Below are 117,609 nucleotides of genomic sequence, written 5' to 3' on the forward strand. Positions count from 1 at the left end.
CGCCCCTCCCCGGCCCTGGAAAGCAGCCTCTGGAAAGAGGAAACCAGCTATCTCCCGTGTCGCCACAAGATGGCACCACAAGCTCGGGACTGGCTTTCTTTGCGTTCCCGTCAGAAAAAAACGAGAGCTCTGACCTAGGAGCCGAGGCTCCCGGGGAGACCTCTGGACGCCACTCCCCGGGCTGCTTCTCCTCCTCGGGGTGACTCGGGCCCTCTGGAGTGACCTGCATAGCTTTGTGGTTCGGGCTCCCATGGGGCCCAGAAGCCAGCATGGAGACTTAGGGCTTCTCTTGGGCCACTTTTCTCCTCATAACCAGCATGCAGACCAAGGTTGGGTATGAATTCTGAACGTGGGGCAGAGTCCCTGTCCCCAGAGCAACTCTGAGAGCACCTTGCCCTTCTTCCCACGGCACAGGCACCAGCCTTCCTCCCCAGCTCAGTCCCTGCTTCTTTCTAAGACAGGTTCTTGCTCTGTCGCCCAGGCTGGAGTGCAGTGGTGCAATTATGGCTCACTGCAGCCTCGACCTCCTCCTGGTGAGAGGTGACAGCGCGCCTGCAGCCCTCGCTCTCGGCGCCTCCTCGGCCTTGGTGCCCACTCTGGCCGCGCTTGAGGAGCCCTTCAGCCCACCGCTGCACTGTGGGAGCCCCTTTCTGGGCTGGCCAAGGCCGGAGCCGGCTCCCTTAGCTTGCGGGGAGGTGTGGAGGGAGAGCCGCGGGCGGGAACCGGGGCTGCGCGCAGCACTTGCTGGTCAGCGCGAGTTCCGGGTGGGCGTGGGCTCCGCGGGCCCCGCACTCGGTGCGGCCGGCCGGCCGGCCCGCAAACCCCAGGCAGTGAGGGACTTAGCACCTGGGCCAGCAGCTGCTGTGCTCGATTTCTCGCCAGGCCTTAGCTGCCTTCCCGCGGGGCAGGGCTCAGGACCTGCAGCCCGCCATGCCTGAGCCTCCCCCCAGCTCCGTGGGCTCCTGTGCGGCCCAAGCCTCCGCGATGAGCGCCGCCCCCTGCTCCATGGAGCCCAATCCCATCGACCACCCAAGGACTGAGGAGTGCAGGCACACGGCGCGGGACTGGCAGGCAGTTCCACCTACAGCCCCCGTGTGGGATCCACTGGGTGAAGCCAACTGGGCTCCTGAGTCTGTTGGGGACTTGGAGAACCTTTATGTCTAGCTAAGGGATTGTAAATACACCAATCGGCACTCTGTATCTAGCTCAAGGTTTGTAAACACACCAATCAGCACCCTGTGTCTAGCTCAGGGTTTGTGAATGCACCAATTGACACTCTGTATCTACCTACTCTGCTGGGGACTTGGAGAACTTTTGTGTCTACACTCTGTATCTAACTAATCTAGTGGGGACATGGAGAACTTTCGTGCCTAGCTCAGGGACTGTAAACGCACCAATCAGCACCCTGTCAAAACGGACCAATCAGCTCTCTGTAAAATGGACCAATCAGCAGGATGTGGGTGGGGCCAGATAAGAGAATAAAAGCAGGCTTGCCCAAGCGGGCAGTGACAACCTGCTGAGGCTCAGTTGCACGTTGGGGGGAAGTTTTGTTCTTTCACTCTCCGATAAATCTTGTTGTTGCTCACCGTTTGGGTCCACGCTGCCTTTATGAGCTGTAACACTCAACCGCGAAAGTCTGTAGCTTCACTCCTGAAGCTAGCGAGACCACGAACCCACCGGGAAGAAGAAAAAACTCCAGACGCGCCGCCTTAAGAGCTGTAACACTCACTGGGAAGGTTTGTGGCTTCGGTACTGAGCCCGCGAGACCACAAACCGACCAGTGGGAAGAAACTCCGCACACATCTGAACATAAAAAGGAACAGACTCTGGACAGGCCGCGCTTAAAAACTATAACACTTACCACGAGCGTCCGCGGCTTCATTCTTGAAGTTAGTGAGACCAAGAACCCATCAATTCCCGAAACACACTGGGTGCAAATCTTCCCTTCTCAGCCTTCCAAGTAGCTGGGACTACAGCCGCCAACCACCACGCCTGGCTAATTTTTTTTGTATTTTTAGTAGAGATGGGGTTTCACTGTGTTAACCAAGATGGTCTCAATCTGACCTCGTGATCCACCTGCCTCGGATTCCCAAAGTGCTGGGCTTACAGGTGTGAGCCCGCACACCTGGCCACCAGTTATTTTTCAATTGTTCTGTTTCTCTGTTCTTGCCTTACTAAGGAAGTAATTTTGAAATGACCGATCCATTCTTTGTTTTTTGTTTCTGGTTTCTTCAGCTTATTCTGTCTGTAAAACCTGCGTCCTCTGCTCAGCCCCATGAAGACGCTCATTCTGTTTTATAGAAGTTAGTGTGATATATCTATTTGTTTTTTGTCTATAGTTCCTGGCTGACAGCCCATATAACCATTGTAATTTCCTAGGAGACTAGAGTGTGATAAGAGTATCTTTCCTTAAAATATTTGGCCTTTCATCGTTTGTTCTTGAAACAGCTCTGGAGCAGCTCCAGAGTAAGCATAAAGGTGAAAGATGGGCCGGGCGGAGTGGCTCACGTTTGTAATCCCGGCACTTTGGGAGGCCAAGGTGGCAGATCACGAGGTCAGGAGTTCGAGACCAGCCTGACCAACATGGTGAAACCCTGTCTCTACTAAAAATACAAAAATTAGGTGGGCGAGGTGGTGCATACCTGTAATCCCAGCTGCTCAGGAGGCTGAGGAGGAGAATTGCATGAACTCGGGAGGCAGAGGTTGCAGTGAGCTGAGATCGCCACTGCACTCCAGCCTGGGCAACAGAGCGAAACTCCATCTCAAAAAAAAAAAAAGTGAAAGAAGGGCTTGTTGCTTGGAGCCACAACTGAGCTTAACGTTTATAACCACAGGATGGATGGCTGCTTGCCAGGGGAACCAACCATCTGCTCAGAGCCCCACCCTCCACCTTCGGGGAGGAGAGAGGAACTGAAGGTTGATCACCAATGGCCAATGATGTAATTGATCATGCCTACATAATGAAATCGCCATAAAAACCCGTAACGACTGAGTTCAGGGGTTTCCCAGGAAGGTGGTCTTGTATGGAAGATTTTGTATTCGGGGATGGAAGCTTTTGTATTTGAGGCCCTTCCAGAGTGTGCCCCATTTATCTCTTCATCTGGCTTTTCATTTGTATCCTTTAAAATATGCTTTATGATAAACTGCTAAACGTAAGCAAATGCTTCCCTGCATTCTGTGAGGTGCTCTAGCAAATTAAACCCAAGAAGAGGGTCATGAGAATCCTGATTTATAGCCAGTTGGCCGGAAGTACAGGTAATACAACCTGGGGCTTGTAATTGGCACTGGAAGTGGGGGACGGTCTTGTGGGACTGGGATCTGACGCTATCTCCAGGTAGATAGTGTTGGAATTGAATTAAGAACACCCAGCTGGTGGCCACTGCAGAACTGGCTCCTTGCTTGATATGGGTGGGTGGGGGAACCCCACACATGTGGTATCAGAAGTGTGTTTCTGGAGTATAGTAGGAGAAATTGAGTTTGTTTTCTGCTCATACACAGAGAAACAAAATCACTAAAGAGCAACAAATTGTATTCTGTTCAGATAATATAGTGGAAGAAATATTCCATTTATAGTAGTACCAAAAAGGATAAAGTACCTAAGAATAAATGTTCAGACGATATAAAGGACATTTCAAAACTTCTAAAGGACACAAAAGACATCAAAACACACCATGTTCAAGGATAGGAAGACTCAATATCATAAAGATTGTCATTTTCTTTTTTTTTTTTTTTTTCTTGAGATGGAGTCTCGCTCTGTTGCTGGGCTGGGTGGAGTGCAGTGACTCAATCTCGGCTCACTGCAACCTCCAACTCCCGGATGCAAGCGATTCTCCTGCCTCAGCCTCTCAAGTAGCTGGGACTACAGGTGCATGCCACCACGCCCAGCTAATTTTCGTATTTTTAGTAAAGACGGAGTTTTACCCATGTTGGCCAGAATGGTCTCAATCTCTTAACCTCGTGATCCACCTGCCTCAGCCTCCCAAAGTGCTGGGATTACAGGCCTGGGCCACCATGCTTGGCCAAAGATTACAATTTTCTATGAGTTACTTGACACATTTAATATAATCCCAATAAAGATACTGACAATATCCTTTTTAAAAAACTACACCAGGTCATTCTAAAGTTCATTGAAAAAACAAACACTAGTCAGATAAAGACACTGACAATATTCTTTTTAAAAAACTACACCAGGTAATTCTAAAGTTCATTGAAAAAACAAACACTAGTCAGCCATGGTAAGTGGCTTGCATCTGTAGTCCCAGCTACTTGGGAGGCCAAGGTAGGAGGATCACTTGAACCCAGGAATTTGAGGCTGCAGTAAGCTATGATCACACCTGTGAATAGCCACTACACTCCAGCCTGGGCAACATAGCAAGACTCTGTCTCTTAAAACAAAAAAAGGCAGAAGGTCTTTCTTAAGAAGCATTGAAAAGAATTACTCCTATAGATATTTAACATTTTATGGCACCCCAATAATTAAAGTGGTCCTAGAGAATGGATAAACATTAGCCCAATGGAACAGAGCAGAAAGCCCCACTATAGACCTCAACACAAAAAATTCATGGTGTTGAAAAAAGGGGGATCAATATTTTATACTTTATACTTATTTAAATTCCAAATGAGTTTACAATTTTACAAGTAAAAAATAAAAGAGATTACATTAAATTCTGTTATGATCTCAGAATGGAGGTTTTTTTTACTTATGACTCAAAATCCAGAAGTCATAAAATATTTATCAATTCAAATACATTTTTAAAATTTCATGAGAAAACATTATAAGCAAAGACAAAATGCAAACCAACAAATTGGGTGAAAAATTTACAGCTCATATCAAAAATGGCTAATCTTCCTAATATTTAAAGAGCTCCCAAATGTCAAAAACAGAAATAGAAACAACCAGCACTAGAAAAATGAACAAAGTAGATAAAATAACAGTTTGTAGAAAAGGAGACACATGGCTCTTAAACATATTAGAAGATGCTCAACCTCACTCAAAATAACACAAAAGCAAATGAAAAGGTTTCTAGGTAATTCAATGGGGAAAAGATACCTTTAAACAAAAAGTGCTGGAACGATTGGATATCACCATGAAAAAAAAGAACGTCAACTTTTACTTCACACCATATACAAAAATTAATTCGAAAATGGATCACAGGTCAGGCAAGGTGTCTCATGCCTATAATTCCAGCACTTTGAGAGGCCAAGGCAGGTATATAACTTGAGCTCAGGTGTTTGAGACCAGCCTGGGCAATGTGGCAAAACCTTGTTTCTACAAAAAATATAAAAATTAGCCAGGTTTGGTAATGTATACCTATAATGCCAACTACTTGGGAGGCTGAGTGGGGAGGATTGCTTGAGCCCAGGAGGTTGAGGCTGCAGTGAGCCAGGATTGTGCCTCTGCACTCAGCCTAGGCAACATATCGAGAGTCTCTCTCTCTCTTTTTTCTTTCTTTCTTCTTCTTTTAAGAGATCAGGTCTTGCTGTGTTGTCCAGGCTGGCCTCGAACTTCTGGGCTCAACTGATCCTCCCTTAGCCTCCCAAGTACCTGGGAATACAGGCATGTGTCACTGCATCCAGCTATACTAAGAACTTTTAAAGCTGAACAATATTAATAGCCCATTTCTTAAATAAGCAAAATATTGAACAGATAGTTCACAAAAGAAGACACGTGCCCAATAAGCAAATTAAAAGTGGCTCAACATTGTCAGTCACACCTGTTAGAGTGGCTAAAGTTTAAAAGACTGACTATACCGCATGTTGACAGGACCACGTTGGAAATGTTTGACAGTTTTTCAATCCAGCAATTCTAGGTATTTACCCAGATGAAAATATATGTCCAAACAAAGACTTGTACACAGATGTCTGGAGGAGCTTTATTTAATAACCAAACCTGAAAACTACTCAAATGTTCATCAATGGATGAATGAATACATTGTGCCTCTATCTAGACAATGGAATGTGTTGGCAATACAACAAACTACAGATACACAGAATAACATGTATTACTCTCAAAACCATTACAGTGAGGGGGAAAAAGCTAGACAGAAGAGTACTGTGCACTCATTTCATTCATATGAAATGCTAGAAAAGTGAAATGTGATCAGCGGTTATGGAAAGGTCAGTGGCTGCTCAAAGCTGGAGGTGGCAAGCACTGACGGGAAGTGACGTGGAGAACTTTGTGAGTGGATGGGAATGTTTTGTATTTGATTGTAGGGGGTGGTGGTTACTCAGGTGTTCACATTTGTCAAAGCACCTCAGATGACACATTTTATTTTTATTTTATCTTTATTTTTTTAATTTTGAGATGGAGTCTCACTCTGTTGCCCAGGCTAAAGTGCAGTGGCATGATCTCAACTCACTGCAACTTCCACCTCCTGGGTTCAAGCAATTCTCCTGTCTCAGCCTCCCGAGTAGCTGGGACTACAGCTGTGTACCACCATGCCTGGCTAAATTTTGTATTTTTAGTAGAGATGGGGTTTCACCATATCGGTCAGGCTGGTCTCAAACTCCTGACCTCAGGTGATCCACCTGCCTCGGCCTCCCAAAGTGCTGGGATTAGAGGCGCAAGCCAGCCAAATAATACATTTTAAAAGGGTGTTTGTTGTATGTAAATTACACCTTTAAAAAATATGTAAATGCTAGGGGAAGAGAAACCAAACCAAACCAAACCCTGTTCTTTGCTGGAGCTAGAAATCCAAGACTTACAAAGCAATAAACAATTGGACAATAAACAGGCTGGGCTAGATGGCTCATGCCTGTAATCCTAGCAGTTAGCGGGCCGGGGCCAGGTGGGAGGATCACTTGAGGCCAGGAGTTAGAGACCAGCTTGAGAAGGTCCTGTCTCTACAAAAAAAAAAAAAAAAAAAAAAAAAGCCAGGCATGGTGATCCTTTAAGCCTGGGAGGTTGAGGCTGCAGTGAGCCACAATCACTGCACTGCACTCCAGCCTGGGAGACAGAGTGAGACCCTGTCTCAAAACAAACAAACAAAAAACAAAAAAATAACTTGAACAATAAACAAAAAAATTACACTGAGATACAAATTTTCACTTTCCAGAATGTCAAAAGACCCAAAAGTTTAATAACACAGTGTATTGACATGACTATGAGAAAAAAACACCACTGACAATGGGAGTGTAAATTGGTATAATCCCCAGAGAAGGTATTCTGGCAATATTTACTAAATTATAAATGCTTTGATTTAGCAATTCCACTTCTAGGATTTTATCTTATAGATAAACTCTACCACAAATAGCACATGTTAAAGGTTATTCATTGCAAAAGTATTTAAAATAGCAAAACACAAGAAATAATCAAAATGTCTATCGGTCCACAACAGGTTGAATAATTTATGATACATCCGTACTGTGGAATCCTATGTAAGTACAAGAAAGCACAGGGAAAGGCTGTCTGTGGTAACATGGAAAGATCCTCAGTGGGTAATGTTAAGTGAAAAAGGCAACATTGTGTTTCTATGTTGCCATTTGTATAAAAACAGGAACAACAAAAACCCAGAAGATACATATTTGGATTTTCTTGCATATATATTTTTTAAAAAAACAAAACCTTCAGGAAGAATTACCAAGAAACTAATCGCAGGGGATGGGAGAAGGCATGGGAAATATGTGTGGAGGGAGAATTTTCATAATATGCTTTCCTATCTTTTTAAATGTTTAGCCAACCAAAATTTAAATATTGGCTGGGTACAGTGGCTCACACCTGTAATCCCAGCACTTTGGGAGGCTGTGGTGGGAGGATCCTGCGAGCCCAGGAGTTCAAGACCAGCCTGAGCAACATGGGGAGACATCCTTATCTCTACAAAAGAGATTTTAAAAATTAGCGGGTTGTGGTGGCACAACCTGTGGTCCCAGCTACTCAGGAAGCTGAGGCAAGAGGATCGCTTGAGCCCCAGAGTTCAAGGCTACAGTGAGCTATGATCATGCCACTGCACTCCAGCCTGGGTGATAGAGCAAGACGGTCTAAAAAAATTTTTTTTTTAATGCTTAAAAATAAGGCCAGGTGCGGTGGCTCACACCTATAATCCCAGCACTTTGGGAGGCCTAGGCAGGCAGATCACTTGAGGTCAGGAGTTCGAGACCAGCCTGGTCAACATGGTGAAATCCCATCTCTACTAAAAATACAAAAATTAACCAGGTGTGGTGGTATGCGCCTATAATCCTGGCTACTCAGGTGTCTGAGGCAGGAGAATCACTTGAATCCGGGAGGTAGAGGTTGCAGTGAGCTGAGATTGTACTGTACTCTAACATGGGCGACAGAGTAAGACTCTTGTTTCAAAAAAAAATAAAATACTTTTCAATAACATCAAAATAACACATTATATATTAATATATTAACTAGGATACTTAAACTATTATCATTATTCACCAGGTTATCTTGAAGAAAAATATAATAAGAAGTGTCTAGTCCGGTATAAGGACATATTTGGCACACAGTAATGGTTACTATTTCTATACCCTGCCCCTCAAATGCCCGCACACAACCTGTCTGGTACTTCAGGTTCTAGTTCCCCGAAGCCCAGTTGCCTGACTGCCTCTTCCAGCTGTGCCCTTGCAGGGACTTCTCCTCTGCTGAATGATTTTCCCCATCTCTTCTTATTGTCCACCTACTTGGTAGCTGGGATGTGGAGGACATCACCTCCTCAGGAAAGCCTTCTCTGATTGACACACACCCTCCTCCTCCCTCTTCACACCAACCCTTTAGGTGGCCCTTGTCCTTCCTCCCCTGTGGACTGCAGGGTCTGCTCAGTCCTCTGTAGTCCTGGAGTGCTGGCCGAGGATCGAGCTCCCCTCCACAGGGTGGGGATTCATGGCAGGGGCAGGCCTTACTCTCCACCCACACAGACATCCAGAAAAGTTTTGGTTTCCCCTAAACGTTATGTTGATCTTCCCATGCTCACAAAGAAGAGTTTGAGTTTCCCCTAAGTTGTGATCTCATTTTTCCTGTCTTCCCTACCCTCCAGCCCTACCCCAGCCAAGGGGCCGTGCCAGCTTTCATGGTGAAGATGCCTGGGGTTTCCTGGGCAGCCCTTCATATACTGTGTAATAGCAATGGAAGGAATCCACAGGTGAATGATGATGCGGGAAGCTCCCAGTCCAGCAGGGAGGGCAGCCATATATGCAAGGAGCAGAAACACACAATGTGGAATGGGTGCAGAGAGCCAGGCAAGGGCACAGAGGACAAGTCTCACTGGGCCTCAAAGGGTGGCCACAGTGTGGCTGCGGGGATTGGAGGGCAGGCTTTGGAACAGACAGCCTCAGCTAGAAAGCCCTGGGAGGGCCCATGAGAGGCCTCCAAGTAGGCAAAGGGGCAACAGCAGGTGCAGCAGCCTGGGACTCTAGGAAGGGGCCCTGGAAACCTGAACCTCAATGGCCATGGCAGTGACAGAGGGGTCTGTGCTGGGCTTTAGGGAGGTGCCTCAGGCAATGTGGAGGACCTCCAGGAGGCGGGACAAGGCAGTGTCTGGCAAAGGCAGGGACAGACAGCAAACAAGACAGAGCCAGGCACCCAGGAAGGGCAGAGACCCCTGGGGGGAGAGGGAAGTTGCGGTGCCACAGGACAGGCTGGGGGCTGTTCTTAAGGGGAGGCTTTGATTTTTGTGGTTTTGTTTTTCCCAGAAGTCTCTCCAAGGAGTAAGATTCCTTTCTTAGGACACAAGAAGTCACAGGCCCCCTTCTCTGGGGCCCCTGGGGTTTGGGCGAGAGTACTGGAGCAGAAAGCAGGGCTGGGCTGGGCCTGGGGCCAGACCTCGATGACTGTTTCCTTCCCGTCAGCCAGCGGAGAAGCAGTGACAGAGTGTACCAGGAGGGGAAGCTGACGGTGGCCCCAACTCCTTTCTTGAATGGGATATGACCACCCCACCTGCCCCTCAGTGTTTGCAGGACACTCTGGCACACTCATGCCTTCCTTTCCTGGTGAACCTGTATCCCACTACAAAGAGGAACAGAACTCCCCACCCAGCCCCACCCCTGCTTCCAGGGGCTTTGAGACACTCAGGAGAAGGAGCTTCAAATATTGTGAGGGTCTGTCTGTGTCAGCCACCAGGATGTCAATCCCTGCCTGGGCTGGCAGCAGGGACCTTGTGGACCCTCCTAGCCCACCCCATGCCCCCAGGAGCCCCGCTTGGCTTCTTCTCTTTTATACATTGTAAACACCACATTTATTTGTCTGAGGCTTGCAAACCTCTGGTAAGAAGCACAGAACGCAGGGCTCTCCTTCATGCTGCCCTGGGCCCCAGCTCGCCAGGCATGCAGGACGGAGCTGGCAGATGAGTCAGAAATCTTTGGGAGCAGCGCCAGGGAAGCAGCAGGCCCTGCTCCTTCCCATGCCCAATCCCGCCAGCACGGGCCTGGACTGCAGCCAGGAAGGTGGGCCAGCCAGGATCCCCAGGTAACTTCGCCACAGGGACCTCTTCTTGGAGCTGCCTTCCCTTCCCTCCCCATCCCTCTCCAATCCCCGCAGAGCTTAGAGCCTGGGCCACATGCTTGGTCCCTCACACAAGGACCAAACCAGCTGCTGTCAGGCTGTTTCTGTGGGTCCTGTCTCTCCAGTCAGGAAGCCAGCAGGGCAGGGCAGGGCAGGCCTGGCTCTCCTCCTGGAATCACACCGTGCACCCAGCTCAGCGCTGGGCACTCCGCTGGGGACCGGGATGGACAAAGCCTTGTCCAGAGAACCACTGTAGGGGAGATGTGCATGGCAGCCGGACTCAGCCTCCTGCAGCCTCCATTCATGGGCTCTTGGCTGGGCCTGAAATTTGTTAGGGCCTCAACTCTCTGTGGTGCAGATGAACACCTCCTCCTCCAAGAGGCCCCTCGGGCTTGGTGCCAGGCTTGGGACTGGGCTCTGGAAAGTCAGCCAAGGCTGCTACTTCAAGGCCCTGAGGACAGCCTCCAACTTCATGGCCACAGCCAGGTCGCCCTTCACCTTCAGCCGTCCGCTCATGTAGGCCCCCAGGGGCCGCAGCTCTCTGCATAGCAGGGCCCGCAGGTCTGCCTCGGCCATCTCCACCACCACATCAGGGATGCCATCAGGCACCCCGTGTCCCACTCTTCCTCGTCCTGTGGGGCAAAAGAAAACCGAGTGTCAGTAGGGGAATGGAGGAACGTGAAGGAGAGCTATGGGGGTGGGAGGGGCTGGCATTTCCCATTGGGAGGAGAGTACTGGTTAAGAGTTTGGGTTCTAATACCCTGGGTTTGAGTCTTATTGGCTGTGTGAACTCTTGGATCCTCAGTTTCCAAATCTGTGATGATAATTCCTTTAGAGATGACAATTCCTAAAGCATAGGCTCATGGTGAGAAGTGGGTGAGATAATGTACAAAAAGTACTTGGCACAGAGCCTGACAGGCAGCAGGCCTGTAACACGGGCAGGCCTCTTGGTATTGGAAGCCTGGCTGCATTGTCCTGCGGATGGCGGGGAGACCAGGGCATAGTTAATGCCTGGAAATGGTGTCTGAGCCCCTGCCTGCCATGGGTTCACCCCAAATTATTGGCAGAAGCAGGGGGCAGTCTACGAGAGCACCACTGGGGTAGGTAACAAGAAACCTAGCAAGCTGGATGGGAAGGAGAGGCAAGGAGGGCAGCGGCACCTGTAGTGAGGTCCAGGAAGTAGGCGCTTTGGGTGCCGCTGGGCAGGACCACATTGAACTGGTAGCAGGCCCCGACTTGGCTGACCAGGGCCTCAGACAGGAAGGGCTGTAGAGCAGTCAGTAGCCCCTCCGCCAGAGGCTGCTTCGGACTGGACCTGGCACCAACTTGAGGGGCAGGTGGCTCAACTTCACTCACCATCTCCACGGTGTCTGCTGGGGGTGGCCAACAGGGTTGGGGAAGGAGGCAGAGAGGAGGTCATCGTGTTGCCAAGGTCAGGACCACTCACTGTGGCCTCTGCACCTTTTGTGGCAGTTTCCTCTTAGATCCCCTTCAGGCCTCTGTTCAACTTCCTCCTCTACCAGAAAGGTGCCCCTGAGTTTTCAGCCTAAACCGCAAACTCAGTTTCTAAACTACTCCAGCCTCAGATATAAAATTCTTTCCAGCTGCCCTTCTGGTGATGTCGCCTCCTCCCATGGAGGCTGCCAATGGCCTCTACACACTCAGACACCTGGCCTCCTCTCACTGCCTTGGCTGTGGTCAGTGTGGGCTGAACATCTGTGCAGGGTGTGTACTGCACAGAGCTGCTGGGATAGTGAGCAAAGTCTGTGCTGGCCCCAAGCTGGTAAACACCCCCGCTCTCCTCCCCAGGGCTCCTCACCTGGCCCTGGGGACGGGGCACCTCCTGCCATTGAGTTCATGCTTCCTCCCAGGAAGTGCAGGGCCAGCTGCTGGAGGGTGCTGTCCAGGTTGGGCCCAGCTGGGCTGTCCTGGGGCGGCTGGAGCACGGCCTCCACCGCCAGCTCCACGCGGTCTACCTCCAGCCCCCAGGCCCTGGTCACATCGTTGATCTCCAGCTGGAGGACAGTGTGGGGAGAAATGTAATTAAGTCAACAAACCTTTCCTGAGCACCTTCTTTGGGCAGACTGTGTGGCCGTGCATGGACATGGAGGCACCACACCGCCCTTGAGATGCTCCTAGCCTGGGAACACAGGCAGAGGGCAATGACCGTTCAGCTGTGGTAAGTGCCAAGACAGAAGCAAGGCCTGTGGTGAGCCCCCAGCAGAGGAGGGTGGTGCCAGCAGGAGGGAGTCCTCAGGTGGAGGAGGACCCTTCCAGGCAACAGGAACAGCATGTGCAAAACCCCAGACAAGAAAACCTGGCATGTTCGTGGAGCTGCGAGGAACCAGAGTTCCATTTAGCTGGACCCTCACATGTCGGCTGAGGACTGGAGACAGCTGAGGGGTCAGAGGTGGGGTGTTTCTGCTTACTTTGATTTATTCTGAGGCAACAAAGAGCCCCAGGGAGGAGTTTGAGCAGGGAGGTGACACAGCAGACTTGCTTTAAGGCAAGATCCTCCTGGCTGCTGTGGATGCTGGATTATAGGGGGCTGAGGGGAGGGATGGAGACCAAGGAAGACATTGTTTCAAAATACAGCCAAGGAATGATGCAGCTCTGGCGAGGGTGGAGGGGAGCTGTGAAGCCAAGATCCACTGAGGGAGGCATGCCTCTATCAACTGTACTGAGCCACAACAGGGCACTAGAGAAGTGCAAGCACCAGGCTCGGGGCTGCCTCGATGTGTGCAATGATATGAGAGGGGGCGGGAGTGGGGAGGAGTCAGGCTCCTGAATGGATGAGTGTGGCATTCACTAGAGAGGACACACGGGGGTGGGAAGGGAGGGATGGCAACTTTTTTTTTTTTTTTTTTACTACTGTAAGCTTGAGGTGTCTGTGGGGCAGTCAACTGTCCAGTAGGCAGCTGGAGAAATGGCCCAGGGTACAGAAGCATCAGGGCTAGGGCAGGACATTGTGAATAATCAGCATCCACAGGCAGCAGACAGCCCAGATGGATGAGCTCTCCCAGGGAGGTCACAGATGAGAAGAGGCCAGTGATGAAACCCTGGAAACTCAAGGGCAGGAGAATAAGTGGCAGTAACCAGGGATGACAGGGAAGGAGGAAGTGCAGGGGGTTCTGGGGGCTGGGGGCTGGGTCGACCATGTCAAATGCTGCCACCAGGTGATGTAAGGGAAGGGCTGAGAGGTGCCCACTGGGCTGGCATGTGGGAGGTCACTGTGATGTTGGCCAGCGCTGTCTTGGGAGCCCAAGGAGGCCAGGATGAAGGATGTAGGGGCAGGGGCTGGGAGCATGGATGAAAGTCTTGCAGAAGAAAAGGGGAGAAAGGGAGTGGGAGCTAGAGGGCACTGTGGCAAAGGGAGGGCACATTTCTACACAGAAAGGAGAGGTGACAGAGAGAGAGTGCATGGAGTGGAGGGAAGGCATCCTGGGATAGCAGGGGGCCCACAGCACTGCGCAGTACAGGGATGAGCCTCAGAGAGGGGAGGCAGAAAGGCAAGGAGGCAGGAAAGCAGCACAGAGGCAGGTGGGTTTGAAGGGGTGAAACTGGAGGAAGCAGAGTGCTCATCCTAGAGTTTTTCTCCTGAGTGTTAGGAGGCAAGGCCTGCTGCAGAGAGCAATGAGCAGTGGTGGGGCTGGAGGAGGGCAGTGAAGGGCTGAGGCAGCTGGCCTGGAGCACTGGCAGGTAAGGAGTGGTAACTGGCTAAGGAAGGTCCAGCAGGTGAGAGGTGGGGACTCTGATTTCTCTAGAAGAAAATCAGGCAAAAAGGGGCATGTGAATAAGTGTACGCCTGAACCAGGGCCTGAGGGCGGTGTGCTGGACCTCCTGAGGTTCTGTCTCAACCACAGGCACAGCTCTCACTCTACCAGGTGCTCACTCAGTCTGGGAAATGGGACTTAAAGGACTCTCACATCCTGGTGTGGGACTGACCTCCCCAAACTGCCTGTCTCACATCAAAACAATGTGCAACAAGACTGAGATCAGTTTTCTCTTCCTAAAGGTGAATTAACACGGGACATGGTTTTATGAATAAAAGTTGTTATCCACTTGCTATCTGAGTTGTGTTAGATCAAGCACTGGATTGAGGGGGGATGGTGGGATGGAGGCAGGTGGTCTAGCTATGGCTCAGCTCTGCCCTTGACCATAGCTCTCAGAGGCAAGTCAAATTATTTCTTAGCCTTGGCTTCCTCCCTCCAAAATAAAACAGTAGTACCGACTTGCAGCAAAAAATGTGAAGCTCAGAAATGCTGGGCCAGACAAAAGGACTTTGTAAACCATAAACTGCTAAGCACGTAAGAGCTACTGTTAGGATCTCAAATAGTATTTCCTCAGGAATTTCCCCTCGCTGCTTCCAGTGGGACCTCCAGGACTGGCATTTATCCCATTCCCCCGCCTGTCCTCTAACCTTGATTCCCCAGGGCAAAGCAGAGCCAAGAGGAATGGGGAGAAATGTCACCTACATTCCCCTGTCAGGACACAAGAGGAAGCACAAGTTGAGTGTGGCTGCAGGGGACACAACTCTGCATGTGTATTTATTTCTACCCCATCTTGTAGCAGAAGAGATTTAGGGCAAACTCCAATATACACATGGAGAAGAGGCAGGAAAAAGATCCAAATGTCCTCATGTGCCTTTGTTCTGTTCCAAACAAGGAAACAAAAATCACAAGCATGCACACGCTGCATGGTGAGCCTGGAATTCCCCAGCAGGTGACTGGGCTGGGAGGGTCCCTGCTCCGTCACCCACCTGCCTGCCCCATGAGTCAGGCCCGGAATGAGAGCTGTAGAAGCCAGTGTCATCACGGCAGAGCAGTGAGGGGTAAAAACTAAGGGGCAGACCCCAAGAATGTCTGCCGGGGCCACTTCCTCTTCTCAGGGACAAGTTTGCCCAAGATCATTATGGTCTACGCCCACCTGCCATTCCTCAACTCATGGCCCCACCCAGGCACTGGCTCTTCAAAGGTGGTTACACTATTGGGACATATGATAAACTGAGGCCCAGAGTGGTCTGACTCTTTGCTCAAAGTGACCTGGCAGGTGGAGCCAGGCCGGTGCCACCCCTCAAGCTCCGTCTTGTGAGGGGCTTCCTACCAGAAGCTGGTCGCTGATCTTGAGCTTCTCCATCTGGATCTCCCGCAGCGGCCTCTTGAGCAGGGCCTTGGTCATGGCGTTCTGGGCTGTCATGCGTGTGGCTGTGTTCAGGTCTTTCACAGTCATCACCGACAGCACCGGGTCCCAGATGCGAAACTGGACATCGGCTCCCACGGACAGCACAGCCCCGTCCTTAGAGGCCAGCTGTTGGGGGAGGCCATGAGAGAGAGACACTCAAGGGGCTGGGGGTGCAGGGAGGTCAGGCCCACTGGGGCCACCCAGCTTGAACCACCTGCTTGGCAGCTAGCTCCTCAAGGGCAAATGGTGTCACCAAGTATGTAGGGTTAGGTGTATGAAGCAAGGATGTCCTCCTAGCTTCCATCAATTTTCTGGTCTCTTCTTCCCCCTTCCCCCCTCAGATGGTGACTCACAGGCTGAGGTCCTGGCACCACAGTACATTCTGGACAGGCCCCCAATTCCTCTGTCAAGGCAGCTGAGAAGCCCCTCACCTTGCAGGGAGGGACGTTGAAGGCTCGTGTCCTCAGATCCACCCTCTGAAAGGAGTCAATGAAGGGCAAGAGCAGAACCATGCCAGGTCCCTGGGGGGTGCGGATCCGGCCCAGGCGGAACACAATCATCCGCTCGTAGGTGGGCACAATCTGTCCACAATGGCAAGGGAAAGAGTTGAAAGTGGTCAGCCTAGGCTGGCCAATGCTGTCTGCCTAGGTCCCTTCCTCACTTCTCTCCTCCTCACCTGGGTCACAGTTAGGTATCCCTAGCACTGTTTCCAGATGAGAAAACCAAGGCTCAGGGAAGCTAAGTGACTTGCTCAAAAATTGCACAGCCCTAAGTGAAATAGTGAAGATTTGAATGCAGTTCTGAATAACTCCAAAGGCCATGTGTCTTAACCACTGCACTGTATTGACTTGATCCTTAGAGAAACTTTTCATCTCTGTGGTCTGAAGTTAGACATGACTCATACCAGGAAACTGTCTGTCCTTGGATTAGTTAGGAGAAAAGGCTGGGCTGCCCTAACAGCACCCCCGGGGAAAGGGCTTTGTCAACTTTAGGTCCCTGGACCTCCTAGAGAAGTAGTAATGTCCAAATTGAGAAATGAAGGCCCAGAGAGGCAAAGAAACCTGTTCAAGGTCACATGGCATTTGTTTCTGTGGCAGTTTTAGAACTAGGATATAAGGCCATTTAAGGACCCCCTTGCAGACCACACCAAACCCAGAGGTTTTCTAGAGAGGGACTGTTGCCTAGGGCTACACAAAGGGCAAGGCCTCCTTGGGCTTCCACCTTCCCCCAGCTTTCACATGCGATGCTGAACTATAGCTCCATGGTTCATCCTTTTCCCACTGTACCATCCCTTATGGAAAATGAGGCCTGAATTCCTATTATGCATTACCAGCTGGGCTAAGTTGGGTGTTTTCATTTCTAATTTATTCTAACCCAAAGAGAAGATAATTTGGCAAAGACATCTGCGTGCACCTTAAAGCCAGTGTCCAGATCCCAGGACTTAGGAGTTTGGGACTTGCTTCTACCCCCTACTGGCTCCCAGTATGACTTTAGACAAGCCCAAGCCTTAGTTTCTTCCCCTGACCAATGTGAATGAATGGTTCTTGCCTAGCCCATTACACAAAGGGGTAATATTTAGGGCAAGGGGACAGAGGATAGGCAAATTTATTCATCAATGCCAAAGCTCTCAGTGTGGCCCAACCACCCTGGGGGCTGACCCAGCCAGCCTTACCTTCAGGGCAAACCAGCCGGAAATGGGGAAGGTGACCAACAGCAGCAAGAACCCCAGGAAACTGATGAGGCCATGACAGAGGCAGGAGGGCCAGCTCTGGGGTGCATCTGCAGGTGAGAGCAGAGGTGGTCAACTGGACCTGCCATGACAGCTGCCAAGCGGAGTGAACTTGGGCAAGTGTACCTTACGCCCACCTTCCCCTCGAGAGGCTCCTTCCTTCTCAGGGCTCTCAATCTGGCTCCTTGCCTAATATTCCCGTATCTTTGGGCAGCTGCAAGTTAGGGTCTGTTCCCTCCTCCCATACATCAACACTCATTTGTCCCAAGTCCAACAACCCTCACAAGGCCTTATTCTCTGCTAGGCAACAGCCATTCAATCTCAGAATCCAGTCCGCGTGATGATGCTCTCCTCACTGGACTGAGTAGGGGTCAATCCTCTCGTTTAATTTACATTGCCTACCCATACCTGGCATGGAGCCAGGAGCACCTGGGCATCTGTAAACATGCACTGAATACTGCTGGCAAAACACATTCCTCCTATACTATCAGCCCCAGAAGTGTGCTTTCCAGGAGTCCTTATGAAGATGATGCCTTAGCCTACAGGGATAAAGCATAAATAGCTTATCAACGGGAGCCATAGATGAGGAATTAGATTATTATTTTCTATTCTGCACCCAACTTTAATGCCTTAATGACCATTAAAAAATGCCTATTTCACGAGATGGCGCCACTGCACTCCAGCCTGGGGGACAGAGCGAGACTCCATCTCAAAAAAACAACAAACAACAAAAAACAAAAACAAAAAAAAACCCTGCCTATTTCAATTCAAGAAAATTGTTAGGGGTCGGGGTCAGGGGCAGGGCTAGAAAGATGAGGCTTATCCAAGCCAAATGTCCTGGCCCCTGGAGAATCAGGAGCCCAAGTTGGGAGCAAAGCCGAGACAGCTCCAGAATCTGGGATGAGGTTATTTGCCGCTTTCCTCCCAACCCTGGACAGGAAGCAGTCGGGAGCCCTGCTCCATTCTTCCAGGAAGCCCTGCCCTCTGGGCTAAGCCCCAGAGCACTGAAGCTCCACTTTGTGCCTGGCTCTGATCCACCAGGCCTCTCAAGAGACTTCTGGAATAGGGAGAGCTTTCAGGACAGGAAGGCCAGGGAGGGATCAAATCCAAGGTTAGGCGGTTAGGCTGAACAGCGTGGGATCTGGCCTGTAGGCCAAAGGAGCCACAGAAGATTTTGAGGGCAAGACAGAAGCAGGGCAGATCCAACAGGCAGCTGAGGACCTGTCATTTTGGCCTGCACATCCAGGAGATGCCTAGTTCCCGGGCTTCTAGAGGTGCCCCCTAGGGCGAAAATTCTTCCATTTCCCTGCAGCAGGTGCCTTTAGGGTGCTGGTGGCCTCCTCTGCCTAGACCTCGGTTTCTTCTATGCGAAATAGAAACCTGAAACGTCTTCCCAGGCCTAAAGGGTGATAACAGCCGAGGACAAATGTGGTGAGGTGAGGTTTTGGAAGATAGGAGCAACGCTGGCTGGCTCTGGGGCCAAAGCCCCATGACCCTAGGGAGGGCGGATCGGCGCTAGCACCAGGCGCCGGGTCCAGCCCCCTCTCCACATCGTATCCCTTTCTCAGTCCCCCCTCGTAGGGTGCGACGGCACCGGGCCGGCCGACTCCTCGGAGGCAGAGATTCGGGCCTGGGGGTTGCCGGCCGGTCCCCCCCGGGTCCGCCGTGCCAGGCGGCCACTCACCGGCCCCTGTCCCCACGCCGCCCCGCTCCGGGGACAAGCAGCCCTTCTGCGAGCCCAGAAAGCCGAAGCTCGACTGCTGGAAGCGGTCAAAATCCCCCAGGGGCAGCGCCCGGTACCCAGACCTGCCGAGCATGGCTTTTGACAGGAGACACGCCCCGCGCCTCCGCGCGGCGCCCTCCCTGGCCAGTGGGCCCTACGCGGCCCCGCCCTCCTGGCTGCTGCTTCCGGCTTCACCCGCGCGGCCACCCGCGGCGGCGCGGGCGCAGGAAGAGGAGGCCGGCCGGGGCCCGCTTCCGCCGTCGCATGGCTCCCCCTGCGCTGGGAGGACCGAACTGCAGCCGAGGGCTAGTGGGTGTGATCGGCGTTCCTGGGAGCCCGCTGGGGTCATCGCCTCCTCCCCTCTTCTCCTACTCAGCCCTAGAAAAGCTGGAGGGGAAGCTGGGCACGGTGGCTCACGCCTATAATCCATCAATTTGGGAGACTCAGGCAGGAGGATCGCTTGAGGCCAGGAATTCAGGACCAGCCTGAGCAACATAGTGAGAGCCCATCTCTACAAAACATTTTTAAAAATTAGCCTGGCGTGGGATGCCTGCCTGTGGTCCCAGCCACTTGGGAGGCTGAGGCGGGAGGATCTCTTGAGTCCAGGAGTTTGAGGCTGCAGTGAGCTATGATCGTGCCACTGCACTGCAGTCGGAGCGAGAGAGCAAGATCTCATCAGGGTTTACAGGAAGCGAATCTTCTGCAGGATCAAGGACATGCTATATCAGCCTTCTCAGCACTCCTTCTCTCACACTGGAGGCAGGACATGCCATATCTGGACTTTGGGTTTCTCTGGGACATAGTCTGCAAATTATTCCTCTTTGTGAACCCACAGCCCAGCAAGCAGGGACTGGCATAGGGCAGGTCTCAATACTTATTTGTTAAGTAATGGCCTAGCCAGGTCACCGTGATCAAGGTGGAGTAGGAAGGCCTGAACTTTGGCACAAAAAGAAAGAAGTTTCACATGCAGACTTCGGGGAGCATGGGAGTGTAAGGAAGAAGGGGATAGCACAGAGCTACATGAGGGCAGGGGCCCCAGAGCACCACAGAGGTGAGGCCCTCAGTCCTGCAGGTCCAGAAAGAGCATGCCCCTTGATCCAGGTACCTGGAATTAACTTGCCTCTCCAGGGCTTGAGAAAACCTGAATGCAACTCGTGAATTTCCTTTGAGAAGTGTTAACTTCCAACAGGACTTTGGGGTAGTCTGGGAGCAGGCTATCTTCCAAAGCAAGCAAAGAAATGAATAAAGCTTCCCCAGCTCTGCCTCATCAGCCAATCACCTCTGGCCTCCGAAGCCCCATCCTGCCATAGCCCACTTCCAGGTCCCTTGTGCAGATGGCTGCCCACCATATTTGGCTTTCATGGACTGATTCTCTAAAGGCCTGGGAGTACTGACCAGGCTGGAGGGAAGGGCAGGCTCCTGAGGCCTTACAGTCCCTAGGAAGTTGCGTATCTGCCCAACCCCTGCTCTCCACCCTGCAGACTGTAAGGTTTACAAGAGCCAGGCCCTATCATCATCCTTTCTAGTCTGTTTCTAAGTTGGAACCGAGTACGGAATGGGTACACAGGAGCCAGCACAGTGGTTGCGATGGTTTAAGTTTGAAGCCGGGGCGCTGACCCAGTGAGGTCACCTGGAGCTGTGCCCCTTTCCCCTTACCAGCTGGGAGTCTGACATGCTTTTCCATTGGCGAAGACCTAGCTGGCTCTCCCCTCACCCTCTTCATACCCGCTCTCCAGCTCTCCCCCTCCCTCCTGCCCCCACCACCTCAGATCCACCAGCCTTTCCAGCTGTCACTCAAGGCATCATCCTGCTCCCTCACCTCCAGTCACCGGCTTCCCAGGATCTCTGAATCAAGTCCCTCCTCTGCATCCCACAGCCACTGTCCTAGACCAGGGCACCTGCTCCTAGGTTGTCAGAGTGACTGTCCCATCATGCACAGCTGATCGTGTTGTTCCCTGGTTCCAAATCCTTCACCAACTTCCCATCACTCACAGAACTGGTTCAATCTCCTTAGCTAGGATCTTGTCCTAGCACACTCCTTGGGTATCATTTCTCATGAATTCCCTCTTAAATCTGAAAATGGCCAAAATTAGTTCCCAAACAGGCTTTTGCAAGAGCTATCTTTTCTGTTTCAAGTGTCCCCTGTACCCCACCACCTACAACCCTAAATCCCTGGTGAATTTCCACTGCTTTTTCAGGTCCCAGCTGTGGGCTCTCCTTTCCAGAATGTCTCCGTTTGCAGGCTTGCTCTTCCATTACATCTACGGCTCTTAGAAAGCAGGGGCTGCGTGTGGCTCATCTTTGTACGCCCAGCTCCCGGCAGGAGGTGGCACGAAGCAGTGCCAGTGTGAACGGATGAATGGATCAAAGCCGGGAGCAGGGTTGCCCCCCTGCAGCTCTGCCCTACCTCTCCCGCTTTACCGTAAGTCAGCGGTAGGTCTGCAGCTCCCTGCCTCTACCTCCTCCCCGCTCTGGGCGTGTCTTTAAAACCCACAGTCGGCCTCTCTGCCCCCTAGAACCGCCCCCAGCTTCTGTCTCACTTCCTCTCCAGAGGCGGGCCCTGAGCCGGCACCTCCCCTTTCGGACAGCTCAAGGGGCTCAGCCAACTGGCTCACGCCTCCCCTTCAGCTTCTCTTCACGCACTCCAAGATCTAAACCGAGAATCGAAACTAAGCTGGGGTCCATGGAGCCTGCACCCGCCCGATCTCCGAGGCCCCAGCAGGACCCCGCCCGGCCCCAGGAGCCCACCATGCCTCCCCCCGAGACCCCCTCTGAAGGCCGCCAGCCCAGCCCCAGCCCCAGCCCTACAGAGGTACTATTGGGTTAGGGGATGATGGGGTTAAGCCTTGTTGGTTTGCTGTGGTGGGGAGAGGGGGGAAGAGAGGGTCTAACGGAGGATTTGGTCAAGTACCCTAGAGAGTGACACAAAGCGGGAAGACCAGACACCAGGGTCCTGACCGTCTCGGCTGGGGCAGGGAAGGGAGGGTAGGATAGAGTAGAAAAGAGGACACGGAGGAGTTGGGGCGGCCTCGCTGGGCTGCGGTTTCTCCACTGAGCAGTTGGGCAAGGTGAGAAGGGTCAGTGGCCTCCGGGCCTGGGCCCTTCCGCCCCCCCTCGAGCCCTGCCTCAACTTTGCCTCAGATGCAGGACTTCAGATTAGGGAGGATGGAGGTAGTACCCCTGTTGCGCTGGCCTGGAGCCAGGGGCATGTCCCAGGCACAGCAAAACTAAAACCAACTTCCCAGATCCGAGGTGAGAAACTGGCTCAGACTGAAGAGGTATCTTTGCCAAGGCCTCCCAGCTCATGTGGTTTCTGCTTAAGGAAGCCTCCCCAACGAACCCTTCTCTTGCCACACCTTTCCTGCCCACCTCCCACCTCCCCCGACAAAGGAACTACTTGGGTTTCTTGCTCTGCTGCCTTTCAGGCCCTTTTACTCCCCTTCATGAAAGTACAGAGGACACCGTATTACAGTAACTTTTATAAACATTATTACAACTAAGAATAACATTACTTAACAATACTAGGTAACATTTATGAGCACTTCAAATGTGCCAGGTACTGTATTAAGCACTTTGTTTTTTTGTTGTTGTTGTTTGTTTGTTTTGCTTTGTTTTTTGTTTGTTTATCTGTTTGTTTTTGAGACGGAGTCTCACACTGTCGCCCAGGCTGGAGTGCAATGGTGCGATCTCGGCTCACTGCAACCTCCTCCTTCCGGGTTCACGCCATTCTCCCGCCTCAGCCTCCCGAGTAGCTGGGATTACAGGCCACGCCACCATACCTGGCTATTTTTTATATTTTTAGTAGAGATGGGGTTTCACTATGTTGGCCAGATTGGTCTCTAACTCCTGACCTCGTGATCCACCCACCTCGGCCTCCCAAAGTGCTGGGATTACAGGCATGAGCCACCATGCCCGGCCTGTTTTTGTATTTTACAAAATGTGGTAAAATATACCTAATGGATAAGTTCCTATGTTAACCATTTATAAGTGTACCATTCAGTGGCATTAAGTAGATTCACAATATTGTGTAACCATCACCACCATCTATTTCCAGAACTTTTTCATTACTCCAGAAACTCTGTACTCTTTAAACCATAGGGGAGGGAAAGATGGCTTCCCTCCACCCTTCTAGTTTCCTTGGCTGGGCTATGAATTAAATAGCCTATGAATTAAATAGTCATAAAATAGATTACCAGAGGAAAACCCATATTTAATTACATATGTATACTCAGGAGTCCCACAATATATGAGACTCAAAGAAAGGTCAGATGATTGAAGCCTGTATAACATCCTGAGCTACGGAAAAGAGCTTGGAGCTTCTGGGTGATGGTGATAACACAAGTTATGGGAGGGTGAGGAGAGGAGCTATTTGGTGAATAGAGATTGTCTTGCTATGTAGATAAAAAGTTCTTAGATAATAAAAGTTGTCTGGAGCAGCCCTCTTTTAATATAGATCATTTTACTAATGTAGATTTTCTTTTAAGATATAAATGCCTTTCTTTTTTACAAAAGGAGAGCTTTTCAGAGCTATTCCGGTATCAGCAGTTTCTCAGAATAACCAGCTTAAAATATGCCAAAGAAGTATATTTCAAGAGCCTCCTGCAGTCATACTTTGAAGTGGTGTGTCCTGAGCCCCAGTAATGCAATAGCTCCTCATTTTCTCCTTCCCCTAGCCCTTGGTAACTTCTAATCTACCTTCTGTCCCTATGAACTTACTTATTCTAGATATTTCATGTAAGTGGAATTGTTACCAGTAGAGGATCTTGACTGCAAATTGTTCAGGTTCTTGGCATTTTGAACAAAGAATTGGACAAAATGTACAGCAAAGCAAGGAAAGAGTGAAGCAATGAAAGCAGAGATTTATTGAAAATGAAAGTACACCCCACAGGGTGGGAGCGGCTAGAGCAGGGCTCAAGGACCCCAGTTACAGAATCTTCTGGGTTCCAAATACCCCCTAGAGGTTTCCCATTGGCCACTTGGTGTTCACCCCATTGGTTGCAGAAAGCAACCAACCAGACGTACTTTCAATTTTCCATCTGCCCTGCAGGAAATGGGGTGGTTTGCAAAGAGAGTAGCCTCTCTTCCTTTTGTTACTGAGGCATGGAGAGTTGCGGTTTTCCTTTCGATTTAGTTCTAGGAAGTCAGAGGGAATCAGCCTTAGGTTCCCTGCCTCCAGACCCTATTCTCCTGCCTCAGAATCATACAGTATTTGACCTTTTGTGACTGGCTTATTTCACTTAGCATAATGTCATTGAGGTCTATCTATGTTGTAGCATGTATCAGAATTTCATTGCTTTCTAACGCTGAGTAATATTCCATTATATGTGTAGACCACATTTTGTTTATCTATTCATCTGTTGATGGATACTTGGATTGTTTCTACATTTTGTCTATTGTGAATAGTGTTGCTGTGGACATTGTTGTACAAGTATCTGTTTGGGCCTTGTTTTTACATCTTTTGGTTATATATCTAAGAGTGGAATTGCTGGGTCATATTGTTGTTCCATGCTTACCTCTTTAATGAACCCCCAAACTGTGCATTAAGCACTTTATATGAGGTTGGTACTTAGTGTATCTACCTTCCAAACTGAGTTCCTTGAAGGCAGAATGTATCCTACACCTCTTATATCTCAGAGCCTATTACTGTGGGTGATGAGAAGTAGATGCTCAATAAATGGTGCAGTGAGAGCTGGAGGGCCTGAATAAATGGGAGTATTGGGGTGCTGATAAGCCAGGGTTTTGCATCATCCAATGACTGGCTGGAATGGAATATGAGGTCCTACTCCAGGGTCCAGCTGTAAGGGTGGTTGGCCGGTAGGTGGGGGCTTTTGGGACTTCTCCAGGCCTCACCTGCCTCTCTGGTCCCCCAGCGAGCCCCCGCTTCGGAGGAGGAGTTCCAGTTTCTGCGCTGCCAGCAATGCCAGGCGGAAGCCAAGTGCCCGAAGCTGCTGCCTTGTCTGCACACGCTGTGCTCAGGATGCCTGGAGGCGTCGGGCATGCAGTGCCCCATCTGCCAGGCGCCCTGGCCCCTAGGTGCAGACACACCCGCCCTGGATAACGTCTTTTTTGAGAGTCTGCAGCGGCGCCTGTCGGTGTACCGGCAGATTGTGGACGCGCAGGCTGTGTGCACCCGCTGCAAAGAGTCGGCCGACTTCTGGTGCTTTGAGTGCGAGCAGCTCCTCTGCGCCAAGTGCTTCGAGGCACACCAGTGGTTCCTCAAGCACGAGGCCCGGCCCCTAGCAGAGCTGCGCAACCAGTCGGTGCGTGAGTTCCTGGACGGCACCCGCAAGACCAACAACATCTTCTGCTCCAACCCCAACCACCGCACCCCTACGCTGACCAGGTGAGTAGGCCGGCACAGGGTGGGGTGGTGCATCCAAGTACCCGGTAGAGGGCGAGAGGAGCAAAGATCCAAAGAGTCACACAGCTGAGGACAAGGAGCTTCTGGGGCCTTGCAACTCTAAATGTGGTCTGCAGATATGCAGCGTCCGTGTTGATGACCACAATTTATGCTGCCAGTCCCCACGCAGGTGGATAGTAAGTTTCCAATTTCCCCCTGTAATAAATAATGCTGCAGAATCATCTTTGCATCTTTATCCAGTAACTTCTTTAGGATAAATTTTTAGAAGTGCCACTGCTGGGTGTAGGGGGACGGGAATTCTACATTTGATACATGTTACCAAACTGCCCTTTAGAATTTAGTGGAATTTTCCGAGAGCACTGACACGGAATCTCAGTAAGGCTGGATTCTAGGATCAGAGACAGGTAGTTAGTTTCTGTCTGAAAAGTTGAAACCATTAACACCAGGCAGCGCTATCTGAGAATGTCTGTATGGGGAAAAAAAATCACATCCAGTTGTAATTATTTTTATTAAACAGATTTTAACTCAGTTTTTTAATAGGTAATACATTCGTACAGTTCACGAACAAAATTTCTAAAGAGGAGAGAGAGAGTGCAATCTTCTGTCCATGCCCAACTGCCTAATTCCCACCACTTCTCCCTCTTCCCATCCACAGGTAGCCATTGTTACTAGTTTTGAATGTTTCTTCTGAGAGTTTCTTTATGAATATATATGCAGGTAGGAGCAGTCTTATCAGGTCCTATTTTCCCTCTTTTAGCCAAAAAGGTAGCATAACTATGTGAACTTTTCACCATTAGCAATAGATTGTTCATGGAAGGCGCTTCTTGGTTCTTAGAGATCCACTTGCAAAATGAAAGCATTTTTCGCTGGTTTTTGACAACTCAGAACTATATATGGCTAAACCACATATTTGCTAAACTACATATCTGCTAAACTGACTGTGATTTGTTTCCTGCTTTAGGATAAACTTCCCACACTATCAGAATAAGCTTTCCCCTCCGACTCCTCAACAGCTGGTATCACCACGTTTCTTAGCTTATTGTAAAGGTTGAGTGGCTTTCCACTTGTTTATTGGCCATTGTGTTTCTGCATTTGCGAATGGCCTGTTTAGGTCCTTTGCCTGTTGTTGTTTCCTTTGAGGAATTAAGGGACTAATTAAAGAATTCAGGAACAAATTCCTCGAAAGAAAAAAATTTATGCATTTCTTTTGCTCTTATAATTTATGCAGTTTTAAAACTTACATATTTATTGGATTTTGATTGAAATTGCAATAAATTAGGAGAAATTGGCTTTATCTCTGGTTATATCTTTTGGATTTAAAAAATTTTTTTTAATTTTTTTTTTTTTTTTTTTTTGAGATGGAGTCTCGCTGTGTCACCCAGGCTGGAGTGCAGTGGCGCGATCTCGGCTCACTGCAACCTCCACCTCCCGGGTTCACGCCATTTTCCTGCCTCAGCCTCCCAAGTAGCTGCGATTACAGGTGCACATCATCATGCCTGGCTAATTTTTTGGCATTTTTAGTAGAGACAGGGTTTCACTATAATGGTCAGGCTGGTCTCCTGACCTCAGGTGATCCACCTGCCTCGGCCTCCCAAAGTTCTGGGATTACAGGCATGAGCCACCATGCCCAGCCTTATACTAATTTCTTAATGAATTTGTAAGCTTTCATGTTTTGAACATGATAATGCAGCCATCCCACGGGATCCATGGGAGTCTGTTTCAAATTCATAGATGCTCAAGTCTCTGATATAAAATGGCATAGTATTTGTATATAACCTCTACACATCCTCCTGTATACTTTATTTTTTATTTTATTTTTATTCTTTGAGACGGGGTCTTGCTCTGTCACCCAGGCTGGAGTGCAGTGCTGCACTCGTGGCTCACTGCAGCCTCAATCTCTTGGGTTCAAACAATCCTCCCACCTCAGCCACCAGATTATACAGGACTGCAGGTGTGCACCACCACGCTCAGCTAATTTTTAAATTTTTTGTAGAGACAGGGTTTCATGACATTGCCCAGACTGGTCTTGAGAACTCTTGGGCTCAGGCAGCAACCCTCCCTAGGCCTCTCAAAGTGCTGGGATTACAGGTGTGAGCCACTATACCCATCCCCTCCTGTATACTTTAAATCATCTCTAGATTACTTATAATGCCTAATACAATGTAAATGCTATGTAAAGAGTTGTTTTACTATATTTTTGAATTTGTATATTTTTTTATTGTATACTTTTTTAATTGATTTTTTTTCGCCTGAATATTTTTGATCCAAGATTTGTTGAATCCACGGGTGCGTAACCTGCAGATACTGAGGGCCAACTGTACATATAAATTGTTTAGCGTAGTGCCTGGCACATATTAAATACTCAGTGAATGTTAAAATTCTATTATAATTTCTCTGCTCTAGAACAGTTTGAAGAATATAAGAAATTTAGGCTTATAAAAGTTTTTTGAAAAACCATCTTGGAACTGGTGCCTTTTTTATAGTAGATTTTTGGGAACTTTTCCCATTTTTGCCATGGCATTAATCTGTTTTGGCTCTTGTGTCAGATTTTTGGAAGATTTTCCAGTTCATCCTGAGTTATCTTTCATTATTTAAAAATCTCCTATATGCCTGTAACTATACCCCCTTTTTTTATTTCTGATGTTGTATATTTGTGGTTTAGCAGTCTTTTCAAAGTGCTGTACTTTTAGTCTTTCCTTAGATTGCTTACTGATTTTAATGTTTTCCTTCTTTCTGTTTGATCTTTTATTTTTGTCATTTTCTTCCTTCTAACTTTTGTCATTATTCATTTTCTAGCTTCTTGAGCTTATAATTCATTTATTTGCCATCTTTATTGTTTAATAATAATAACTTTTTTTTTTTTGAGAATCTCCCTCTGTCACCCAGGCTGGAGTGCAGTGGTAGATCTTGGCTCACTGCAACCTGTGCCTCCTGGGTTCAAGTGATTCTCCTGCCTCAGCCTCCCCAGTAGCTGAGACTACAGGTGCCCACCACCACTCCTGGCTAATTTTTTTTATTTTTAGTAGAGACGGGGTTTCCCCATGTTGACCAGGCTGGTCTCGAACTCCTGGCCTCAAGTGATCCACCCGCCTCAGTCTCCCAAAGTTCTGGGATTACAGGCGTGAGCTACAATGCCCTGCCTAATAATAACTCTTTTAAGGCATAAGTTCTCTGTATATGGTTTTGGCTGTATGCCATAACTTTGATAACTTCATTAGTGTTCTCATAGTCAATCATTTCTCAAATTTCATTTCAGTCTTTTCTTAAAAAGGTTCTCTTGCTTAAGGTCAAGAGTTCGAGATCAGCCTGGGCAACATAGCAAGACCTCATCTTTACAAAAAATAAAAAAAATTAGCCAGGCATGGTCGGTGGTACATGCTTGTAGTCCCAGTTATTTGGGAGGTTGAGGCAGGAGGGTTGCTTGAACCTAAGAATTTGAGCCTGCAGTGAGCTGTGATGGTGCCACTTCACTCCAACCGGAGCATCAGAACCGGACCCTGACTCGAAAAAAAAAAAAAAGAAATTTTTTTCTCTTGAAAAGTTTTAGAGAATAGTGTTTTCTAAAATTTTCAAGTGGTCTTGATGTTTGGTTTCTTGTTCTGTCACCCAGGCTGGAATGTGATGGTGCGATTTCATACTTGTTAATTTCTGCACTATGGCCAGTTTATACAGTTTGTATGAGTTCTACATCTAAGACTATATTGAGATTTTCTTAGTGGCCTAGGATATTCCTTGGACTCACATATTCCTAGCAATAATCCTTAGAGTTAAAAAGTTGTATTTGTTGTACACACATATATATACATACACAAATATATGTATACAATATATATGTATATATAATGTATATATGCATATATCTATATGTATATATCCATATATATGTAAGTTCTAGTGCTTGTGTTGTGTGTGTGTATCTCCACGCTATTGAAACTTTCTACCTTTCTTTCTTTTCTTTTTTTTTCTTTTTTTTTTTTTTGATGGAGTCTTGCTCTGTCATCCAGGTTGGAGTGCAGTGGCATGATCTCGGCTCACTGCAACCTCCTCCTCCCGGGTTCAAGTGATTCTCCTGCCTCAGCCTCCTGAGTAGCTGGGATTACAGGCGTGTGTCACCATGCCCGGCTAAGTTTTTTTTTTTTTTTTTTTTGTATTTTTAGTAGAGACGGGGTTTCATTATGTTGGCCAGGATGGTCTTGATCTCCTGACCTTGTGATCCACCCGCCTCAGCCTCCCAAAGTGCTGGGATTACAGGCGTGAGCCAACACGTCTGGCCGAAACTTTCTACCTTTCCTTCCATTCTGTTTCACCAGTTCTCTAAATGATAATTACAGAGTGGTAACTTCCCCATCAAAACATATATATAGGCCAGATGTGGTGGCTTCCACCTGTAATCCCAACACTGTGGGAGGCCAAGGCCGGTGGATCTTTTGAGCCCAGGAGTTTGAGGCCAGCCTGGGCAATATGGTGAAACCCCGTCTCTACAAAAAAATACAAAATTAGCTGGACATGGTGGCACATGCCTCTCGTCCCAGCTATTCAGGAGGTGGAGGTATTCCTCAGAGAGGATCACCTGAGCCTGGCAGTTCAAGGATGCAGTGAGCCATGATCACGCCACTGCACTCCAGCCTGGGTGACACAATGAGACTCTGTCTTAAAAAAAGAAAAAAAGTGGGCCAGGCGCAGTGGCTCACGCTTGTAATCCCAGCACTTTGGGAGGCTGAGGCGGGCGGATCATGAGGTCAGGAGTTCAATACCAGCCTCACCAACATGGTGAAACCTCGTCTCTATTAAAAATACAAAAATTAGCCAGGCGTGGTGGCGGGCGCCTGTAATCCCAGCTACTTGGGAGGCTGAGGTAGGAGGATTGCTTGAAACTGGAAGGCGGAGGTTGCAGTGAGCTGAGATTGTGCCACTGCACTCCAGCCTGGGCAACAAGAGTGAAACTCCATCTCAGAAAAAAAAGTGTATACACACACCAACACCCACACACATGCACACTCTAGAACCTATCTCATCTATCACCACAAAGAGTAGGATATAACTATTCTTCCAGAGAAAATAAAACATTTAGCACACTTTTATAGTTTTTCTTCTTCCCTCTTCCTTCTCACTTTCAGATTTAGTTGAAATAATGTGAACTTTTAGTTCCAGATTACTACCAAATTGTTAATTTTTTTTTCTATCGTAAACATCCTTTCTGAACAGGTATTAAGCTTCATGGTCATATTACAACGCACTTGTTAGCCATACCTTATACTTTAATTGGTTTCATTGCTCATGATAATTTTTCCTATAGCTTTTCTTCTCCTTTCTTGAATTATTTAAGGTGATTAATTTTCCATTTGGCAGGAATACTGCATCAAGTAATTAAAAAAATTATTCCAGAGTTTACTTTCTGAGACCTTAAGTGTCTTTACTTGTATGTCCTTCTTTTGCTGTCACATGTGAGGGAAAGTTTAGCTAGGTGTAAAATTCTGAGGTCATAATCACAGTGCTTTCACCTCAGAATATATAAACCTTGCTTCATAAATTTCTAGTCTCTGGTGTTGTAGATGAGAAGTCCACTAATGGTCTATTTTTTCTCTGTGAGTAATCTGTTTTTGTTTGTTAAGGATCTTTATTTATTTTTATTTATTTTACTTTTTAGAGATGGGGTCTCACTCTGTCACCCAGGATGGAATGCAGTGGTGCAATCAGAGTTCACTGCAGCCTCAAACTCCTGGGCTCAAGCAATCCTCCCACCTTGACCTCCCAAGGAGCCAGGACTACAGGCACCTGCCACCGCGCCTGGCTAATAAATATAGTTGGATGGTTTTCATTTGTTTATTTGTTTGTTTAGAGATAAGGTCTTGCTCTGTTGCCCAGGCTGGTGTGCAGTGGTGTGATCATAGCTCACTGTAACCTCGAACTCCTAGACTCAAGAGGTCTGCTAGCCTTAGTCTCTGAGTAGCTAGGACTATAGGTGCCTGCCACCATGCCTGGCTAATTTTTAAAATTTTATGTAGAGATAGGGTCTCACTATATTGCCCAGGCTGGTCTAAACTCCTGGCTTCAAGTGATCCTCCTGCCTTAGCCGCCCAAAGCACTGGGATTACAGGCTTGAGCCCATGCCCAGCCTGCTAAAGATCTTTATATAATTTTTTCTTTTTTCAGTAATCTTCTATCGCCATTGTTGATCTGAAAAACTCAAGTCTTTCTTCAGCTTTTCATCTCAGGGAAATTGTATTCTGCTTTTTAATTTTTTTTTTTTTTTTGAGATAGAGTATTGCTCTTGGAATATAGTGGCATGATCTTGGCTCATTGCAACCTTTGCCTCCCAGGCTCAAGCAGTTCTCATGCCTCAGCCTCCCAAGTAGCTGGAACTACAGGAATGCGCCACTACACCTGGCTAATTTTTGCATTTTCTTTTTAGTAGACACAAGGTTTTGCCATATTGGCCAGGCTGGTCTTGAATTCCTGGCCTCAAGTGATCTGCCAGCCTTGGCCTCCCAAAGTGCTGGGATTATAGGCATGAGCCACTGTGCCTGGCCATACTTTTTAATGTACTGATAGCCCTTCATTTGTTTATTTTATTTTATTTTATTTTATTTTTTGAGACAGGGTCTCACTCTCACCCAGGCTGGAGTGCAATGGCACGATCTCGGCTCACTGCAACCTCCACCTCCTGGGTTCAAGTGATTCTCCTGCCTCAGCCTCCCGAGTAGCTGGGACTACAGGTGCGCACCACCATGCCCAGCTAATTTTTGTATTATTAGTAGAGACGGCATTTCACCATATTGGCCAGGCTGGTCTCGAACTCCTGACCTCGTGATCCACCCGCCTCAGCCTCCCAAAGTGCTGGGATTACAGGTGTGAGCCACTGCACCCGGCCCATTTGTTTATTTTTAAAATTTTTACTACTGTTGTTATATGGATATTGGAACTCCAAGAACATATTTTACATCTTTTAAATTTTTTCCCCATTAATTCTGTTGCTTTGCTTTTTTCCCCGAGATTCTCAGAGAGCTCCTCGAATTGTTTTTCTAACTCGCCAGCTCATCTTTTTGCCGCTGACTCCATTCTTCTATCTGCTACCCCTGTAGAGTTGTTGTGGGTTTTTTTCCCCCCAGCAATCTTTTTTTTTTTAATTGCCAAAAGAGCTTAATGCTCTCAGGATGCTTTTTCTTGGCAGCCTGCTCTTGTTTTCTCATTGTAGTGTGTTCTTAAGTCTCCCTGAAAAACACAGTTGGCATTTACAGAGGTGTATGTTTCCTACATGATCCCCTTTTCAATGGGTACTTGCTCAGTTTGGCTGCTGATTCTCTTCATAGGTCCTGCGGTCTGTGCTATCTGCTCCCATGTAAAGGAGACATCTAGATTGTTGAGTGTTTGTAGCTAGCGTGGGCTGGCAGCAATTGTGTAAAGCACAATTTATACCCCACATTCAATCCCTGCAGTGGAACAGGGCCGCTCCCCACGAGCCCCAGATGGTGTCAGCTTGTAAGTAGTCCCACCTCTGCTGTGGGGGTCAGAGGTGGATTTCTCTCCATTAGGGATAGAAAAAAACCTTTTGTCTGTACCCATTTTAGATGTCCAGCTAGGTCCCTGTAAATTAGACTAACAAGATATAGATTAACACGAGAAAAGCAGGCTGGGTGCTGCGGCTCACACCTGTAGTCCCAGCGCTTTGGGAGGCTGAGGTGGGTGGATCACCTGAGGTCAGGAGTTCGAGACCAGCCTGGCCAACATGGTGAAACCCCATCTCTACCAAAAATATAAAAATCCGCCAGGCATGGTGTCACACACCTGTAATCCCAGCTACTCAGGAGGCTGAGGCAGGAGAATTGCATGAACCCTGGAGGTGGAGGCTGCAGTGAGCTGAGATCACACCACTGCACTCCAGCCTGGGTGAAAGAGCGAGACTCTGTCTCAAAAAAAAAAAAAAAAAAAGAGAAAAACAGGAGCTTTTTAGCATGTGCATCTAGCATGGGTATCACATCTAGCATGGGAATTGTGCATATACCTGGGAGTATCCAGAGATGAGTAACTCAAAGCGTTGGTTAGAACTTCAGCTTACATAGCATCTTAATGAAAGAGAAAGAAATGTTTAGAGAAGTGGCAGGGTAAAAGAAAGGGGTTTTAGGCTTGCAAAGGTGGCAAACTGTTGGAAGTTGTGTTTCTGTTTTGCATTGCTAGAAGGAATACCTGAGGCTGGGTAATTTGTAAAGAAAAGAGGTTTATTTGGCTCATGTTCTGCATGCTGTACAATCATGGCACCAGAAACCTGCTTGGCCTCAGGTGAGGCTGCAGGTAGGTTTTACTCATGGCGGAAGGTGAAGGGGGAATAGGCGTGTCGCATGGCAAGAGAGGGAGCAAGAGAGAGAGAAGGAGGAAGCAAGAGAAGGAGATGCCAGGCGCCTTTAAATAACCAGCTCTCCCTTGAACTACCAAAGAGAGGATTTACTCTTTACCACGGGATGGCCCCAAGCCATTCATAAGGCATCCACCCTCATGACCCAAACACCTCCCACTAGACCCCACCTTCAACATTGGAGGTCACACTTCAACATGAGATTTGGTAAACATATGGGAACTCTAATGGAGTAAGGTTTGTTTGTGCGGGCCTACTTGGTGCCAGCTTTCCATCTTCGTGGCTGTAAAACTTCCCTGAGAGAGGAGATTTATGGTAGTTCTTGTTTCTCAGAAGTTTCTGTTTTTAGTCATAAGAGCAAAGAGCGTAAGAGTCAAAAGAGTTTCTGTTTTTAGTCATGAGAGAAGCTCTTAGAAGGCTCCTTTCTGCGTCTGTTGGTTTTCATTTGCCTGGAGCTCAAAACAATCATATGCCAAAGTGGCATATTTTGGAGTGGCACATTTTTATCCCTTATGTCAGGTACAATGGGCAGGGAAGGTTCAGCCAGCAAGAGGGCAGGATTCCTGTTCCTTGAGCACGGTGCATGGCCTTAACAAACCTGAAAAATCATGTGCTCCCACTCCCATTTCACATTGTTTCACAATTTACCAGTGGTTACTGGACAAACTCAACTTATTTTTTCTGCACAAAACTTCAATGCCATAAATAAGAGCTCACAACTTTCCTCTGGTCACAAGTCAGTTAGCAGCCACCTCGCTCTTTGACACTGGGCTGATTTAGAGCTCACACTGGGGAGCAGCCCCAGAGGTGGCTTTAAACCTGGGACTCGGGGTGTCTGCCCTGGGGTGGCTGCCCTGGGGCCATTGGTATTTGCTCCACATGCCTGTGGAGTCCATTTTTTCATGTTCATGTCACACCTACTGTGTTGCATGTTCTTTACTAGCGGGTGGGGTAGAAATATGAATGGACATAGCCCCTCCTTGAGATCACAGCCTGGTAAACAGATCAGCCATTAACAATTGAGGCGGCAGGGTTCCGTGCAGAAGGCTGCATGACTTTGCTGTCTATTGTGACTGCGTTTTGATAGTTACCTTTGTCACACTGTCTTCTGTATTATGTTTGCCCTCAGCAACATGTCGTATCTGGCACAGGGCTGACATCCTGTTTGTGCTCAGTCATTTGTGGAAGGAAGAAGTCAGGCAGGCACAAAGGTGGCTGAGCTCAGAAAAGGCCACTTACCCTGCTGGGATCAGCTGGGGAAGGTGGCTTCCAAGAGGCCATCACACTTAGTGTGATGTATAAGGAAACAGAAAGGCCACAGACAGGAGGGACTGCACGTGCAAGGAAGGGGCACTAGTGAGTTTGCAGCATCTCAGGAACTGCAATAGAAGGTTGATGTGAGGGCAGGCACTAGAAGGGTGAGTTGGGGTCAGATGTGGCAGGCTTGGAAGGAGTCAGGACTCTATGCTACAATTTCCAGAACACTCAGTGTTCTCAGCTTTCTCCTTTGTCATGCCTTCATACCACCTAATCTTCTCACCAGTGACTATCCTCTGGAAGACAATGGGAATGGGACCCTGTGGAGGGCTCTGTTGAAAACCCATTGATGGGGCCGGGCGTGGTGGCTCATGCCTGTAATCCCAGCACTTTGGGAGGCTGAGGTGGGCGGATCACGAGGTCAGGAGATCGAGACCATCCTGGCTAACATGGTGAAACCCCGTCTCTACTAAAAATACAAAAAAATTAGCCGGGCGTGGTGGCGGGTGCCTGTAGTCCCAGCTACTTAGGAGGCTGAGGCGGGAGAATGGCGTGAACCCAGGAGGCGGAGCTTGCAGTGAGCCAAGATTGCGCCGATGCACTCCAGCCTGGGTGACAGAGCGAGACTGTGTCTCAAAAAAAAAAAAAAAAAAAAAAGGAAAACCCATTGATGGGCATTGAGGAGTGGTGGGATGATCAGAGCCTCTCTCTGCACTCTGGTACTTTGACAAGAGTGGGCAAGTTTGGGAACAGGGAGATCAGTATTTCTTTGGCTGCATACTTATTTATATTTCACCCCATTCCACGGAGAATTTGAGGGGATTTATCACCAGATGTGGGATACTTATCCAATAGAAACTGAAGCAAAGAATCTGAACAAGGGAAAGGGAGCCTCATGAGTACACTAGGTCTTAGGTCCAGGTGGGGGTGAGGCCTGCAAGAATGCAGAGATGGAGGGGTGTGGAAACGGCTGTGGTCCCACACTGCCAGCACTTGCCTGACCAGACATTCTCAGGAGTGCTTCCACCCAAGCATGGTGTGGGTCTAGGGCTGCAGGTGGAGCTAAGTCCTGTCTGCGTCTGGGTGTCAGATCCTAAAATTTGCTGGATGGAGTGGGGGAATTAATCCAGCTGAAAGAGCTTGAATTATCATTGAATGGAGGAAACAAAAGGCCTATTAATCAAGTTTAAGAGGTGTGATTGAAGGATTGGCACCTATCCCTGCTTGGTGCTCTCTTGGTGCCCTCTGTGAAGTTAGCGGTAAATTGCATTTTATTGGGGATTGATATTATTGGGATTGCTTCCTGGCCTGCAAGGAGCATTACATGGGCAGAAGAAAGGCTGCTGCCAGGGGTTGGGCAACATGATGAAAGATGTGGACAATAAATGACCCATTTCCTAGTTTTTCTATGAACTTATCTTGAAGGTAGATTTATAGAATAATATGTGGATAAAAGGGGTTTTCCTCCTGGTCTCCTTTGATGTTTTGGAGAAAGAAGCAAGGACTTTATTTATTTATTTGTTTATTTTTGAGACAGTGTCTTGATCTGACACCCAGGCTGGAGTGCAGTGGCACAGTCATGGCTTGCGGCAGCCTCAACCTCCCAGGTTCAAGTGATCCTCCTACCTTAGCCTTCCTAGTTTGTAGAGACGAGTTTTCACCATGTTGCCCAGGTTGGTCTCGAACTCCTGGGCTCCACCCACCTCGGCTTCTCAAAGTGCTGCGATTACAGGCTTGAGCCACCACGCCCAGCCAGAAGCAGGGAATTTAAAGCAGCGCAAGCCAAGATCAGGATTAGGGCTGGTGCTCCGGTCTCACTTCTCCTGAAGGCCAATCTCCTCTACTTTCTGCAGCTATGGGAGTGGGCTTTGCTATTCAGGGATGGAGGCCTGGGACATTTTAGAACAATTTGGGTTTTTTAGTTTTGTTTTTTTGAGACAGGGACTTGCTCTGTCACCCAGGCTAGAGTGCAGTGTGCGATTATAGCTTACTGAAGCCTTGACCTCCCAGGCCCAAGTTATCCTCCCACCTCAGACCCCCAAGTATAATAGCTGGGACTACAGACATGCACCACCATGCCCAGCTAATTTTTTTTTTTTTTTTTTTTTTTTTTTTTTTGTAGAGATGGGCTTTCATTATGTTCCCTAGGCTGGTCTCAAACTACTGAGCTCAGGCAATCCACCTGCCTGGGCCTCCCAAAGTGCTGGGATTACAGGCGTGAACCACTGTGCCCAGGCTTTAGAACAATTTTTAACAAGGCTTGAAATTAATAAGCTTTTGGCATAGTGGTGCACGCCTGTAGTCCCAGCTACTAGGGAGACTGAGGTGGGAGGATCACTTGAGCCTCAGAGGTTGAGGCTGCAGTAAGCCATAATCATGCCACTGCACTCCAGCCTGGGCAACAGAGCGAGGCCTTGTCTCTAAAAAAAAAAAAAGAAAGAAATTAACAAGCTTTTCTCATTGATTGCTAACTGATAAAATTAAAAACTGTTAATAGAACCACCGCCAGCCAGCCAGACAGCCATTGAGCAATCACTTATTGAGCATTTATTTCATGACTGGTGTTATGATAGCTATTGCCAGATGAAAAAGAATGCCTGCCTTCGAAGCTTGAATTTGTGGAGAGTTTCAGCCTATGGATAAGTTGCATGTGTGTGCAGACTTGTACTCTATGGCAAGAACCCAGAGGTCCCAGAAGACACGTTCAGATCAAGTGCTGTGGCAGTTTTAAGAAGGGAAAACTTGTATTTATGTGGGAGGGTCAGGGAAACCCTGATATTTTAGCATTTGGGCTACACCTTGAAGGGTTTATTTGTCTCTATAAGTTGCATCTAAAACAAACTGTATAAATTAGTGACTTTTTTTAGTTAGTAGCTTAAGCAAAAGCTGGATTGATGGCTGATGTAAGTGAATAGGGGTCAAGCTGGCCTCTGACCTGACCAATTAGATATTCAGATTGTGTCACCAGGAGGTACTTTCTCTGTATTTCTTGTGACCTGGCTTTCTTCCAAGACTGGTCCATTCATAGAAGGGTTTACTCCTCATGGGTGCCAGATGATTGCAACAGCTCCAGAGGTTACACCCTCAGCCCCAAATTCAAGGGGAAAAGAGTGTGAATCTCTCCCAGCATTCCAAGCTAAATCTCAGTGTGTCTTTGATTGGGTCAGGTTCCTCTCCCTGCAAGGGTGGCTCAGGCTAGGGGGGTTCTCAGATTAGCGTAAGCCTGAGTCATATGCTCCCCCAAAGCTCATGGACTGAGAACAGGAATGTGTGGCTACCTAAAGGCAAAGTCCAGTTTCATATTGGTACAAGAAGAAAGAAGAATGTGCCTTTAATACATCTTAGAAAAAATGTCCAATAGCCACCGTAAATGAAAGCAAAGAAGAAAAAAACACTCCAGGTATATGGAAGGCAGTGGAACAGAAACTGAAACGCAGGGGACAGGTTTGAAGCCAGCCTCAAGTGAAACACCCTGACCCCTTGGTGCCTGGGTAAACTCTTTTCAATAGAAAGCCATCCTTTTCCAACCAGGTTAGGGAATGGGCTGTTCAGGCTGCATGTAACCTTTCCTGTTGACGAAGTAGAGAACTATCCTGCCATTTGAGATGTTTTTCCTGTGCTATTCTCCTAATTCCCACACCCTCCTGTAAGATTATCAGGAAGAGAGAACTGTTCCCTTTGTACAAACAAGGCGAGAGGCCAGAGAGTTAACAGGAGCTTCCCAAAAGGGAGAGCTTGCCAGAGCCGGGGCCAGAACAGGATGCAGGGTTTCCTGATTGCAGAATGGGTGCCCCTTTCCTACTCCTGCTGGACTCTACATTCAGGCAGCCCACAGCTAATGACTGCACTGAGTTGCAAAAAGAATTCTAAACGTTATTTCTTAAGAATTTAGAGTGTATCTTAAGTAAGCATGCAATTTAAGCAATGTTGAACTTAATTTTCCCTTTTACAGAAGGTAAAGAAACTAAAGTGAAATTAGACTTGCTGAACTTCAAAGAAATAATTCTTCATCTTAAAATATTTTCCTAAAAGGTCCCTCTAAGATTAAGAAAAAAAACCCCAAGACATTAAGAGGTTGGAGCCATTTTGTTTTTTGAAACAGAGTCTCGCTCTGTTGCCCAGGCTGGAGTGCAATGGCGCAATCTTGGCTCACTGCAACCTCCGCCTCCCGGGTTCAAGCAATTCTCCTGCCTCAGCATCCCGAGTAGCTGGGATTACAAGCACCTGCCACCACTCCTGGCTAATTTTTGTGTTTTTAGTAGAGACAGGGTTTCACCACCTTGGCCAGGCTGGTCTTGAACTCCTGACCTCATGATCCACCCACCTTGGCCTCCCAAAGTGCTGGGATTACAGGCGTGAGCCACCGTGCCTGGCCATTTTTTTGTATTTTTAGTAGAGATGGGGTTTCGCCATGTTGGCCAGGCTGGTCTCGAACTCCTGATTTCAGGTAATCCACCCACCTGGGCCTCCCAAAGTGCTTGGATTACAGGCAGAAGCCACCATGCCCAGCCTCATATCGTTTGTTTTTAATGAAATGCTTCTATTTTACATGGTAGTAACTGAGTCTCTGCAATGAAAGATCAAGATGGTTGGCTTCCATCCTTCTAGTTTTGGTTCCATGTCAATAGGACTGTAAGGTTCACCACTGGTCTTTTTACTTTAACATCACTTTTCCCAAGTTTTGTATTTTGATTGAGCTCTTAATTGGATAGATATTATCAATAAGCAATTTTTTTTTTCCAAGAAGGACTTTTTTGTTCTGAATTCCTTGAGTCTCTTGGTGTTGAGAATGTCTTTGGGTTACTCTGATACTTGAATAATATCTCGGCTGGGTATAATATTCTTAGGTCACAATCACTTTCACAATTTTGTAGACACTGCTGCATTATCTTCCAGCATCAAATGTTCATTAGGACAGCTCTGGGGTCAAACTGACTTGCTTTTTCTGTCTTTATGCCTAAAGATATTTTTTATTCTTGAAACTTATTAATTTAACCAAGCTGTCTTGGTGTTTAACATTTTGTATCAAATTATTCTGGAACCTAGCATGCTCCTTCAATCTAAAAATTATCTTTATTTCAATTGCTTAAATTACTTCTCCTCCATCTTCCTTTTCTTCCTTCTCATTTTCTTCTTTTTCTTGCTCTTTTACCAATAGTATCGCAATTTGTAATTTATTAACTTTAGGTGTGTTCAGTTTAGTAATATAATAGTACTACTACCATTTAGGGTGGGGGAACTTATTTACTTAATGACTTAATGAATGAGTAACAAAGATTAGAACCACCATATACATTCACTTGATACATATTTTTATAAAAGTGCTTGAGAATATCAGAATTATTTATGTCACACAAGGAGTTACTGCCTGTTTTCTGTGTCACCAGATTCTATTAACATTTAATGATTACCTTTACTCTTTGAATTTTGAATTTTGTAACAAATTCCTGCTGTGGCTTATTTTGCAATTTGGTTATGTTCTGCCAAAGCTGTAACAGTAGGTGAGGTGTTTCAAATTTGGCATGACTGAATAGAAGAGCTGCCCGTTCTCACCATATGTTACTCAACTCATATATTGCTATGTTATTTTTACCTTACTCATCAAATTATCTTTTCTCTTATACATGGCTTTAATTAATTGATTATTTTAGGTATTTCCATCTCTGGACATTTCATGTACTGAAAATAGATCAGATTTAAATAAAATAGCTTTATAATCAGTATTTATGTGATAAACTCTGTATTATTTCTTGCAACATTTACCGGCATGTAAATCCAAATTGAATATTGGTTAATGTTCAGCAATATTCAATACTATATAATTGTAGTGTATTGTTATGAAAGTCAATGAATTTCCCCCCATGATGTACTTTGTTCCAAAATTTGAATCTCCTTTAATAACATATAACACATAAGATGCTTAAAAAATTTATCACTGCTGACACTATTTGGCTTGTACTTATGACAGGCATACTGACCATCACCTCAGCATATGAGGATAACCATATTTTAGAAATACCATGCTGGTGGCACTGGGGAGAGCTGATTGGAGCTGGAGAGACCAGAGGCAGGGAGGCCTCTTAGGACATCGTGCTCAAGGAGATAAGCAATAATTGAGGCAAGAACAGAGGCAGTAGCAATGGGAACTGCTGGGACAGGTTTAGGAGCCAGCATTCTGCCTTAATCATCTTTACACCCTTGCCGCATGCCTAGACCTAGTTGGTACTTAGTAATTTTGGGGGGGTTTTTTTGAGATAGAGTCTCGCTCTGCCTCCCAGGCGGGAGCGCAGTGGCGTGATCTCAGCTCACTGCAACCTCTGCCTCCTGGGTTCAAGTGATTCTCTTACCCTCAGCCTCCCGAGTAGCTGGGATTACAGGTGCCCGCCACCACACTCAGCTAATTTTTGTATTTTTATTAGAGATGGGAGGCCGAGGTGGGTGGATCACAAGGTCAGGAGTTCGAGACGAGCCTGACCAATATGGTGAAAACCCGTCTCTACTAAAAATACAAAAATTAGCTGGGCGTGGTGGCAGGTGCCTATAGTCCCAGCTACTCAGTAGGCTGAGGCAGGAGAATCGCTTGAACCTGGAAGGCAGAGGTTGCAGTGAGCCGAGATCATGCCACTGCACTCTAGCCTGGGTGGCAGAGCGAGACTCTTTCTCAAAAAAAAAAAAAAAAAAAAAAGAAATCGTTGAAGCCATAGAGGACAGGGAGGCATCCAGGAGTGGCCATTGAATGGTGGTGCCATTCCCCACCATAAAGATGGCAGGAGAAACAGGGAACCCACGTGGCAGTGTACCCGCCGCCTGTTGAATGAGTGACATGATCCAGGGGAACACTGCCCACTATGGATACACCAGCCATATGCCTTGGGAGCAGGTACCTGTGTAGAAAAGAGTGGAGAAGAAAAAGCACAAACTTTCTCCTCCCCATTCCTGGGTGTGGCACCAGCATCAGACAGGAGTTCAAACAGTGCTTCCTTTCACTGCTTTCCTTGCTGCTTTTCTATTCTGGTATCTTCTTCTCCAAGACCTCAGGCTTTCCCCTCTCCAACACTACCTTCTCAGCCAATAAATCACTGGAGGGGAGGTCCATAGGAATAATGCATTCACTCTCTTCAAATATCCCAGGCTCTAGAATTACCCATCTCCTCTCCTGGTTTCAGAAATCTTGTTTTTTCAATGGTGAGATAGCAGGAAACTGATCTGGTAAAATGCATTCATACTACTGTATAAATGATTGATGGATCCTTTTAACTGTAGTTACTTGAATTTCCAAAAGAGCTCTCTTTTACCACTCTACCAAAGTGAAAGTGCCAAGTTGCTGCATGGAAATGGGACAGGTAGAGGAGAGTTTTTGGTCACCATTCAGGCAAGCCAGGTGGTACCAGCTCTCCTTCACTGGTCCTATTTCATAACATTTTTGCTTCTTGCATTTTAGAGCTACCAGTTTCCTAGAACAGCAGAAGTAGCATGCTCCCCTGGCCCAACCAACAGGTGCGGCTATAGTGGCCTATCTGTACTGGGAAGGGGACACCCCAAATCTGACATTGACAGGTTCACCCAACAGCAGGGATGTCCTGTGCCATGTGTAATACCCCCTCTTCTTTCATAGCTCCAGAATGTCCAATGACTACATAGCACTGTGCTGAGTCCTTCACATACAGCAGCCTGTCTTTGTGCTTGTAACAGCCTATAAGGGAAGCATTATTACTCCCATTCTACAGGTGGGGAAATTAAGACTCAGAGAGAAAAGGTAATTTGCTCAAGGCCTTGTAGCTAGAAATTTGGAAGAGCTAACACATACCACTCTTGGCATGGCAGTTTAGACATGGACAGCTTTAGGATGGGGAGACTGAGAACCCAGGAAACACGTTGAGGCTTCTATTAAAATACACTACTCGGCCAGGCGAGGTGGCTCACGCCTGTAATCCCAGCAATTTGGGAGGCGGAGGTGGGCAGATCATGAGGTCAAGAGATTGAGACCATCCTGGCCAACATGGTGAAACCCTGTCTCTACTAAAAATACAAAAATTAGCTGAGTGTGGTGGTGCATGCCTATAGTCCCAGCTACTCGGGAGGCTGAGGCAGGAGAATCGCTTGAACCCAGGAGGCAGAGGTTGCAATGAGCCGAGATTGCCCCACTTTACTCCAGCCTGGCAACAGAGCGAGACTCCATCTCAAAATAAATAAATAAATAATAAAAATAAATAAATAAAATAAAATACACTACTCAGGAGGCTGAGGTGAGAAGATCACATGAGCCCAGGAATTCAAGTCCAGCCTGGGCAACATAGCAAGACCCTGTCTCTGAAAAAAAAATTAACAGTGTGGCAATTTCACTGAAGAATCATAAAGGGATAAATGAAACAATACATCCCAGAGACGAGAAAGAGCTTTGTTGTAATACCTAGATGGGATGTTCTTTGAGTGTTCCCCATTGCTTCCTATTTAAAGTCCAAACTCCTTTACTTAGAATTGATTATAGAAAGTTTAGGAAAATCTAAATAGGTGAAAAGGAGGGACGAGAGAAAGAGGAAATTACTATCACTCTAGACCTTTTCCTTTCCTTTTTGCTATCTCTGTGATCATCTAAAACAAAATGCACAACATTTAGTGTTGTATAACTTGCTTTTCTTATAAATAGTCATGAAGATCTTTCAAAAAATATATAGTTTTGAATTTTTTAGGCAGTGGCATCTTTTTTTTTTTTTTTTTTTTTTGAGATGGAGTCTCGCTCTGTCGCCCAGGCTGGAGTGCAGTGGTGCGATCTTGGCTCACTGCAAGCTCCGCCTCCCGGGTTCATACCATTCTCCTGCCTCAGCCTCCTGAGTGGCTGGGACTACAGGCACATGCCACCATGCCCGGCCAATTTTTTGTATTTTTTAGTAGAGATGGGGTTTCACCATGTTAGCCAGGATGGTCTCGATCTCCTGACCTCGTGATCCACCCGCCTCGGCCTCCCAAAGTGCTGGGATTACAGGCGTGAGCCGCCGCGCCCGGCCGGGCAGTGGCATCTATTGATTGTATGGTTTCTTTCATTTCTTCAGTAATTATAGTGTCTTTACTATGGTGAGAGTAAATAGTCCACTATGTTTTCTCCTTCGAGATGTAATTTTACACATTTAACTTTGTGATTCATTGGAAGCATATATGGGTATGAAACAAGAAGCAAGGCTCTAACTTCATTCCTGCCCCCTACCCTCCTCCCTAGCCAATTTCTCTGATTCCAATTGTTGAAAACCCCTTTAATGTCCATCAGTTTGGGATGCTGGCTGGGCGCAGTGGCTCACGCCTGTGATCCCAGCACTTTGGGAGGCAGGGGCTGGCGGATCACCTGAGGTCAGGAGATCGAGACCAGCCTGGCCGGCATGGTGAAACCCTGTCTCTACTGAAAATACAAAAGAATTAGCCAGGTGTGGTGGCGTACACCTGTAGTTCCGGCTGCTTGGGAGGCTGAGGCAGGAGAATCGCTTGAACCCAGGAGGTGGAAGTTGCAATGAGTTGAGATCACGCCACTGCACTCCAGCTTGGGTGACACAGTGAGACTCTCTCAAAAAGAAAAAAGAGAAAAAGATGGGTTGCTTTCTTTGTTATATAAAATATTACATTTCTATAGATGCCAGGGACTACATCAGGCCTATCTGGTCTGTTCTACTGATCCTTCTCTTGACTCTTGAACTAGTACCATATTCTCTTAATAATGGCATTTCTATAATGTGTTATCCCTTCCTTACACTGATTCCTCAAACATTTCTTAGCAGCTGGTCATAGTGGCTTAGGCCTGAAATCCCAGCACTTTTGGGGCCAAGGTGGAAGGATGACTTGAGCCCAGGAGTTTGAGACCAGCCTGGGCAAAATGTTGAGACTCTGTCTCTATAAAATTAAAAATTTTTTTCTTAGCTATTTTATCTGTTTGTTCCTTCATATGAAATTTAGAAACCTAGCCAGGCATGGTGGCTCACGCCTGTAATCCCAGCACTTCTGGGAGGCTGAGGCGGGTGGATCACCTGAGATCAGGAGTTCGAGACCAACCTGGCCAACATGGTGAAACCCCAGCTCTACTAAAAATACAAAAAAAATTAGCCAGGCATGGTGGCTCACACCTGTAGTCCCAGCTACTTGGGAGGCTGAGGCACAAGAATCACTTGAACCAGGGAGGCAGAGATTGCAGTGAGCCAAGATTGTGCCACTGCACTCCAGCCTGGGCAACAGAGTGAGACTCAGTCTCAAAAAAAAAAAAAAAAAAAAAGAAAAAGAAAGAAAAGAAATTTAGAATACTTTGGTTAAGTTTCAAAAATAATTTAAATTGCCTTAAACCTGTTTATTAACTCAAGGAGAATTAATAATCTTATAATATTTAGTCTTATCTCTTAGTAGGTTTTTGTCATTTTCTAGGTATTTTGTACCTTCTTTTTTTTAATTTAAAAAAAGTTTTTTAGAGATGGAGTTCTTGCTGAGTTGCCCAGGCTGGCCTGGAACTCCTGGGTGTAAGCAATCCTCTCACCACAGCCTCCCTAGTAGCTGGGACTATAGGCACACAATCATGGCTTTGTAGAATTTTTTAAATAGCTGCTGTGAATGGGAAGATGGATTTTTTCCCATATTTCTTCTCATTTGCTTTGCTAAGATAGAATTATGCTATTTTTCTTTCTTAATTATTATGTAATCTAGCCACTTTGGTGAGCAATTTCTTATTAAGTTAGTGGTGTTTTTGCTTATTGTTTTGAGTATTCCAGAAGCAAATAGATGTTATTTTGCCTTTCTGAAGATACAGTTAAGTCTGGGTTCTTGTCATGGAGCGCTTCTGGGCAGTTTCCCACTTCACCTCTGCCTCCTCCAAAGTGCCAAGCACGCAGCAGGTACTCAGTGAGTGTCCTCTGAATGAAGGTAAAGGAACCGCTTGGCTAAGAAGGTCATTCCTGGCCCTGGGTGGCAGCCCTTTGATTCAGGGTCTGCACCTCAGTCTTACCAGAGGGCTGGGGGCTTTTAGACCCAGGTGTCTGATTCAGGCTAGCCACCTCACAGACACTTGCCGCCCATTTCCATCTGGAGGGAAAGCAGGGGCCAGTCACCCTAGGGAGACCCCATTCAGGACAAAAGAAGCTTAGAAAAAGGACCCAGCGGAGGCTATGGCCATCCAGAACGTCTTGCTCTCTATCCAGCCAGGCTGCCTGAGGCGTGCCCTTCCAGGCTTGGAACCCTGTCTCCAAGGAAGGGGATCCAACATCAGACACAGCCCCTCTCCCCAAGTGTCCAAGATCCAAAGGGGGAAAATAACAACTGTTTCTTATTCTCTTCCCTTTATTCCTATACCCTATAGAATTGCCCACATTTATTAGTATTCTGTTTTTTAATTTCAAAAAAAGGAATACATTCATACATTCACAAGGCTCAAACATAATCTAAAAAGGTATGCAGTGAATGTCTTACTCTACCCTCATTCCACCCATCCCATAGCCACTTTTATTAATTTGCATGTCCTTTTAATATTTATTTATTCAAATACAATCAACTATGAAGATATTCTTATTTTTCCCCATTCTTACACAAAAGGTAGCATCTGATACACACATTTCTGCACCTTGATTTCTAACTTAAAATATATATCATAATAATACAAATAGTTAGCATTTATTGAACACTCATTGTATGCCAGTCATTTTTCAAACTTTTATCCATATATTAACTCATTTAATCCTTCCAGTACTCCTATTATTAACCTCATTTCTCCATGGAGAATTTTCCTTATCAGTATATAAAGAGCTTCCTCAATGGCTTACAGCTACATAGTATTCCGTTGTATGGGTGGATCATAATTTATGTAACTAATTGCCTTGTGAGGGACACGTGGGTGGCTTCTAATTCTTTGCTATTGTGGACTGTGCTGCAGTGAATATATTGTATGGATATCATCTTGTTATGTGTAGAGATAGAGCTGCAGAGCAGATCCAAAGAAAGAGGATTGCTGGGTTAAATGCATTTGTAATTCTGATGGGTATTGCCAAATTGCCTTCTGTAGAGTTATTAGTTCTTTTCATAATTGCTTAGTATTTCTAATTAAACATAGCATTGATGAGCACTATGTATCAGTCTGGCTGGCTAGTAGGCTCTCTGTTGGTGGCTCCAGAACAAGTTGATCTCAACGTAGTCCCAGATGAGACCCTTTCTTCTGGCCTCAGGTGGGCTGACTTATTCCTTTTTTTTTTTTTTTGAGATGGAGTCTTGCTCTGTTGGCCAGGCTGGAGTATAGTGGTGCAATTTTGGCTTACTGTAACCTCCACCTCCTGGGTTCAAGCAGTTCTCCCACCTCGGCCTCCCAAGTTGCTGGGATTACAGGCGCACACCACCAAGACTTATTCTTATCACTGCCGGTGAGAGTAAATTACAGCAATATTTCTGGGGAACTAACAGTATTTTCCCTGGTAATATTTGAAGAAGCAGCCTTGTAATGGTTAAGAACATGGACTCTAAGCTGGACTGCCTGGGTTTTTATATTTTCTTTTGTGGCTGTAACAAATTACCACAAATTTAGGGGCTTAAAACAATGTAAATGTATTCCCTTATGGTTCTGGAGGTAAGAAGTCTGAAACAGGTCTCACTGAGGTATATAAAGGTGTCAGCAGGCTTTGCTCCTTTGGGAGGCTCTCAGGGAGAATGTTTTCTTGCCTTTCCCAGCTTCTAGAGGCTGCCCACATTCCTTGGTGCATGGCCCCTTTCTGTCTTCAAAGCCGGCAACATCACATCTCCTCTCATTCTCCTGCCTCCCTGCCCTTTCCTTTGTAAGGATTCACGTGATTACGTTGAACCCACCCAGATAATCTAGAATAATCTCTTTATCTCAAGGTCCTTAATTGAATAACACCTGCAAAGACCCTTTTGCCATAGTAAGGTGACATATTCACAGGTCTCAGGAATTTGCACGTGGACATCTTTAGAGGCCACTATTCTGCTACTACAGTTTGCATCTAGACTCTACCACTTACTAATCGTGTGATCTTGAACAAATTATTTTGCCTCTTGCACCAGTTTTCTCATCCTTAAAATGGGGATAATAATGGTATCTATTCCACTGGATTGTCAGGAGGATTGAATGAGTAAATATTTGCCAATGCTTATAATAGTGTCTGAGACACAATAAATGCTATGGAAGTATCTGCTAGCTAAAATATATTAACCAGGCCAGGCACGGTGGCTCACACCTGTAATCCCAGCACTTTGGGAGGCCGAGGCGGGTGGATCACCTGAGGTCAGGAGTTCAAGACCAGCCTGACCAACATGGAGAAACCCCGTCTCTACTAAAAATACAAAATTAGCCGGGGTGGTGGCGCATGCTTGTAATCCCAGCTACTCGGGAGGCTGAGGCAGGAGAATTGCTTGAACCCAGGAGGCAGAGGTTGCGGTGAGCTGAGATGGTGCCATTGCACTCCAGCCTGGACAACAAGAGCGAAACTCCGTCTCAAAAAAAAAAAAATAACCAAATAAAAATATTAAAATACAAACACTTTGATCTAGCAAGCCTATATTTATAATCTATTTCATAGGAACAAAAGCTTCCATGATTAGGCTATATAACTTGGATATTACTAAAGTGTTGTCCATATTGGCACCAAAAGAAAAAAAAAGGAAAGGAAAATGAAAGAAAGAAAATGCACAAACAGGAAATTACCTGAATGCCAGCAAAACGACAGTGACTGAATCAACTGTGGCCCATCTGGGATATACCAGAGCTATTAAAGAGAATACATCTGATCTGTGCCTATGCACCTAGAGGAATGCTCTGAGTGAAAGTTCGTTGAGAGGAGGAAGTTCAAAGTAATTATATGACTTGATTTCTTTCTTTCTTTTTTTTTGAGACGGAGTTTTGCTCTTGTTGCCCAGGCTGGAGTGCAATGGCACCATCTGGGCTCACCGCAACCTCCGCCTCCCGGGTTCAAGCAATTCTCCTGCCTCAGCCTCCTGAGTAGCTGGGATTACAGGCATGCGGCACCACACCCGGCTAATTTTGTATTTTTAGTAGAGACGGGGTTTCTCCATGTTGGTCAGGCAGGTCTTGAACTCCCGACCTCAGGTGATCCACCCGCCCCGGCCTCCCAAAGTGCTGGAATTACAGGCGTGAGCCACCGCGCCCGGCCGATTTCTTTCTTTCTTTCTTTCTTTTTTTTTTTTTTGAACAAACATCAGCCCCCAAAATTGTTGTAGATATCTAGGTCAATCATTTAACATGTTCTGTTTCTTCCTCTGGGAAATATGTATAACGATAATTCTCACTCAAGGGGCTCTTGCAAAGGTTAAGTGGCATGGCTGACATGTGTCAAGTCTGTACCATCCTGCAAGCAGCAGCCCAGTCTGGCATTTGTGTAAGGCGGTTTCAGTGGAGAGATGTGTGGAAGGGTGCACCCCACGATGCTCACCTGGTGCTTCCTCGGTGGGGAAGGGAAATTCAGAAGTGGTGGAAAGAGATGATTGTCGTTTCGTATATCTTTGTATTGTTTCCCGGATGTTGAAATTGTTACTGTAGTAACTTTTTATACTCATGTGTTATTGGTAGTTTGGATACTATCACCATAACCACAAACACTGAATTAGGAAAAGCAGAAACCTAGAAACATGCCATGATTCAAAGTCTGGTATTTTTGGAAGAGGAATTTAATAACGAACGTTTTAAGAGGAAAAAGTCAGGAGAGTCCTAACCCAGGCCAACCTTGTGTGTCCACAGCATCTACTGCCGAGGATGTTCCAAGCCGCTGTGCTGCTCGTGCGCGCTCCTTGACAGCAGCCACAGTGAGCTCAAGTGTGACATCAGCGCAGAGATCCAGCAGCGACAGGAGGAGCTGGACGCCATGACGCAGGCGCTGCAGGAGCAGGATAGTGCCTTTGGCGCGGTTCACGCGCAGATGCACGCGGCCGTCGGCCAGCTGGGCCGCGCGCGTGCCGAGACCGAGGAGCTGATCCGCGAGCGCGTGCGCCAGGTGGTAGCTCACGTGCGGGCTCAGGAGCGCGAGCTGCTGGAGGCGGTGGACGCGCGGTACCAACGCGACTACGAGGAGATGGCCAGTCGGCTGGGCCGCCTGGATGCTGTGCTGCAGCGCATCCGCACGGGCAGCGCGCTGGTGCAGAGGATGAAGTGCTACGCCTCGGACCAGGAGGTGCTGGACATGCACGGTTTCCTGCGCCAGGCGCTCTGCCGCCTGCGCCAGGAGGAGCCCCAGAGCCTGCAAGCTGCCGTGCGCACCGACGGCTTCGGCTTCGACGAGTTCAAGGTGCGCCTGCAGGACCTCAGCTCTTGCATCACCCAGGGGAAAGGTAAGCACGCACGCCACCTTCCTGGGCGGCCTGTGCCTCTGCTGCACCCTAGGGAAGGCGAGTCAGAAGAGATCATCTCCATTTGACAGAAAAGAAAACTGGGTGTTTATTCAGTCTTTGGGGGTTGGTAAGGTCTTAGGTTCCAGGGCACAGGATAAGGGGGAGATGAGGCCCTGACAAAGGGCTGCAGCCACCCAGAGGGGACACGTTTTACTAATTTACAAGACTCTGTGGATTGACCTAGCGATGACTCATGGGGAACACGTGAAAGTTGAAAAACTGCAAAGCTGAGAATCAGACCCAGTATCATTTTGGCGCCAGAGGGACCAACCACTTCAGGAGGTTCTCTTAAGCCACCAGTGTCTCGGAACAGAGAAGTCAATTGGGACCTGGGGTTACAGTAGAAGGGGGCTAAGAAAACCTCCTGGGGATGGTTGGATGCTTACCCAAAACCATACAGTGGCTCGGTGGAGGAGATCCCTTGTCTGCAGGATGACCTGCTGTCTGCCAACCTTTGCGCGCCCTGCCTAGTGTTGGACGCTTGAGAGGTAAGGAGACACAGACTAGTTTCTGATCTCAAGGAGCCAGAGCCACTTCACATAGCTGGAGAATGAGACAGTGCTCAGCTCTGCAATCCAAATCCGGGAGATGTAGCAGCTGTGTATTAGCTGGAACAGGGGGGCTTTCAAAATAAGGGGTAGGGGGAGTGTGCCAGAGAGTCTCCAGGACTCTTTGACTAAATCTCCAAGCTGGAATGTGAGCTCTGAGCAGCTAGTATAGGATGCCCTTACTGGGAAAGGGGAGGGAGGCTACGGAATCTGAAGGCACCTGGGTAGGGTGCCAGTGACAAAGAGCTTATTTACTTCTCCTGGAGCTGGACATGGGTCATGAAGGATAATCTTAGAGGGCCTGGACCTGTGCCTTCTCCACCTAGGTAGTGAATGTCACCCATATTAAGGAAATGACCCCACAGAGTTTACACAGCTTGCCTTGGGTGTTATAACTGGGCAATAGCAGAGAGAAGGGTTATTTTATTCTGAAGCATAAGAGATTTAGATTTAATAAAAACCAGGCTGCAGATAAGGAAGATCATGGAGCTCTCACTATATGTAGAGAGTCAGTGAGCCGGTAGTGATGGCTTTATGATTGTGCACACTTAGCCTTGCTGTTGGCTCAGAGATGGAGAGAGGTGCACTTGGGGTTTGGAGCCAAAAGCAAGCACTCTAATGCCACCTCTCTTTCCCTTCTGGCTGGGTTCCTGCCCACTGCATTCGAGAGAGCTCTCCTTCCAGCTGCCCCTCCAGGGAGTTGTCCAGTGCTGTGGGATGCCCTGGAAAATAGGTATCCTGGAAAAGCAACAGGGACCTCCTCTCTATCACTGTCCCAGGTCAGGATGTCCCTTACCAGCATGTCCTTGACCTGCCTGTGACCTTCTTTGTGTTCTACAGATGCAGCTGTATCCAAGAAAGCCAGCCCAGAGGCTGCCAGCACTCCCAGGGACCCTATTGACGTTGACCTGGTGAGATGGGTTTGAGGTCTGAAGGGGTGGTGGTGGGGCCCAGCAGGTCAGGCAGGTTGTGAGTCCTGCTGTCCCTGTGTGTGCAGGGAGAGTGTCTGAGTGAGGGACAGCAAGTGGCTGGACTGGAAATTTCAGTGAGAGGAAGTAAAGGAAGACATTAAAGAAGGGTTGGCTGGCTAGCTGGCTCTGACTCTAGGCTCCTAAATGCCAAAGTTGCTCTTGATGGGCCATGAGCCAGGTTCAGTGGGGGTTAGATGTGGGGTAGACAGTCGGCCACAGATCAGGGCTGCTGCAGAGGGAATTCCAGCATTAGATGGCATATTAGTGCCTTCCAGCCATGAGAAACTATGGTTGTCAGATGTATGGTTAGATATAGGGTCAGCAGTCCTGAGGGATGTGCAGATGTCCTCTCCCCTTCTACACCCTACCCCCAATGTGTGAGCCTTCTCTTGGAGTCAGAATAGGTGGGCCTTCCCCTGCTCTTTCCCCACAGATGGTTCTTGGAAAGGAATGGGGAATGGTGCCAGGAGTCAGATTTCGATCCCAGTTGCCCGGGTTCTGCTGGTGTGATTCCAGGGCCACCATACATGTAACAAAGCAGAGTGTCTCAGGGTTGGAAGGTATCCATGTCCCATCTAATGCTGGCATTCCTTCTGCAGCACCCCTGACCTGTGGCTGTCCAGCTTTCATGTACACATCTCCAGGGACAGGAAGCTTGCTCATTCTAGAGGCAGCTGCTCCCAACTCTGGCCTGCTCTGACTTAGAAAGTGCTTTTCCAAGTGGAAATGCAGTGGTGTCCCTTTGACTTGCCCCCTTTGGCACTCACAAGTATGGCTCCTTTCCACCAGAATAAGCATCCTCGGTTTCTTCCTGGACTTGGCATCTGGTCTCTTCCCTAGCCTAGTCACTCAGGTTTGCATGCGCCTAGCCTATCAAGGATCTGGCCCAGGACTGGCCAGTCCTTCATGGACAGCAGGTCTTCTGGTGGTGGGTAGGGGCCTAGCTTTTGCCATGGCATGACCCATAGGAGAGAGAGAGTGCTGTAGGTTGAGGCAATCAGGAGAGGCTTCCTGGAAGAGACAGGACTTAAGAGTCTCAGAGTTTTAGAGCCAGGCAAGAGCATGGAGTCTAACCCCCTTTTTTTTACAGAGGACGAAGCTAAGACCCAGAAAGGATGTGACTTACCCAAGGCTACACACAGCAAATTAGGGGCAAGATTAAAAGCTGACTTGTTTTTTGTTTGTTTGTTTGTTTTTTAGACGAAGTCTCGCTCTGTTGTTCAGGCTGGAGTATAGTGGCATGATCTCGGCTCACTGCACCCTCTGCTTCCGGGGTTCAAGCCATTCTCCTGCCTCAGCCTCCCGAGTAGCTGGGACTACAGGCGCGCACCACTACGCCTGGCTAATTTTTGTATTTTTTAGTAGAGACGGGGTTTCATCATATTGGCCAGGCTGGTCTTGAACTCCTGACCTCATGATCTGCCCGCCTCGGCCTCCCAAAGTGCTGGGATTACAGGCGTGAGCCACTGTGCCCGGCCTAAAAGCTGACTCTTAACTGCCTTGGGTACTGCATTCCTGTATACACAACCTCAAGTAAAAAGAGGAATTTTTTAATATATGTGTGCATAATACAATCACATAGTCAGAAATAAAAACATAGAAAGTGATCAATAGTGTCTTACTCCCACTTTAGCCCCCAGTTCTTATGCCCATATAACTATCTTTTAAAAATTTCTTTTGAGACAGTCTTGCTCTGTCACCCAGGCTGGAGTGCAGTGACACAATCTCGGCTCACTGCAACTTCTGCCTCCTGGGTTCAAGCGATTCTCATGCCTCAGCCTCCTGAGTAGCTGGGATTATAGGCACGCACTACCACACCCAGCTAATTTTTTGCATTTTTAGGAGAGATGGGGTTTTGCTATGTTAGCCAGGATACTCTCAAACTCCTGGCCTCAAGTGATCCACCCACCTCAGCCTCCCAAAAGTGCTGGGATTACAGGCATAAGCCACCGTGCCCCACCTCTTTTTTAAATTCTTATATATCCTTCCAGAATGTATGTAATTACAAGCAAATATTATTATAGATATTTGCCTTTTGCATTCTGTGTTTCACAAAGGTAGGATAATACCAGATACACATGGTATCATACCAGAATTCTTATCCTATCAATAGGTAGAGAGCTTCCCGATACCTTTTTGCAGCTGCATAATGGACCATTAAATGGATATGGCAGGCTTTGTTTAGCCAGTTCCTTGTTGCTGCATATTTAGGTTGTTTTGCTATTACAAACAATGCTACAATGGATGATGTTTGCAAATAAATAATATAAAATAATAAGGCCAGGTGTGGTGGCTCACACCTGTAAACCCAGGACCTTGGGACACTGACGCGGGCAGATTGCTTGAGCCCAGGAATTTGAGACCAGCCTCGGCAACATAGTGAGACCCTGTTTCTACAAAAAGTGTAAAAATCAGCCAGGTGTGGTGGCACGTGCCTATAATCCCAGGTACTCAGCAGGCTAAGGTGGGAGGATCACCTAAGCCCAGGGAGTTTGAGGTTGCAGTGAGCTGTGATCACACCACTGCATTGTAGCCTGAGTGACAGAGTGAGACCCTGTCTCAAAAAGCAAACAAACAAATAAAATCAAAATAATAATAGGGAAATGCCCTTGGTCCACAGACTCAGCTGTCTTCCAGGTGCTAGTCATTGGTGAATGAACAACAAGAGAGCCTGCACTGTCTTGTGTGAAGGTCTAGGTATTTTGGGTCTTTGTCTTGATAAAATCAGAATAGACGTGGCCTCTCACTATCAGCTAGGAAGCAGTTTGAACGTGGAGTATCAGAGGGTTGCTCTTTTTGCCAAGCCTCTGGCTTCAGTCCTTGCCTGGGGATGGCAGTGCTGCTGAGGGAAGGAAGTGGGGAACACTGTGAGTGCAAGGACAGGTGAGGCAGGCACAGACGGCTGTCCCAAGGGAAAGTGCTCCATCAGCTGTGCCAGGGGAGAAGCAGCTCTTGGGTCCGTGTTTCTGCCTTAGAAGGCAGGAGTTGGGCATCTAGCTCCAGCGCTCATCCCTCTTGAAACTGCTGGTTTGTTTACTTTCATTGCAACTATATGCCTGGAAGAGATGAAGAGAAAGCTCAACAGGCTTCACTAGGATTGTTTGGGTGGGGTGGCAGCAGCTCAGATATTTTCCCTCCTCTGTTTCTCATAGGCTTTTTGTAATCGTGTTATAATACTTTAATGGAAAAAATAAATTTATTATTTTAAAGCTATAAAAATTATAAATCAGTCATTATGATGTGTTTTTCTCTACTGAGCCCTCTGGTGTGTTCCCTGTTTTATTAACATGGATGGAGGGTGTGTCAGGGAGGTTGGGACAGAGGCAGAGAAGAGGCCAGCCCGGCCTTCGGGGAGTTCGTGGCCTGTCTGGAAAGAGGGTCTTTTACATACCAGCAGTTTGCAGAGCCAGACACAGAACGATAGAGCAGGACCTTTTAAACTCCTTTTTCAAAAAAAAAAAAAAAGTTTAATTTTGGTAAAATACACATAATATAAAATACATCATCTTAACCATTTCAAAATGTTCAGTTCAGTGTACACTAAGTGTACAGTTCTTTAGCATTGAGTACATTCACACTGCTGTGCAGCCATTACCACCACCCGTTTCAGAAGGATTTTCATCTTCCCAAGCTGGAACTCTGTCCCTGTAAAACAGTCACTCCCCATGCTGCCTCCCTCAGCCCTGGTGACCCTTGTCTACTTTCTGTCTCTATGATTTTCAATACTCTAGGTACCTCCTATAAGTGGAATCACACAGTATTTGTCCTTTTATGACTGGCCAATTTCACTTAGTGCAGTGTTCTCAGGGTTCATCCATGTAGCATGTGTCAGAATTTCCTTTCTTTTTAAAGCTGAATAATAATATCCCATTATGTGTATATGCCACATTTTGTTGATCCATTCGTCTGTTGGACACTTGGCTTGTTTCCATTTTTTGGCTATTGTGAATCTGCTACTATGAATACGGGTGTACAGATATCTCCTTGAGACCTTGCTTTCAATTATTTTGCATGTTTACTCAGAAGTGGGATCGCTGGATCATATGGTAATTCTATTTTTAATTTTTTTTGAGGAATCACCATGCTGTTTTCCATTTTTTATTGCACCATTTGACATTTCCACCAGCACCGTGTAAAAGTTTCGACTTCTCTACAGCCTCACCAACATTTGTTATATTGTCTGTCTCTCTTTTTTTCTTAAATAATAGTCATTCTAATATGTGTGAGGTGGGTTAAACTCTTTTTTGACCACTATCCTCTATTGAAAAAATATATATATTATATCTTAACTTATAGTATATACATATGCACACACATACTGTAGCTAAAGGAGTTTTATAAAATAGGCTGGGTCCAGTGGCTCACGCCTGTAATCCTAGCACTTTGGGAGGTGGAGGCAAGTGGATCACCTGAGGTCAGGAGTTCAAGACCAGCCTGACCAACATGATGAAACCTCGTCTCTTCTAAAAATACAAACATTAGCCGGGCATGGTGGCAGGCACCTGTAATCCCAGCTACTCAGGAGGCTGAGGCAGGAGAATCACTTGAACCTGGGAGGCAGAGGTTGCAGTGAGCCAAGATTATGCCACTATACTCCAGCCGGAGCAACAAGAGCAAGACTCTGCCTCAAAAAAAAAAAAAAAAAGAAAGAAAGAAAGAAAAAAGTTTTACAGAATAAATTATGATTGTTACATGGGATGTACTCTGATAATTTCTATTCTATACTATTATTTTTGATATAAAAATGTTGGTCATGCCCCACTAAATTGCTTTCATGGTTGGATCCACTCATGGGTCACAAGCTGCAGTTTGAAAACCACTGGCCTTAAGAGTGACTAGACTTTCCTAGAGGCCTGGCAGAGACAGATCCTGGGAGATAATCTGTTCTCTCTCCTTCCCGAGACAGGCTCACACTCTCTAATCCAGAGAGGTCATCCTCCTTCTTTTTAAAGATTTGGAGAAAAAGAAAGGAAGGAAGGAAGGGAGGAGGGAAGGAGGTCAATCCATCATGGCCAATGGTGTGGAGCCCATGAGAACGACCCACCGTGGGGTTCTGGTACCTGGCACACCCAGGAGCCAGCACTGTGCTGGGGCCATCCCTGCCTTAACTCACATGCCCAGCAGCCTCTGTGGGGAGCCTCCTTGCCCAGCCCCAGCTTGCCTGGGTGGTTCTCAGAAGGCCCACACAGGAGGGACAGAGCTTGTCCCCGTGAGGAAGGTGTATCCCTGCCACTCACTCATTTTCAATAATCGGTCCAGTGGACGCTTAAAGTTCACAAAAGAGAGAAAGATGGTGGGGAGGGACATAAAAGACTCATCAAGTAAAGAAAATGAAGAGCACGCCGGGGCAGGAAGAGGCCTCCATTTCAAGACACTGGATTTGGCCAGGTGTGGTGGCTCATGCCTGTAATCCCAGCACTTTGGGAGGCCGAGGCGGGTGGATCACCTGAGGTCAGGAGTTTGAGACCAGCCTGGCCAACATGGTGAAACCCCATCTCTACTAAAAATACAAAAATTAGCTGGGCGTGGGGCTGTGTGCCTGTAATCCTAGCTACTTAGGAGGCTAAGGCAGGAGAATCGCTTGAACCCAGAAAGCCAAGGTTGCAGTGAGCCGAGATAGTGCCACTGCACTCCATCTCCTGGGCAACAGAGCAAGACTCTGTCTCAAAACAAACAAACAAACAAACGAACAAAAAACACTAGATTCAAGTCAGGCCAGGGGTCCCGAGGTATGTGACCTTGGGAAATCACTTCACCTCTCTCTGCCTCCGTTTCCTTCTCTGAAGATTGGCAATAATCATAGTACGGTACCTACTTTTTTTTTAACTATAATTTTTATGGCGATAAAATTCATATAAAATTCACCATTTTAACTCTTGAAGTGTGCAATTTAGTGGTATTTATTACATTCATAATATTTTTTAAATTTTTTAATTTTTTTTTCTTTGCAGCTCCAGCTCAAATGATTAAATTTTTTTCTTTTTAATTTTCAGAGATGAGGTCTCGCTGTGTTGCCTAGGTGGGAGGCTCAGGCGATTCTCCCACCTCAGCCTCCTGTACTTTCATAATCTTGCACAGCCATTGCCACCTATCTAGCCCCAGAATATTTTTATGCCCCCAAAAGGAAACCCCTTACCCATGAAGCAGTCAGTCCCATTTCCCCCTCCCCCATCTCCTGGCAACCACCAATCTGCTTTCTGTGTCTATGGATTTATCCATTCTGGGCATTGCATGTAAACAGGATCATACAATGTGTATTTTGTGTCTGGTTTCTTTTTTTAAAAAAATTAATTATTATTATTAGTGTTTGAGACAGAGTCTCACTCTGTGCCCCAGGCTGGAGTGCAGTGACACAATCTCAGCTCACTGCAATGTCTGCCTCGGGGCTCAAGCGATTCTCGTGCCTCAGCCTCCCAAGTAGCTGGGACTACAGGTGTGCACCACCACGTCTGGCTGGTGTCTTTCACTTAATGTAATACATTCAAGGCTCATCCATGTTGTACATCTCAGTCCTCATTGCTTTTTATGGCTGAATAATATTCCATCACGTGGCTATACCACATTTTGTTTATTCAGTCATCAGTTGATGCACATTTAGTTTGTTTTACCTTTTGGCTATTGTGAGTAGTGCTGCTCTGAACATTCACGTGCAAGCTTTTGTTTAACCGTCTGTTGTCCCTTCTTTTGGGTGCACACCTGGGGTAGAATTGCTAGGTCATATGGTAATTCTACATTTAATTTTTTAAGAAACTGCCTCTATTTCATTTTGAGATAGGTACATGAAGCACTTAGCACTGTGCCTGGCACAGAGTAGTAATAAGAACAATATTTATCATCATCAATGACATTTTCTAAGTGCCAGGTATTTTATATTTTACTTGTATTAACACATTTCATCCACATTACCATATGAGGTAGATGTTATTATTCCCACTTTATAGAGGGGGACTGAGGCCTGAGGAGTTTTAAGCAATTCATCCAACTTGTGTAGTAGCTGACCCAGGTAGAGTTAAGGCTGAGAGGGCAGAGGCAAGGTCCCAGGGAGGCCAGTTTCAGCTCAATGGGAGGATTTTCTCACTGTTAAAGGAGCCGCTTTTGCCAGTAGTGAGCACTTTGTCCCTGGAGGTGTGTGTATAAGTAGGGCTAATTACTGAGCATGTCCTGAGTTGGGCAGTGTGATTCCTGGGGTATCTTCCAGCCCTGTTAGGACACACAACAACCAAAGTGGTCCCTGGGCTCCAGTAACTCAGAGTCAGAAGGAGGTGATGCCAGGCGCGGTGGCTCATGCCTGTAATCCCAGCACTCTGGGAGACTGAAACAGGAGAATTGCTCAAGCCCAGGAGTTCAAGACCAGCGTGGGCAACATAGTGAGACCCTGTCTCTACAAAAAAATTTTTTTTAAAAAAGGAGGTGATGTGATGGAGAGTTTGGAGGACTTCTTGTCCCCAGTGAGCTCGGAGCTTTGAGTCAGGGAGCCTGGACCTGTGACTTGGTGAGGCCCCAGGGATTAGGCCTACCACAGGTCTGGGGTACCTGGCCCTGGGGCTGCTGCCTAGTCATTTCTGACTCAATTTTCCCAACTTTGCAGCCCGAGGAGGCAGAGAGAGTGAAGGCCCAGGTTCAGGCCCTGGGGCTGGCTGAAGCCCAGCCTATGGCTGTGGTACAGTCAGTGCCCGGGGCACACCCCGTGCCAGTGTACGCCTTCTCCATCAAAGGCCCTTCCTATGGAGAGGTAAGGTTCTCCCCAGCCCCAGCCTTCCCTCCTGAAGGCCTGAGTTCCACCAGGAAAGTGAGCTGGCACTGGGGTGGGAATCCAGGCCTTCATCAGATCAGCTCTTTGTGGGAAAGTGTTTGCTCGACGCCTTCTCTGTGCTCTCCCCTGTTCTTGGCTGCATGGTCAGGGAGCTTCCCATAAGCATGGCCCACTCCCAGCCCAGCAGGGGTGCTGAGACACCCAGGTTTGTCAGAGGCCAGCAGAGACTGGTGGACAGCAGATAGTACCAGCTTGGGAAGGCTTCCTGTCTGAAGAGAGACGTAATCTGCGTGGTTGAGAGCAGAGGAGAGGGGACAGCAGGAGCAAAAGGGTGGCCACAAGTCCCTGGCAGTCAGGGCAGGCTCTGCCCACTCACCCCTGGAGGCACCTGACCTGGCTCTGTGACTCCCTCTGTGCAGGATGTCTCCAATACAACCACAGCCCAGAAGAGGAAGTGCAGCCAGACCCAGTGCCCCAGGAAGGTCATCAAGATGGAGTCTGAGGAGGGGAAGGAGGCAAGGTTGGCTCGGAGCTCCCCGGAGCAGCCCAGGCCCAGCACCTCCAAGGCAGTCTCACCACCCCACCTGGATGGACCGCCTAGCCCCAGGAGCCCCGTCATAGGAAGTGAGGTCTTCCTGCCCAACAGCAACCACGTGGCCAGTGGCGCCGGGGAGGCAGGTAGGGAGGTGGGTAGGGCAGTGGCCTGGGTGCTGCCCGCCAGGGTCTGGGCGGTGCCCCTCTTCTGTATTTTGGCCCCATCCAGAAAGCCCAAAGCCAACAGGAGTCCCTTATTCCCACTGAATAAGATAGGGAAAGTTCACAGTGTGCGTGGGGGTGAGAGTGGACACAGTTTACCATGTGTTTTGCCATGATTGAGGTGTGGGGAGCCTGACAGGCTAAAATGCACAGTTCTATGAGTCCTTCCTCCCAAACACTACTGTGCCTTTGCACAGGGCAGGTCTTCACAAGAAGTTTGTTGGCTGATGCCTAGCATACTCCCAGAGAGGGCTTGGGCATACCATCACAGGAAACTGGACTCCCCATGACCTTAACTCTGCTCTCTCAGTCTACACCCATCATTTCCCCAAGTGTTTCTGCAAAGGCCACCTACCTAAGTATCTCATTTGTCAGAGTTATCTTCTATGAACACTGCCAGGCAGGTAGTCAGTTGGGCAGGAGTTGAGGTCAACCCAGAGGAATCTGGAACAAGAGAGTTCTAAGGATCTGCTTCACCCAGAGTACAGCTTTGTTCTTCATTCTGACTGAGCCCTAGCCTTGGTCACACACTGAGCACTGACTGATATTCCTTACCCACAAATGCTATTGGTAATCGATGGGTTTTGATTAACTAAATGAAGCATCTTTTAACTCTAGACATCCCAGCTCATGGAGCTGAGAATGGGGACAGTGTGCTTCTTTAGGATTGCAGAAGGTTCCAGACCAGGTAGCGGTTGTCAGGCCTCCTGTACAGGGGGCAAATTCTGAATTCTGGGCAGATAACTTAATTGAATATTCGTAGATAAGGCACAGCAAGAAATTATGGAAACCCATTTGTGAATTACTCAAATCCAAATGCAAAGCAGAGTCACATTGGCACACACAGTGGCTGTTCCCGTCCCCCTGCAGGGCATCCGTTGCCCCCAGCCGACTGGCCTGCAAGGATTCCCATAGGTGCACACCCACACCCCTCCCAGCATGCATCCTAGGCAGTTCATAATGCATCTCCCCTTCCCCGTTTCAGAGGAACGCGTTGTGGTGATCAGCAGCTCGGAAGACTCAGATGCCGAAAACTCGGTGAGTGGCCCAGAAGTTCAGCCCAGGACTCCTGCCTCCCCCCATTTCAGGTCCCAGGGGGCACAGCCACAGCAGGTGACTCTCAGACTTGCCTTGCGCCTGGGGAATTTTCCAGTGAGGCACTGAGTCCCAAGCTGTGCTGAGGACAGTCTCCAAATGCCAGCTGCATGCTTGGACCACCCCAGCCCTCCCACTACACCAGGGCCAGGAGCCTTCAGTAGCCATATGTACTCTTCTGAAATGCTGATAGCATGTGTCCAGAGCCCTGTCTCTTTTCTGGAATGTCCAAGGCCTTTGTCTGGAGCTTCCTTATGCATTTTCTGTCCTGTAAGTCCTCAGTGAGGAGGGCTGGACAAGAATCCATTCCTTGGTTTATTGCAGCCAGTGGGGGCCAGTGAAGGGGTGTCAGGCCACGGGGCAGCTATATAGGGGCCAAACAAGTGAGGTTTGACTCCATCCATGTAGAAAGATATATAAATCCATTCCACAGTGAAACAGGTGGCCTCGTGGGTAGTGACCCTTCTGTCCCTAGAGGTTTATTACTAGAGGCTGGACTATCACCTGTCCAGGGGAAAAGGGGATCTGAATAGAGTGAAAGGTTGGACTGGGTGGCCCCTGAGGTCTCTTCCAGCCCTCAGTCTGAGGTTCTGTATTGGAAAGTGCATGGAGCCCATGGAGACCGCCGAGCCACAGTCCTCGCCAGCCCACTCCTCGCCAGCCCACTCCTCGCCAGCCCACTCCTCGCCAGTCCAGTCTCTGCTGAGAGCACAAGGAGCCTCCAGCCTGCCCTGTGGCACATACCACCCCCCAGCTTGGCCTCCCCACCAGCCCGCTGAGCAGGCTGCCACCCCCGATGCTGAGCCTCACAGCCAGCCTCCTGATCACCAGGAGCGCCCTGCCGTCCACCGTGGGATCCGCTACCTGTTGTACAGAGCACAGAGAGCCATCCGCCTTCGCCATGCCCTCCGCTTGCACCCTCAATTGCATCGGGCCCCTATTCGGACTTGGTCTCCCCATGTGGTCCAAGCCAGCACTCCTGCCATCACAGGGCCCCTCAACCATCCTGCCAATGCCCAGGAACATCCTGCCCAGCTGCAAAGGGGCATCAGCCCACCCCACCGGATACGAGGGGCTGTGCGATCCCGCAGCCGCTCCCTCCGGGGCTCCTCCCATTTATCCCAGTGGCTCAACAACTTTTTTGCCCTCCCCTTCTCCTCCATGGCTTCCCAGCTTGACATGTCTTCCATGGTGGGGGCAGGGGAAGGCAGAGCCCAGACTCTTGGAGCAGGTGTTCCCCCTGGGGACTCTGTCAGAGGCTCCATGGAGGCCTCTCAAGTCCAAGTGCCTCTGGAAGCCTCTCCAATTACATTCCCACCACCCTGTGCCCCAGAAAGGCCCCCCATCAGCCCAGTCCCAGGCGCCCGTCAAGCAGGCCTCTGAGAGTGCTACCCTTCTCTTGTAACCTTGCAGCCAACACCCCTGCCCGGCCCCTGAGCTGCCTCCTCCAGCCCATGCTCTTACAGGCCCTGCACAGAGTAGCACTCATTAATTCTTGGTTAAGGAATGAATCAACGAATGAATGGCTATGCATGGACCTCTGGGCAGGGAGACCTGGGTCTTCTCTGGCTGAGAGGGGAAGGCTAAGGCATGGCTGAGATTCAAGCCACCATTCCAGGCCTCTTTGCCCAAGAAAGAAACTTCTGTCACCCTTGCACCCTCCTGTGTTCTGAGTCCCTGGCCAATAGCACAGCCTTCCATGCCCCGACCCCCACCCCAAGCCTCTCCACTAGGCCTCTGCCAGGATCTAAGCCCATGAGCACAGGGACTGGCTATCCCAAGACCTGGCAGATGTGGCTGCTCAATAAACACTTGTTGAACCATCACCCTTGCGAACCCTTATTCCACGACCATCGCGTTCTCCGATGGATCCAGCTCCTCCCTGCAGGCTGTTCTCTCTTCCCTATGCTGGAACTCAGTTCTCCTCTGGGGATACCATGTCCCCTCTTCCTCCCACACTCATGGGCATCAGAGGTGGGAGGTAGGGTCAAGGCCCCCTGCTTCCTGGACTGTTCCAGCCCCTTCCTGGCCGTCTGGTAAGATCCTCTGTCCCTCTCAGGGTGGGCCCCATGCTCCCCAGCTCATCTCAGACACCCACCTGCCCACCCTCACTGAGGGCAGACGTGAGCATTCACCTCCCAGATTTCTTCTCCCTGCTCAGGTCCTGCCTTCCTCCTGAGTGACTTCTACTTCCACCGACCTGCCCGCCACTCCTTAACCTCTCAGGGGTTGTCACCCCATTCCCCCAGACAGCTGCCTGCCCCGTGGCCGTGCCCTGCACCTCGCCATCACCGAGCACTGTCGGTCCCTCAGCCGGTCCTCTCAGACTCTGACCGCAGCCTCCTGTTCCTTGAGCTCTCAGTCCTACCTTCGCCTCCCTCCAGCCCCGCGCACTCCCCATTTCATCCCATCTTTCATCAGAATTGCAGCTCCCTGCCCAGCAGAAAATCCTGGAAGGACTCAGGAGCTTGTCGCCTCTGTGCTGCCACCTGGAGACTGAGATCTGCAGGAGAAAGGCCTGGGAAAACTATGAGTGGTTGCCTGTGACTGCTAAGGGCTCCTTGGTGCTCCGCCCAGCATGTCCTTTCGCTCTGCAGGGCAGCCCCCGCCTGCCTTTCTTCACTGGGCCCTTGTCCCAGCCTCACCCTCAGCTGATGGCGGCACCTTCTGCTCCAGGGAGAAGACAGGAGCTCTCCAATGGCATAGGGACAGTTGACATCTTGCTATTTACAGATCTCCATCGCACCCCTTCCCTGCCCTCGTTAGGGTGGAAGGGATGTCCACCTGCCTCCAGGACTCACCCTGTGTCCTGGCCCCAGCCCTTGACCCCCTGGGAGCCTCACTCCTCCTCCTCCTCATCTCTCTTGCATCTTCTAATGTATCCACTGCCTTCTGAACTAAACACCCTGAATGAGGTCTTTCTCATCTCAGAAAACTCCACCCACTTCTCTCTCCAGCTGTCGGCTCCCCTTCCTCTGCTCTCCTTGTTTACACTTCAGCCCCCTCCTTGCCCCTTCTTCACCCCACCTCCTGCGTTTCCCCGCCAGTACCAGGGTGGCCTCTGTGCCTCTAGGTGCAGTGTCGCGTTTAGTCGTTATTATTCTTGACCGGCGCCGGGCCCGGTCTTTCCTGGAAAGATCGCCTGCTCGGATGCAGCTCTGGGCACTCCTCCCTCTCCTCTGCAGGCTCTGTTTTTTCTTGGGTGTGGTGCTCCTGCAGGTTTGCTGCTGGGCCCTTTCCTCTTTTCAGTCTGTGTATTCTCCCAGGTGCTCTCAGCCACGCCCCTGACTTCAGTTACTGCCCAGGGGTAGCTGATACCCAACACTCGCACCTGCCTGCCAGACCAGCATGGCCAGTGACCTTCCAACAGCTCCGCATGGATGCCCATAGGTACCTCAAACTCAGCACCTTCTCCTCCCGTCTCACTGGCTCGCCCCACTCTCTGCCCGGTTGCACAAGCCAAGACCCCATAGCCACCCAGGGCACCCCCCTTTTGATTATTCCTCACATCCAACCAGTTATTGAGTCTTGTCTTTCTAGGGTGTAAATTCCTCTGAAATCTGGGCACTTCTTTCCATCCCATAATCTTGGTAAAATTAAAGCTACCACTGACCCTGGGTAGAGGCAGAAGCCTGGGAAGGAAAGGTGGAGAACAGGTTTGGAGTGCCAACAGTGTCCCCAGATGTCATGGAGAATCAAGTAGAGGGACCCCAGCAATATTGGGGGTGGGGCGGGGAGTATGTAATGCTCAGCTATCAGCAAGGAGTCATTAGGGGCTATACAGTGAATTAAGGGAGGGGGTAAAAGCACATTTCAGGTGATGATGAATTAAATACCTAGGAGCTCACATTAGAGAGCAGGCCTAGAGACATGGGGAGAGAGCCAGAGGACCGCTGCTTTTGTGTATGTAGCTTTAAGACACAGGTTTTAAAAATTGTTATAGGAGTCCCAAACTTTAGAAAATATATATTTTAAAACCCCAACAAATTAGGTCCCCCCTATGCATTTCTCACCCAACTTCTGGGCCCTTTCCAGACCCCTGGTGCCCCCAGAGTACACCGAGCACCACCACTGCAAATTCCTACTCCCCAGCTTGGAGGGGGTGGGGTGATATTCCCAAGGTGATCCTGGCTCCCACCTAACCCATCCTCCCCAGCTCTGCAGCTTGTATCCAGCCTTGCAGTGAGGAAAGTTGCAGAATACTGGTCTGCTACATTACTACTTTCCAAGTGTATCAGGGCATCATTTAGGAACCCCTCCCTTGAGCTTCACCTGTGTCCTAGGGATTCAGTGAGAGACTGTTTGTGCAAGAAGGAGTGAGAGGCAGCAGGGCATAGTCATGGGGTGGAGCAGTGAGTCCCCCAGGCCTGGTTGTGAAGTACCTGGGGTGAGGACTTTGCTTAAAAACTGCCAGAGTGGGTCAGCAGTGCGCCTGCCCTGGGGCCCCTGCTTTAGGATCCAAAGTGGAAAAGATAGGTGTTCTCACCCACTCTTGTGACAGATTACTGGCTCCGGTGCCTTGGTGGCAGCAGCAACAGGAGGGGGCCAAGGCGAGGGGGCAGCCTGTGGCAGAAGTGGCAGTGGTGACGGCGGAGGAAGGGAGGCCTGTCGGGAATGGCTGATCCAGGGGAGGGGCCGTGGCACTGGTGAGTGTGCATCTGAGAAAATGAAACGGAGGGGCTGGCCAAGAGGCTGGAGCTAGGCAGAAGGGCAGCAGAGGCCACAGGCTGGCCGAGTTTATGGTCCAGTTCACTCATAACATGTGCAGTATTCCTGGGGTCTTTGAGGCTTTGCAAGAGCTGGGGTTTTGTGTCTGCAGAAAGATAGCAATGCGTGTGTCTTGCCAAACTGATCCCAGCTGTAGCTGATGCTTAAGTGCTCAGAAAGTTCTTCAGGAGCTTGAGGGCTCTTGATAAGCATGAATGTCAGATGTTCTGTATCTTCCAGAGGCTGGATGCTGACTATCAGAGTTTGGCTTGTGTTTGGCTGATGAGCAAATCTGGAATGAATCAGTGATAAGGACAATTGTTCTCAAGCTGGCTGTACATTGGGGAGTTTTCCCAACTACAGATTCCTAGGTCCTACGCCCTGAGATTCTAATCGAATCAGTCTTGGGTGCAGCCTGGGCCTCAGTTTTTTCTTAAAGCTATGAATGCCTAACCAAAGTCAAGAACCACTGAATCGGGGGATTCATTGCATGTCTGTGGTAGAGGAATGCTGCTCATTTGTTTATAGATGTAGCAGTCTTGAATGCAGTTGACATTTTCATACCAGGGTGTAATACAGCAGAGGAGGGGAGAGGCTGGATCTTCCCTGATGTACCTCCTGGACTTTTGGAGTGTGATTACAATGCCAATCCAGCCACTTCCTCTGAGCATGCTTGGGACGACTGTTAGACCTGCTGTGTTGAGTTAGAATGCAGTTGACCTGCTCAGGCCGTGAGATCTATGAGGAAGGGGAGTGAGATGGATGTAGCTCATGAGCCAGATTGCAGGTGTATCCAAGTTGCATGTATATCCTGAAAAAATCCTGGCTCTCACGAGGCTCACCCTGAACACAGTTTTGCATTCAAAGAAACAATGTCCATTAACCAAGTATAATAAAGAAATAAATCCCAGTATTTACTTGCATCTTTTGAAAGAACATTAAAGGGAATCCAGCTCATAACCCCAGCAGCACTTCTTCAGTCCTTCTTCCCCTTTTCTTTGGCGCCTGGCATCTCTCACTGCATAGCAAAGCTTTCCCCCTTCATTCCCGGTCCTCACACGCAGGCTCAAGGCTCTGTTTCCCATCTTCTTTCTTCTGTCCCCCTTCCTTTTCTCTTCCAAGCAAATCTAAGTCTTTTCCAGTGACTGTCCCTCTCTGTGCTCCCCCGACACCCAGTTATCCTAATTTGCAGAATAAGGCCAAGGTGTGGGGCCTGGGGGCAGAATGGGAGAGTCTCCCCTAGTGAGCAGGGAGGGGAGTATGTTCTGCACCAGGCCACTATGTCTGATGGCCCTGCTGGCAAACCTGAGTCTTTCAGAAAGTCTTGTTTAAATGCGTCAGCACTCCCCAGCCGTGATGCTGGAGTTTAAGGCGGGGCAGGGGAGAATTCTGGGTTTACAGCTGGCTGGAGTTCCAGTGAGACCAGCTCCATGGGTGGCCATACTTTATGGAAGTCCCCAAGGGCAAGAGGAATTTTGGAGGAAGTGAGTCAGGGCTGAAAGATCCAGCCTCTCCTCCATTAACAAGCTTGGTGGAAAGGGGGTGTCCTTTTATTAAAGGAGACAGTAGAGGTTTCTTAGAGAAGGCAGCTCGAGTAAGTTTAGGACAAAGGACATTTCCCTGGCCCCGGGACAATGGAAGGCTCTAAAAACGAGGTTCTAGTGGCTGCCATAAATGACCCTGCTGTAACGATGGGAGGGGTGGCCTAAAGAGACAGCACTGTGGCTCTCCAGGGAGCTCTCCTCTTGGAAGAGCAGATCTGAAGGCGGGAAGACTGGTTCTAAGGCCGAGGACATTGCCCCGAGCTTTGTGGAGGCACTCAGGAACACAAAGGGGCATTTGCAGTTGGGTTTGGAGCAGGAAGAAGAACGAAAAAGAGAAAGTCCTGTGTGCCATGTCAGTGGGTGGCAGCATGGACTCAGCCTCAGCTATTGGCACCAAGGATCTGAACCAGGGAGGACCCAGAAGGGGAGCCCAGCCCCTCCGCCAGCTTGTGGGAGAGCGCTGCTGCCCGGTGAAGCCTGGAGAGAGGAAACAACTGGATTCTCCCAAAGCGGGAGAAGGTGGAGTCTCCAGCCACCCAGCTACAAGCTAGGAAGACGCCTTGTAGAAGGCTCCTTACAGGGAGGAAACCGAGTTGGAAAGGCGAGACAGCAGTGTGGGCTCACCCGGAGCAAGACGTGTGAAATCAGCTTTTGACAGCGTGGCTGAATGAGGATCTGGAGATGCGAGGCGCTGGGCAGACTCTCTGACTAGATCCCTGGATATGAAGAGGCAAAGCCAGCTCTAGATGGATTCATAGTGAGTGTCTGCTTCTGACAATAACTGGCAGAAAGCTGATGAGCCTGGAGCAGGTCTGTGAAATGCAAATCCAGTGAAATCCAGCCACTCCTACGAAAACCCACCACATCTTAGGTTACTTGTGGGCGGAAACGCTTTTTCTCTCAGTTGAAGCTTGGTTGGAAGCAGATGTTTCACTTGGGCATTGGAAGGGTCTGGGGAAATGTGCTGCATCCTAGGCCAGGGACATTAGCCAGAGGCCAGAATTAACTGAGGCTTTAGCACCAGGTGACACCAACTTCATTGAGAAGCCAGCGGCAGTCCATAAAGAGGAAAAACCCAAGGCCTGCCCTGGACTCTGTCCCAGCCATGCTCCCAACTGGCCCTGTGATCCTGGCCTTGTCTCTTCCTTGCTGGTCTCTGGCTAACGTCCACAGGTGGCATTCATGGGAGGTTCCAAGTTGGTCATCAAAGACTAAACATCTGGGCTTGGCAGCTGAGCAGATGATAAGCAATTAACTCTGTATTACCATCAGAGGCTCCACCTCCCTCTGTAGTCCCAGTCCCTTGGGAAAATCTCAGAGCTGGAGCCCTTCCCTCATCCTCTGGCTCCCCATCCCATGGCTTCTCGAACAGTGTTCCCACCAGGACCTTGGGACAGGAGAGAACGCCTCACCTGAAGGACTCCCAAAACTCAGGTTTCTCTAAGCTGCTGGGGCAGATGCCAAGAGCCTCCACTGCTCTCTCACTGCCAAGGACCTGGGTGTCCACCTAGATGTGGCCTTCAGGAGGCCAAGCAGTCCTTCCCCTCGCCTTTGTGTAGGACACTGGCACCTCGGCTGACTTCGGGGACAAGAAAAGGCAGGCTCCCGACCCCTTCCAAAGAATCATCTGGGGTTCAAGATGAGGCTTCTTTCTCCCGTCCCAAGTTTTGGTGTTTCTTCTGAGTCTGCTCAGAAAGATGAAATTAGGAGCAGACATCTCAGGTCCTGCCTGCCATAGCAGATGGCTCCTTCCCTGAGCCTCCATAAGCAGCACAGCACACTCATGCACACACCCACTGGTATTTTCTCTCACACTTTCATACACTTGTGTCAACGCAGGTTCACAGCTCACACTTAACTGTGCATGCACACACAGATTTAGCACTTGGATTCATTCCCACACATGCACGTTCACAACCTGTGTGTGTCACCCTTCCTCCCCTACTCATGAGGGTGTATGCCCTGGTTCACACATGTAACCCTCACATGTGACACACCCAGTTCATACCCATTCATGCACACATACCTTCTCTTGTGCACACGTCCCCTTTCCCAGTGGTACACCCTCCTTCATGTGCACGCAGATGCCCCCAGCTATACCAGCTTGCTAGTGTTCTGCACAGGTGCTTGCCTTGGCCCTCTGAATACCTGACACTTGGTTTTTCTGTGTTGCAGTCCTCCCGAGAGCTGGATGACAGCAGCAGTGAGTCCAGTGACCTCCAGCTGGAAGGCCCCAGCACCCTCAGGGTCCTGGACGAGAACCTTGCTGACCCCCAAGCAGAAGACAGACCTCTGGTTTTCTTTGACCTCAAGATTGACAATGAAAGTGGGTTCTCCTGGGGCTACCCCCACCCCTTTCTAATTTAGTCTCTGAGTCCCAAAAAGAAGTGCAGGCAGAGCCATCTGCCAGGCCCAGGAGAGCTCTGAGCTCTGGCCAACAACTGCAGCCAGGCTGGGCAGAGCACTCCGGCTCACCTGGGCTCCTGGCGTGTCATTTGCTGGCTTGAATAAAGATGTCCGCCTTATCCAGTGCCTGAGTGTGCGAGAGAGGCAGATGCCTCCACAAGTGCACCTCTGACCAGTTCTTCTCTTAGACAGAGAGCCTGGGGAACACACTCCTAGACAGAAACACAATGCGTGAGCTCATTGCCGTGAGCCGTGTCATCCAAGTAAGGCCTCTGGCTGTGCTACACGTTTCTGAGTAGAGGGCCAATCCCACAGGTGGCTGCACAGGGCTGCCCACAGATCCAAGGTCACAGAGGGATCAGACCCCTTATCCTGGAAGCCCCTCTACTTCCTCCAGTGCTTGCCCTGGCTCTGCAAATGCCCCTCCTTGAGCCAGAGCCCCAGGCCCTCCCCTGTGGCATGGACTCAACATTGGGGCTAGCCCAGCCAGACAGAAACAGCAAGTGTTTTCATGGTACAGAAAAGTCATTTGCAGACCTCAGTGGGAGGCTCTTGGCCTTGCTCTGAGTGGAGTGCTGTCTATGTCCCAGGGCTCTGACTGGGCTGGGGTCCTTGAGGGGATTGGAGGAAGGAGCATGAGATGGAGAGCTAAGTTCAAGCAGCCTGGGATCTCTAGTATAGGTGGCTGAGGCTGATAGAAGACAGGAGGGACCCGTATCCATGGGGTTTGGCCAACTCTGGGGCCGGTAGTGGAGGAGGGGAGAGCTGGATCCCCAGCTGGTGAACAAAGTGTTTGGAGGGCAGCCGAGCCTCCCCTTCTGACTGCTATCCCATCACAACCAGGGTCAGAGCTGCATTTGGGGGCTGATGTGTGGCTACTGCCAGCAGACCCCAAGGTGAGGTCTCTAGATGGTGAGTCAGCAGCCCTAGAGGACCCCCTGCTCCCACCCCAGAGCTCTCTGTGACCCTGGGTCCTCACCCTACCCTTCTCTCCTGCCCAGCCCAGAAGATTAGCCAGCTGGCTGCGGTGAACCGGGAAAGCAAGTTCCGCGTGGTCATCCAGCCTGAAGCCTTCTTCAGCATCTACTCCAAGGCCGTGTCCCTGGAGGTGGGGCTGCAGCACTTCCTCAGCTTTCTGAGCTCCATGCGCCGCCCTATCTTGGCCTGCTACAAGCTGTGGGGGCCTGGCCTCCCAAACTTCTTCCGGGCCCTGGAGGACATTAACAGGCTGTGGGAATTCCAGGAGGCCATCTCGGGCTTCCTGGCTGCCCTGCCTCTCATCCGGGAGCGTGTGCCCGGGGCCAGCAGCTTCAAACTCAAGAACCTGGCCCAGACCTACCTGGCGAGAAACATGAGCGAGCGCAGCGCCATGGCTGCCGTGCTGGCCATGCGTGACCTGTGCCGCCTCCTCGAGGTCTCCCCGGGCCCCCAGCTGGCCCAGCATGTCTACCCCTTCAGTAGCCTGCAGTGCTTTGCCTCCCTGCAGCCCCTGGTGCAGGCGGCTGTGCTGCCCCGGGCTGAGGCCCGCCTCCTGGCCCTACACAACGTGAGCTTCATGGAGCTGCTGAGTGCACACCGCCGTGACCGGCAGGGGGGCCTGAAGAAGTACAGCCGCTATCTAAGCCTGCAGACCACCACGTTGCCCCCTGCCCAGCCTGCTTTCAACCTGCAGGCTCTGGGCACCTACTTTGAAGGCCTGTTGGAGGGTCCGGCGCTGGCACGGGCAGAAGGAGTCTCCACCCCTCTTGCTGGCCATGGCTTGGCAGAGAGGGCCTCCCAGCAGAGCTGAGAGGAGGGGGTGACCAGCTTGGAGTCTCTGGTGGGCAGAGAGGGATGGGGTCCCTGAGCCAGGCCCCACCCATCACAGCATTCCCAGGTCCTGGTACCCAGCCCTCAGTTGTCATTTGGTTCAGAATCAGTTCCCTTTCTCTGGGACCAAATTTCCCTTCTCTAAACATCCTACAGAGAAGGTTCCAAAGCTGAGCACCCACCACCCTAGGTGTGCACCAGACTCCTATTAGCCCCTCCTTCCAGGAGCTAGAACCAGGGAGGTCCTGAGTGAGGAAGGCATGACCTCTGGGCTCTCTAGGTGGCCCTGGTCTTGCCCCATCCATCCCACCTGCCACTACCTTGGGTGTCCTTACAGCTCTGCCCTGACCCCAGCCCCTGCCCCTGGACACCTGCTGACAGCTCCCACACAGAACAGTCTGAGGTGATGCTGGCTACAGCCCTGGCAGCCCATGGCAACTCAAAGTGCCTTCCAAACCAAACTGCCCCTCATGAGGTTAGGGTCCCCCACCCTCCACCTGCCCAGAGGCCAACTCTGTTCCCTTCTCCTTTCATCCCAGAGGGGCCTCATCAGCAAAGACAGAAACTGATGTTCCATGCATGTCCCTGCTTCCAAAGCCTGACCTTCCAAAGCTTGCTTCCTTCCTCCTGGCTGCACAGACACCTCTGCTTGGCCACAGCTTTGCTCTTTGGTCCTCAGGCCACCAGACCCCTCACAGCATGGCCCTTGGCTCTTCCTGCACTGCCCTCACCCTCAGCCGTCCCAAGGAATGCCCAGCGCTACTCAGCATGTATTCCAGGACCTGCGGCATCAGCATCCCCTGGGAGCTTCTTAGAAATGCAGACCTGTGGGCTCTACCACAGGCCTCTGGAATCAGAATCTTCAGGGTGGGGCCCAGCAGTCTGTGTTTTAACAGGTTCTCCCGGTGATGCTGGTGCATGCTCAAGTTTGAGAACCGCTGCTCTCATAGACTGCTCCTCCAAGGGGAAGCAGTGTGGAACAGCAGAGAAAGTCCCGTCCCTATCTCTGACTGTGCAGTGAGTGTGGCCTAGGAACAGGTCCCTTCCTAAGCTCTAGTGTCCCCATCTGTAAAATCGGCTGATTGGCCTCCACGGTCAGAGCGGCCATCTGGCTGTGCCATCCTGCATTTTTAGGAATGGAAAGCAGGCCTCTGAGGCAGTGGACAGGAAGACTTCTCATCCTTGAATTCTAGCTCCCATTCCAAACTGTTAGTCCCCAGCCTTGTGGTCACATCAGAGGTCAACAGCAGAACAGAGGCAGGTCAGGGTTGTCCGCTCTGATTAGCAGAACGACGGCCCCTTCCTCCTCCTCCCTCCTTCCCATCCCTTCTCATTAGCTCCCTGCTCCTGGGATGCTTCCCAAGCAGCCCAGGCCTCTAGCCTCCATGGCTGATGACCTCAGCTTTCACACTGGTGAAATCTGTGTACCCATACTGCAGCCCCATCCCATGGGGCCCCTGAAGACCCACTGAGGAATTCCATAGGGTCTTGTTCCCACGACCGGAGTGCTGGCTCTCACAGTGAATTTTGATGCATTTAAAATAAGATTCTGATGCCAGACTGTTAAAACAGGCGCTGGTTCTGAAGCACCGATGGAAACAGATTGATGCAGATGGAAGGAGGAAGGGAGACTGGGCCCACTGATTTCCAGCCCCACCATGTGTGCTGTTTTCAGATGTGATTGAGGGGTGTTCTGCCCTGCCTCCACTGTCACAGCCTTTAATAAAGATGTGAATCTTGAAAGCCTGATGCTCCAATCACAGACTCTGCTCAGCACCCCCAGAGGAACCACTGAGAAGCCTTTTGCCTGGATAGGAGGGGGCTCTCCCAGGCATAGGCTTGTGGCCACTTGCCCAGCACAACTGTGTTTTGTGGGGCGTCTTTTAGGACTTAGCAGAGCTGAGAGCCCTTTGTTGCTCAATGCTGTGAGCCTTAAGCATGTGAATCCCCCCACATGACAAGTGGGGAGACCCAGGGTAGGCTTTCCTTTGGATCATCTCCAAATGGGAGTGCCACGTGGCAGGAAAGAAGCACCGATTTCAAGAATTACTTCCTAGAGAAAGTCAGGAACTAGAGACCAGAGTCTGCAGGAACTTTGCCACTGCCCTTCACTGGCTAATCCTGTACTTCTCTCTGTGTTCCTTGAGTGACAGGTGGTAAAACCCTTAAAAAGGGAGGTGTGGGAGGCCCAGGACTTTGGTAACAGGTGATGAATGTGTTGTCTTGGCCATCACAGGTGGAGCTTCAGTTAGTACCCGAGGGATTCCCCTGGCACAAGCATTATAGGAATTAGTCCACCACTGGCGTGGGTGAGCAGCCAGGTAATGGGAATTGATCAGTGCCACCACCCTTGACCCCAACTACCATCCCAGATGCCCAGATTCCAGTCCTGGAGTTTTATTCTCTCAGCTTGATCCTTTGACCAAGAAGATCCAGTTCCAATATGTCACCTGTGCTTCATCTTTGGACTATATCTCAGGTGTTTACGTGTCAACTAATGGGAGCTTACTGGGTTAGAAGTCAGGACACTGAGTTTCAATCCTCACTTAGTAGTCTGTGGCCCTCTTTGGCACATTAACCTCCCTCCTTGATCCTCAGGCTGCGCCTCTGTCAAACGGGAGAATGCGGCTCCTTTTGACTTCAAGGGATCTTTGTGGGAACCAATGAGAAAATGTGTGTGAGGATAGCCTTTTGGTATATTTTAAAAGTGCACAAATTTAAGATCTTACTGCTTTATAAAGTGCTTTATGAATTATAGGAAAATAAACACATTTTAGATCTTAGAAAAAAACAAAAAAACATGGGCTTGTCTTCAGGGTAGTAAAGAACAAGATCTGGGATGAACAAACAATTGTGGGTGTCCTGGGGTCTGAAGGAGCCAAGATCAAGGGGTCAACTATGGAGGGGCTGGGCAGGAGGTGGCACTGTGCTCCCAGCACACCCAGATGGGACATTTCACTCACTGGGGCCCGGAGTAGAGAACAAACTTTCTGTGTGGCAGCTCAGCGAAGCCCTGCTCCAGGGTCTCCTTCTGAGGCCTGAAGTCATTTAAAAATCTGCTTTGCCCCCAACCCCAACCTGGCTCTTAGCTCCAGCAGCTGTCACAGAGCCTGGTCAGGCTGTTTTCCCACCCTCTACTTCACCTTGTCCTGGCCCATGTCCACCCTTCTCCCTGCCCATGTCCACCGTTCTCCCTATCCCAGCCTCACTCTGACTCCTGGCCCCAACCCTGACCACTCTCCATGCCTGAGTCTCACCCTCAGCCTAGCCCTGCCAGCAGGCCCCATCTCCTCCTCTGACCTCAGCCTTGTCTCCGCCTCACACCCCAGGTGCCTCCAGCACCTAAGCCTAGAGTAAGGGGCTCTCTTCTCATCTTTCCTCACTCCTCACAATTAAGGAAACTCCATGGCTAGTGTGCATACCACCCGGGCTGGAATGCATCAAATGTCAAGTCAAAGGGGGTAGGACACTGGGGACCCTGCCTGGCGAGAAGCGGAGCTGAGCTAGGGCTGCTCCCGGACTCTGCCAGCAGAGGGCGCTGCTGGAGTGCAGTGGCCTCCCCGCCCTGCAGGTGCCTGACAACGGGCGTGGGCCACGGTAGTGCTGGTGGTGCTGGTGGTTTAAGCTCAGGCAGCTCAGTCCTTTCTAAAGTGCTGTGCGTGCTTCCTGTGGTATGGGAGATAACTGTAGATACGAGGCACGTGGAGAAACATTTTTTAAAAAATGTTAAACCTTTTATATTTAGTTTAACATCTGTTAGAAACAATACAACCAGGCCATGCGCGGTGGCTCACACCTGTAATCCCAGCACTCACTTTGGGAGGCCGAGGCGGGTGGTTCACTTGAGGTCAGGAGTTCGAGACCAGCCTGGCCAACATGGTGAAACCTGTCTCTACTAAAAATACAAAAATTTGCTGGGTGTGGTGGCCCGTGCCTGCAATCCCAGCTATTCGGGAAGCTCTGAAGCAGGAGAATTGCTTGAACCTGGGAAGAGGAGGTTGCAGTGAGCCGCGATTGTGCCACTGCACTCCAGCCTAGATGACAAGCGTGAAATTCCGTCTCAAAAAAAAAAAAAAGGAAAAAGAAAAAAAGAAACAATACAACCAGCTCATCGAAAGTCTGATTTCTGGCTGGGTGTGATGGCTCATGCCTGTAATCCCAGCACTTTGGGAGGCCGAGGCAGGTGGATCATGAGGTCGGGAGATCAAGATCATCCTGGCTAACACAGTGAAACCCTCTCTCTACTAAAAATACAAAAAATTAGCCGGGTGTGGTGGTGTGCACCTGTAGGCCCAGCTACTCGGGAGGCTGAGGCAGGAGAACTGTTTGAACCCGGGAGGCAGAGGCTGCAGTGAGCTGAGATTGTGCCACTGCACTCCAGCCTGGGCAACAGAGTGAGATGCCATCTCAAAAAAAAAAAAAATTGTGATTTCTGGGATCTGGTTGCTCAGAATGACGCTGAAGTGGAATTCTTTAAAGATCCACTTAGGACAAATAGTAAGTAACTCCACACTCGGAAGGGACACAGGTAGAGGAAAACTTATGACTGTGGAAGTGAATGGCCTGTTAATTTGGGGAAATACTGGGTTACCAGTGGACTTAGGGTGAGCTCTACAGCTAAGGATAGGGCCCAAGTTAGAACTGGGGTAAGGATGGCGTGGGCTTAGAATCGGGGTGAGGGTTAGAGCTAAAGTTCAGGGGAGGCCCCAGGTTAGGATTTGGGATTAGATCAGATGGAGGGGCACATTTGGTGCTTAAGGTTGAGAATAAACCTTAGGAATTAGGAATTGAGTTAGAATTGGGGTGAGTTAGGAATTTAGTTAGAAATGGAGTTAAAGTCACTCTTCAGGCCACAAGTCTTTGTGACTTTAGTAACTGAAAAGTCCATGGAACTGTGAACAGATGGGCAGGAGCTTCTCGACCCCCTAATAGGCACCCCAAGTTCAATCTGCCTTTTCCCCCAAATCCTCTTCTAGAAGCACCTGGCAGGGGCTCTGCCTGAGCTCACAACTCCAACAAGGTCAATGTACACCAATCGGATTGGAGGGACCGAGGAGTGGGCAATCCTGCCCAGGAGGGAGAGCATGGGACAACCAGGTAAGACAACTGGGTACCAGACACGATTTCACCATTTAGCACAAGTAACCTTTAATCTTCCCAACTGTCCTATGTGGTTACAGCCCATCTTCCTCCTACAGAGGAGCACAGCAGGGCAGCAAGGCTGAGTACCTCGTCAGGGTCATTAAACTTGTATGTGGCAGAGCTGGGATTTGCCTGCGGGGAGCCTGTGTCTAGACTGGCACCATCTGTGGCCCACATCATGGAGCGCATGGCCACGTGTTGGGGGACAGGCTGCCTGGTCTCTCCTTCTCTCCTTTCCGTGCTTCCTGAGTTGTCAGTCTCAGGTGATGCAGAAGGCAGGTCTCTGGAAGCTACCCCCACCTTCTCATCCCTGTGCTTGAACTTTCATTTTAATTTTTTCATTTAGGGCAGTGTTTCTGGACCTTTTTATAATTATTATTATTGTCCTCTTAAGGAGCATTTTTAGCATCTTTTCCCAATTGTGCCTCCCTGTATGAAATTTTAATACCATAGATACACTGTACATTCCATAGGATTTTCTAGATACAAGATCGCATCATCTGTGAATAGAGATGGTTTTACTTCTTCCTTACATGGACATATGTATGGACTGTGAGCCTTTGGAGGGTCAGAAACCATGGTAATAGCCAAGATGGTAAACTGCCCTTCCTCCCCTTCCTTTTCATCCTCTGTGGGGTGATAATGCCTCTGTTGAGAATGCATGATTTAGGGTAAGGCCCCACCCCGTTACAATGTAGGTAAGAAGTGGTCACAGGAAGGAGTGGGTGGGATGCGGGCTGCACCTCTATGTGGGTGGAGACTAGGTGGGCCAGGTGGAGGGAGATGGAAGGGAATGGAGATCCAGGTTTCTGAGAACACACTCGCCTGTAGTGGCCTTGGTCCTGGTCCCAGGCACAGGCACAGGCTGAGCCTGGGGCTAGGGGAGGAATGGGGCCAGTACCATCACTTATTTTTGTCTCTGAATCCAGATGTCAGCTCCAGACCCGCTGGACCTGAATAAAGCAAATACCTGTGGAGACTCTGTTGAGAGAAGAGTCTAGAATTTCAACAGATTCTCCCCATACTAAAAGCAAACAAACAAAAACAAAATGAAACAACCAAACAAACAAAAACAAAAAACAGGAAGTTTGGACGTCTCTGTTCACCCTTACAAAATGCATTTGCTGTCAAGTGAGGGGAAAATTCCTTCATTCTTGGCTCAAGGAACTTCCTTAAACTAAGACCAGCTGCCTGGACTGTGCTAAATTCAGTTTATAAATATTATAAATATCCCAAACTTGATAGCCAAGCAGATTACAAAAGCTAGCTAGCTAACCGCAGAAATTTTCCAAAACGCTAGCCAGTCAGACAAGTATGAGATATTGTGAAATCCTGTGTTGCTTGTCTGATTTCCTGAAATCATTCATCTCAGACTGAGTGCAGAAGGCCTGGGGGTGGAATTCAGGAGCACTGACTATCTCCTACAGTTCTAGAGCCTTAAAGCCCTGGCCGACCCCAGGGTGGATTGATTGCACAGTAAGTCAGACCAACCAGCTGGGCGCAGTGGCTCATGCCTGTAATCCCAGCACTTTGGGAGGCCGAGGCAAGTGGACCTAGGGTCATGAAGAAGGTGGAGGCCCTGAGGCCCTGAGTGATTTTATAAAGAACACCTTAGCAAATATCCAGCACTATGGGTTCTTACCTTCACTCAGGACCCACAAAGCCCCACGTTCTGACAGATTTTATTTATCAGACAAATTGCACTTAGTCATGCTTCATTCATTTTTCTCGGAGACTTCCCAGGTTACATAGACCTGAGATAATCTCCCCATCTCGCCGTCACCCCCCACGAAGACACTCCATGTTTCTGTTTGCAATACAGTCTTACATGGATCAATATTAGATTTTCATGGTGCTCTTTGCATTTTGCAACTATTGCTTAAGCTGGAGACCCAAAACGAGCACTAGCTTTTGAGTCAAAGACCCCTGGATTCCAGTTTCAGCTGAGAGACTGTGAGCACATCGCCAGCCCACTCTGATCCTGTATCCTAGTTGTACAATCACCTATTTCCCATCAATTGCAAGGCTGGAAAGAAAAGTGCCCACTCTGGCCAGTACACGGTAGGAGCTTAGTAAGCTTAAGCTCTCTTGCTTCCCCACTACACTAAAGTGTTAGGGGAAAGACAGATGTGGGGAATGTCACCTGGGAGGCTCCAGCTGTATGCTTCACAATCCTACTGAGAGGTGACAGCCTGCTGGCAGCCCTGGCTCGCTCTCGGGCCTCCCCTGCCTTGGCTCCCACTTTGGCGGCACTTGAGGAGCCCTTCAGCCCGCCGCTGCATGGTGGGAGCCCCTTCCTGGGCTAGTCGAGGCCAGAGCCGGCTCCCTCAGCTTGCGGGGAGGTGTGGAGGGAGAGGCGCAGGCAGGAACCGGGGCTGCGCACGGCGCTTGCGGGCCAGCGCGAGTTCCGGGTGGGCGTGGTCCGCAGGCCCAGCACTGGGAGCGGCCAGCGGGCCCCGCCAGCCCCCCGCAGTGAGGGGCTTAGCACCTGGGCCAGCGGCTGCTGTGCTCGACTTCTCGCCAGGCCTTAGCTGCCTCCCCGCGGGGCAGGGATCTGGACCTGCAGCCCTCCATGCCCTGAGCCTCCCCACACCACCCTGCTATGGGCTCCTGGGCGGCCGGAGCCTCCAGGACGAGCGCCACCCCCTGCTCCATGGCACCCAGTCCCATCGACCACCCAAGGGCTGAGGAGTGCCTGCGCACGGCCCAGGACTGGCAGGCAGCTCCACCTGCGGCCCCCGTGCGGGATCCACTGGGTGAAGCCAGCTGGGCTCCTAAGTCTGGTGGGGACTTGGAGAATCTTTACGTCTAGCTAAGGGATTGTAAATACACCAATCAGCACCCTGTCTGTAGCTCAAGGTTTGTAAACACACCAATCAGCACGCTGTGTCTAGCTCAGGGTTTGTGAATGCACCAATGGGCACTCTGTATTTAGTTACTCTGGTGGGGGCTTGGAGAACCTTTATGTCTAGCTAAGGGATTGTGAATGCACCAATCGGCACTCTGTATCTAGCTCAAGGTTTGTAAATGCACCAATCAGCACTCTGTGTCTAGCTCAGGGTTTGTAAATACACCAATCCACACTCTGTATCTAGCTAATCTAGTGGGGACATGGAGAACTTTTGTGTCTAGCTCAGGGATTGTAAACGCACCAATCAGCACCCTGTCAAAACGGACCAATCAGCTCTCTGTAAAACAGACCAATCGGCTCTCTGTAAAATGGACCAATCAGCAGGATGTGGGTAGGGCCAGGTAAGAGAATAAAAGCAGGCTGCCCCAGCAGCAGTGGCAATGGTGCTTAGATCCCCTTTGATGTTGTGGGTGTTTGTTTTTTTTTTTTTTTTGCTCTTTGAAATAAATCCTGTTACCGCATGCTTTTTCGGTTCACGGTGACTTTATGAGATGTAACGCTCACGGCGAAGGTCTGCAGCTTCGCTTCTGAAGCCAGCGAGGCCACGAACCCACCTGGAGAAAGGAACAACTCCAGAAGCACCACCTTAAGAGCTGTAGCACTCACAGCAAATGTCTGCAGCTTCATTCCTGAGCCAGCAAGATCACGAACCCCCCAGAAAGAACAAACGCCCACCACCAGAAGGAACAAACTCTGGACACGCCGCGAGGCGTGTAACTGATACGCACCGCGAGGGTCTGTGGCTTTATTCTGTAAGTCAGTAAGACCAAGAACCCACCAATTCTGGACACAATGCCAATGAAAATTATAATTAGGCTTCAGTTTACCGTCTACAAAATGAGACAGGACCTCAGGAGTGGATAGGAAGAGGAGCTTGGCTTTGTTAGTTTAAAGTGGGCTGGTCTGATTGTGTAACGCGGGCTTTTATTGTTGGCTCCAGCCAACTCCCCAGGCACGGCTTCACTTGCTCTGAATGTCTTTTGGCCAGTCCATGGCTGTCCAGGGTTGGGGTGGGGAGGCGGGGTGGAGGATAGTGGGGTGGGGGTGGAGGATAGTGGGGTTGAGGGGGGTGGGGGTGGAGAAGCAGTTCCCCCATGTAACCTGCAGGTGGCACCAGGGCAGCGCGGGAGCCGAGGGTTCCGCTCCAGCCTTCCAGGAGACCCAGGCAGGGTGTGGTAGGGCGAGGCAGAGGTCGTGCAGAGCGCTCAGCTGGGCAGCAGCACGAGCGTGACTGCAGATCAGGCCGCACCGTTTAAAATGGACACATGGGTCTTCTGCCTAACTTCCTGTCTTTGGTAGGGTGTTCATATGCTTTATCATCCAAATCCAGACACTTAAGAGAGTGAAAAGGGCACTATAATAATTGCAGCAGGACAGCAGACATAACTTTAGCTGTACCTTGCAAACCAGAACGTATGGTCACCCTACCCTCCGGTCACTTTTTCTTCCTTGTTTCCATTCTAATTTTTTTTACCTTTTAAACACACAGCATTATCTTCCCCTGAGCACCATTGTCTTTGCAAATGCTCTTGCAATCGGGATATTTTTGACCTGGCAACATGCATATTCAGTCTGAACAGTCTCTCTGAACCTACCCCAAAACCTGGTTTTAGCTTCCAGGCAGAAGACTCTGTTCCCTGGCTTGCAACCCCCATGACTCAAGAATGGAAGATGTCACAGGTGGGACAGTGGCCCTTATCTCAATTTTGGTGCCTCTTTGCTAAATGTATTCCTGTAATTTTTTTTTTTTTTTTTTTTTTGAGACGGAGTCTCGCTCTGTCGTGCAGGCTGGAGTGCAATGGTGCAATCTCGGCTCACTGCAAGCTCTGCCTCCCGGTTTTATGCCATTCTCCTGCCTCAGCCTCCCAAGTATCTGGTACTATAGGCACGCGCCACCATGCCTGGTTAATTTTTGTATTTTTAGTAGAGACGGGGCTTCACCACGTTGGCCAGGCTGGTCAGAAACTCCTGACCTCAGGTGATTTGCCCGCCTCAGCTTACTAAAGTGCTGGGATTACAGGCATGAGCCACTGTGCCCGGCCCTATTCCTGTAATTTTGTTCTGAGTGCTCATTTCCTTTGTCTCTTTTAATTTACGTATATTGGTTTATTGAATTGCAAGTAGACAAGTCCCATTAAGCAGGATTCTTGTATTTCCAAGATCATCTCATTACTCCATTCAACCCCAAATTAGCATGCCATTTATCCCCTTGTTTCTGAACCCTCTTAATAGTCTTGAAAACATCCATCCATTGCAAAAAGGACTCGAACTGTTCTCACTTCCACTTTTACTTGATTCATTGATATCCAAGTAATGATTTGTCTAGGGGAGTCATTAGTAGAGAACTGTGCCCTTAAATTTAGTTTTATAGTTGGATTCTGCTAGTTAATATCTCTCGTCATTCTCACATTGCAACAAATGACTATGGTTCCTGTCTTAACCTAAAATCCAGGTTAGAAATTTGGTTTTATCTGAATAAGATATTAATAGATAATGTGAGAAAAATAATTTACTGAAACTTTTCTCAGCTAAGAATGACACTCATCGTCATTAAGCAAGTGGAAAATTGGGCTGTAAATATATAAACTCTTAAAATATGTTTAGAGACAAGATTTTCCTTTTTTTTTTTTTTTTTTTTTTTTTAGTAAAGCATATTTGCTATGGTTGGAATGATTGTGTCTCCTTTAAAATTCATACTGGAACTTAAACCCCAATGTGATAGAATTAAGAGGTGGAGTCTAGGAGATGACTAAGCTGTAAGGGAGGAGCCCCCTCATGAATGGGGTTAGTGACCTTATGAAAGGGCTTGAGGGAACTACCTAGCTCGGTTTTCTTCTTTTGTTTTTCTGTCCTTTCCACCATGTTAGGACACAGTGTTCAAGGTGCCATCTTGGAAGCAGGAGCAGCCCTTGCGAGACTACAAACCTGCTGGCCCCTTGATCTTGGACTTCCCAGACACCAAAACTGTGAGAAACGCATTTTTATTCTTTACCCGTTACCCAGTCTCAGATATTTTGTTATAACACCACAAATGGACTAAGACAGTATCTTACATACAGTGAGGTGCATATACCTTAAGTTACAACTTTGTACTATCGTTTTTTGGTTTGTTTTTTGTTTTTGAGATGGAGTCTTGCTCTGTTGCCCAGACTGGAGTGCAGTGGCAAGATCTTGGCTCACTGCAACCTCTGCCTCCCGGGTTCAAGCGATTCTCCAGCCTCAGCCTCCTGAGTAGCTGGGATTATAGGCGCCTGCCACCACGCCTGCCTAATTTTTGTATGGTAGTAGAGATGGGGTTTCACCATGTTGACCAGGCTGGTCTTGAACTCCTGACCTCAAGTGATCCACCTGCCTAAGGCCTCCCAAAATGCTGGGATTACAGGTGTGAGTCACCACGCCCGGCCAACTCAATAGTATTTACATATGTGCACACTCATGTAACCACCACTCAGCTCAAGATACAGGATGTTCCCATCAGCACAGAGGGCTCCCTCTTGCCTCTTCTCAGTTGCTGTCCCCTCAAAGTTAACCAGGATCCTGACCTCTGTCACCATGGATTAGTTTTGCCTGTTCTTGAACTTCATATAAATGGGATCATTCAGTATGTGCGCGTTTGTGGCTGGCTTTTTTCATTCAACAGAATCCTGTGAGATTTAGCCACGTTTTGGGTACTGGTAGCTGTTTATTTTTCTGGTTGTGTAGTTTTTCATATTTCATTTATTACCCTTCTATTTTTGTCTCTAACTCAGTGTCTTTTGGGGCCTATTGGTCCTTTTTAGCTAGATTGATAACTAAGCATCTTCTTATCAATGGAGCTTAGGACATTTTTAGAAGACGAAAGCCTAATAACCCCAAGCCCCCCAATCTTAAGCCAAGTTTCCTTCTCACGCCTGCTTCAGTTGCTCTTCTTCATGTGGTATTTTTTCCCTCACAAAACTGATGGAAATTAAGAAACCCGAAAGCTCTTCATCATGTTATCAGCTTAGGGATGCTTGTCTTCTGAATAACAGGGTAGATATTTATAATCTGAAATGTTAGAATAACTATAGCAAACACTTACATAGCACTGACTGCTGTTCACAGTGCTTTACATATATTATTTTCCTCAAAACAACTCTGTGAAATAGACACTATTTTGTCATCCTCATATTTTAGACGGGGAAATGGAGGCACAGAGAGATCACATAACTTTCCCAAGGTGGTAGAGCCAGGACTTGAACCTGTGTTTTCTGGTTTTAGAGCCTGCACCCTTCACCACCACACCATATTGTGTAGCATGATACTTCTTGTGGTTAAAGTGTTTTCTTCTATTTACCTGGGAGCATTTTCTGAATAATTTGAATCTTATAAATTTGCTTCAAAGAATACAAGTAAATCAAAATGGAAGATCTGATATAGAATGTGTAGCATTCATGAATAAATTATAGGACTCTCTGGTTTTAAATAACAATCATTTGCTTCCCTTGTGACTTTTGTCAGGCAGGGCTGTAATGCGCTCACCTCATTTTCCTTCTCTTCAGTGGGAGGAGATGGGCTCAGAGACAGGCACAATTTATCGTAAAATCTGATCACACTTTCCCTCACCATCTGGAAGCTGGAGGTAGGTTTGTGAAATCTTAATTGAGAAAGAGTTGAATGCTGCTTGTAGCATAGCGAGTTTAAAAAAGATGGTTTTTCTCCCCAATTATGTTGCACAGGGCCCTGTGAGTTTTGGCAATTAACATATGTGGCCAACAGTTTTCTCACAAAGATTATCAGGGTTCTAGAGGAAATTATCTTCCAGTTTTAATCTGCTGCTTAAGTGCTATATTTCTTTATAGATGAACTAATTAATTCTTGGTCACTTGTTTTTATTAGACATTTCTCTGCCTCTGTACGCTGTGCTTTGTCTCTTTATGCCCAGCCCCGGGTTTTATCTTCTAACTGCAAGGAAAAGGTCATTGAAATTTTCTCTCTCTCTCAAACTCCTGGGTTCAAGTGATCTTCCCCTGTCTGCCTCCTGAGTAGCTGGCATTACAGGTGTACACCACTGTACACAGACACACACACACACAAACATGCATATACACACACAGACATCCAAATGTGTACACACAGAGACATACACATATCCACACATACTCATTAGATATACATTTACACAAACACACACGTGCACACACACATATACACACCTTGTTTCCATCATCTTCTCAGGACTCGGGGCTCTCAGAGAGTGGAAAGAGTCTCGTACCATGAGTCCAGGATCGACTGTGCAACCTTGCTCAAGCATCTTCCCTCTTGAGATCTTGTTTATAATAATAAACATCCTTACCCACCAATTAGGGTTATTTTGAAGATAGAAAGGATAACAGGGTGATGGCATGTTGTATAGTTTCAAATAAAAGTTAACATTGACCAAAAAAAGGTCTGGCCTTTGTCCTAGACTCCTGGGACGTAACCGTCAACATGTAATACCTGATAGGAATATGTTTGCGTGGGGATCTTAACTCATGATGGCTGGTCTAATAATAATATTTAGGGTGGGGACTAGCCAGGCCAGGAAAAGCAACTAAGTGATTTAGAGTCTGGGCTTTAGGTCATCCCTGGAAGGACAGGAGACTGGAAACTGAGAGCAGCCACATGGACAATCAAGCATGCCTCTGTGATGAAGTTCCAGTAAAAACCCTGAACACTGAGGCTTGAGGGAGCCTCACTGGCTGGGAATACTCCATGTGTATTGGCACATAGCAAAGCTGGGAAGGCAATGCACTCTGACTGCATGGGGAAGGGATAATGGACACTCCATGCATGGTACCCTCCTGGACTCAGCCCTATGCCTTTCTTCCCCTGGCTGATTTTAATCTGTATCCTTTCCATGTAATCAAACCACAGCTGTAAGTATAATAGATCTCTGTGAATTGTAGCCAGTTCTTAGAGGTAACCAAGCAGAGTTGATCTACTGCCTGCTTGAAAAAGCTATTTAAAAATCCCTAAACCAAAGAAGACCAGATCCCTCATGAATCTGACCCAGCAGGTTTTGAAGCCAAAGCTGAGGGCATTTGAAGCCAAAGCCTGGCTAGACAGAGATAAGGCTCCTGGGGGGGAACAGGTGCAGTCCTGCTCAGGCTGCAGTGTCCCCGGGCTACAGCTGGACAAGGGCTCCCTCTGGGTCACAGCCTCTAGGGACAGAGTTTGGGGCAGGTCGACTGATGTGTAGGACTCTGGTGATGAACTCAACTGGGAAACTCTGTGGTAATGGGAAGAGAATGGTTTTGCTTTTCCAAATCATCTACCCGCTGCATGCTTGGATCCACATGGGAACTCAGTGTGGAAACTACATTTGAACAGCCTAAGCCTGAACTCTGGGCCATGTGTCCAGTTTCCTGGCCTCCAGCTTTGTTCACCCCTTATCCCCACCCATCACTGATGCCAGATCCATCCTCCCAAATGTCCTTTCATCATGTTACCCTCCTCACCACCTCATGGCATCTTCTACACAACAGGAAATGCCTCCCACGTCAGCCTGGCGTTCAAGGTTCTTTTGATGTGGCCGCCTCTCACCACCGCACCGTATCTCCCTGTGGGCCCTGCCAATTTGGATCAATTTTTCCTATCCATGAGCTGAACTTTCCCACCTCCATACTGTTGCTTACACTGTGACCTTCCTGTGCATGTTCTTTTCCTCCCTCTTCCCAAGTCCAAATGCTATAGAATGAATTGTGTCTCCCGAAAGTTCATACTTGGAGCCCTAACCCACTATATGATTGTATTTGGAAACAGGGCTCTTAGGAGGTAAAGTTAAGTGAGGGAGGAGGGGCAGAGCAAGATGGCTGAACAGTAGTCTCTACCAATCATTCCCCCTGTGAGGTGGCTGGCTTCAGGTGAGACCCAGCACATTCCCAGCTATGGTGGCTGTAGTGAGAGATTTCTTCTGCTTGAGAAAAGCAGAGGGAAAGGTAAAAGGGACTTTGTTTTGCAGCTTAGGTACCTGTCTGGCCACAATGGGGTAGAAAGCACCAAATGGGCTCTTGTGGTCACTGATTCTAGGCCTTGGCTCTTAGACGGCATTTCTGGACCTGCCCTGAGACAGGGGAGCCCACTGCCCTGAAGGGTGAGCCCCAGGCCTGGAAGCATTCACCACAAGTGACTTAAGAGCCCATGGGCCCTAAGAGAACATCGACAGTAGCCTGGCAGCACTCCCTGTGCGCCTGTGGTGGTGGCCACAGGGTGAGGCTCCTCTGCCTGTGGAAAGGGAAAGGCAGAGTGGGAAGGACTTTGTCTCATGGTTTCAGTGTCAGCTCAGCCGCCTTAGAATAAAGCACCAGGTAAATTTCTAAGGCTTTTGACCCCAGACAGCATCTCTGGACCCGCCAGGGCCTGGGGAAACTTGTTGCCCTGAAGGGAAAGACAAGCCTGGCTGGCTTTGCCACATGCTGACGGTAGAGCCCCAGGGCCTTGAGTGAACATAGACGATAGCCAGGTAGTGTTGACAGTGGGCCCTGAGTGAGACCCAATGCTTTGCTGGCTTTAGGTCTGACCCAGTGCAGTCCCAGTGGTGGTGGCCATAGGGATGTTGTGTCAGCTCACCCCCAGCTCCAGGTGGCTCAGCAGAGAGAGAGGGAGTGAGGAAGACAGAGAGACAGAGACTGTTTTTGGAGAGAAAGTACGGGTAGAGAATAAGAGTCTCTACTGCCTGGTAGCCCAGAGAATTCTTCCAGATCTTATCCGAGACTACCAAGGCAGTTCCTCTATGAGTCTGCAAGAACCATAGCATAACTGGGCTTGGAGTGTCCCCTAATAAAGATACAGTTGAGATCACAACACCCACATCCTTTCAAATACCTGGAAAGCCTTCCCAAGGGTGGGACAAACAAGCTCAGGCTGAGAAGATGGTGGCAGCTTGAAATCAGCCATGGAAGATTTGCACCATGGAAATGGCAAACACTACAGAAGAGACTTCTGTTCCCTCCCCGACAGAGAGCCCCTTGTGTAACAACAGCACACCACTGTACCATCCCTGAGCAGAGCGCTGTGTGTTGCAGCAGAGTGGGGGCAGGTGTCTTCTCCCTTGGGCTACAGAATACACATTTTTTTTTCCTCAGCACATGGATCATTCTCAAGGATAGACCATATCTTAGGTCACACAACATGTCTTAAAACATTAGAAAAAAATGAAATAATATCAAATATCTTCTCTGATCACAATGGAATAAAACTAGAAGTAACAAGAGAAATGTTGGAAACTATACAAACACATGGAGATGAAATAATATGCTCTGGAATGACCAGTGGGTCAATGAAGAAATTAAGAAGGAAATTGAAACATTTCTTAAATGATAATGGAAACACAACATGCCAGAACCTATGGGATACGACAAAAGCAGTACTAAGAGGGAACTTTATGGCTATAAACACCTACTTTTAAAAAGTTGAAAAGCATCAAATAAACAACTTAACAATGCACCTTAAAGAAATAGAAAAGCAAGAGCAAAGCAAACGCAAAATTACTAGAAGAAAAGAAATAATAAAGATCAGAGCAGAAATAAATGAAATTAAAATGAAGAAAAAGCATCAATGAAAAGAATAGTTGGGTTTTGGAAGAGATAAATAATGTTGACAAACTTTTAGCCTAAGTAAGACTAAGACAAAAAGAAGACACAAGTGAATAAAATCTAAGATGAAAAAGGAAAATTACAACTGATACCGCAAAAATTCACAGGCTCACTAGTGGCTGTTATAAGCAATGTATGCAAAGAAATAGGAAAACCTACTAAAAATGGACACATTTCTAGACACATCCAGCCTGCCAAGATTGAACCATGATGAAATCCAAAACCTGAACAGACCAATAAGAAATAATGAGATCAAAGCGGTAATAAAAAGTCTCCCAGCAAAGAAAAGCCTGGGACCTGGTGCTTCACTGCTGAATTCTACCAAACATTTAAAGAAGAACTAATACTAACCTTACCCAAACTATTCCAAAACTAGAGACCTTACCCAACTATTCCAAACTCATTCTACAAGGCTAGTATTACCCTGATACCAAAACCAAAGATACATCCAAAACAGAGAACTACAGGCCAATATCACTGATGAATATTGATGCAAAAATCCTCCACAAAATATTAGCAGATTGAATTCATCAACACATTAAAGTTGGGGTGCAGTGTCCCAGGTTCACTCAACCCTTCCCCTTTTCCTGTGTGTGTCTACTTTGGCTGTGCTCCCAGGTGGCAGTGGTGGTGGCAATGTTGGTGTGTGGGCCTCCCAGGACAAGGGGAATGTGAGTGTGCCCTTCTCTTGCCTCCTGCCAGGCGTCTGTAACCTGGCACCAGCTCTGGCCAGGTCTTCCAGTAAGGGACCTGGAGATGTTCTTTTCCAATTTCTGGATTGGGAAATGGAGACAAATTCTGGGTACTAGAGTCAGAACTAAGATGAGACTGAATTGGGAGAGTCTGGGGTCCTGAGAGGCCGAGACCTGAAACCCTCTAGAGCATGTGGGGAGCTGGGTGTGTGATCTGGCCAGTTGCTTCTCCCTGTGCCTCAATGTTCCAGGTACCCTTGGAGGGGCTGAGATCCTGGAGCCTGGCTGCATGGCCTGGCCGCCCTGATGCCTTTGTGTTCTCCATGGCAGGCCAGCAAGGCCGAGGAGAGTGGCTCCGACAGCTTCATGCACTCCATGGACCCACAGCTGGAGCAGCAAATGGAGACCACTCAGAGCCTGGTGGACTCCTATGTGACCATTGTCAACAAGACCGTGTGGGACCTCATGGTTGGTCTCATGCCCAAGACCATCATGCACCTCATGATCAACAACGTGCATGCACCGCCTCATGGGGGCAGGGGCTCCTGTAGCACTGGGGACACAGGTGGCCGTGTTGGCCTGGCAGAGATGACAACCAGCCCTATGGGACCAGGTCCAGGGAGAGGGGCACGGTCCAGACCAGAGCTGTCCCATAGAACTATAACGTGGGACTGGGCACAGTAGCCCATGCCTGTAATCCCAGCACTTTGGGAGGCCAAGGCGGAAGGATCGCTTGAGCCCAGGAGTTTGAGACCAGCCTGGGCAACATAGTGAGACCTGGTCTCTACAAAAAAATTTTAAAAATAGCTGGGCCTGGTGGTGGCACGTGCCTGTAGTCCTAGCTACTCAACAGGCTAGCCTTGGAGGATCACTTTGAGCCAAGGAGGTTGAGGCTGCAGTGAGCAGTGATCTCACCCACTGTACTCCAGCCTGGCAACAGAGCGAGATCCTATCTCCAAAAATTAAAAACTGAGTAGACAGGTGTCCTGGTGGCATGATAGGTCCTGGGTCCCCTCCCAGATCTGTGACCTTGGGCAGGTGGCTTTTCCTCTGGACCTCAGTGTCCCCATCTGAGTGAGAAAAAGCGGTGGGGAGGTGGGTCTTCGAGTCTAAGCGGTGTAGAAGCCGCATCTGAAAAGCCATACCCGGGGCTCCAAGTCCAGCGTACAGCCCCAGCAGGGCCTGGCGGCGTGGCCAGGGTGGCACAGGCATCAGGTCCCAACCTCCTTCCCTCTTTGCCCACTCTCAGACCAAGGAGTTTATCTTCTTGGAGCTGCTGGCCAACCTGTACTTGCATGGGGACAAGAACATGCTGATGGAGGAGTCGGCAGAGCAGGCACAGCGGTCATGAACACAATCAGCACGCCCACGGGGGCCCATGGACGACAACTGACTGCAGGTGCAGAGCATCCTAGCTGGATGCAGGTGCCAGGGCTGGCCCCCACGGCCCCAAAGCCCCCCCAGCCTCCATGGCTAAGACTGTGGGCTCTTGGAACAGGCTCCATGCCCAAGTTGGCAGATGTGGGTGCTCTCTAGAGTCCTTGGAGAGGGCAGAGAACTCATGGTTTATGGTGTAGGGGCCGGGAATGTGGAGGGCGTTGTGTGTGGGGCTGGACTCTGAGGCGGTCAGAGGCCTAGGAATGTCACCTGGGCACAACATAACTGTCGTGCAGTCTGAGTCATGCTGCCAGGGCAGGGTATCCAGTTCCCAGTCTGGGAGTGCCGAGAGCCAAATCCACTGCAGAGCAGGGGTGATAGTCAGGGTCCCACCTCCTCTATCTGTTGGCAATCCAGTGGTGATCCTGGATAAAATCTTGAGAGTCCCATACACATGGTCATCCCACAACACACCTCACAGGCCGGGCAGGAACACACAGCCCCCTTCCCTCCCTCCCAGGTACCACCATAGCTGCTAGCGTGTGACCGAAGGCAGGGTCCCTGGCCCCTGCTGAAACACTACCGCCAGCCAGCGGGCTCATGCACCTTGGCCTGTTGCTCTTAGGGGTCACCTGTGGTATTCAGCCAAGGGGACCACAGTCCCTGCTGGCCCAGCTGAGCTCCACCTAGCAAGCCCACCCACCTCCCCTGCCACAGACTCTCCCTCTTCTGCTCTTCCCAGCAGGAGGGGCCCAGGCTCACCTATGCCACCTGCAGCCCCCCACAACCAGCTGAGGCTCCCCTCTTAGACTTATAAGTCTATGGCCAGTGGCATATGCCCTTCCTGCCTCCCCCAGGGTCCTTTCAGAGGGTCCTGGGCTTTCTGACCACCCAGAGGGGCCCCTGGCACTCACTCCAGTCCAGCCATCCCTTTTAGCTTCACCATCCTGGGTCAAGCAGTGTTCCTTTTCTATCAGGCCTGGTGGCTGTTGGGTGGGGCTCCCCAAGGTGAGAGGTGGCCTTGGGCCAGTGGGTTGGAAGGGAGGGTGACCAGAGAAGAGGGAAGCCCGAGGGGGCTGAGCATTGGTCTGAACTGTGGGTGCACTGCCTGGGTGCCGTGGGAGAGGCCAGTGTGTGTGGGCTGGGGAGGGCCGCCGCAGCCCCCAGGCACTACCTGTGAAGCTCCGGCTCCTCCCTCCATCTTCCTCCCCTTTTCCTTCCAGCCTCTCTTTTCCAGGAACCTTGCCACACCTGCACCTGCGTCCTCCCCTCCCCGGCCCTCCCACAGCTGCTGCAGCACGCCTGTGCTCTGTGCTTGCCTCACCAGCTCTCTGCTCACTTTTCTCTCTCCCGTTTTCTCTCTGCTTTCTCTCCAACTGCCAGGTGATCGGGTCAGGCAAGTCCATCCTGTCCTGAGAGCCCCAGGTTCCACTTTGACTTCTAAACAGATCCTCCTCTTCTCGGAGGCCTACCTTTCCAAGCCTGCCTGGGCGGGTGTCCTGTGACTTGACAGTGGCTCCCCAGCCCAAAGCCAGCCCCCTTCATCTGTGACTTAGTCTGTCGTAGTGGTGAGCTGACACATCCAGGTGTGACCCTTGCTGAAAACTTGTGCCCCCTCTGTGGTATGCCCCTGCCCTGTTCTATAAATATCTATAAATACTCATATATATATATACATACACATGGCTGACCGCCTCGCCTCTAGCACTGGGAATCTGTCACCGTGCTGTCCTTGTGGAGTTTTGTGGCCCAACAAGAGGAAGGTCTCCCCTGACACTGCCCCTCCAGAGTGTGCCACCTCCAGTGAGGCTCCCTGTCATGCCCAGCCTGTGGACAGCCAGCCCCCGCCATCCCTCCCACACCCCACCAAGCATGGGGGTGCTGTGCAGGCAGCTGTGTGGCCTGACAGTCTCTACCAGTCCTGCTGTCCCTCGGCTGAGAATCAAACCCATTTTTGGATGATGGGGAATGTGTCCTCTGCTGGCTGTGTTCTCTGTGGAGCGCAGGGGAGGGAAAAGGCCAAGCCATTTCTAGGGTGCTGTTGGGAGGAGTGAAAAGGCCACACACCCTTTCCAAGGGACACTTTTCCTGGAAAGCCCCTGGAGCTTAGCTGGCTTTTATCCTGCGAAGCCGGCTCTGGCCACTAGGGGGCAGGGCCATGAACTCAGCCTGGAGGAGCCTGCGGGGCAGCCAGCACTAACAGGCCACCAGGTACACTGGAGGGACAGACAGAACAGGCCACCGGGTGCAGACAGGCGAGGGAGGCAGGGGGATGGAACAGAAGATGCCTGGGGTGGAAGTCAGTGCCCTTGGGTGCTGGTATCTGTCTTCCCGGCCACTGCTACATCAGGCTTCTGAGCCTGTTGGCTGGCAGGGCCGGACTGTGCCCTATAGGCGCCATGGCAGTCCCCGTGAAATCCACCAGGTGGCACCAGGCAGCATACAAGTAACAGGCCTGGAAGGTCCCCAAGAGCCCAGCTGGACATGCTCAGACACTCTAGGGCTCCTCGTTCAGTGGCACAAACTCCAGGACCCAGTGAGGGACACGGGAATCCACCAGGCTGAGCAGTATGGCTAAATCCATTTACTCCAAAATGAAAAGCAAAATAAACGGGAGTCACATCACCAGGGAGCCACAACCCCATCCTCGCCTCCTTCCTCTGTCCTATGCTATCAATAAATAAGTTTCCCAGCCACAAATAATGATTAGAACCTCCTCCTCATATGCCAGCTCCAACGTCCGCTAGGTACAATACAGAGGGTGGCCCTACCCCCTGGAATATACAAAATGTCACACAGATACTATATGTACACTGCGGAAGGGGGTCCACCCCAGCAGCCTGTGCCCTCGCCTGCTCTACAGTTAGCCCCACTGTCCCGCCTCAGCTGCCTCTCTGAATAAGAAGATGGGAGCCCCCTGAGGGAAAAGTTGCTTCGGTGAGAGTAGGGAGGCCATAAGGCCTCCTCCAAACAAACCAGCTCTACCAGCCTCTGGCTCTTAAATAATAATCATCATCATCCAGAAATTTAAGGACTCAGCCCTGGTCCAGGTGGCAAAGGGTCTGTTTTTCTCCCCCCATTAGACAGGGGTCTTGTCTTGCTACCCTAATGGTAAAGGGGTGACTGGGAGGGGGTGGTAGGAGCATGGTAGGGACAGAGACTCCAGCCCCACTTCTCCAGGCTTATGCTGACAGGGGCCTGCTTTTATTTATTTTTATCCCATGACTTATTTTTTAATCCCATAATTTATTTTTCATAATACTTTAAGCTTTTTTTTTTTTTTTGAGATGGAGTCTTGCTCAGTCGCCCTGGCTGGAGTGCAGTGGCGCGATCTTGGCTCACTGCAAGCTCCGCCTCCCAGGTTCACGCCATTCTCTTGCCTCAGCCTCCTGAGTAGCTGGGACTACAGGTGCCCACCACTACGCCTGGCTAATTTTTTGTATTTTTAGTAGAGACGGGGTTTCACCATGTTAGCCAGGATGGTCTCGATCTCCTGACCTCGTGATCCACCCGCCTCGGCCTCCCAAAGTGCTGGGATTACAGGCGTGAGCCAGCGAGCCCGGCCCTTTTTTTAAGCTTTTCATAAAACTTTTACGTTTTTTCCACAACTTTTTTTGCCACAACTTTTCCACAACATTTTTTATCCTGTAACTTTTTCATCCCACAACCTTTTTTATCCCATAACTTTGGTTTGTGTTCTTCAAATAAACACACTTCATGGTTACATTACAATTTTATAAAAATAAAAACCGATTATCTCATGCCAAGCGTGCCCAGCATTTGCACAGTCTCAATACCTTTAACACCACAGTTTTCAAGACACACAAAATTTTAAGGCAAAAACAGCACTTTGCAACAATTTAATAATTTATTACATTACAGTAGCATCACAGTAGCAGTGAATAATGCCACTTTAGGCAACAGTGTTTCAGTATTTCCATTATACATTCTGTTTACAAGAATTCATAAATTGGTAAAAGTCATTCTAAGAAAACTTGGCAAATAAAGCTTTGCATTGGAATTGGCATTTCTTTCTCTACTTTTCCTTCCCCCAGTTTCTTTCTTTTAAACTACAGTATTCATATTTCAAAATGTCTTAACTTATTTTAAAACTTAAGATAGCAGTTACATTTTTGAATAGTTATATTCTTTTAAAATGACTCTTTAAGATAAAGTTTTAGAGAAACTATTATGGATAGGGCTGATTTACATTTTCACATTTTCTAAATATCAGCTTTGGTTTTAGAACTGACTTTTTTTCATTTCTGGAAAACCTATCAGATTTAATCAAATACTTTAAAAATGATTATATATTGCAATCTTTAAATCGGTTTTTAATTCTTTACTTCCTACAGAAATTCAAATTTATTCAGTTGAACCCACACTTTAAAATTCTATGTTTCTGATTAAACTCTACCCTTCTAATGTTGCCTTCTAAGCAAATTGAAAGCTGCCTTATACTGAATGAGGAAGAGAACAAATACTTGGCTGAATGAGGTATTGCAAAGGACCGCATGCACTTTGAAGAAAGACTTAAGTTGTTGTCATACGATTTATATGCTATTTAATTTTTCTTAAATATATGACAAAATACCTACACAAAGAGTGGTATTTCAGTTAATATAGTACATTTATTTTCCAAACTGACATTCAGCTTAAATATGCCAGTATGTGATTTAATCCATAGGTACCTGATGAACACATTCTTGTCAGATTGGTTACAGGTGCTAAAGGCTATCTGAAGGTCATTCCTAGTCATTTGTATTTATCAGGGTAAAAGTGAAGTGATTTGAACTATAAAAATACCTTTGAAATAATTTATCAATGTTTTAGGTAAACCCAGTTTCAGAATTATAAAGAAAAACTGTTAGACCAAATAAGGTGGCTAATTAACAGTGGTATGATTTCTAGCCCAAGGGTTTAATTGGACTTAAACTGTCTTTAAACTGAACTCAAAGAATGCAAAAGTGGCAAGTTCAGAAAATAAAAGGCAAGAACAGGTCTTTAAGTCCATTTTAAACCCTTGGGCTAGAAATCGTCCTACTGTTAATTAGCCACATTCATTGGTCTAACAGTTTTTCTTTATAATTCTGAAACTGGGTTTATCTAATACATTGATAAATTCATACAATTTGGAAGAGTCAGTCGAAGTCACAAGGACTTAATATTTGCACTCTTTCAGTGAATGCAGGCACATCTGTTATTCCATCTGTAAAATCGTATTATTGCTCTCCTATTAATGTCATATGTATAAAAGTATCATGAAGATGCCAAATGCTAAAAATGGAGATGGTATAGTCACTAGAAATGCCCACCCCAGGGAGCGCACACACATCTCTCCCTGCATCCTAATAATGTGACGTATTTTGGAACACAGACATTAGAACTTCATGAACTTTTAGCTGTTGATTCTTTCCCAAGCATCTTCAAGTTATGATTTAGGCAATGTATGACTGAAATAATTCATTCATCACGTATAGGCACATTAACATAAATATGGCACAAAATATGCCTCTAACTGAAACCGAGAGGTATAAAAACATCTTTCACTCTTTGTGAAGAACTTTGTGAGGAAACATAACTCTGTGATTGTATACACACTTTTCCTCATAATACTTGGACATTCACAAACATTAGATTGCACGGCAGCTTGTAAACATTTTAAGTTGCATAAACTTCACCTTGATTTTCATGTGTAGTATAATACTGTGTACTAAAACTCCTTTTTGTTTCAACTAAGTACTCTCACATATATTGGTTTATAATAATGGTTGTTATTATTTTTAAAGTGTTTTCCATTCAAAGAAAAGAAGTAAATTCCTATGTCAGAGTAACTAATGTGGTTGAAGAATAGGTATTAGCCAGAGAGGCCTAGATGATAAAATCAATCTTCTAGCCTCAAAGAAGCTCCATGAACATAGAGGAAGGCCAGGTGTCACACAGCTTTCCTTCACTCGAATTCATTCTTGACTAGTGCCCGTATGCCTCTTCCAGGGACATTTAAACTCTTAAAGGATTTCTTATGATCTTCACTAAATACCTTAAGAAGAATGCCAACCAGTGCCCTTTTGTGTACTGGGACATATACTCATGTGATTAAAACAGGTAACATGAACTCTGACTTTAAAATGTATTGTAGATATAAATGCTCTAAGCTAGAAAAGGTTTTCCACATCCACAGTCAATGATGGGAGCCTTTCATTCCTCAGAAATAATCCCTTTTTAGGTCATTGAGAAAGGGTACAACTGTTGCAGCTCATGATGCAATATCTTCATGAGCCCAGAGCACACACAAATCCTAAGGGAACTACCATAGTACAGCGCTCATTCTTGGCACCAGAACAAATGAAACACACTGTATCCTGCACACACCTGCCAGAGCAGGCCACTTTCCTCTTCTGTGAGATTTAAAAAGCTCCCCAAAATGTTATGACTCCCATCCCCAATACACAGAAAATAGGGGAAAGGCTGTTTCCAGTTCTCAGCCTTTAAACAACTCTAAATGTCAGTACTCACAGTGGCATATTACAAAGTAATAAACGGTGCGCACTTGAGGGCAAACCACATATTGAGCTAATGAAGAGCTCACTGTGGTTAGGATTCGATCAAACGTAATAGCAGAACATAAGCACATTTTATCTGAATTCTGTAATGAATATACGTGCTGCAATAACATTAAAAAAGCATGGCAGCCTGTTCCAAACCAGCCAGAATAGTTTTGTGCAAATAGTGGGTCTTTGTGTGTTTGAATTCCCACCACCTAAGGGCAAACTCGATATGCGTGCTAATGACCTACAATTATCAAGTAAAAAGTAAAAATGCTAAAGGATGCCAGAAAGAACATCAGGGAAAGACCAACTCTCCCTTAACTTTTTACAAATAAATTTAAACGGTAAATTAGAAACACAAATAAATGTGAGTGGCTCTAGCATTCAAATGGAGTAAATGAATTGTGTAGGAGATGAACCCCGTAACTTTTTGTTGTTGTTGTTGTTTTAAATTTCTTGACCAGCTCTTAGAAGATGATGATGTTTATCTCCCTGTTCTCAGCTGCCTGGTAAAAGAATGGCACGCAGGGTTTGCTGGGCAAGCCTGGGTGCTCCTAGGTGTCCTGCATTACAGGAGACAGCTGCACGATCTGCTGTGCAGTGGGGTTGTCATGGGGAGAGCCCTCCCTGGCCGCTCCTGGTGCAGGCTCCACATTGTTGTCCAGGCTCACTTCATAAAAATCTTTGGAGAGAGGGAGGCGGGGGTCTGAGCACAGTGCGAGCCTCCCCTGCTCCTGCCTGCCCACCCCGCCTGAGAGCTCTACTCACCATCCTGCTCACCGGCAGCCCCAAGTTCCTGGGGGGCTGGGGCCCCTGGAGTGGGCTCATCAGCAGGGTTCTGGGCAGCGGTGAGGAATTTGCCATGCCCCTCATGGTTGCCCACAAGGGGCAACACCAGCTCTTGCAGCTCCAGCAGATTCACCTGAAGGGAGGGGTGCTCAGCTCCCAACCTGGAGCCTGCACCAGCACCCATGCCCACCCCCACCCCCACAGAGATGTTGCACGCCCTACCTTCATCTCCTCCTCCTTCTGGGCCAGCCTGATGACATCCTCCATCTCCTGGTGCCACGTGTTTGGCACTGCCCCCTGGCTTTCATATACGGTGAAGGACTCTCCTACAAGAGGACACGGCTCAGACCCTAGGGTCCCTCCGATGGCCCTGCAGCTCCCTGTGCCCATGCCCTGGCCTCCTGCTCACTCATGCCATCTGTCACTCCAGAAGGCTGGACGAATCCAAGCTCTCGTCTCTCCACCTGCTCCGTCCCGTCCGCCTTCTCCTTTGGGAGGTCCATAAAGCTGCTCTGGAGCCAAAATAATGGGGTCACATCTCCGGAGTGACCTGTTCTGCCCCGCCCCCACTTTTCTTGGCCCATGCCAGGACTGACTCACTTTCAGCTTCACCATGGCCTCCTTCAGGGCCCGGTAGCTCCCCCCACACACAAACTCATCTCCAGTCCTCCCTGGGGCTGGGGCCTCTGCCTCTGGCTCCTTCCAGGCCAAGACCACCAGATGAGCCAGGTGCAGGCAGCACAGCCTTCGCACCTTCCGCTGCCCACATAGCCGTGCCTGCTCCTCCTGGGAACTGGTTCCAGCGGAGTTGAAAAATGCCACTTGAAGGCAAGAGGTGAGTATTCTTGTAGGGGCATAGACAGAGCAAATGAGGCAGGAAGTTGGAGCACAGTCCCTTCCCTTGGGGCCTCAGAGAGTGCACCTGTTGGTCACAGGTGACAAGGTGTCTGACCACTGCCTCCCGGAAGAGGTGAGGGGCCACAGAAATCAGAAGGCGGGAAAACCAAGAGCATAAGGGGCTCTGGGAGGGACCACAGAGGAAGGTGGCAAAGCGGGGCAGGGAAAGTCAGGCTCACCGTGGCCTCCCGGCTCTCCAGGTCCTCTGGGATGTTTGGTGTGGACCGAGGCGCCTCCTCCTCCTCACTGTCCAGATGTTCTCCTCCATCTCCTGTGGGGAGGTGGCCAGAGGGGTCCTCAGACAACCCAACAAAGGAGGTACTGTGGGCCCACCTCTGTCCTCACCCTCAATGTGTAACCCTGAGCCAGCCTCTCCCCAGAGGGGAATGAGCTGCTGTTCTTTATTTTTCCTTTTAAGAACAAGATCTTGCTACATTGCCCAGGCACAGTCCCACTACCAGTCGGTGTGGGAGTCCTGACCTGCTCCCTTTCTGATCTGGTCCAGTTCATTCATCCTTAGGCAACCTGGTGGCCCCCTGCTCCCAGGAGGTCACCATATTGATGCTGAACTTAGTGCGGACACCCGCTTGGCATAACGACCAGCTGTTCTAAAGGTCTCTTCCAACCCCTCAATCCTATGCTGCTAACAGTCCCCCCTTCCTCCTGGGGCTCTCTCCTCTTCCTCTGAGTGGTCTCCTGTACCTTCTCCAGGGAGAGCCACGAGGCTTAGCTGGGTCTCTAGCTGTTGGTTCTGGTGGCTGGCAGCTGGTTCCTAAGGGGACGGGAAACAGAGTGAGAAGGCACGGAGGTTGCCAGGTCATCCCCCTCGGGGCCCCATCCTCAGCAACTCCCTCCCCTGGGTCTCCTGCAACTTTTGGTGGGCCATCTCAGCCACCGCTTTGCCCCAAGCTTCCTGCTGCTGCAGCTGGTCCACGAGCTGGGTCTGTAGCAGTAACTGCCTGTGCAGCACCTCCTTCTCAGAGGTCAGCTGCTGATAGGTGGCCATGTACTGCTGCAGGTGACCAAGGTACTAGTCTCACTGCTGTTGCAGACTCTGAGACTCTTGGCTCTTCATCTCCACCTGCAGGAAGACCCTGGGCATGAGGGCACATGGTGGCTGGCTTCCAGGTTCTGGGCCCATTAATAGGGTAGCTAGGGCACGGTGGGGCTCTGTCACCTGCCCAGGACCCTGGTCCCTTGCTCCAGGCCTAAGAGGCTTCCTCCCTTGCCTAGAACCCCATACCTCCTTCCCCAGCCTCAAATCTCATGTCCTTCTTCCCACCATTTAAACTGTAGGCCACAGACTGGTGGAAAAGCAGAGGAAGCCAACCACCATCTAAGTGTGCTACATGCCTAATGCTTTCCAGGTATTCTCTCATTCAATCCTCAGCACCTCTGCAAGGAAAATGCTAACTTCCTTTTGAAGTCACAGAAACAGAGACTTAGAGATGAACAGTAGTTGAATGGTGACCAGTGGAACCCAGGCCAGAATCCAGTTTGAATCTAAGGAGGCTTTTTTGTTTTGTTTTGAGACAGTGTCACTCTGTGGCCCAGGCTGGAGTGCAGTGGTGCAATCTCAGCTCACTGCAACCTCCACCACGTGGGCTCAAGCGATTCTCGTGCCTCAGCCTCCTGAGTAGCTGGGATTACAGGCATGCGCCACCATGCCTGGCTAATTTTTTGTTGTTGTTGTAATTTTAGTAGAGGTGAGGTTTCGCCACGTTGGCCAGGCTGGTCTCAAACTCCTGACATCAAATGATTCTCCTGCCTCAGCCTCCCAAAGTGCTGGGATTACAGGTGCGAGCCACCGTGCCCGGATAAGGAGCCTCTTGTACCACTGTCTCTTCCCCTGTGACTGGGGGCTCCATGCCTCTAGCTGGGATGATGATGTCCCGATCTGGGAGGAGCCCAGGGCTACCCACCTCTAAAAGTCAGAGGGCAGGAAGCAAGAAACAGTCTTAGGGCTGCCCTGGAGGGTGCTGGGGTCACCTGCCTCCCAGCTGGAGCTGCCTTTGGCCTGGCACCTCCCCTCCCCAGATGCTGGTGCCCACCTCCCAGCCCTTCTTGGATGGGGTGGAGGTTACCATCTCCTTCACCTCATCTAGCTTCTCCTGCAGCTCCTTTACTTGCTGCTCCAGCTGCAGTGTGCTCTTTTTCTCGTTGTTCTGGACAGAGAGAAGCAATCAGTGGCCATCCACTGCAGCTGGAGACACCAGACCTTGGTGTCTGCCTCCCATATCACCAGGAAGGGTGGAGGCAGGTTAGAAAAATCATCCCTTCTCCCCCACAGCCATCAGAGCAGAGCCCGATGAGCTGTAGCTCACAGGTGCCTTTAGAAGTACAATTTCATGTGAGGGCTACACTGGCCCATTTTACAGGTGGGGAAACAAAGGCCTGGAGGGATAGGGATGAGGGCAGGCTCCCCAGGTGGGGCAACCCACCAGATCCTCGAAGCTGCACTGTGGCTCGGCCAGCTGCTTGTCGAGCTTGTGGTTCTGGAAGGGCACGAGCCTCTCCTCCTGCTTTTGTAGCCTCTCCTCCTTCTTCCACAGCCTCTCCTCCTGGTCCCACAGCCTCTTTTCCTGCTTTTGCAGCCTCTCCTCCTGCGTGTGTAGCCTCTGCTCCTGCTTTCGCAGCCTCTCACCCTGCTCCTGTAGCGTCTTCTGCTGCTCCCGAAGCCTCTCGTTTTGTTCACACAGTCTCTCCAGCTCCCGCACCCTCTGCGCCTCCTGCTCTCGGAGCATCTCCTCCTGCTCTCGGATCATCTCCTCCTGCTCCTGGAGTTTCTCCTCCTGCTCCTGGAGTCTCTGCTTTTGTTCCTTGCTCAGGACACTCAAGGCCTGATTGTTTTCCACCTGGGATTGGAGCTTTTCCTCCAGACCTTCCACCTCCTGCCTCAGGTGTTTGGCCTCATCTTGTAGCTGTTCCACCACAGAGGTCACTGCTGGGGGTGCCAGGGATAGGGGCTCAGCTGAGAAACAAAGCAGACAATAAGGGCCTCTGGATTCCCCAGCCCCTCTACCCACCCCCACCTCAAAAAAAAAAAAAAAAAACCTCCTCTTGAGGTTTGAGGAGCTCTTGGGAAGCTCCTCTCAGGCTTCCCAAACTTGGCCTCACTGCTAATGATTCCTCGCACCCGATGGTAGCCAGTTTCCAAGCCACCTTCACATAGAGAGCACTGTGGGTGGCTGACAACGGGCACTCCTCCCTCTTTGCTGATGGGGACCCTGAGGCTCATGGAGATGACAAAACTTGCCGTCTCCTGGCACAGACCTCTTTCCCTCTGCCTCAAAGCCCTTCCATCCACCCACCTCCCTGGGGCATTCTAAGCCACCCCCACAGACCTCTGATGCCAGTCCTGCTCCCAGGTCACACCAGCCCCATCTTACCCATCTGGTTTTTGAGTTCAGACAAGCTCCTCTCCAGCTCCTGTATCCGATGTATGTCGCACTTCTTCTCTTCCTTCAATGTTCGAGCCTGCCCAAAGCACAGGGGAAAGGGCCCTGGAGAGAGGGGCTGGTGGCTGGACAGGCTACCATCTCACTCTCTGCCCCCATCTCCACAAAGCCCAGACCCATGACCACCTCTGGCTGTACTATTCCCATTTTACAGATGCCCAGAAAAATCCAGTGACCTATCTAAAGTGGGGGCTGAAGGGTCAGACCTCACCTCCACCGACATTTTCCACATCCTCTCCTGCCACCGGGCCCTCTCTCCTTTTATGTGTTTAGTATATTCGTCCTGCTCCAGCTGGACTTGTTTTAGTGACTCTGTCACCTGCAAGAAATGGGCAGAGAAGTTAGGAAGGGCTGTCACTGGTCCTCACCTGCTCCTGGCCACCTGGGGTCATCTTCCTTCCACATCCCTCCCTCTGCAAAGCCTCACCTGTGTCACGTGTGCGTTCAGCAGTGCCTGCTCCTTTATGGTCTGCTGTAACCGCCACTGGAGGACTGCTTCTCTGCAGCTCAAGGACTGGATGGTGAAGAGTGAGAAGTTTTGATCTGGGGAGCTCAGGCAGTGCCCCTTAAAAGGGCTAGGGCTAGGCTCAATATACATCTCGGTTAGTAAAGGTCAAGGCATTTCCAAGCCCGTGGCCTGGTTATTAAAAGAACTCAGTAAAGTTGGAAGGGAGAGGGAAAGAGATGGAATTTACAGCTGGCTAACAGAGGCCCAGAGAGATCAGATAATATTGCTATTGTTATTACTGTTATTACTACCACTGTTTGAACCATTATGGAGTGCTTCACCAGGTTCCATGCTAGCAATCCCATTTAATCCTCACAACCACCATATGAGACAGTTACTAGGATTACCTCTATTGTGTAGATGAAAAACATCGAGTGTTCGAGGTTAAGTGCTTGCCTAAGATCACTTAGACAGAGCTGGGATTTGAACACCCAGGTCTATCCTATTCTCTAAGCCCATTTTTCTTGCTGGGGGTGGGGACACAGATAGGAAGGGGGAAATTAATCTTTTGTTCACTTTTTGAAAGGATGATACATTCATATAGTCCAAAACTCAGAAGGTACAGAAGGGAGGTGTCTCCCAGGCACCCTGTTACTCTCTCCTGAGTTTTTTATGAATGCTTGCAGACATGTTTTTGTATATTATCATAGTACACACACACACACACACACACACACACACACACACCCCTTTCCTCTCTCTACAGAAATGGTAACATACTAAAGGTGCTCTTCTGTACCTTCACAGAACAACTATCCAATACCCCACCTAGGACTTGCCCAAGGCCACAGCCAGGAAAGGGCAGGGCAGGCACTTGGCCTCTGAGCTCTGCATCCAGTGCTCACTCCCCATAGTGCCCCCCAACTCACCCACAGCAGCTGACTCAGCCCCAGGCTGCCTCTAACAACCATACACAAAAGTAGTGAGAAATGACCATGCTGCCTTCTGGGCAGGACACTCCATCCTGCAGAAGGGACCTTTAGGCTCACTCCTCTATCTGGGAAGCCAGGTTTCCAGGGGACGGGGCAGCTGGTTGGACTCACCCTGTCCTCTTCCTGCTGCTGTGTAGACACAGCACAGAGAGCCCGCTCCAATTCTTGAATACGCTGTAAGGCATATTGCAGGCGGCCAGCCAGATCCTTGGACTCTTCTGTAATGAGAGAGGTTGAGATGGGGCCCAAAAGACTCCCCCTAAAGACTTGTCAAAGTGACAGGTTGAAGGATGATGGGGTGCCCAGATTCCCACCTTCGAAGTGTCTGGCAGCACGTTTAGTATGGTAAAGGGTGGTCTTCAAGTCTGCCTTTTCCAATGTGAGGATGTTGATTGTCTGGAATTGAATGTTTGGGAGAAAAGCCAAGCAAGTGCTGAAAGGGAAGGAAAGAAACATTCTCCAGAGGACAGGAGAAAGCTCCCCATCCCCCACTCACCTCTAACTGCTCCGTTTGTGCTTTGTGTATTTCACTGTTTGCTTTCTTTGCCTATAGGAAGAGGAAGACAGAGCTCTTACCACAGGGAGGCCGAGATGGCACAGCAAGAGGCATGCCCCCAGAATGCCACCAATGTCCCAGGACAGGCCCACCCATGGGACCAGGTTATCAGGGACCCTATGGGGATGGGGTGGAATCTGAGGGGTGAGCCTTCTTCCCCAGGCTGGGAGTGGGCAAGATGAGACTGGCGCCTCTGCATCTGAGTGTCCCCCAAACCCAGCAGTCATGTTGTGAGCAAAGAAATCACGTTACTTCTTCCAGCTGATGTTCCACTTGTTTCTTCTGCTGTTTCTGTGGGGAGAGTCAAATTCAGGTGACTGAGAGTGGCCCCCTGAACTCTATTCCCCAGACCTGGAAGCGGTAGGCAGGGACCAGGAATGGATTTTAAAGGCAACATTCTCAGACCCAATGGCGACACGAACTGGTCAACCCTCTTCAAGCTCCCAAGGACAGAGGATTTGGGTCTTTGTTGGTTTTTGCCCAGAGCCACAGAACTCAAAGTCTGAATCTGGATTCTCTCAAAAGGACAGTAACATAAACCTCTAGAGAGGGAGTCTCAGGAAGGCCCACCCTTCTGCCAGCTTGTGATTTAGAAAGGTGCCTTCATTCAACAAACAGTTACTGAGCACATACGGGCCAGCTACGGTTCTTCACAGCAGATATAGGATGGAAAAGGACAGACAGGAGCCCTTGGCCCTCAGGTTTCCATTCTAGGGGCCTTTAAATCTCAGACTCTCAGAGCTAACAGAGAACTTTGATGCTCTACCTCCTCCAGAAACACGAGCCCAAGGAGGACAGGTGGCTTGTCCATACTCAAAGCAAATTAGGGACTGAGTCAGGGCAGAAATACAGGGCCCCTGACAACCAGTCAGGCTAGCGCTTCCCTGAGAGGTGACAACCCCAGGGCGTGTGTGGCAAGGACTGGAGCAGGGGTGTCTGGAGAAGAGAGAGTCGGCAAAGAGGGCAGTGACAGAAGAGCCGTGCTGCGTGCTCCTTGCTCTGGGGTCCCTCCAGGTGAGGCCTGGGTGCTCCAGCTCCCCATTTGCCCTTGGCACCAGGGGCCCCCAGCCCCTTTCTTCAGGGCCCCAAGGGAAAACTAAAGCCCAGGATTGGCAGCATGGAATCAGGGGACCCCACTGGACTCTTACCAATGATTCTATGTTTTCATTGAGTTGATTGATTGTCACAGAGCTTGACTCCAGGGCTACTGCTAGTTCTTGGTACTGGCTCTGAGGCACATGCAGAGAGGAGGAGTTGGAAGAGGATTGTGGGGAGAGGTAGAGAGAACAATCATTAGGGCTGGGGTGTGTGTGGGCTGTCTCAGCTGGCAGAGGGTCACCCAGCCCCCACTGTGAGAGGAGGTTGGAGGGCTGGCCTGCAGAGTCACTGCACCTCGGCCCAGGGCCTCTTACTTCCAGATCCTTCAGGGTAACAGATGATGCAGGAGTAATAAAAATGAGAAATTTAAAAAAAAAACTTACATGGGAAATAGTTATGTATATAGAGAAAGTATAAAAACAGCAAGGAGCCGGGCACAGTGGCTGACACAGGTAATCCCAACAGTTTGGGAGGCTGAGGGGAGTGAATCACTTGAGGTCAGGAGTTCAAGACCAGCCTGGCCCACATGGTGAAACTGCATCTCTACTAAAAATACAAAGATTAGCCAGGCGTGGTAGCAGGTGCCTGTAATCCCAGCTACTCAGGAGGCTAAGCCAAGAGAATCGCTTGAACCCAGGAGGCAGAGGTTGTAGCGAGCCGAGATCACACCACTCCACTCCAGTCTGGGTGACAGAGTGAGACTCTGTCTCAAAAAAAAAAAAAAAAAAAAAAAAAAAAAGGCCCAAATCCCATATGCCTGCTCTGTACGTTATTCCCAAATTACTTTTAAACTTTTAGGTCTCACCATTTCCAAGATGATAAAAGATGCGGGGAAGGAAAAAACCCAATCAATCAAGCAGGTGAAGAAGCAGACAGAAACAGGCTGAAGGTTAATGGCAGCAACATAAAACAAGGCAGAGGCCAAGTATTCCCCAAACCAGAGAAGCCTCAGGGCCATGCGTAGCTGGAGACAGCAAGCCAGAGAAGGGTCTTGGCACTGCCTCACCTTCCACTTGTCCAATGGGGGAGTGCTACCCCATTGGAGTAGTTAAGGTTGGACACCAGCACCTGTAGAATGTCCTGAATCTACAGGAGGTGACAAGGGAAAAACAAGGGCAGGAGGTGAAAGACAGAAGTGGCTTAGAGAGAAGCAAGAAAGTCAGGGTAGGAGGAAGATGTGGGTTCAGGAAAAGGAAATGCTGAAGAAAAGCAGAGGAGATTAAAACCATGGCCTGTGCCATTCTTCCAAATGGCCACCTGCTGCCTTGCCAGGGGCAGGAACAAATAGATGGAAAAGTCCCCTGAGTGACGCAGTCACAGAGTGGAGTCAGCTGACCAATGCAGCTCTTCATATGCTCACTGGACCCCTCTCCTCAGGCCCAGGACATGGGCGATGAATCTGGTAGAGCTCCAGACCTCCACCTCCATTAAAAAAAACAGACTCCTGAGTAAGAGCTCACTTGAACTAAGGGGGCTCCAGCTAAAAAACAAGTTTGAAAGACACTGATCTTATCCAGTATCATCTTACAGAGGAGGAAACTGAGGCCCAGCGGAAGAAGTGATTTTTCTGTGGTCACCCAACAAGCTGGTGGCAAGTTAGATCTTCTCTTGCTCCTAGTGCCTGGGGCTCTCCTCACCACACCCTGGGCCCCCTTCAGTGACTCCTAAAGGGACAGCCTGATGGCAAGTGGCTGTACTCATTAGCCCAACTTCCCCTTGAGAGTGGGGATCAGGAAAATCAAACAACAATGATCATTTCCTGGGTATCCTGGGTGTTTACAGAAGGCCACGTACTAGGGGTTAACATGAAAACAACAACAATAAGGAATCTCATTTAAACTTCACAAATGGAAGTCAAACAATACTACCCCTATTTCACAGGTGGGAAAAGAGAGGCTCAAAGAGCTCAAGCAACTTGCCATAAATCAGATCGCTAGCAGATGAAGAAGCAGGATTCAAACCCAGAATTCTTAACCAGTACCCAGCAATCTCAACAATTACCCTCTACTGCCCCTTGGGCCCCCTGTCCCCAGGAGCCTGGCCAGCCAAGACTCACATCCCCAGGTGAGTGGCAACCACCAGAAGTGGTTGCCTCAGGGCTACTGCCAGTTTTTTTCTTTTTTGTCTTTGCTCCTGCTGGGACACCAGGGCTCTTCCTTTGCTGATATTCTTTTAGCTGTGGGAAAGAAGAGCAGTAATACTCATGAGAACTACCAGCCCCTACAGCCACACCCTCCTTACAGTTTTTGCAAAATACTCTTATACACCATCTGATTTAATGCCACCAACAACTGTACAAGGTGTTGTCACAATCACTTAGTGATTGAGAGGGATGGATATTATGGCTAAAAAAAAAAGTTGGGGGGGTAATAATGGAACTTAAACTTGGTCTTCTGACTCCAAGCTCTGGGGTTTTGCCATGATCAGCAGCTGCCGGGGACCAAAACCAGACGCAGAGGAAGAAAAGTAAACATTACATAGGCAGGAACTACACGCTGTGTGGTTTAGAGTCACACATCCTCACATGTCTGTTAGTGTGAAGAAGTGCACCAGTACCTCTCAAACTTTTATATCAATGTGTCCTCATGGCAGAAGGCAGCTTTTTTGTTAAATCTGGGAATTTATCAGAAAGAGGACAACCCAAGTCTCATTTCAGAGAGAAGTCTAGTATACTCTTAGAAACCTATGTGAGGGTCACCCCTAAGTACATTAATGTTTTTTCTCTCTCAAGAGAATCAAGGGAAACTGATGCTTCAGAAAGATCTCCCACATTTATCCTGTGGCACTCAATGTACCCCAAGTTGAGATGATATGAGGAAGATTCAAGCTGTCAAGTTCAGTTTCCCAAGATCTATTCCACAGAAGATGAGCAAATCTCACTTCAGAGACCACTGACTGAAGGGCAGTCTGGTCCCAGAACCGTGGAGAATTAGAATATGAGGTGGAGAACTCAGAAAAAAATGTTAAAGTCTCTCTGGAGAGTAGAAGCCTGGGAGAAAACCAAACCAAACCCATTCTCCCATTACCACCCAGAGATACTGTCAACATTTTGAGCTCACAGGGGAAGTGTAGGCTTTTCACACTGTCGATGTCTATGTGAAGGGAGTAAGGCAGCCTGAAACCTCTTGCTCCTAGGTCCCATAGTCCCCATTTCCCTTCTAGCTGGAAATTTGTGCTGTGACCAGAGGAACCAGAAATGGGGTGAGAATGCTTAGGGGACTGGGTTGTAAGATCAAAGGCCAGTCTTGCAGCAGTAATGACAGTTCCTAGGGGGACTGTGACATCACTACATTCCACTCCTCCTGGGGGTGGGGGGAACCTCATCAGTGCAATGGCTGAGTTGCCGATCCACGATGGGGGAGGGGGGATGTGGGGCTGGGACCCAGGTCCTTGGAGATGCCAGTCCAGAGAGCCCAGGGAGGTCGGGCTTGGGTCAGCAGGAGGGGAGAGCAGAGTCTGCTCAGGGAACCCCAGGCGTCACCAGCCCAAAGTCACCCCGGGATGACTGGCGATGCTGGGGGGTTGGGGCTGGGGGACCCAGGTCCTTGGAGAGGTGAGCCCAAAGAACCCAGGGAGGTTGGGCTTGGGGCAGCAGGACCTGAGGGCTGAATATGGAGCAGGGAGCCCCAGCAGTCATCCGCCCAAAGTCACCGCAGGGCGATTGGCGAGGGCAGAGGCCGGGCTGCTTGCTGAAGGGGCGGGGCTGACTGACAAGACTTTGGTGGGGAGAGCCCAGAGGCGCCGGGGTAGGGGGGCCCCAGCCCGGTGTGCCTCAAGAGTGGTATGGACTCTGAGAGTGGTCTTGTCATCAGGGGGGATCTCTGGCTAGGTTGGGGGGCCATGACCTTTTTCTTTGCTTTTTACCTTTTTCTTGACTGCTGCCAATTTGTTCCATCGAGTTTCTTCTGGCATCATGGGGTCGGGAGGGAGGTAGGGTTGGGGCCACATCAGCGAACACCTCCAGTCACCTACAAGGCTGCTGTGTGACTGAGCCAGAGGAGGCGTAACCAGGGCCACACTAGAATGCAGAATAGGGGTGTGGCCTTAATGCTCCGATCCCATTGGTCAATGAGAAAGATGAAAAGGAAAGGAGGCGTGGCCAGGCAGCAGTGTGTCCAGAGGAACCTGTGACATCACAAGGAAAGCTGCCCATGTGACTGCTGTCCCCGCCCACTCGGGGAGAGGGGCGGGGCCTGCCTACTCCGGGAGAGGGGAGGACCGGCTTTTGCTTTAAAATGTTAAAAATAAACTTTAAAAAATATATGTGTTTATACTTTATATATATGTGTGTCAGTGTGTGTGTGTCTACATGTTCCTCCAGAGCTGTCTTCATTATCCAGCTTCTATGTATGGTCTATGATTTTGGCCTACATTTTTCATCTTCAGGTGGAGTATAAGAATTACCAGTATTACCCCAGTGAAGACACAAATCCTATAAAAATGGAAAATCCATAGCATGTTTGATGATTAATGAATGAAGTGGACTATATTATCCAACATTCCAATAAGGTAAAATAATCACAATGATTTCTCGGTTTTGGAAAAAACATTTCTCTTATTCTCCTACATTATTAAGATTTTTTAAAAAACAAGAAACATGTCTAATATCTTTAAAAATACAAAGTTTTTGGGCCGGGTGTGGTGGCTCACACCTGTAATCCCAGCACTTTGGGAGGCCTAGGTGGGTGGATCACCTTAGGTCAGGAGTTCAAGACCAGCCTGGCCAACATGGTGAAACCCCGTCTCTACTCGAAATACAAAAACTAGCCAGGTGTGGTGGTGGGTACCTGTAATCCCAGCTACTCAGGAGGCTGAGGCAGGAGAATCACTTGAACCCGGGAGGCGGAAGTTGCAGTGAGCCAAGGTCACCCCACTGCACTCCAGCCTGGGTGACAGACTGAGACTCCATCTCAAAACATAAAATAAAATAGTCAAAAATAAATAAAAACACAAAGCTTTCCATTTAATAAGCACTCAAAGCTCTTTACTGGTTTAAAGCAAATACAAGGCCTATTTTTCTAGAATCACCTGGCCTCTCTAAGCCTTGCAAATGAAACTGAATTTCTCACTTGATACTTGGCTATGACTTGCAATCATGATAACCAAGAATTGTGTTATGTCACTGTGTATTGATTGTTACCTGAATTCCACACGAGGCTGGGATCAAGGGTTGAATCTTTCATGATTTGCTCCATAACCTGTGAGCTTCTTTTCCTACACCAAACTAAGCTTTGTTCTAGAGTTCTACAATTTACAGTTAGTAGACAAGAGTGGTTCTCAAAAATGTAGCCTCTGGACTAGCAGCACCAGCAGAACCTGAGAACTTTTTATAAGTGCAAATTCTCAGGCCCCACCCTGGACATGGTGATCAGAAACTCTGGAGTAGGGCTCAGCAATCTGTGCTGCAGTCATCCCTCCAGGTGTTCAAGAACCTCTGGCATACAGCAGGTAGAAAAATATGTTTCCTCTGTAGGTCCAAAGCCAGGGATACCATATGTTCTGTCTTGATATGAAACAATGACATGCAATTAAAAGACATAAATCTCCTTCCTATTCCCACCCTCCATCCAATGTGTTTTGTTTTTATGAGTTAAATAAGAAAACAAATGGCAATCAGAGATTCAGCCAAAAAAGTATGTTTACAAGTGTCAGTTCTCATCCAGCCTGATCTCACACAATACCATTTACACCCTCTTACCTCTCAAGTTTTTTAAAAAGTGTCTTCACAATGTAAGTCTCAGGCACACTAGCAGTTCTATAATAAAACACCAAGTAGATCAGAATGTCCAAACTTACTAGAGAAGAAAAGTGGAATCACTGGCTGTATTTTCAAATTGCCTTCAACAGGAAATGTAAGTTTTGAATTCTTTTCACCTTTACACTTCCAAGTTAATAGCATTAAATCAGAATACTCCATTCTTCCAAAGCCTCTAGCCAGGCAAAGTTTTACTGTATTACTTCTTGCTTTCGATAGATATAAAGCAGAGTCCTGGTAGGCACATTTTGTATGCCTGCAAAGATGCAGAAGTAAACAGTTCCATCTATTCAATATTAAAACAAAAGTCCTGCAAACCTCGGATGGTGAGTGTAATACTTCAGCACTAGCACCAAAGCCTCAAATATAAAAAGATACCAATATCACCACTAGCAAACAAAATGAGCTCTCGGCCGGGAGCAGTAGTTCACGCCTGTAATCCCAACACTTTGGCAAGCCAAGGTGGGAGGATCACTTTAAGTCAGGAGTTCAAGACCAGCCTGGGCAGCATAGTGAATTCGCATCTCTACAAAAAATTTCAAAAATTAGCTGGGCGTGGTGGCACACACCTGTAGTCCTAGCTACTTGGGAGGCTGAGGTATGAAAATTGCTTCAGCTCAGGAGTACGAGGCTGTGGTAGCTATGATCATGCCACTGCACTCCAGCCTGGGTGACAGGGCAAGATCTAGATAATTACAGTCTGTCCTGCTCCTGTTTATGTTAAAATGTTTTCAATCAGCAGGATAAAAATTAAGTGAAATGTGACTTGGGAGCTTGGCCAGAAAATAGGCAATGGAGAAACAGGCACTTCCCACAAGAATAAAAATGGCCAATAAGCACATAAAAAAGATTCAAGGCCAGGGCCGTGGCTCACGCCTGTAATCCCAACACTTTAGGAGGCCGAGGTGGGTGGATCACCTGAGGTCAGGAGTTTGAGACGGGCCTGACCAACATGGTGAAATCCCATCTCTACTAAAAAATACAAAAATGAGCCAGGCATGCTGGTGGGCACCTGTAATCCCAGCTACTCGGGAAGCTGAGGCAGAAGAATCACTTGAACCCAGGAGGCAGAGGTTGCAGTTATCCGAGATTGCACTGTTGCACACCAGCCTGGGCCATAGAGCAAGACTCCATCTCAAAAAAAAAAAAAAAAAAAAGTTTCAAAAGCACTAGAAACCAAAGAAATACAATGAAAACAATGAGATTTTCTCCTTAAATATCAGCAAAGAGGACAAATGGAAGGGGGACACTGGAGCTCTGCCCCTGTTGGGAGTATAAACTGAACCAATTTTTCTGCAGGATAATTTGAAAATTTCTATTAAAAATCTTAAAACTATTTTATGTTATTTTCCTCCAGAAATTCTACTTCTATGACTTCAGCCCCAAAATGCTTGCTTGCGTCCATTAAAATATATATATAAGAAAATTTACTTCTGGGGTGGCAATGATTAACTTAATATACATCGAGCTTTTAAAAAGATGATGCCAAGGATATATTTACTGCCATAGAAATATGCCCAAAACATAGTGACAAAAGACTATATATTACGATTCTACTTTTTAAAATGTTCATATGCATAAAAAAAATAAAAAGCAACAAACCAGAATGCTTTCAGTGGCAAAATTAAAGACTTTTCTTCATATTTTGTCTTCCAAATTATTACAAAAAGAAAGCAATTTTCTTTATAATCAGGGAGAAGTAGTATTTTCATTTATTTACATATAAATTTCTTTTCCTTATTTTTTATCATGTATGTATCACATGTACCCTAGAGAGCTTGAATCCCTACCTCTTGAGGTAAATCAGACCATTTCCGTCTCTATCAACTTGCCTTTTTTGGACATTTCAAATCAATGGAATTATACAATATGTGGTCTCATGTCTGGCTTTTTTACTTAGCTAATGTTTTTGAGGTTGGTCCATGACATATAACAGGTTTTGGTAGTTTGTTCCTTTCATTACTGAGTAGAAGTCCATTGATGGATATATACCACATTTTGTCAGCAGAGAACATTTAAACTTTGCTTTTAACTTCCCGTGGTCTAAATGAAACCCTTGGAACACAGGACTTACAGCGAAAGCTGCTGTGCATGTCAAAAGAACTACTTATCAGAACCAGCTTTGTCATCAGGAGCCTGAACTGCTGCAGAAATTTTTATCATTTTGCAACTTCCTTTTTACAAGCAGCTTTTGTGCTACTACACATCAGGACTTTTGAAGCATCTGATACATCCATCTAATAAGTATGAGCATGTGTCTGAGTGGACAAGTAAAACCATTTATGCTACACTGCATATTTTTTCCTCCCCCAGACTGGACCAGGGAATCTCTCAACTTTCTAGAGTATCCTGTCTCCATTGACAAAGCTGAACAGTATTAAAGATCCTGCTGCCTTTGTTAGGCAGATTTGGAAGGGAGGCCCGACAGCAAGGGTGGAGAGGAAAAAGAGAGGGGAGCTTGTGGAACAGGAAGCCCCCTGGGGTCTGCGCATGGCTCCCAGCTGTTGAGGATGTTGTGGATGGGGAAGTGCTGATGGTGTCCCGAGGCAAGCCTAGCACCTGCACTGGGCCCAGAAGGTCTTGACTTTGGCCCCTTACCCATGTTCCAGAAGTGTTTACAAGCTGGTTTTGCTTTTCTTCTTTTCCTAAATAATCATTACTTGGTAGTTAGTTATTAACCTTTCTTTGGGAGAGGGATGGGGCTTTAAAACTGAAGAACATAATTTTCATTAAAATTTCAAAAATGGAAAAAAGTTACTTTGTAAACAATTTTCTACACAAACCAAATGGCAGCTGTTGAGAATCTCAATAAAGTGTTAAATGCATTTGCTGCTGTTAGAAGAAATACAGTAAAAATATTTAAAATAAAGAAAAAAATTTGCTGGCAGTGGTACCATTTGCCCGAGGTTGGGTCGCTGTGTCATCATACTGTGGTGGGGGGTATATGTGGTGTATATGTGTGAAACTTTTCATCTCAGGATGGATCATAATGTGAGCTGCAGTTTTCCTTCCAAATAGGGTTACAAAGTAGTAAAACATGGGCTTGGAAGTGACAGACCTGAGAATCAGCCAAGCTTAAAGAAAAACCCAATAAAATTAACTTTTAATAATCCTGAGGTTGGTTTTTGAAACAATAGATACAATGATTTACTCTAAGCATCAGGTTATGATTTTGAATCAGTAATACATACTGTCTCGACCCTTTTCTTTTTTTATGGAAACAGAGGTTTCACCCAGAAAACCCCAAAACAGTGACTTTTTTTTTTTTAAGACAGGGTGTCACTCTGTCGCCCAGGCTGCAGTGGAGTGGTGGATCTGAGCTCACTGCAGCCTTGACCTCCCACCTCAGCCTCCCGAGTAGCTGGGACCACAGGCACCACCGTGCCTGGCTAATTATTGTATTTTGTGTACAGACGGGGTTTTGCCATGTTGCCCAGGGTGGTCTCAGACTTCTAGGCTCCAGCCGTTCACCCACTTCAGCCTCCCAAGGTGCTGTGTGTACAGGTGCGAGCCACTGTGCCCAACCTGCATTGACTTTTTAAAACATAAGTTCAAGCATCTCTTCCTAACTCCTTTAATTGGAGGTATCTCTTCTCTCATTCTCCTCATCTTTGGTGTTCCCCCAGAGTTCACTGCTGTCTGGATGTACAACATATATTTCAAAGTCAAGGCTGGGCTGGGTGCAGTGGCTCACGCCTATAATCGCAGCACTTTGGGAGTCCAAGGCAGGCAGATCGCTTGAGTTCAGGCAAGGTAAGGCAGGCTCCCAAGGCAGAGACTGAGGCTGACCCCTGCAGCCCCCTACTGCAGGGGGGAACACCGGGATAGGCAAGGGTCTTAACCTAGAAAGCCCCAGCAGTTCCTGTGACCATCGAGACACCATTGAGGCTTGGCGGTGGTGGAACCCAGGAATGGTCTTTGAACCCACCACCTGGAAGGGGAGCCAAGGATAGTCCTGGCCCAAAGGCTCCCCTACCTGCAGGCAGTGTGGAGGCCCAGTGAGTGGACCCCAGGAGCCCAGACCATGAGCTTACCTGGCCAAAGACAGCAGCCAGCACCAAGACACAAAAGAGGGCGGGTAGAAAGATCATCACATAGGGGTTGACTGTGGCCGGCACCAGGTTCCTCTGTACTTCTGGAACACACAGGCCCCTCCTTCCTATCCCTGAAGTGCCCCTGCCCCTACCCCAGCACCCTGAAGACCAGCCCAATATATGCATTTGTCCTGGGTCAGCCCCACTGTCCAAGCAACTGCAATTTCTCACTAGAGAGCCAGGGCAGGGCAGGGTATAGGAGGGGTCCCTGGAAGATGCCCCCCAGAATGCCCTGATGCCTAAAACGTTCCCCATTGGGCCTTCTCAGGGAGGGAGGGTTAAGACAGCCTTGTTCTCTCCAGCTACCTCCATCACCACTGGAGCCCTTACAGGCGTCAGGGGAGAGAATTGGCTCACTGGAGCCAGGAACAGCATGGACACAGCCCTGGGGCTGAGGCTCTGGGAGACCATCACTCTCTCTTCAAGCTTTGGTCTCCTGGCCCTCTACAAGCCAGGCTGTTTCAGGCTTTGCGTTAGGCCTTGCTCAGAGACAGAGTTGAAACACAGCTGGTGGACACAGTGGGCTTTAGGGAGGTGGCACATACCTGGGGGTGGGGGCTAGGTAACAGGGAACGGAGGCCCTGGGGCTAGCATGGCCTGTCTGGAGGTGGCACAATGGGACCTGCACCACATGAAGACAGAGGGTCCACCTGGAAGAGTGGACCAGCCAGATGGCCACCAAGCTGGATGGCCACTGCCAGAGCCTGCAGGACAGCAGAGGGGGCTAGGAAGGGACAGAGGACAGCTGAGGGGCAGGGAATGTGGGTTCCTCCATACAGACACGAGTCTTCCCTAAGTGAGTCTTCCCCATGGGGGTGAGGGGGCATTCAAGACACACCTCAAGCCCACCTCAAACCATCTCAGGAGGCCACCACCAACTCACACAGGCCAGTTGCATTCTCACAGTGACCCCAGAACAGCACAGCCCTGTCCTTCAGATAAATAAATGGAGAGAGTGATGCATATCACAGCCAGGAGCTGGGACTCAGACCCAGGTCCAGCTGCAGTGCTGCCTCAATGGCTCCACCTGCACCTCCTCCGGGACTCAGTTCCTGCTAACAAGTGAACACTTGAGTATGGGTGAAATAGGTGCTATTATCCCTTCTGGCTGCTGGGGAAAGGGAAGCAAGGCACAGATGACTTGCCCAAGGCCAACATATCATGACTGGTTCAACCCCATCTGTCTCAGCCAGCACATCCCCATGGCAGAGGCTTTACTGTGATCCAAACCTGGAAGGTGGCACTCCTTCCAATGTCTCACCCAGGGCACAGAGCATGCAGCCCCATGTTTGGGGAGGTGACAGGGTGGGGAGGTGACAGTGTGGGAAACAATCTGGCTAGGCCAAGGCCTCATGGAGCCCAGGGTTCCCTAGGGCCAGGAGAGCTCTGGAGCCCACCCCAACACCCATTGGAAACCTGGAATCCACACCTGCAGGAGATCAGGAGAGGGGTTCGGCCTCTGATGCACCTGCAGCAAGGTGAGACAGGCACAGGTGGGCGCCCTGCTTCCAACCAGTGTCAGGTGGGCAGGAAGCAGATCTCCTGCCTGACCTTCCTCTCCTGCCTCCCCCAAGCAGAGGAGAAGGGGCAGCCGCCCATCAGGCCATTGCCCAGATTGAAGCCGCTGAAGCTAGGTCCCAACAGGTGAGTGTGACCCCTGACTATCCCAGGCCCAGCCCAAGGCAGTCATGTCTCTGGTGAGGACCTGGTAGACAGATGTGATGTCCCCAAGTGGCTCTATAAACCTTTTGAGGATAATCAAGGAAATGGGCAAGAACATCATGCTCAGCCAAGAACCTGACAGGCACGAGGGTGACCAGGGCAGGTAAAAGTCAGTTTGGGTTCAGGCCTGGCCCCTGGAAGGATGGTGGATGAAGAGCCAGCCACGGTGAAAGGGAATGGATGGCCACGGGCTGGGTGGTCAGGACTGTCAGCTCCTGCAGCCCCTGCAGAACATCTGCCCAGGCCTGGCTCTGCACTCAGCCTTCTGCCTGGAGCCACAGGTGCCTGGACACCGGCCTCAAGTAGGGATGGTGGTAAGAAAGGTACTTGTGGCCACAGGTGGGCACCTAAGCAAGGGACAGAGGGGTATCATGCCCCAAAGAAATCATAGAGGCCAAGAGCTTAAGCATATGTGACACCATCAATAAATCCCCTTGTCCTGGGTCACGTCAATTAAGTCAGAGCCTACCCTGACCCTGAAGCTGCAGCTCAGTCTGGTTGAGACACACAAAGAGATGTTAGTGCTGGGCAGGGGGCCT

At 48.8% G+C, this 117,609-nt stretch overlaps 3 protein-coding genes and 1 pseudogene across 36 annotated transcripts; 1 reads left to right on the top strand and 3 right to left on the bottom strand.

Moving 5' to 3' along the window:
- Nucleotides 1–10,151: 10,151 nt before the first annotated feature.
- Nucleotides 10,152–21,567, bottom strand: STOML1 (stomatin like 1). Of its 8 annotated transcripts, none has more exons than XM_063794193.1 (7): nucleotides 21,496–21,567; nucleotides 17,295–17,401; nucleotides 16,054–16,203; nucleotides 15,545–15,748; nucleotides 12,261–12,456; nucleotides 11,602–11,811; nucleotides 10,152–11,073 (listed from the first exon to the last, which is right to left on the bottom strand). In XM_063794193.1, the coding sequence occupies exons 3-7, from the start codon at nucleotides 16,180–16,182 to the stop codon at nucleotides 10,880–10,882; spliced, it is 933 nt and encodes a 310-aa protein (XP_063650263.1). In that variant the 5' UTR covers nucleotides 16,183–16,203; nucleotides 17,295–17,401; nucleotides 21,496–21,567; the 3' UTR covers nucleotides 10,152–10,879. The 8 variants fall into 8 exon arrangements, with proteins under 8 accessions (XP_063650263.1, XP_016782670.2, XP_001175189.3 ...); XM_016927181.4 differs by having other exon boundaries at nucleotides 11,602–11,814; XM_001175189.8 differs by lacking the exon at nucleotides 21,496–21,567 and adding an exon at nucleotides 19,036–19,288 and having other exon boundaries at nucleotides 11,602–11,814.
- A 46-nt stretch (nucleotides 21,568–21,613) lies between these two features.
- On the top strand, nucleotides 21,614–80,865 carry PML (PML nuclear body scaffold). 26 transcript variants are annotated; one of them, XR_010151331.1, is made up of 9 exons: nucleotides 21,619–21,886; nucleotides 24,945–25,417; nucleotides 49,762–50,348; nucleotides 51,797–51,867; nucleotides 59,516–59,659; nucleotides 60,100–60,366; nucleotides 61,422–61,474; nucleotides 69,958–70,108; nucleotides 71,190–73,740. XR_010151331.1 is itself a non-coding variant. In XM_016927058.4 (9 exons), exons 1-9 carry the CDS (start codon nucleotides 21,758–21,760, stop codon nucleotides 80,769–80,771), a joined length of 2,067 nt encoding a protein of 688 aa, XP_016782547.3. In that variant the 5' UTR covers nucleotides 21,619–21,757; the 3' UTR covers nucleotides 80,772–80,865. The 26 variants fall into 26 exon arrangements, 22 of the variants coding, with proteins under 22 accessions (XP_009427283.1, XP_009427282.1, XP_016782547.3 ...); XM_016927058.4 differs by lacking the exons at nucleotides 69,958–70,108; nucleotides 71,190–73,740 and adding exons at nucleotides 76,974–77,094; nucleotides 80,542–80,865 and having other exon boundaries at nucleotides 60,100–60,358; XM_009429012.5 differs by having other exon boundaries at nucleotides 60,100–60,358; nucleotides 71,195–73,740.
- A 16,684-nt stretch (nucleotides 80,866–97,549) lies between these two features.
- Nucleotides 97,550–109,535, bottom strand: GOLGA6A (golgin A6 family member A). 2 transcript variants are annotated; one of them, XM_024349284.3, is made up of 18 exons: nucleotides 109,364–109,535; nucleotides 107,556–107,675; nucleotides 105,550–105,630; nucleotides 104,654–104,692; nucleotides 104,342–104,392; nucleotides 104,160–104,241; nucleotides 103,957–104,063; nucleotides 102,833–102,919; nucleotides 102,617–102,724; nucleotides 102,337–102,424; nucleotides 101,389–101,918; nucleotides 101,044–101,112; nucleotides 99,650–99,719; nucleotides 99,127–99,218; nucleotides 98,460–98,562; nucleotides 98,273–98,376; nucleotides 98,030–98,183; nucleotides 97,550–97,943 (listed from the first exon to the last, which is right to left on the bottom strand). In XM_024349284.3, the coding sequence occupies exons 1-18, from the start codon at nucleotides 109,445–109,447 to the stop codon at nucleotides 97,816–97,818; spliced, it is 2,097 nt and encodes a 698-aa protein (XP_024205052.2). In that variant the 5' UTR covers nucleotides 109,448–109,535; the 3' UTR covers nucleotides 97,550–97,815. The 2 variants fall into 2 exon arrangements, with proteins under 2 accessions (XP_024205052.2, XP_024205053.2); XM_024349285.3 differs by lacking the exon at nucleotides 101,044–101,112 and having other exon boundaries at nucleotides 109,364–109,502.
- LOC112205598 (basic proline-rich protein-like) lies at nucleotides 108,668–109,400 on the bottom strand (annotated as a pseudogene).
- Nucleotides 109,536–117,609: the final 8,074 nt, after the last annotated feature.

This window comes from Pan troglodytes, chromosome 16 (assembly GCF_028858775.2).
Source record: "Pan troglodytes isolate AG18354 chromosome 16, NHGRI_mPanTro3-v2.0_pri, whole genome shotgun sequence".
Classification (NCBI taxonomy): domain Eukaryota; kingdom Metazoa; phylum Chordata; class Mammalia; order Primates; family Hominidae; genus Pan; species Pan troglodytes.

Coding starts and splice junctions, on each gene's coding strand:
- STOML1 (XM_001175189.8), bottom strand. CDS start 19,168: ATGCTCGGCAGGTCTGGGTACCGGGCGCTGCCCCTGGGGGATTTTGAC. Junction 16,204..17,294: donor CCGGCTGGTTTGCCCTGAAG/GTAAGGCTGGCT, acceptor CATTGTGGACAG/ATTGTGCCCACCTACGAGCG. Junction 15,749..16,053: donor TCAACGTCCCTCCCTGCAAG/GTGAGGGGCTTC, acceptor CTCCCCCAACAG/CTGGCCTCTAAGGACGGGGC.
- PML (NM_001042435.1), top strand. CDS start 21,758: ATGGAGCCTGCACCCGCCCGATCTCCGAGGCCCCAGCAGGACCCCGCC. Junction 25,418..49,761: donor CGCACCCCTACGCTGACCAG/GTGAGTAGGCCG, acceptor GTGTGTCCACAG/CATCTACTGCCGAGGATGTT. Junction 59,660..60,099: donor AAGGCCCTTCCTATGGAGAG/GTAAGGTTCTCC, acceptor CCCTCTGTGCAG/GATGTCTCCAATACAACCAC.
- GOLGA6A (XM_024349284.3), bottom strand. CDS start 109,447: ATGTGGCCCCAACCCTACCTCCCTCCCGACCCCATGATGCCAGAAGAA. Junction 104,242..104,341: donor CACAAACGGAGCAGTTAGAG/GTGAGTGGGGGA, acceptor ATTCAATTCCAG/ACAATCAACATCCTCACATT. Junction 99,720..101,043: donor TGCAGGAGAAGCTAGATGAG/GTGAAGGAGATG, acceptor CCGTCCCCTTAG/GAACCAGCTGCCAGCCACCA.